The 131023-nt window shown below is 37.1% G+C and overlaps 2 protein-coding genes and 1 non-coding gene across 3 annotated transcripts; all 3 read left to right on the top strand.

Moving 5' to 3' along the window:
* The first annotated feature begins 12794 nt into the window (after nt 1-12794).
* Nucleotides 12795-79581, top strand: LOC149090321 (uncharacterized). Its single transcript, XM_089234114.1, has 4 exons — nt 12795-14289; nt 72481-72645; nt 74024-74201; nt 78103-79581. The coding sequence occupies exons 1-4, from the start codon at nt 12975-12977 to the stop codon at nt 78470-78472; spliced, it is 2028 nt and encodes a 675-aa protein (XP_089090240.1). The 5' UTR covers nt 12795-12974; the 3' UTR covers nt 78473-79581.
* A 21297-nt stretch (nt 79582-100878) lies between these two features.
* LOC149090320 (lysophosphatidylserine lipase ABHD12-like) lies at nt 100879-115246 on the top strand. The gene is made up of 3 exons (XM_089235851.1): nt 100879-101795; nt 110841-111100; nt 113695-115246. The coding sequence occupies exons 2-3, from the start codon at nt 110867-110869 to the stop codon at nt 114562-114564; spliced, it is 1104 nt and encodes a 367-aa protein (XP_089091977.1). The 5' UTR covers nt 100879-101795; nt 110841-110866; the 3' UTR covers nt 114565-115246.
* Nucleotides 115247-130095: 14849 nt separating this feature from the next.
* On the top strand, nt 130096-130167 carry TRNAH-GUG (transfer RNA histidin (anticodon GUG)). Its single transcript has one exon. It is a non-coding gene; the product is annotated as a tRNA-His (tRNA).
* Nucleotides 130168-131023: the final 856 nt, after the last annotated feature.

The following is a 131023-nucleotide window of genomic DNA, read 5'->3' as shown; positions in this document are numbered from 1 at the left end:
AAAAGGCGGTACGATAAAAGCTTGGTGAAACAGAAATTCCAGAATAAAAATTCGTTCATTGAAGGGATAGTACAGCCATACCACGACTAAAGTAAGTCATTCGTTCCAACACTAACGACTTACGACTAAGTCGGAAAAAGACGTAAGTCGAGTGAAATTCTTCTGAAATTTCTAATGTACAGTTGAAATAAGGAAGCAACAAGTTTCACAATCGAATGATTGTTATTAATACTCTATCTATTGTACTTAGCAATTGCATCATTAATTTATTCTCGCTAGAAATTTATAACCATGAAAAAAAAATTTCTGATTATGTCTGAAATCTCTGAAAAATTGCCTTTGCGCAGGAAATAATGGGCTACTGTAAATCCGCAAAATTACGCCTAAAATTGCATTTCACGGAGAAAAAACCCCCATTAAACATGACAAATATGCGATACGAATATTTAATATGTCATAATTAATGTAATGTAATTCAAAAGTAGCAAAAATTATCTTAGTGTACGAGTTTAGGTGATTCAATTGAGCTTCTTTGAAAAAATACGAGAAAAATGGGTTTCGTAAAATACGAGTGAAATGATGACCCTTATTTCTTTAAGTATTTGTCTCTTCGATACTATTCTCGATGGTGGAAATATTTCTTTTCTAAGAAGCCGGCATTGCACTATAAAAGTTTTTTATGAAAGTTCTTTTATAAAACTTGAAAAAACCAAATAATTAGCCTATTGGTTACATGCAAGCTAGTATAACCGACACGCTTATTGGTTGCATTTTTCAAGTTTGGTAAAAGAACTTTTTTCTAAAACTTTTATTGTGCAATCCTGGTTTAAGAACGTGACGTCAAACCTTTCAGACTAGGCTTGAAGTGCGTTTAGTCGGGGAAAAAAATAATTCTTAGGACGAGACGACGTAAATGCGAGTTGGCGTAAGTCGGGGTGTTACAAATCTTTAGTAATTTGAGATCCTCCGCTAGACTCGAGACCCAGATATCATGACACCACTTCATTCATAAAAAATAAGTATTGAACAAAATTTTATGAAAAATAAAACCAATTTTTTTCTTCAAGTCAATCATAATCACAAAAAAAGCACAGCGAGCTTTTTTTTTTTAAATAAATTATTAAAACAATGATTCAATTATAATTCAAGTTATTACTGTACATTCAGTACATACTGTAGTATATGTATGACTTTACCGAGACAGACAGACTTTCCATACAATATTCATGATACCTGGAGGGAGGAAAAAAAGCAATCGAAGTTCTGGAATAAATACACCGACCTACAAAGAAAAAGTTCACGTAACTTATAAATATCGAGTCTCGCCCCCTAATTTCCTTCAGACGAAAATAAGATTACATGACGGTTGCCTGAAGAAACCTAAAAAAAAATTGTTGCCGGTCAGGTATCTTCATATCATTAAAAATAAAAAAAAGAAAGAAAGATAAAAAAAACTCAAGACAAGAAGACACTTGCTCTGACAAGACCAATGAAGGAAGTTCAGCTCAATTCACATGTGAACAATTTTCCATTCACAAGAAATCTCGACCGCCGAGTATTGAGGTAAAAACAGGGGCGAAAATTCCACTGGATAGGGTGTACATGGAAAAAAAAAGAAGAAAGAAGTGTATATACCATCAAGAATGAATGATACTATGTTTCTGTATTTTTTTTCTCTTTTTCATCAGGTTCCCCCAAGGGATATATATATATTTTTTTGCATTGAAGCCTCAAATGACAGTTGTTAGAAGCTTATTAAGGGGTATGCTTGTCTTTTACTTTTTCTGACTTTTAGGCTGAATACGCCCTTCCGGTCTGACATCTCCACGAGAGGGGAAAAAAATCTGATACTACTTCCAAATAGCATTTGGAAGCGCTAATTCATAATTATATTGTGAGTTGATCAATTTAAATAAAATTTATATATCGTGTTTATCATAGGCGTAAGCATAATTTTCTCAGGGGGGGGGGGTTTCAATTTCTTTTTCTTCTCAAGGGGGGGGGGGGTTTACGTTTGTTCCAGTTTGTTTCAAAAAAACACTATAATCTCGGCTTGGGGACCCCCCTTTGCGTACGCCAATGGTGTTTATTTATTTTATTCAGACAAAACAAGACAAAGCAACACAAAACCAAACACGACAAAAATTCAGTTACAAAAACAAACACTATTTGACCCAAACAGAACAGAATTTAATTAATTTCGTCGTTTCCCAGCCCAATGAGCGTGTCTGACGACTTACAAATAGCCTTTCTGGGGCGTTGTGAAGAAGAAAGTCAAGCTTGTACAAGCATGTGTAAAGCATGAGTGTGTGCAGAGTAAACCAAAATCAAGTCCAACGTCATGTCCAAAGTACCAATGCAATATGAATTCCGAAAAATCAAAATTAGGGGAAAAATTAAAATATTCACTATTTCAAAAACCGTTGGTAGACACAGTAAGATCACAATTGTTTTCTTGCCATGAAATATATAAACAAAAGAAGTTGCAATTATCAATTTTCAGAAAGAAAAAATGTATATAAGATATTTATGTACGTAAATATATTGACTGGAAGAATGAATGAACAAGAACGTTTCGTTCAAGAATACAAATACAGCTTACTTCTAATACAGACATATTAATATACAGGTATAGTAATAATATATAGTACTGTAATACGATAGAGAATATAAATACTACAGGTGGCATTTCGTTAATGGCTACGATGAAACAAGTTAGGCAGATAAATGCTATTTGACCCAAAAGGATGATTGCATAAACTTGTATATAAGTAATAAGGGGGAAATGGGTGGTCACCCTTCGTACACTGTGATAATTGCCATTACTTTTATGCATTTCACCATTAAAATTTATGTCCACCAGAGTATGGATCCTATGTTACACTTCACTCACAGTTAGAAAAATTGTTGGCAGATGGCAACACTACACACATAACAAGCATTAACGGAAACATACCACCCGTTAGGTTCACAACACGTACACGCACATTCCAACATGCACCAATTCGTTAGAAGTTCCACAGAGGAATATGGACGAGGTGCATGTGTTCTTTAGTAGTAGTAGTAGTAGCAGCAGTAGTAGTTGTAGTAGCAGTAGTAGTGGTAGTGGTAGTAGTAGTATGGATCCTATGGGATCCGGAAATTTCGTCCCCGGTACATTTCGCATCTGGCATTGAGTCCTGTCCTAGCCGTATCAGTGAACGTGTGAGTGACCAAGTGATCGGGCGAGTGGCAATATAAGTGGCTGAGTGACCGTATGAGTGAATGAGTGACCATATGAGTGAATGAGTTACCGTATGAGTGAATGAGTGACCGTATGAGTGAATGAGTGACCATATGAGTGAATGAGTTACCGTATGAGTGAATGAGTGACCGTATGAGTGAATGAGTGCGTGGCCGTATGAGTGAATGAGTGCGTGGCCGTGTGAGTGAATGAGTGCGTGGCCGTATGAGTGATCAAGTGAGTGGGCGTATGAGTGACCAAGTGAGTGACAGTATTAGTGACTAAGGAAGTGACAGTATGGGTGATCAAGTTAGTGACAGTATTAGTGACTAAGGAAGTGACAGTATGGGTGATCAAGTTAGTGACAGTATGGGTGATCAAGTTAGTGACAGTATTAGTGAGAGTATGAGTGACAGTGAGTTAGTGAGAGTATGAGTGACAGTGAGTTAGTGAGAGTATGAGTGACAGTGAGTTAGTGAGAGTATGAGTGACAGTGAGTTAGTGAGAGTATGAGTGACAGTGAGTTAGTGAGAGTATGAGTGACAGTGAGTTAGTGAGAGTATGAGTGACAGTGAGTTAGTGAGAGTATGAGTGACAGTGAGTTAGTGAGAGTATGAGTGACAGTGAGTTAGTGAGAGTATGAGTGACAGTGAGTTAGTGAGAGTATGAGTGACAGTGAGTTAGTGAGAGTATGAGTGACCACACTGACTTTGTCTCTCATACGGTTACACACTGTCACTCACTCATATGGTCACCCACCCATCACTTGTTCACACATACCTTCAGTGCTCACTCATACGGTCACGCACTCGCTCATTTGGTCACTTACCACTCACTTGTCCACTCATACGGTCACTGACTCATTCACTTGATCACTTATATGGTCACTCAACCACTCACTTGGTCATTCATATGGTCACTGACACAATCACTTACACGATCAGGGCAGGCGAAATGTACTGGGGACAATCGTACCATGAACGAAACGTCGGGGGCGAAATGTCGATGAAATTTCCGTAAAACGGATCCTATAGAATCTCTTGATGGATTTCTTCTGTTCTTTGCTTTTTTTTTAATGTTTTGTAATGAATAAATAAATGAAATTAAATTAAAGTAATTACGACTTTTAAAGTTTGTAGAGGTATTTGAATATTTTTATTAATAATTTAAGAGTATTTAAGAATATTTAAGAGTATTTTTATACTGAACATATTGAATTAACTCTTTTGTGTACAATGGTTGTTTTTTCCCTCCTAAACAACGCCCTAAATAAAGGGAGAAATGTTTTTTTCTCCGTGAGTTCAAAAGGCTTGCTAAGAAGTGGATTTGCTTTATGGAATCAAGAGCTCCAGTTTCTTAAAAACATAATTTCAAAAGAAACTCATTTTCATTATGCTTTTTGTAGAGTCATTGGTCATGATAATTATGCGAAGCATTAGTGCTGAGAAAAAAAAATGTATTTAATGTTCAATCTTTTATACGGCAGCAGTACTATAATAGGTTAAAATACACACTCATTATAACGGACTAATAGGTGCTAAAGGTTGTCCGTTTTAACGAAAGTCCGGCTTATAGCAAATAATTCTTATATGGGTGTGCGACAAGGTGTAAATACATTATAATGCATCAAGGCAGAGCCGTAACTGGGATGTTTGCCGCCAGGAGCAAACATGATTCTGCCACCCCAAACAATTTAAAATTCTATAATTTTATAATTTTTTTTTCTTTGTTCCCACCTAAAATTTCCCGCTTTAGTTACGACCCTGATGAAATAATCGAGACTTTTCAAACGGGAGAATGACTAGCATTCGTACCTCGAAGTTGGAAAACCGCAAAAAACCAACTTTAACCGACCACCAATGCAGGGCTGGAGCCAGGGTTTTTCTCAGGGAGGAGGAGGGGGGGAAGAATAGTATTCTGCCGCCTCCCAAAACGTTAAAGTGCGATAGTTTTGTAATAAAGTGTTTCTTTTCCCATTATCGTTTCGGAGTTAGTCATCATTGAACTGGAAATCATGAAATTTGAATAACATAAATACTTTATTTAGTTTTGAATTAGCTAGTTTTTTACCGCTCATGTTGTACCGAATAAAATATAATATTGCGGTTCAAGTAAATTCGAACTGAAACAAATAATTTGAGAACATTATCCTTCCAAAAAATCTCCACCCTCTAAAATCTGCAACCCGGAGCTGTTCCCCCAGCAACCGTTCCGGATCTGAACATTATAATACAACAATGTGTACATTATTTATGAAAAAAAGTACAGCAGTTAACTATCAAAAGTGTATTGTATATCAAATGAAAAACATCCTTCAACACAGTTACGCAAAACATCTCAACGATCGATGTTTAATCGCTTGCTTTGAAATGTAAAATTCGTCAGATAAAAATGAGCACCATTTACTATTATTGAAATTTGTTTAACTGTCTGTTATAATAGGGTCTATTATAATGAAGGCCGTTATAATGAGGTTCTTCTGTGTATGCCCAACGGCTTTAAAATCACTTTTTAATGCTTCCAAAATGAATGGTATGAACACTTATCCCGGGTTTCTTAGCACAATAAAATGCCAAAAAACAGTTGAAAACGGGGGGGGGGGGGGGAGATAAAAATTTAAAAAAATAAAAAAATAAAAAAAAAAGAATTCAATATCTCGATCATTTTTGTCTAGCTAAGGCCAATTATGCGCACTCCCATTTATTTGGTCAAAGCACATACAGTTTATAGCTAATTATTAGATCCCAGAAGTTCAGGAAAAATGCCATAAATCTTTTTTTTTGCCTATTTCCAAACTATATTTTGTAAAAATGCCCTTTTCAATTTTTTCTGCCGTAAATTCCTATTTCGACATTGTTTTGTGTTTATTCGCGAATTTTCGCGAACCCATATTCTGTAGAACTTGGATGTTTTTAACATTGAGAGCTTCAATAGAACTTGCCCTCTGGAGAGATGGAAGGGTTTGAATTTTAAACGTGTTCCCGCAAAAAGCCGATTGCCCTAGTCTCTCCAATTGCCTCATTTTCGTCATTGCCTCATTTTGGTGATGGAATGGGAGGGAGGGGGGGGGGGAAGAGTTATTTTGAAACCTCTGAAACATGTTATGTATGTTCTATAAAACTTATATGCAATTTGGTTAAGAAATCGGAAGAACGATCAAAAATGTATTGATTCGACTGAAAAAAGGTTTTACTCTAGCGTCCTCTGCTGTTGACTTGAAACATAAATTTCTGAATTAATGAATAGTATAGAAATATATTTATCTCTTTTTTTTAAAAAAAATTATATTTTAAGTTTATATTTTGATAAGATTTATTTTAGTTAATTCAATTATGGGGATATTCGGTGCAGTCAAATATCAGTTAATATAGTTTTTGTTTTAATTTTTGTCAATGGACAAATTTTGTTTCATTTTGAATCAGTTTAGGTTTCTGTTTTACGTTCACCTAAATAGTTATGTTTATAGCGTCATCTATCTTTGATTTTAGATATTACTTTCTAATTTCTAATTTTATATGCATAAATTTTGGTAATATTTTTTCCCATTCTAATTAATTTACAGAATAATTGATTATTTTGATATGTTTTACCTACTTATAAAATAATCAGATACAGTGAAATATCGGTTAATACGATATTTCTTCTGCTTTTATGAGACTCAAGACAGAAACTTGATAATGGGTCACTTAAAGTTGGAATTCAAAAGGCACCCACATTTTCCTTAAACGTAACGTGGCAATAACGTTACTCGCAACAACAGACAGACACACGTGGTGTGCTGCAATTCATGCCTCGCGGAATGTCTCCATTGAGCCAGAACATACAAAACTGCCATTTGTGACACTTTTCAAGACAGTTTCTTTCTCTCCTTTTATATATGGTGCGTAGTCTCTTTTATTTCTTTCCGAAAGGGTTCACCGTTTCATCGCTGTTGCCTCCTCCCATTTACGTTCGTCTCATACATCTGCGAGAGAGACAATAAGCTAAAAAGCCATCTGAGAGAGAAAATGAGATTTTTTTTCCTTTTCTAGGATATTACGGGCGTTGGAAACACCGCCATCTTATAGATGATATAGAATCGAAGAAAATGCATTTCGTAATGCGTGTCTTTCATCCTTTACGAAACGAACGTGGATCGTATCTTCTTCTCTTCACCCATCTAACCGCCCATTTATTTTTTTTCTTCCCATCCTTATCATCGAAAATATCAACGAAGACAAATGAGAAGAAATAAATAAAATAAAAAAAACTGAAAAAATAAAAATGGAAGGCCAAATAGAACCAAACGCCTAACACGAAATGATATCAGCAGCTATCAAGAAAAGACACACATACACGAAATATCCTTTGATTTTTGTTATTTGAAGAAACTGAATGGAGTATATCGCATGGAAAGGATAAGCAAAAAGGAGAAGAGCGGGATGGAATGGAATTGGACTGGAAATAAAACGTGAGCATCGCTATTGCGATAACATAAAACGAACACACACACAATATAAAGTAAAAAAAAAAGTAGTCTATACTGGGCTCTTAAGAAATCGTGGATTTCTTACGCTTGCATAACAAGTGCCCAGTGAAGCAAAACGGAAATTCCTTTCGTCTCCATAGAAATACGCAGCGGCAACTATAATTCTAGTACTTAAAACACTGCTTTGCGTGTTATCTATAGACAGAATTACAGTGTCAAATACCATTAATACCAAATTTGCGATCTTTTGTTCCGAGAGAGATGGCGTTTCTTATTATACGAATAAGCGGGTTTTTAAGTGTTTTTTTTTCCCTATACATATTTGATAGCTATTTACGAAAGTTGGGAATTTAGATGGAGCTAAATACAGACAAACACAATTATAAGGACCTCAGTTGCAAGGTCACCTCGGTTATAACGTTCTTAATTAGCTGCGTCGACTGATTTTTATGGAGGGCGCGGTAGCCCGATCGATAAGATGCTCGCGTAAAGTACCAGAAGATGTTTAGAGGTGTCGCGAGTTCGATACCCGATTTATCCTTGTCAGAAAACTTTCCTGTGAGTGACACAGGGGTACAACAAAAAACGGCGACTTGACCGCAGCAAAAAATTGCTACCGTAGGGAGTCCCCGATCGAGTTAGCGCACCAATTTCTCGATGAGTATAAAAAGCAAGCCTGCCGTTCGGAATCGGCAATAAATTGTAGGTCCCGGTCTAATTAGCCTTCGTGTGCAGAAAATGACCGTGTTGCGACAAAAATTATTCTTATGGAGAATGATGTCAATAAAACTTGCTTATAACGTCAATGAAACCACAACGACCTCGAATATAACGACAAATCTTTCGTCACTTTGCTTCCGTTTCTCAAGAAATTCATAGAAAGTTCCTATAAAAATATCCCGTTTTCTCAACGAAGCTTCCTTTGATTGAAATACGTGTACAAAAATCAGGGTTGATGATAATTTCCACAATTTATATTATAACCCTCCCCCGGTAAAATATTTTTTAATTCCTTGCAAATTTTTTTGTAGCAGTTTATTTCCGGGAAATGATTATATATATATATTTATAGGCAACAACTAACAATTTTACGCCAACAATTGGCAAAATTTTTTTGGAAGAAAAATGTTGGTCAGGCGATGTCACCATGTTCAAAATCCTCATCATAGTGGAATAACGCAATCTTGTTTGTATTTGATTGCATCTGAGAATATTTTTCACATTTGAAATGTCTTTGAAAACGTCTACCTTCGTTGTAACGACACCCGACACCTCGGTTATGACGACATGCAAAGGAACAGGGAATTTCGTTGTTATTACTGATGCGGCGTTAAAACCGAGGTAGAGGTTTTTGATATGTAGGTTTGAACCATATAGAGTGATTCCGCAAGAATCATTCGATTTAAAAGTAAAATATATTTTTAAGTTAATGACGCAGAACCATAAGTAATATATGGATATAAATATAGGAGTAATTTTTTGCAGCGAAAACTTCTAACCGCACTAACATTAGCAGTTAACATATTGGCGGCATTTTCCAGCAAATTATTTCCAGAAGCTGACATCAAATTCTAATTTTTTCTACTGGAACTCGAGATTTTTCTCATAGTTAGCCAGCCCTGCCAGGCACCCTTTTGAGAAAGCGTTGATAAAGTCCTGTACTGGTGTTCGGTGTCAGATTTTTTTCCATTCGGCACAACCCGAGCAAGATGCAAAACCTACTGAAGAGCTTGGACAGGAATTAGTCGCTTCTGCTGTCTTATAGATAGATAGAACCGATCACAACCCCGGTTCTATCTATCTATCTACCTATCTTATAGCTTTTTCGCTGTGAAGACGGACATGGAGATGGAGATTTGATTCAATTGTTGACGAACATGACGAAGTGATGAATGTCAACCTGGCCTAGGAAATTGATGATACGCTTCTGAAGCAACTACAGCTTGGATTATTTGTTGTGGTAAGTTATTGACGGACAGAAGTGTCAAGCATATCATTGGTAAACTCACTCAAGTCTATAGAGGCGAAGAGTTCGAGTTGTCAATTCGCGATAACTCGAACTCCGAACTCAAATATCTGTTTAATTAAGTCGAATTTTCACTCGGGCTCAGAACTTTTTCCGTATGTTAGTGTTAAAATTTTCCCTTAATTCGATGTTTTCTTTCTTCACGTCAAAATTTTTGGGAATGAGAGAAATTTAAAAAATAGCATTTATTAGGTAGAATTTTTTTTTAGCAAAAGAATTTTATAGCAATAAAATTTAACATTCAGCAAAAGAGTTTTAGCAAAATAATTTGGCATTTAGCAATAGAATACAATATTTCGCAAAATAGTTAAATTAATTAATAATAATAATTTACATTTAGCAATAGAATACAACATTTCGCAAAATAGTTAAATTAATTAATAATAATAATTTACATTTAGCAATAGAATATAGCATTTAGATACGAATTTAGCATTTAGATGAGAATTTAGCATTTAGATGAGAATTTAGCATTTAGATGAGAATTTAGCATTTAGATGAGAATTTAGCATGCATTCAGCAATAGAATATAACATTTAGATAAGAATTTAACATTTAGCAATAGAATATAACATTTAGATAAGAATATAACATTTAGGTAAGAATATAACATTTAGGTAAGAATTTAACATTTAGGTAAGAATTTAACATTTAGCAATAGAATATAACATTTAGATAAGAATTTAACATTTAGATAAGAATTTAACATTTAGATAAGAATTTAACAGTTAGATAAGAATTTAACATTTAGCAATAGAATATAGCATTTAGATAAGAATATAGCATTTAGATAAGAATATAGCATTTAGATAAGAATATAGCATTTAGATAAGAATATAGCATTTAGATAAGAATATAGCATTTAGATAAGAATATAGCATTTAGATAAGAATATAGCATTTAGATAAGAATATAGCATTTAGCAATAGAATATAGCATTTAGCAATAGAATATAGCATTTATTTAAGAATATAGCATTTAGATAAGAATATAGCATTTAGATAAGAATATAGCATTTAGATAAGAATATAGCATTTAGCAATAGAATATAGCATTTAGCAATAGAATATAGCATTTAGATAAGAACTTAGCATTTAGCAATAGAATATAGCATTTAGATAAGAACTTAGAATTTATCAAAAAAAATTAGCATTTAGCAATAGAATTTAGCAGATTCATCTGTCTGCTTGCAAAATGTGAATGACTTTCTCACGAAAGAAAAGATAGGTAGTCAAAAATCTTTTTATTTTTTTTATAGAAAATAACCTTGTATGTATATATATACACTTTATTTGCTATTTGTATCATTTATACGGGTATCATGTATGCGTCTTTTTCCATAATACATGTACGTCTAGTTCATTTCTAAATATTCTCATCCATCAATTAAATATGATTTTTCGAATTTTTTCCTCTCCAGTAGTATATATGTTTTACTAATGCGGTATTCGTAAATAACGCTGTTATTTTATCAAATTTTTCTTTTTCCCACTGTGAAATCGGAATTTCCGATAAGTCGAACTAACGATAACTCGAAGTTTTTGTCGGCTGCAGCACATTTGACTTATCGAGATTTGACTGTATATACGACTGACAGAGGGAAAATTTTTTACTTCCCAAACGTACTTGATGAAGCCTAACTCAATGTTTTGTACATTGAGTTAGGCTTCAATAGAGTTTATCGGCTTTCAATATCGTTTACACAATTGACCATCCTTCGCAATGAAAACCGTGGCAAATTTACCTTTTCTGAATAAAATGTAAAAATTTTCTTTGAACTTTGGGAATTTTAAACTTTCCGATTTTGATGTTTTGAAGAGTTAATACTAATGTGTGAGGTTTTTTGTTCACTTAAGTTTTCATGTTTTCACAGATTGTGAAATTAGAGATCGAATGGTTTATGATGGCTTGAAAGTATTTTTGTTCATTAGCATTTTACAAAGCAAAAAAATGTAAAAAATGAAAGAAAAAAAGGATGTGGCAAAGTTGTCCCGACTGACGGTACTACTCGTATTGTGAGAAATATCTTGTTTATCAAGTCATATGTTACAAAAATTAAAAAAAAAGTTTCTCGTTTTGGCAAAACATTTCTTATATATCGAATCAAAATTTGTAAAAAAAACTGTGCTCGTCTTCCGAATCACTCGTTACAATTTCACAGTAAATAGGTAAATTTTATAGGTCTTCAATGAACTTCGATTCTTTCGAAATAAAATGAAAAAAAATTGCATTTTCTCAAACCTGCTGGTTACTAAGTTGGTGTTACTAACGAATTGTTTAATTAACAGAATATTTTTCAGTAAAGAAACAATTACTTGAAAATAAAATAAAAATAAAATATGAAAGAGTAGGCCTACTTATTATATTCCTTAGAAGTGTCCTCTTCGCTCAAATATTCATTAAATAGTGCTCGACACCAAGCAGAAAAGTCGGTAAAAAGTAATATTTTCGCATACAGTAAATGCTTAATAATCACAGAATGCATTTTGGATATCTTCCAACTCTTGTCTGTAAACTTTTTTTTGTAATAAGGAAAATTGGTACAAAGAAGATGTTATTGGAACTAATGAATTTAACGATTCTAAAAATTTGTTAGGCTGAGAAATAAATGTTGCTTAAAGAAAATTCATTTTATTTATATGTTTATTATTTACTACGTTTTGTTTCTCTTGCTTTGTGTAAGTGACACAGATGTTCAGAAGAAATTATAAAAGGGGAAAAAAAAAACGGAAGGAGAAAACCTAAAAATTTTCTTTAAAAACTAACTTTGTGAGAAAACCCATTGAATCTCTTTTGTTTCTTTTAGTGGGAGAAATTAATTTACAAAATTTATGACTTCCCGTTACAGAAACGACGCATAAAAGGCAAAGGGAAAAAATAAATAAATAAAAGAAGAGCAATTTTTCTGAGCAGGTTTGATCATGAATGGCTGAAGAACACGAAAAATAAAAATAAAAGCCAACGGTATGCATTTCTTTTTCCCACGACGAGAGGGCGCTGCACGAAAGAACTCGAGTCGGGGGGGGGGGAAGGAGGAGGAGGAGGAAACACGACTGCAGGGAGGCGCTTGCGCAAACAGTTGTTTCGCAGATCTGCGAAGAGAGAGGTTGTGTCTGTGAGAGAAAGTACGGTATTCGCGTAGTGATGTAGGAATTCGATTTTTTTGCTTTTTTCTCCAAAGGATTTACATTTTCTGTTGTTTTCCGAGGAAAAAAAATAACTTCTACAAGGTAACGGCGGGCTATCCGAGGTCACCGATGTATCCTGAAAGTCGGACCCGTGTCCGCGGACAGATCAGCTGTCCCCGATGTCGTGTCGATCCTAGTCATATATCCCGCCAATACTGGGAGGCTACGAGACAGCCACCATCAGTACCACAACAGCAAGCCCAGATACCAATGGATATCGGGCTCAATCCCGCTTCGAGTGGCCCGTCTTCTGCTCCTCCGGAATTGCACCGTTCGTCGGGATACCCCGACCTTTGTCCTAGGCTGGGAAATTCCGCTGTCGGCAGCAGCTTCCGGCATCAAGGAACCAGTCAACAACAGCAGCAGCCCGTGCCCGTACCACCTTTACCTGCGACACAGCCCGTACCGCAGAGATCTGCTGCTGCTGCTACTGCCGCAGCGGCACCTCTTGCCTATTACGCGCACTCCTATCAGAACTCCACGTTACCTCGGCAGCCCGATCCCAGACCAGCGAGATCCGGGGGCGAGACCTGGAGGATAAGGGGCGTGTTCGACAACCACGTCCCGGACGTTGTCCACAGGAGAACCGAGTCGAGTCCCGGTCCTCTTCCGGACGTGACGAGGCATTCCGCCACGATGACCACTTTCCAGCAGAACTCGAGGATGCCCTCGAACATCAGCTACGATTCTTCGGCACCTTCGATTCCCCGCAGTGCCACCAGCTACGGGCGTTATTCGGATAACCGAAACCGTTCTTTCACTGCTACCGGGAGCCTCCGTGACCATCCTGGTACGTCGTTCCGCAGGTCCGAACTGTCCGGTAACGAACGCAGGTCTGTCCCGTCGCACCAGAGAGCGACGGCTGAATCTCAACAGAACCATCATCAGCCTGCACCACCGTCTGTGATCCCGTGGATTACTAGAGGACAACAACAACAACCGCAACAGCAGCAGCAGCAGCACCACCACCAACCTGGGGATAGACCCCAGTTTTACCAGAACAGCAACGGTAATGTGAATAACTACAACAGCAGCAACAATACCACTGCCAACAACAGTAGTGCCGTCAACAATAACAACAGCAATACTAACAATAGTAACAACGCCAACAATAACAATTCGACGCAGTCCTCGAGCTCGAGCTGTTGGAGATCTTCGGTGTTGTCGGCCCCTCTGAGCCAGTGTCCGCTTCCCGATCTGGTGACTCCTCGTAGACAAGCTAGGAAACAGTGTTGTGGCATACTTGCGACGCACAGTATCACCGTGAGGTGGTTAGTTGTAGTTGTGGCGTCTTTGGGATTGTTGTGTTCGATTGTTGGCACTGTGGTTGGAGTTGTTCGTGCTTCTGGCAAAGAGCACCTGTCTGTTGCGTTACTACTCATCGGTAAGTGTTTTGCCCACTTCTCCTTGTTCATTTTTACTCGAAATCATTCGAAATTAAAAAAAAATTGTAATAATTTCCATAATCTTTTTAAATGACTTTTATTTGTGCGTATGTGATAGAAAATTCATGTTATTATATAGTAAAAAAATGATTTTGGTTGGTTCCACTGATTCTATTTTAACAATGGAAACAAAGCCGGTCTCGATTATTTTGGGCTCTACGCGAAAATAGTTTTGTGGCTTCCCCCTGCCCCAATATATTCAGTTTTTTGGTACCCTAAACTTAAATAAATCTCACGTGAGGCACGAGCGATCCCCGGAACATGAGTTGGAAACGTATGCTTCTAATACATGTAGACCAGGGGTTCTCTTAACTTTTTTTCGCCGCAATCGAAAATCAACAAGATCAGCTTTGTGACCCATGGGACTGTTGGTTCTTCGAAATTAGTGAGAACGGTGTCGAAATAAGTGCATTTTGTAACAGGACCGTAAGTGGATTTGTACGAGCCATCTTGTAAGTTTTGGGCCGTGACCTGAGGTTAAAAATCCCTGATATAGACTATATCAGGGGTGCACAACCTAATGCCTAGTGGCCTTTCACGGTGTTCCATCCAACTCGCAAGAGGTGTTCCGGAGGAAAAGTACCAATTGTATGCAACATGATAGGTAGGCCTACACCAGTTTCTGGCCCACGGGCTAAAAAGGTAGTGCCCCCCACCCTGGATTATAGGGTCTCTGACTACCAGCTATAATATTTACATATATCCCTCAGCTATGTTATATGCGCCCTCCCCCCCCCTCCCCCCAAGTAGCTGTATATTTTTGCACCTTCCGGTCTTGAAGCCCGAACTTTGATTCATTTTTGATTTTATCAATTTTTTTCCGTGGAGAAACCTTCAAAATTTTTACCCAGTTCAGGGGTTTTTAACTTAATTGCTTCCAGCATAGCACAGGTCTACTTCGATCACCTGCTTAAATGTGACCTTTTGTGTTCCACGTACCTTTGGGCAATGATGAAGTCTGTGGACCACTTGTGCCAATGAAACGAAGCCCAAGGAACCCTTCACAAAACAATATTCAGTATAAAGCAATGTAAAAACAATGAGTCAGGACGTATCGGGAAGGGGACATGAGGGTCTTGGCCTCCCTGAAATGTGAAGAAATGACTAAAAAGGGGAAAAATATGTTCAAATCTCTATTGTTCTATCTCTTTGGTCCCCCCCGAACGAAATTTCTGGAAACGGGAATTCTTACTAAAATCTTGAATGAAGACAATTTTCATACCTTATAACTTAAATATTATGATAATTATGGCTAAAATGTTCATCTATTATATTTTTTCGTGAACCACGTTTCAACTCATTGCAATTTACAGTCATCCCTTATTCAGCAACTATAGCAAAATTTAGTGATTTTGCCGACTTATGGTAACGCTTTTGGTGACCATTGTCACACATCTTGTATTTAAGATCTTAGTTTTCCGTATTTTCCTCAACGAAATATAATCACCACGTCCGGGTGAATGTCCCCCTCCCTGTGAAATACATTTTTGTTTACTGCGATTTGCAGCTGCAATTAGTGATATCCCGTATTTATGATCACAATTTCCTCGATGAGATATGGTGACCTCAAGTCTGAGGATGTAGTTTTTATTTGAATCCAAGGGATTTCGCTAACACTGTATCAATTACAACAATTGAATATTTTTTCATTCAATTAGAATTAAATGGTCAAGTCTGCATGCTGACCAGCTATGCCATCGTCACGGACCACCTCTGGTCCACAGACCATAGGTTGAGAAGCGCTGATTTAAATGATATTAAAATTATTCATCAGGCGAAAAAGAAGCTATCTAATTTTTATGACTGATACAGAGGAAACGTTATATCGGGGAAGAGAGAGAGGAAACAAGAACAACTGTAGTACACGCAATGAAAAAAAATTACGAAAAAAAATATCACTATTTTATTTCACCAGCTGGTGAAGGAAGGCCTATCAGTATTCAGGGCTTGGTGTGTGTGCATTTCCGAAGGAAGGTTAAAAATATATGAAACAGCTGTCTGTCTGTCTATCTGTATCTCACCTTTTCGTGCATCAAAAGAACGAACGCTATGAACGCTATGACGGGGGAGAAAATAGAAACGGTTGATATCCGGCAGATGCCGTTATAACGCGACATCAAATAACAGATTAAAAAATAAAAAAATAAAGACTATATTTTGTATGGGAAGAACGTACGAAATCTCTGCAACTGTTTCCACATTTGGTTCTCTTTTTCTTTTTGTGGTACCTCGACATACCAATTTTTCTTTCCTGTATTCCATGCACAAACGCACCTCATGTGAAAAATATATATATATATTCACAATTATATGGTGCAGCTTTTGTAATTTATGGAAGGCGGATAGGAATAAGTTGACCATTATATACACGAAAACAATAAAAAAACAATAAAGTTTTTTTTGGCTTTTTAGTAAATTTCATTTTGAATTTTGACCGAGAATATTTCACGATCATGATCTCCAACGAAGCGTTTAGGCAAATACTTGTAAAGTATTCTTATATTGATTGTTTAAAATATTTATAAGGCAGTTAAAAAACCCACGTTATAACGTATTTCAACGGATCCGAAATTTTGTTAACTATATTTCTGTATCCGATCTAATAATAGAACGCCCTATGCGACACGGGTTCTCAAACTTTCCCATCTGCGGCTCCCCAGAGCAGTTTAACAAAGAGTCTGTTCGGAAAACCTTTTTCAGGGCCACCGCTCTGCGGCACGCAGTTGAGAACCCCTGTCCTATGGGATGGAACCCAAAAGTGCGTTCGCTCTGAGAAGAACTGCGCATTCAAATGTTTTTTATTCCATCAGTGTGAAAACACTGAAACACATATTATTAATCTTTTAATTAATTTATTCATTATTCTTATCCTTGTATTAGGCAATCGAAGTTCTTAGACTGCCCTCAAAAGTAGATACTCATATACGGGGGGGGGGGGGGCTCATTTGCGAGTCTAATAAAAAATCAACACTTGAAACACTTATTAGTAAGTCTATCAAACCTGTAAAATAGTCAAAATAAGTAACTAGGGAAATTATTATAAAAGGGCTAATTTAGATTATTGTCACACCTGAGAGAAAATGAATGTGGTTAAGCTCTCCACTCCTATTTTTCAAAATTCGAACCAATTTCAAGAAAAAGTTTTTGAAGGGGTTTAGACCCACCAGGTTACAGCACCTATGCATAAATTAGAGCACACGTGATCAATGGATGGACCTTGAGCCGAATGTGGCCCTCGGAGTCATCTGATGCGTACCTTGACCTCAAATCTAATTTTGTAAAAATGAGCTTTGATTTTCCAGATCACTTGAGTGATCAACGACACAGTTACAGATCGCTTAAGTGACCCACGGCATATTTTAAAATCACCGTGGAACAGTTCCAGCGTACTTGAATGACCCATGGCATATTCCATGATCACTTGGGTGACCCACGGCACAGTTCCAGATCACTCAAGAGGCCCGCCGCACAGTTCCAGATCATTTGAGTGACTCGTGACGTATTTACTGATTACTTGAGTAACCTGCGACATATTCACTATCTGACTGACGACTTGAGTGACCTAGCACAATTCCAGAGCACTTGAGTGACCTATAGCACAGTTCCAGAGCACGTGAGTGACCTGTGGCACATTCCCAAATGACTAGAGTGACCCACGGCATATTTGCAGATCATTTAAGTAGCCCACGATGATGTTCCAGATCACTTAATTAAGTGGCCCTCGACACGTTTTCAAATCAACGAAGTGGCCCTCATTCCTCCTAAAGGGTGCATGCCCTTGAATTAGGAAGCAATACTGGGTGTTGTTGCCAATTTAAGTAAAAAAAAATTATGAACTCATGCCCTTAAATATAAGAATTCACTGAAACTTTCCAGAGACTATTCGACTATAAATGAAGTATGGAAGGAAAAAAAATCGCGGAGCTACAAATTAAAAAAATATATATATGTTCCCTCTTGAAATTTTGGCAAAATTAAATTATTATTATCTTTTTTTTAATTGTAATAATAACAATAAATTTCTTATGATAAATTTTTTTCTGGATCTAGGAAGTGGAGAAAACGGGTTCCAATGCGTACCGAAAATTAATTAACGCCTTGTTCGAGCCGTAGACGTTGTCTTGTCGAGTTTTTCTTCTTTTATCTTATTGCAGCCGAATACAATAGATGTTGGCAATAGGGGAAGGGGAAAAGAGAAACGTAAGACCCCGGATGTAATTCTGCTCTGCCTTGGCATGCATACAGCATGTGCCAAAAGGAAGCCATAATGTATATATTCATGTGTACGAAACCCTTTACTTTCAAGCACATTCAAGCATGAAAACTTTTGTTCTTTTTTTGTGTTTGTCTGAACGATTTTCAAGTGGTTCTGTTCTTCTTCATTAAAAAGTTCTCTCCCGAACTCGCTAATTATCTCTCTCCATGTAGGTTCTTATTCATTCTTATTTAATTAGCCTTTGTTAATTTATTTCCCATTTCTTTTACTTTGTGGTTACTTTTAGTCTCTACTATTTTGATTATTTTGCGTGGGTAAAAAGGTAAATAGATTTAAAAAAAAAAAAAGGCGATAGAAATTCAAAATGCTTTTCTTAGTTTTTGTCATGTGTCAAAAACGGAAATTCAATATTGACGTTATTCGTCATTACAGCGTTTGGATTTATGCCCGTGTGCGGATCCGGTGCAAACTATGGTCTTGGCACATAGGCGGAATTAGACTTGGAAGTCTGGGGGGGGGGGCACGGTCATTATTCCTGGGGGAGCACGATGATGATGATGTCAATTTATATATACATATATACATTAGATGAGTCAACTCCACTATTGACGCTGGGGGGGGGGGGGCAACGCCCCCGTATAGCGCCGTATCCCGCCTTCCCCGTATCTCCGCCCATGTCTTGGCAACAGTTGAAATGTCTTTGATTTATCTGGCAACAATCGCTTTTATAAATGTGCCAATCACACACACACAGGGGGCTTCTCTGACAATAATTGCTTTTGCTAAATATGCCAGTGGCGTTTCTGGTAACAGTCGAATTTATAAATACAGCTCTTCTTACAACAACGATCGATTTTTGAATATGATTCTTTCAGCAACAATCTAGTTTAAGTATGACTCCTCTGCCAACAATCGATTTTTTTTACTCTTCTGGCAATGAGTCATACTATTACTGTCTGTAGGACGATGAATTTTTGAATATGACTCTTCTGTGAACAGTTGATTTTTTTAATATGCCAACTGTTTTTCTGGCAATGAATTAATGAATGAACTCCAGAACTTTGCCACTGGACTTATCCCGTTACCGAGATCTCTTCCAGCCCAGATTCATGACAGAGTCTGGAACAATGTTTCTCTGGCAATAATCGATTTTTCAACATGACTCCTCTGACAAAAAACTGATTTTTTAATGTGCCAACGGCTTTCTGGCAATAATTACTTTTTGAAATACAGTACCATATATATAGTTATCCTGGCACCAGTCGCAATTTAATACACAAATGGATATGGTAACATTTTTGATAGTAGAATATTTCGTCAGTTTATTCTGGCAACAATTATTCTTTTTTTAATATGCCGATGGCTTTTCTGGAAATGATATAGCCCCCTTTTTTTAATACACCAATGATTTTTCTAGCAACAATTGCACATTTCAACATGCCTAGGATTTTTCTTGCAACAATAGCTTTTTTTCAATAGGCAATTTTTTTTTCTTGCAACAATAGCTTTTTTTCAATAGGCAAATGATTTTTCTTGCAACAATAGCTTTTTTTCAATAGGCAAATGATTTTCTAGCAGCAATCGGCCTTCTTAATGTGCCAATGGTTTTTCCAGTGGGCCTATAAATTTATTTTATAATAATGGCTTTGAGCAATGTCGCGAGTTTTAGTTTTTGTTTAATTTCATGATGCAGAAATTGTGAGTCTTTTTTTTTATTTCTTCTATTTCACGAAAGCCGTACATCACGCCGTATCATACGAGGGCTATAATTGTCTGCGTTAGATAATATTCATATCTATCCTTCGGACTCGGGTCGAACTAGACTCGATAACGACCAAGCAATTAACTCGTAATCGTTCTGGATCGGATTTATTAATGATCTCGGTGTCCAGCGCTGACAGAAATTATAATAAGACAGGACGAGAGCCGGTCACACACTTAACCACGAAGCATTGATGACTGTTGGAATCGGATCACCCCTATCGATTTTACCTTGGGAATTTTCATTGTGTAGGCGTTGGAATTCGTGGGGTTTTTGGGATTTATTAAAATATACAGTATGAAAATACTGAAAAGGCATGCGCTTGTGTGCGTGTTGAAAATCAAGTAATTATAGGTATGTTCAGTTCTTATTGAAGGAAATGGAGATGTTTCTAGCGAATGAAAAGAGAAGGGTGAGCTTGAGAGAGGACATCACATACACACAGGCCACTGTATTTGTTATGTACCTGGCTGTTGGGAGGCGGGTATGTGTATGCTTGGAGGTCTGTTTCAGCAGCAGCATGATGGCCAATGTGTGGTGTGTTGCCATGCGCTGCTCGATCAATAAACGACCTAAATTCGGGATTTCGCATTGGGAACATTTTCGGATAGAATGTTTCTTTCTCCTCGGGAGAGTTTCTTCTTTTCTTGATTCTGGAGTTTCTTATTTCCTCGAGTTTCTATGAATTCCTTTTCCTTTTTGTTTCCTCCCACATCCGATATTTTATACAACTAAAAAAAGAAGATGGGGCGTTTTCCTCGCTGGGTATCCCCGGATGTCTAGACCGTTTTAGTGTGTGTGCGTGGGTGTTATATAAAAGTTCGTATCTTATTTTCGTGTATCATTGAATAATACGAGAGGTTTATTGGGACGGATGCACAGTGTTATTAGAAAAAATAATTTTTAGAGTAATGTCTCACTCTTCAAAATTATAAGGGCTATTTTTGTAAATGGAAAGGTATTTTTTTTATCAGTGAGAAATAACGCTATTACAAAAAATTACCAAAGATTTAGGAGAATTAATTGAGGAATATTTTCACTCCTCAACGAAATTTGGAGTAAAATCGAATTTTGATGAGTAAATCACTCATATGGATGCGTTTCGGTGAACACTGGACGGGCGTAGAGGCGTTTATCCGATGGTGTGGCACAATTAAGGTATCCAACTGCGTTTTAAACGTTATTTCGGAAGAAAATATCAATTTTCTTTTTTAAAAAAATTCATTTTTTACTGAAGCCTCCATTTCTTGCTGTTCCAAAACAGGCATTGTCTTGTCTATACGACACTTAGAACCGAAGTTACGTCCAATTTAGTTCCGTTTTTACATCAAAGTAATCAGTGAATAAAAACTTAAAACTCGTTTTTACGAAGAATGCTATTTTTGACATTTTACCCGAGTTTGAAACATTATTAATAAAAATACAAATACAAATACAAATACAACGCCACAACAGGCAAATTGCCCAACGAGGTGGCTGACTTAAGAACACCATGGATCCCCGAGCCCCCACCTACCACTGCTACACCACACATGAACCCCCCCCCCCCCCGCGGAACCCCCCAACGAATCGGTACATGCGGGAATGTGCGTGTACGTGTAGTGCAACCTGACGTAAAGTTTGTTTCTGTGTAATGCTTGTTATGTGTAGTGCTGTCATCTGCCCCCAGTTTTACAAACTATGAGTGAAGTGTTATGGTTGAATGATTTACCGTTGTAGGACTGTTGCTCTCTGTGGCGAGACTTTTTAACGGGGAGATCGGTTCGCATTTGCGCCTTGAAGTTGGGAACCACAGAAAACCAACTTCAGCCGACCACCACTGTGGGGTTCGAACCCGGATCCTCGCATCACGAGTCCGGCACTATAACCACTCGACCACCACAGCGGACTATTTATTGTATCATTACAAAATTTGAATATAATATTTTTTCATATATTGTTAAGGCTATGAACCAAAATCTAAGGTCTATCACTTGTATTTGTCTAATTACAGTGTTTTGTACATGATATGCTAAATAATATTTCAAACAATTCACACATACATCAACAGATTTGAGTGTAACTTATGAGCATACCATACAATCCTTTAAATTTTGGTTTATAACCTGCATCATCAATAGCTGAATATACTGTGAAAATAATAAAGCATTTCACTCAGAATTTTTGCAGTTGTGTTTCGAATACCGCATGAATTTTGCTCAAAATTTTACATAAAACTTATTTTTTCATAGAAAATGGCATGAGGTAATAAAAAAATTTATCTTTGTTTTCATCATTCTGAGACACTTACTTTCAAGAAATTCTATTGAAGAATTCTATATTCACTCCAGTACTATTTTATAGAAAAGTGTAAAGAAAGTAAAGTGAAGTGAAAAAATGTATGGAAGCATGATCCCCTACGGTATGTATAGTGGACGGTGGGGGGGGGGATAATCTACCTCCGCGTACTTCGTAAACTTATAGGAGTAAAATGTGTGATTGCTCATTATCATTTCCTCTATGGATTGACCTTTTTCGGTAAATATGTAGAATATACAAGAGTTAATCTCGGGAAATATCCTGTTTTTAAAATGATGACCCAATGGAGTTCATAAATTGAAGAAGAAGAGAGAAAAAAATAGGAAAGAATTAAAAGAGAACACGTACGTAAACATACTGAAAGAACATAACGGACAAATTTTGAAAAGCGGTTGATGAAAAACATCAACTCGAAGTTGACCTCACGCTCATGACCTACGTTTAGCAAGAATATATGTGAGTGTGTATATATGTGTGTGTGTGCGGATGTTACAAGTTCTCTGCTTCTGTGATGTTGCCTCGAACTATCTTTAACTATCATTCTTGTTTCTGCCGTAATAACGACGGAAAATAATAAAAAAAACCAGTCAAGTTCTTGTAAGGAAAAATAAAGAAAAGGTTCAGTATACGTATATATATCTCGTCTTTTTTTTTCTTTCACCTTCGCTCACCTTCTTCATTCTGGCCTGCATGTGTGTACCCCTCTTTTTTGAGGCCTTTTACCAAACTGTGAAGAGGAATTTATTGCCTAGTTATACAGCAGGTAACAAGCGAACCTCTATCTTTCTATCTTATTTTTTTTTGTAACTCTCCTATTTCTTGCTTGTTCCTGGATCGTTTCGGTAGATAAAAGTTATATAAAGTGAGGGAGATAATATATATATATATTTTTTTTTCTTCTTCCCCCCCCCCCCTTTCCTACATTCCGTTTTTACCAACTCGGTGTTTATTATGTGGTATGCATATACGTTTGAATGCGGTCATCAATATTCAGTGGTTGGTGGTGTATTTACGTACGTCTTTATTGTTTGAGAATATGCTCTGGAAATTTTCCATCTTGAGTGAAGTGATGGCCTTGCTTTTGGTGTGAGTTATGAGGCAAACTATGGTGCGTGATGGAGATAATAAATTAGTGCTTTTTTTGTTTCGTTGTCCAGAACAATTCCTTTTCTATTGTCCAAATTTGTTTTTGGGGAGGTTGTACTTTGTGAATCGAGATATTTCTTACAAAAACCAATCAAAATCATTACTTGACGGTGAATATTGTAAATACTTTATTAATCATAGAAATCCAAATTCTCAAACTTTGGCGGCTTCATTACCTAAAGCTAGTACCACACACATGTCCAGCCTCGCCCAATTCGTTCTAAAGTTGGTCATGGGCCGAGTAGTGTGGCTGCTCCACCACCGAAAGTATTGGAAAACTGGTCGAACAGAACGACAAGGACCTTCCAGTCCCCACACCAAGTCAAAGGAGACTCTCTTCCCGATTTTTCAATCCGTCTGGCTACACATTGGTCGAAGAACGCCAACAGTCACAACGCGGAGGACGGAGAGTGTTCTGGACAGGGTCGCAACTAGATGCTTGGTCAGCCGGGGCAAGCACGCATTTTGGCACCTGCTTGTAATATTAAAGGAGAGATAAAAGGATGCAATTTTCGCCCCCCCCTCTCTGGGCCGGAGCCCGGAGCACAAAACCCCCTGCTCCCCCCCCCCCCCAGTTGTGGCCCTGGTTCTGGGCGTCAAAAATATTCGCCAAAGAACATTAGGCCAGGTTGGGCTAGTGTGTAGCCAGCTTATACTGCTGGTGCTTCATCGCAGAAGGTTGAGGCAAATATTGGAAGCAAATATTTCCGAATGATTATTGGGCCAGGCTGGACACGAGCGTAGCTCTAGCTTTAGCGATCATACTGTATACTCGGCTCACTTTCTCTCATGGTATATATGCCCACTGTTATAGCATTAAGAGCCAAAATCTTCGAAGCTTATGTTATCGTCGTCCTCAGAAAATACGTGTTTTAAGTGTTCCCTTTTCCAAGACGACGCACAAGACCCGAATGTAACTAATAGGCTTAGTGGTTGTTTTTTTTTTTCACGTTTTGTAAAAGATCTTTTACCAAAATTTTATAGTGTAATCCCGGCCTAAACATAAAAAATATTTTTCTAATAAGTTGTTTAAAATATTTGGAGGGCTCCAAAATATTAGAGCGGGGCATGAGCCCAATACTAGTTCACGTTTTCAGTAGAGTTTGTTTCGAGTAAGTAGGCGTATATCTACAGAGTTAGAATAATAGCTTTAGTCTATGCGTATATCACATCAAGTGCGTCGAGTATATTATGCCACAAAAAAGAAAAAGCTTTACTCATTTTTCCCCCCGACTTGGAATGGTGAATTTGACTTCAAAATGCTTTCATCAGCTGTCATCAGAATTTCTAGTTCGGCCCACAAATCCTAAAAGCTTGGGCACACCCTGCATTAGATTGTAAGTTCGATTTGAAGTTCCTAAAAAATCATATGGTACGTACGTATTGGGAACAGATTTTGATGGGGGGGTTATAAATTCCTTTTGCAGTCGAACCTATTCTCAAGAGCTCGCACCTTCCAATGGAATTCGATACCATTTTGATATTACGGGTGGAAACGTCTAGAGATTAGGTTATATTTGAAATTAATGATGATCAATGAGGAAGTCTATATCAAACGCGCATCCGGATAGATCCGTAGAACGATGTTTATCTACCGAAAGGTGCTACTACAAGATCATTCTCGAGTCGATTTGTACCCACGTAGTATGTAATCCCACGAGAATAGTTATGTATCGATGCGGTCTGGTGGATACGTTACCGTAAAATACGCCATGGGAAAAATAAGTAAATACATACATCCACGGTAAATCGGCGCCATGCATACTATCCTTTTTTTCTCATCATTCACATGGTCAATGGCGCGACACATCAGTTGGAAAGTGAGATTTTGCAATTTAAAATGGTTTTGTGATGTGCAACAAGCACTTCGAATCGAAATCTATCTAATAACGCTGGTGTGTGTGTGTGTGTATATATATATATATGGTGTATGCTCTTTCACTGTTTCATATCCGTTTTTTTATTATTATTCGAGTATATCATGTTGCGTGCCAGGTTGGCATTGATGACCGCGCATCCTCCATGGACAGATGATGAATTCGTATCTCTCTCTCTCTCTTTGCGTTAAACATGCGGAAATAAAATGCAGAGCTGAATTCGCCATGCACTTTGTGCTATGGACTGATTCGGTCATTGATTCTATTATAATCAAACGCGGTTCGTTGGAGTTCACGACGTTTATTTGGCGACTCTCATGTGTGGTTTCATTTCTATTCCGACCTCGAGGTCTCAGAGAAACTGACATCAGAGTCCACTGCCTGAATTGCAAATTGTATGTTAATGTTTCTCAAAAAAAAACAACATTTTGCCCATTTTTTTTCCTTGTGGTACTCCCTGCATTCATGAGGGATACCTACCCTATCTACAAAGTTTATTTCTAAGCAAATTTACTGCAAAATTTACACAAAAACTTTCTTATAAATAAGGTGGAACTGTGTACCCCATGCTAGACACCCACCAGCGTCTCTTGTGAGGGAATAGTAATCGATAATACAGTGGAACCCCGAAATACAACGAACTTCGATTTAACGAATTCCCCGATTTGACGATTTTTTCAGAATTTTCTGTGCATATATTCGTGTTTACTTCAACCTCGATATAACGAATTATCCTTAATGTAGCGAATAAAAATGTCAGTTTTATCTGATTCATTAAAGTAGTGCTATAGGTTAAGATTCGACTGTATTTACTGAATTCTAAAAATAGTCACACTTTTTCCCGCCGCATTTCACTTAAATACTTAGCATCTTTTTTTTTTTCACAGGTCACTGTGCTCTCCCCTTAAAATATCCCAGGGCTGCAATGGGATTTTAAGGAACCACGGATTTTAGAAACCACTGTTGTATATCACCGTTTTATTGTCTATGTTGACAGTATGTATTTCCAGTAGCCCTGGAAATTCATCAGGGATTATAATGTACTTCTAGCGGTATGAAAAATTATCAGGGAAAATGTAAAATATTTGGCAAATGTCACAAGGAAATGTACAAATATTTAATAAAAGTCTTGGAAAAAAAGCAAATATTTGATTAAAAACGGGGGGGGGGGGAAAGCAAACTGGGGAAAAACATTTGATAAGATTAAGATTTTAAATTACTGTATATTTTTTCCTTCGGTAGTTTTGATCAGGGAAAAATGACCAAGCAGATTTTGCTGGGAACCCCGGTTGAGCTTTCGTCAAAATTTTCAAATTTCTCGAAAGAAAAGGATTGAATATGAGAATCGTAGTCATCGTAGATGGAATTACCTGGGCTCAAAGGATGCCTTGGGTGGCAAAATTTAGAGGGACCAAAAAAAGCACTTATGAAATTATCAATATTTATAGTGAAGGGTGGCAAAATCACGTTTTCCATGTACAAAAATCCCAGTTACGTCCCAGACTCTTGTGTAGTGATAGCTGTAGCACAGAAAAAGAAATTCGGAAAAGTACTACAACTTCACAAAAAAGTGACTCTCCTCTCCGATGATAACTAACAGTACAATAACAATGCAAAGGTCCAAACGAATTTCCTACATACCACAATGAATGCGCTCTTTTGAAAGAGCGACAGAATAGACTGGACAGATTTTCTTTCTTTTTTTGACCCCACGAGGGAATTCTTAACACCTGTGTATCATTTCTTCCCCCCATTTAACCAATAAAAAAAGGGTATTGGTTACCAGTAACTATACAAGCGCCATTATGATGGTGCGACCTTTGTTGTTGTTGTTACAAAAGGGGTGCTAAAAATGGGGAACCCTATTGAAATTCTTCTCCTTTTGTATAAAACAAAATGACTACTTTTTCTTCTCCTGATCGACGGTTTTGTATATCCCTATAAACTTGTAAGGGCAAAGAGCCGCTTTGAAACGGACTGTTTTTTATACAGTATTTTTTGACAACGTAATTGTCATGTACAATGAAACGTTCAAGTGCATTACATTACGTGTGAATCTTCTTGATTTCAATATCTTGTGATAATGGCATTATTAATTTTAGGTCATCTACAGTGGATCCCGCTTATAACGTTCCCATTTTAATCCCGCTTAGTACGACTTATTTTCGTGTTCTCACCTCGTACGAGTTTTTCCCGCCTACATCGTTATTCATGATGGTTTTCGAAAAACGTTATTAGAAGGATCTTTTGTGTTTCGTTATTCGTGAGAAATAAAAAAAAAACCCAAAATTTCCAGCGATAGTAATTAGGGGTTTTTTATGCGATGATTACTGAGACAAACTAAGCATGAGTGTTTCATGCCTAGTCAATTAGCAATGGTTAAACCATAGCGTTATGACAAAAAAAACCACATATACAGTAAAACCTCGTTAAGTCGTCACTTCGGTTATAAGTTGCTTTTTTTTCTTCTGGCCTTTACAGCTTCCAGACAACAATGTTATTAAACCCTCGTTTACTCGTCGCTAATTTCGGTTAACTCGTCACTATGGAAAAGTTCGAGAGAGAGGAACCGATAATTTCTATGGCTTCCTTTAAAAAAAATAGCTTGTTAACAGCATTACCATATGCTTAAAAGTCACCATAAAAGCCGTATGTACCAAAACGGAACAGTTCAAGCAACGAAAGTTACGCTGGGGAAGTTCATTTGTCGACTAAGTTTTTGAAACATTAAGAACTGTTCGAGCAAGACCTGATTTCGGCGTGGGCCCCACTAATTTAAGGCTCCAAATTCAAACAAATTATCCTTGTTGAAAAACCAGACATTTTTTTCCAGAGTTGATGTCTTCTAATGTGTGTTTTTCCCTACCCCGGGCCCTCCACAAATACAAGTCCCTCAAAGTGGACCCTGTGTTCGAGATCACTTTGTAGTTAGTATGTGAAAGATTACCTTTATAAATTTTACCAAGGTTACCTTGTAGTTGTTTCAGGAACTGCTGATAAAGAATTAAAACACTAAAATTAAATTTCATCTACTTTATATGTAAAATCTGTGCGCAGTAGTTCTGTTGTGAAAAAAAAGCTAACTATTCTATAACAGTTGCTCTGATTAGTCTAAATTAAAAATTACTAGTATAAATCAATGTACCAGTATATATAGTATATTTTAACACAATAAGTTAAGTAATAAGAGCCTGAAAAAGGCTAACTAAAAAAGGAAAAATTTCAATTGTTTCTTTTGCAATCTATAAATTCTATTAATATCATAATTTTAATTCATATTTTAATAAATGTTATATCACTTCAAATATATACGATTTTCACAATACTGAACATTAAAACTGACGACACTTCGTTTAAGTCGTCACTCCGCTTAAGCCGCCATAATTTTTCGATAACGTGAAGTAACGACTTATCGAGGTGTGCGTGTGTTTTACTGTACATATATATAGTAAGTCTTCTCGTCACATCTTAGAATGGACATCATTCAGACATCTCTCACCTTTTATTAGAACCGATGTTGAAGATTTAATAAGGTGAAGATGAAATCCGAAAGTGCCTGTATAAAAGTGAAGCATCAGAGGGAGAGAGTCCTCAGTATAGTCGGTTGTATTGCAATTGTCTCTTAGCCAGAGGGCAATATTAATCTTGGGATTTTATTGATTTTCCTTTCCCTAAACTGACACACACACACACACACACTTCTGGCACAACTGAATGAATGAACGCCAGGACTCTGGCACCGGACTTAACCCGTTGCCGAGTTCTCTTCCAGCCCAGCTTCGTGGCAGAGTCTGGAACAAAGTGTATACTTAACAGTCTGAGTGCGTATTTAGTGTTGTATCGGATTTTTCAGGGGTGACATCTGTATTTCAAATTAGGAGTGAAGTAATGATTGAATATTTGTACCGTTGTGGGCCAGTTGTTCTCTGTTGCGAGACTTTTTTAACCTGGAGATCGGCTCGCTCACGCGCTTCGAATCTGAGAACCACAGAAACCAACTTCTACCGACCACCATTGTGGCACCGGTGGGGTTCTAACCCGAGTCCTCGCGATGCTAGTCCCACTTGATTACTACAACACTCTTCTGGAACCATTTATTAAAATGGGTTAAATCGCTGGTAAGGTAAAGCGGTAGTAAATTACCCAATAGCGATAGACCGGAGTTGTGCGCAATTTAGAAGATGGTTTGGATTTTTATCAGCTCTGTAGTATTGCTCTGAACGAGAACATGTCACGCCATATCTCAAAAAGTGCGAGTAGTATATGCGGGCAGATCGCCGTCGGGACGAACCCAACAACACTCCACTGATGTAAATAAATCTCGAAGGGTAGATGTGCCGCGCGCTCGTGTGTAAGCTGTACTACTGGCGAGAGTATCAGAGCATAGTCACTATTACTTGCGGTGGTGTTAGTGACAAAAATCTCCGCTTTTCTCCTCAATTTCTGCTACCGTCATCATGACTAAGAGGAATTCTTTCATTCGCTTTGAACATTTTCTATGTTGAATGAAAATTGAGAAAATCGATATAAATTAAAATATTGAAACAAAATGCTGTGTAATGTTTTTGGTATCTCGCTGCTAGCACGGAAGTTATTATTGCCAGTACCCACTGCTTTGCTGTACGTTCATGGTGAGCTGTTCTACCCAGAGACAGACTGCCCGTCTATATTCTACCACCCACCTGGAGAAACGGAATGGTTGCCTGCGGTGTAGAGGGTGATCCCCTCCCCCTTCTATTATTCCTTGCATGAGTCATACCTAAGCATATTACCGGTATAAACCCCTCATACAACAGCACGAAAGTTGAAGCTCTCAATGCACAACAATAGAGAGCCTTATGCTTTGTACTCTTCAAGCCTCCCCTCCATATTTCGTATCGAATTTACGGCATGGGGGTGACTGATTCTGGGAACGTACGTCGAGTAAACGAAAATCCCCAGACCTAATAATGAAAGGAAAAGCTGGTTCTCTTTCCTCCGGCTCTTTTTCATGATTTCTAGGGGCTATTATGGTCGACCTCTGATATTTTCAACCTATGCTTTTCAGGACAGTATGGCTAAGCTATAAGCATGGGGTTAAAAAAGAAAACATGGGGAAAAAAGGGCGTAGTATGAATTCTCTTTATAACAGTATTTATGGATTTTCTTCTGTGACTCGAGGCTTCGAAAGTTACAAGATTCAGCTGCGTGGTATAAATTGCATACATACATACCCATGATAATCCCCCTACAAAAATAAACTCTGTGGGGATTAGTAGCGGATTTTTTTTTTCAAGGAAGACTTTTTACAAACTCTGTATGTGAAAATACGATTGTACTTATGATATATTATACTAAACGTAAATCTTCACCGAAATTAAATGACTATTGCGATACAATGTAATGCATCGAGCTTAAAAATAGACTCCCGAAAGTGAAGAGAGAAGTACATCCTCTTTTTTTTGCGATGGACACTGAATTTCGCAAATTGTTATTATGTGTGTCTCAGTATTTTCTAAGTTTGTCTCCGAATCCTCAACTAATGCTCTAAATGAGGGGATTCCAATGTAAAACTTCTCACGAAACCCTTGATGATGACAATGAGACTGTTTTACAGAACTCTCAAACAAATTTTTTAATATCTATCAAAATAAAAAGCGTGTCCCTACTGTCGTCTCAACAGCATCATAGCTCCAGGGCAAAATAAAAGACTGCTTAGGCGCCACATCTTAACTTAAATATTTATTGTCATGAATCATTGAGGTAATTTTTATCGTGGAAGCTCCTATGCAAATGAGGTCTCCGTGCCATGTCCGTGTGTGTGTGTGTGGGGGGGGGGGGAACTCCTTCGTTACGATGGCCCTGGGTATACCGTAAACTAGCCTACATGTAAACTCTGTAATTCAAGAATCCTCAATTCTAGCGGATAAAAAATTATCAAAAAAACCGTTTTCACAACTTATAATTTCCTTATGAAACGTAAAATGACATTCATGAGCTTGCAGAGCTCCTGGTTCGCAAAATCTACGTGGAGAATCTGTAATGTTAATGCTTCTAAGTTGTTCGGTCATCCAAAGTAGAATGAATTTTTTTTCAAAGACACTGTCTCGTTAAAATTCAAAATAAATAACAGCTTTCGATTGCGGGTATTAGTAACAAGAAAGTTTTCTTCTTTGAAATCGCTGCGGGTTCTGTGGCATTTAATCATGCAGAATCCTGAAAAAAGCTGTCATGGATCCCAAGGGTTCAGTGGAACACCAGTTGGAAACCCACGCTCTAACTCGGTGTTTTTTAACCTTTTTCGGCCATGGGATTTTTTTTTGGATAATTATTTATCCAGAGCCTCGTGGCTCTGTCTTAGGGGCCATTCAAGTATTATGTAAGCAGATTTTCAGCCATTTTTGACCCCCCCCCCCCCGTCAGCATAATTTCGTCAGCAGCTTAGAATGTTTCATATCTTCAGAAAGGGGTGGCTGATGACGTAAGCAACCTTCAAACCCCTTTCTCTCCCCCTTGTCATCAAAAGTCAGCAAATCCGAAACCCCCTTCCCCCCCTCCCCGATGCTGGCGTAATACTTGAATGACCCCTTATCCAGGAGAACCCTTTTTATACCTATTGAATTTATTTATTTTTTTAAATAAATTTACAGTGAACAAAATTTTTTCCCACATATTTCGTCAGGGCCATCTCAACATTACGGAGCCCCCGGGTATGGTAATAGTTCTGGAAGTCTCTATAGTTGGCTGGAGGTAACAGCTTACATTTTTACATACTACTCCCGAAAACCATAGTACTAGATCTCATCATGTAGCCCCCCCCCCCTCAATTCACACAAGGCTTTCCCGCCTTTCCTGGATGGTTTTATGTGTTCAGATGGGCCTAGTTTTATTTTTTTAATTGGATTACAAGATTATGATTAGTATTTAGAAATCACATTATTATTGTTGTTGCATGAAACCATAGCGTTTGTGCAGATTTAGTTAATTTACGTTTTGTTAATGCCCTCTAGGGGCAAGCCCTATAGGGTAATTGTAAGGCAAGTCAATTTCGGGAATGTCTGGCAAGTGGTTAAGCACAGTGAACTTTAACCTTGTCTCTATACGAGAAATTTTGGTGCCGTAGCATTTTATCCGTTTAAGCGGGGGTGTCAGTTTATTCGTTACCCGATTAAGCGGGGGCGACTGTATAATTCTAATTAAGATTTCCCGTTTACAACGTTTTTTCATGATGGTTTTTTGGGAAACGTCATAAGCGGAATCCACTGTGTTCGTGAAAGGTATATGAAAATAAAATTTTATATAGCAAGTTTTAGGCTTCTTTCCCCCCCCCCCCATCCTTCTTTTTACCTTGGTGAACTTCAGGTATAAAAGAAAATTATGAAGTCAAAAGAAGAGAGATTAAGGACTTGGGCAATCATTTGTGTTGCGTCCTGTATTTAAGCACCAGGCATCAGTATAAAAGAGATTTTCCACGCTTCAAATCTTATAGTAGAATAGCCACTCACAAAAAAGAGGTTTTTTTTTAATAGATGCTGCTCTATTCAAAAGGATTGACCCAGGTTGCTTTTTTCTCTCTCTTCCTATAATATATCCTCGATTCCGAATCTTGCAATAATTGTGAATCTTGGAACCAGAGTAACCGGCTGGGTGGGAAGAACCGTCCCTTTTTTCCCACCCCGTTTATATGCCATATATTTTTCTGCTTCTGCTATCCCCCCCCCCCCACCACCATGCATAACAACAACAACAACCATCAACTTATTTCCCATCTATTAGAAAAATTACCTCTTTGTATACCGTCACTTAACATAGAAAGAACTGTGGCTACGCCCACTGTGATAGATTTTGCTGTGTGTGTGTGTGTGTGTGTGTATGTGAGTGTGTAAAGCAAAACGAATTGAAGGCAGTCGGCACAAAGAAGAAAAAAAAGTCTTGTTATGATGGCAAGTTGGTTAAAGGAGGGGGGGGGGATGAGAACCGGTAGAAAAAAATTGACCTGCACAGGTAATAGCTTAAGTAGCCCGAAGCTAAAAGAAAGAATAGAAAAGATTGATTACGGGAACTTCCCAATTTCTAGCACACTCATCATCGATTCCAACACTGTGTATGGTGTTTATACTCGTGTAAAAACTTCAAAAGAAAAAGAAGTCTTGCCATGTCTAAAATGAAGGGGGGAAACGAAATTTCTTATTTAAAGGGAATGGCATTTCCTCATTCAACCACTACTTAGTTCAGAGGCTCTACTTACTGCCAGGGATTCTTGAGCTATCGGTCACATCCCAAACTTGATTCGTTGGGGGGAGGAAGGGGTGGGAGGGGGGTTACGAGATGGGTCGTACTAGTCCACTTACAGCCAGAGATTCATAAGCCATGGGTCGCAATCCAAACTTGATTCACAGCGGCGTCGAAGATGGATTGTATAAATTTGCTTACAGCCAATGATTCTTCAGTTATGGGTCAGAACTCAAACTTGATTCATCGGGGATTCCGAGATGGGTCGTACAAATTCACTAAAAGCCAGGGATTGTTAAGCTCTTTCTTTTTTTCTTTCAAACCGAGCACAACTCGGGTCTATCACCATGGGCAATTTATTACCTGGTGAGTTGTGCTGGAAGTGTAAGGGCGGTATTCACCGACATGGTTTAAACCAGTAGTTACAATTTTTGGATAAGAGATCAACATAGATTGGCTAAAACCCTGAATTTAACCAATCCGTGTCGATCTCTTATCAAAAAATTGTGACTATAACTTAAACCATGTCGGTGAATACCGCCCTAAGTGAGTATACCTAACAGTCTGAGCGCGTATCTAGTGTTGTGTCTGATGGATTCTTGAGCTATGGCTCACGATCCAAACTTGATTTGCAGGGAATTCCGAGATGTGTGTGTGTGTGTGGGTCGTAAAAATTCAGTTACAGCTAGGGAATCTTGAGATACTAGACTACTTCACCTAACACCAGCTCTGGCCATATCGCTGTATTTCAATCTGCTGCCATTAACCAGTTGGTTTGGAAATGAAGGCGACACATTTATTGGTGGATGCCTCAAGCTTGTTAGGGAAAGTATCTTGTTGTACATATTCTTCCCCTGGTTCGAACCCGCGATTTGATGGCAACCTTCACGTTGGTAGACGTGCATCTTACCACCACGCCACTCCAGCGCGGAATTCTTGAGCTGCGGTTCTAGATACAAACTTGATTAGCAAGGGCTTCCTAGATGGGTAGTACAAATTCAGTTACAGCCAGTGATTCTTGAGCTACTACTGGACCCCACATGTGCCACATCCATAGTCCCCTGTGGAACTTCTAACGAATTAGTACATGTTGGTGTGCGCGTGTGCATGTTGTGAACCTAACGTGAAGTTTGCTTATGTGTTATGCTTGTTGTAGAACTCCCATCTGACATCTATTTTTCGAACTATGAGTGTAGTGTAATGATTGAAGATTTGTACCCTTATAGGCCTGTTGCTTTCTGTGGCGAGGGTTTTCAGCGGGAAGATCGATTTGCGCCTCCAAGTTAAGAACAACAGAAAACCAACTTCAGCAGATCAGCAATGGATTCTTGAGCTATGGGTCACGACCCGAATTCTATTCGCAGGTGCTTCCTAGATGAGTCGTACACTTAGTCTTGTTATACGGGCATTTATTGCGTCACTGATCTCGAAAAACAAATAGTCCTATGGGTCGCGAAGTTGATCTTGTTGTTGATTTTGGGTCGGGACTGAAAAAAAGATGTACTTGGACCCCTGACTTAGATCATAAGTTCGTGAAGTTTACCAATCCTTTTTCTATTTTCGCGTTACGTAAGCGGTTTTTTTTCTTTTTCTTTTGACATTTCGAAGTGATCAAGATGAATGTTGGCCCGTTGTAAAGGCGGGTAAGCATCTAATTAGGCATGCTTGGAGATTTGCTTCAATTAACGTCTCCGGGTTCGCCTCCAATAGTCTTTCAACTCGTGAGCATTCGCTATTGTTAATTGTTCTGGTCTCACGTTTGTTTTTTGAACTGAAGCGTAAGACGTCCTTAATGATTGAATGGATTCTTCGGGGTAATGTGAAAGCTTCCGCGAGAAAATCTTTGATTTCGTGCTGAAACTTTTTCTTTTTTTTTTTCGTCTCTGTCCAAAGAAATTTTTAATGATTCAGGAGCCGATTTCGGACTGCGATGTGATTAGTTAGCGTTCTCTCGACTCTTCCGTGGGTGAAATCTTGCTGTTGATGAGACAATCGAGCTAATTAGCAAACCCCGCTGAAAAGGACTGAACTCGGCACGTGTTGGTTCTAGGCCTCTGCTATATTCTCTGAGGGAAGTTGACGAGAAATCAATGATATAAAATAACTATCAGTTTTTCCCAGGAAATTCGAAAATTATAATTTTCAGACATCCTTATGAAATTTTCAGTTTTGAATTTTCTAAGTTCATGTGAATACAGTAAAATCTCTCTGAAGGGCCACCTTAAAGGAGCAGCATCCCTTTTTTAGTCTGGAATGTTCCCCTATGGATTTAATGTTAAGTTTTCCTTCTCCATAAAGGTGGCACTACTATACAGCTCCGCCCTTTGACCACAGAGACGGATTTATAGTTTTGGCGTCTTTGGGTTACACAATTGTTGCCACGATTCTCCCATACAAGTCTAATTTTCTTGATCACTCATTCTTCAAGTTTACCGCCCTAGACTATCGCCCGCTCAGCATCCGCCACTGTAAATACGCCTCTGTCACCAAGTCGCTTTCTTGGTCACTCATTAATCTGATCCCTCGTTCTTATGGTCAATCATTGACATGGTCCTTCGCTCGTCTATGTCACTCTTTTGGTCATTTACATGCTTTCACGCTGTTGCTGCCACTCACAGACTTGCAATGACTTGGTATTTTTCTTTGTTTAGGTATTGGCGGATTAAGGGTTTTACCACCTGTGGGTACACAAATTTTTCAAAACTTCTGAAATAAATAATTTTTGTGATTGAAATTATTTCTATCACAATAATCAGTTAATCACAAAAATCACAAATTTAAAGGGATTTCAGATTAAAATTAATCTCAGAATTAATTTTTTTAATCAGTAATTAATCAAAAACCTTTTCAGAATTAGTGAAAAAAATTATTTAAGAATTAATTAAGTTGGTAATAAATAAAAGAAATAATTTCGGAATAAATGAAAGTCTTCAATTATTTTTGTCCCTGTTCAACTCGGGGGCCCATCGACCCCCTTCTATTAAGATTTCACTAAATTACATGAGTCGGTGGCCTTCGGGCTTCTCGGGAAGTTTTAATTTTTCCCGCCGTGTCTGAGAGATTAAAGATCCATGCTATATAGGGTTATTGCTTTACTCTATAGTTAAAGAGAGAAGTTTGTCCTATTGCTTTGTGTAATATAGTTTTTCATAGCAGGTAAAGGGGGTATTTGAAATCTATCAGTGTGATTGATTTCTTCAAACATCGGAAAAATATGAATGAAATAGGTTAAAGATAAAACACAGTTGTGAGTGACTTTTTGGGGAGAGTACTGACAAGTAAAATGAAGACTTAATATCAATAGTTGAGAATACAGAAATTTCAAGTATTCGTAAGAATGAGCCGTGCAATAACTTGTTAAAAATGCAATCGCACCTAAAAGTTATGCTTTTCTAACTTCAAAATTAATTTTAACACTTTATTTACCGTTGGTACTTTAAAATACCTGGTTGGATAATTTTATTTTATGTGTCGTAAATTATGGAATTATCTGAAGAAGAAAAAATGATTTATTTCTTTTTGTTTCTAATTAGAACTAAATGACTTACCAAATAATTTGCATAAAAATTATTTCTTACAATCATTAAATTTATATTTTTCTTTTCACTTCTTATTCTTATACTTTTCATAATGCGGTAGATAAAGGGTTAAGCGAAAAAAAATCACTTATCCCTTTTTCGGTTCTGTATTTATATCACATCGTAAATGATGGAAATAATTTTTTTTCTCTTACACAGTATTTGTAGCCTGATGATTTAGAATCAGAAAAGGTAATTTAACTCTTATAGGGGCCACAAAACTAATCTTGGCCAAACTATGACCTGAAAAGCTAACTGTTTGTGCACCTGCTGCTAACATGAATGGATGTGCGGTTCATACACGGATGTGCGACTCTTCTTCAACTGTGTTTCAACAAATTTTTTGTCGTGTATATCTTTTAACAAGATCCTATTCATTTTGAAGGAGTCTTTGGATTCAATGACAATTTATTTGCTAAAAATACCATATTTTGTACTTTATTCGAAACTTCCGAGCAGTCTGTGAAATATCACGTGCTGACCATAAACAGAGGATTTATTCTCGTGTAAATCTTTGGGTTTTTCTCTCCCACCTGAGCAGAGGTCGAAAAACCCTGTTATCTCAGGTGCTTGCAGTAAGCACTTTTTCCGCGAGGGCGTTTTTTTATATTTTTTTTTATAGCGTTTCGCCAGTTGGTGACGTGTTTCCTGATGGCGCATTTTATTGTGTATGTCTGTGCACCATATGGTGTATGCTAGTATTAACGAGGAGTCAACCAAGCGTTACTCGTTAATCAACACGAATAATATGAGTAGGAAACAAAAAAAAAAAAAAAGAACACATAGAGAACAAGGTATTTGGTGATATAGCATCAGGTACGAGATGGCAGACAAAAGATCACGCCCGCTCGGCACGCGTGTCCGCGTGCTGCTCATCGCGCTTCATGTACTCAATCCGCCACCCGGCATTAAAGCGTGATGGTGCACGAAATTAAAAAAGGAGTAAAAAAATAACATTGGCCAGATGGCTGCTTCACTACGGAAACTGGCATGTATATAAAATAATAATAATAATAATAAAAGATCGGAAGAGAGGATTGATGCGCAGTTCCGAGATACCAGCTGCTCTTAATGACCATTTGTGTTTATTCTTCATTTTTGACACGCAATTATTGGCTTGCATCCGACAGCATTAAAAAACAAAACACACCACTAATCGCCCATAGTTGTTGTAACGCCGACTATATTATCAAGCGAGCATTAGAATCGAATTTCACCTGCTATCCGTGGCCAATCTCCAAGGTCAGCGACACAGGTCAAGTTGAAGAATTCAGCCTCGTACCATATAATCAATCACAATTACAAAATTTATACTTTCAAATTTTCATTCGGCATGTCAAGGGTGCTCAACCTTTTGAAGAGTGCGGGCCACTTCATTTGTTTGAGAATGTGTCTCGGGCCACATAAGTGAACTGAAACAGCACCCAGGTCGTTTAAGTGGAAATATACCGAAAGTCAATTAAGCGGCCTATAAATGTGTTGCGGGTCACTTAAATGATATAGAAATGTGTCGTGGGTCACTTAAGTGAGATAACAATGTGCCGCAAACCACTTGAGGGACCTAGAAAAGTGCACCAAGTCACTTATTTGATCTGTAAATGTGCCGCGGGTCACTTAAGGAATCTGGTAATGTGGTGCTTAGTTCATTTTTACAAAATTAACTAATTTGTGGCCGCTGGACACATCAGATTACTCCGAGGACCACGTTTGGTACGTTTGTTGTTGCGGACCATGGGTTGAGCATGTATGAACATATTTATTTATTCATACAATATTTGTGGCCCTGGGGTTGAAAATAAATACAGCAAAACATCCTACACACACACATCCTGAACCTTGGAATAACCTAATTACTTTTTCCCATATGCGCATATTCAAATGAGCATGGGCTGGGGGGGGGGGGGGTTGCGCAAAATTAGCCACCAAGAATATCAAAATACAGTATTTCTCACGAGCCAACATTTCTGGATTAATTTAAAATTGAATAAAGCAAGTAAATTTCTAGTTTTTAGCTTTCTATTAGATTTTAAGCCCATTATCCCCCCCTATCACTAGGCTGACCATATTTGCTTGAGAAAAATACGGGATATTGGGCTTCCAAATACGGGAAAATATGGGACATTGCTAATTATCACCAAAAGTTGTGCCAAATGTCAGCAAAGTTGCCAACTACTGCTAAAATCACAGAAAAGTCGCTAATAGCGGGAAATGAAGCACTGCTGCAAATTGCAATGAATTATAACGAATTCTACGAAATAAAACATTTGAAAACCATGATAAATATGAGATGAATATTCTTATTTATAGTCGTAATTATCATAATGTAGTTTATGAGTTGGGAAGATAATTTTAATCTTTGACTTCAATAAAGAGGAAAGGATCGGAGGAAAGTTGGGAAAGAACAACATAAATAAGGAAGAGGAGTGTTGTCCGTTATATAGTTTTGTTGTTCTTTACCAATTTTTCAATTCAAATATCTCGGCAAATATTATTACGCTTGGAACTGTGGGGGGGGGGGGTATTTTTGGCCTCAGGAGAGACAGTGCAACAACTTTTATTTGAGTTTTTAGCACACGGTGACCAAATAAAAAATTATTTTTTATTTCAGTAGCTATACAACCCCTTGTAACATCAATGACGTATCTGAGTTCTACACGCTATTTGGATATTTTGTCTGATAGGAACTACGCTTCTACGATCAACGTTTCGCCAGTAAAATACGGCCTGGGGAATTGAGTAATCACCCTGTATGTGTTGTTCACATTTTGTGGAGCCCTGGGTAAATTCCTCATTTTGGTATGCAGAAATCGTGACTAGCGTTTCACGTATTTATACTCTAAATATGTCTCAAAAATATGGAGCATCCACTATTTTACTTTATCATTGTATTTGAAATATCATTATTTTTGTTAAATCTCTCTCCAAAATATAAATAGAACTCTATCAATCAACTATATTTCTAAAAAAATATGTATTGCCTAAAAATATGAGAGCTTTTCATTATTATGGAGGGAAAACACCGCCTTCTGTATCGTATGGCACTGGATAACAATGGTTCCAGGTAGAGACTTGTTACCAAGACATCACGAATAGAAAGGGGGGGGGGTGATTTTTCTGTAATTACATGGCACGGTTTCCATGCTGCAGGAGCAAAGAACCTTTGAACACGCCTGTGGATCGTGAGAGGCCATCTCTCTCTCCCTCTCTCTGGAATCACACCCACGTATATCAGAAAAACAGACGCAACATATTGTGGATTTCTCTCTGTAGATTTTCTTATGACCTTCTGACTTCCTTTGTTTTGTGTTGGAACGATTGTGTCTGGCACACATTAGCAATATCATTTCCTATGTTACTCTTTAGAAATAAATAAATAAGGAAAGGAAAAAAACTACTAAAAGATGGCGTGGGTGATGGGCGAGATTATCACGACGATAAAAAAAACAGTATCTGACACACTTAAAAGTTTCAATGATTCTTACTTAAATTTAAAACAATAGATAAACGACTCCCCCCTTTATTATTTCATTGAGTAGAGTTTTACAGCAAATCCTCAGGAAGTTATCGGAGCAGTTAGACAGGGAAGATCTTAAACTCAATTGAACACCCAACAAGAGAAAAATATTATATTATCGATGGAGTGTAATCATACATCGCACATCACGGAAATGAAAGGCCACAACCCGAACTTATTATATCTATCATCTTGTTATCTAACTATTGTAGAAAACTTTGAAGACTTGTATGGCAAAGTTCGAACTGGTTATATACAGTTGGAGAGCGGCTATATAAACCAAACTTGAACTATTTGGAGTACTATGCTATACGGAAAGCTTATTATCTTTAGAATAACACAATTTCGAATGGGGGTGATATGCCATTTTGATAACGGGATCGTGAAACTTCTCAAGAATACCGGCGCAATTGGCATTACTCTTGCAGTAAAGCTGTACACAGGGGTTCCCAACAAAATCTGCTTTATAATTCCTTTACTTTCTCTGACCAAAACTCCTGAAGATATAAATTTCATTCAAAATCTCGACTTTTTTCTCTTTTTTCAAGTTTTTTTCCTTTTCACCAAATGTTCCCCTGATTATTACCAAACATTGCCACCTGGAAGTCGACTGTGCAGGTCTGGGTTCGAATTCCGGTTCAGGCATGGATATCTACTAACACTAACTCATTCCCTGGTCGTAAAGATCTCTTGGGAATACGTGATGATCGCGTTTAAAAAAAAATATTTCACGTTTTCTCTGACTCTTAACTCACCATTTTTCACTTTCTTTACTGTCCCGGACTTTCCAGGTCACTAGGAACCCTGCTATACCAAGAGGACTCCGTTTCTGTGTAAACCACTTCCCTTCAAAGAGGTGGCTTAAAAAAAAACCATAGACAAATACATAAGACCGTTTAATTAAATGTTTATTTTCAATCCTAATGTTCAAGCACAATGCTTATTACTACTTAAGTGAATGGATGGTGAATTTTTTTATTTATCTTCTTATCCACCGGTTTCCACAACATGATTGGAAAGGGCGTTTGCATATCAAGCATGTCTGAAGTAGGCCTATAGATTTGAATGTAAAATCTTTATTTGCAACTGAAGTAAAAATTTGTATGTACAGTTTATACTTGCATACCATAAATCATGCCTGAAGTATAAATTCGCGTGTAATAATCTATACATTCATATTTTTTCACTAATGTAAACAACTCTAATGAAGCAATAATAGCACAGTATCTGCAAGATTGGATAAGTGAATAAACTGATTAAATGAATATTATGATTTCGTTTACGTTTATGCCTACATCCACATAGAAAGGTTCGACTGCATTAGTATGAAAAAATAAAATAATCATTATTACTTCCCACCTGGCAGTCGAGTGGTTAGGGAGCTAGCTTTCGAATGTGCAGGTCTGGGTTCAAATCCCGGTTTGGGCATGGATTGGATGTCTGCTAACATTAACAAATTCCCTGGACGGATCATGCAGATCTATTGGAAGTACGCGGGGATCGCGTTTAAAAGAAAAGGAAAAAAAGGATCAGATTATATTAACATTTCTTTTCAACTATGAAAATTCTAAAAAATTATATCGGCAAAGCAAAATTATTTTGCCGGTATTTAAAAAAAAAAGTTTCAAGTTTTATAAGAGAAATAATCTGAAATTTATCTTCAGCGTGAAAACATATTTTTATGAGTTTAAAGAAAAGAAGAATAAAGAACTTTATGCCTTAAAAAAATAAAAAAAGATCTTTATGCTTTAAAAAAGATGTTTATGCTTTAAAAAAGGACTTTATGCCTTAAAAGAACTTTGTCTTAAAAAAAAGAATTTTACATGTCTTAAAAAAAAGAACTTTATATGTCTTAAAGAAAAGAACTTTGTGCCTTAAAACAAAATAAAATATCAATATCTTTATGTTTTAAAAGAAAAGGAACTATATACCCCTTAAAAGAACTTTATGCCTTAAAAAAAAGGAAAAAGGAACATTGTACTTGAAAAAAAAAACTTTGTGCCTTGAAAAAAATACATTTTTTTTCCACTTTATCAAGAGAAATGTCATTAACATGAAGAGGAAAAGCAGAAAAAAAGAAAAAAAGAAATTGAGAAATGTATTCAGAAATGTGGATACTTATTGTTTGCGTACCTTGTTATTTTAAAACTTGACGCTTCGCCAAGGTGAATTTGGTTACGCTCTTTTTCTTTGTTTTCTATTTGCTTATTTTTGTTTTATTTGCCTTTGTTATGTACACGCCCTTCCACGATGGCTGAAATGACCCGCCATCTTCTTTTGTATGCAATGCGTATCATCCTCAAAATCTAATTATGTATGTGAAAAGTGTTTCTCTCTCTCCTTCCGGTTTTCATGTTTCTTCTCATCAGTTTTTTTTTTTTTTTGTAATCTCCTCAGTTCATTATTCCGAGAAAATATTTTCATATTCGGAAATTACGCTGAAAAAAATGTAGATGGAAAATTATTTCTGTTGTCAGGTGACTTTTGGAAATTTATTTCATTCTCTGGGAGCTTTTCTATGATTTGTATGTTTAATAAAATAAAATAAATAAATAAATATATATATATATATGATATTTTCTTGCTGGAAAAATTCTCGACAAATTGCGGATTCAGAAAAAAACTTTGAAAATGGATTTGCATATTTCACTTGGCTGATGGATGTGTATTTGATATTAGAAAGAAATCTTTTGTTTTTACGCTGATTTTCAAAGTAGCTGTTGTTAGTTTCTGGGTGAAGAATTACAATTATTTAAATTTTGTAGAAAGTTCTCTTTTCATGTAGTTTCATGATAGTTTTTGTTATTTAGTCGCCCATTGCTTTCAAGATAACAATTGAAACTTTATTTTACATTCATTTAAAGAGAAACTAAATTGTTTTTAAACTATGCTTTCGACAATGGTAGTTGATTAATGAATCCATGGCTTTGATTTTTGATCAAAATTTTCAGTGCAATGATTTTTAACAATACTCTCGTAACAATGATCTCTCAACATTACTTTCGTAGTAATGCACCTACAACAATAATCTCATGACAATATCAACCATCTTTTAACTATATGCTGTCATAGTAATGCAATTTCAACCGTAGTCTCAAGACATTACCAATGGTCTTTCAGCAATACTCTGGTAGCAATGGCAATGATCTTTCAACAATACTCTGGTAGCAATGGCAATGATCTTTCAACAATACTCACGTAAAAATAATAATGATCTTTCAACAATACTTTTGCTAACAATAATATTTTAGCAATACTAAATTAATAATGATTTTTTAATAATATTCTCGTTAAATGATCTTAAAGTACTAACAATCTATCAACGACCATTCACAAAATATCTCTTACCAATGATCATTCAACAGCATTTTGGGTGACAGTTATATTTCAATAGTATTTTGGGTGACAGTTACCTTTCAACAATTTAATTTTTTCTTTAAATTAAATTAAATTTTCTCTTCAATTTCTCAATTTTATTTTCTTTCTCTCTGTGACAATCATCTTCCAGCTATACTCTCACAACAACAGTATATCGATGGTACTTTCGAGATAATGAATATTTTAGCTATAACAATATTCTGTGTGAGTAACAATGATCTTTGAAAAATATTCTGTGTGGTTAACAACGAATTATCTTTCAATAATATTTTCGTGACTATGGTCTATTTTCATAACAATGATATTTGTACAATAATCTCGATGTGATGACCCTCCAATAATACTCTTATACCAAAGATCTTTCAATAATACTGTTGTACCCTGATCCTTCAATACTACTGTTGTACCCTGATCCTTCAATACTACTGTTGTACCCTGATCCTTCAATACTACTGTTGTACCCTGATCCTTCAATAATACTGTTGTACCCTGATCCTTCAATAATATTCCTGTAAACAATGGCCTTTCAATAACACTCTTGTAGCAATTACCTTCAAATAATACTCTTGTAAGAATGATCTTTCCCACACACAATGATTTCAACAAGACAGTTTTTTTTGGAAGAAATATTTCCATGACCATGTTTGCACATAAGTTGGTAATTTAAATTATATTTTTCTTTCACGTGATTTCGTTTGTATCCCCTTGAGAAAACAATGCTCAATAATACACACTTTAAAAACCCGAGGTTTATATAATTTTAATTAACCGATTACACACGGTATATATTTAAATTCAATTTTTGTAAAGTACGGTATGTCGGAAAATGTTGCAGAGAAGTTTTTTCCCCCGAACCATGTCGAATCTCACAACCCATATACTGTCCATATAGTTTTCCGAATGGTATTTGGTCTTTTTTTTTGTTCGAGTTGTTTAACAAGGATGTGATGTTACAGTACATTCTGTCCTCCTAAATCATGTTGATGTCACTGTGGTCTATTATTTTTTTCCTCCTATCATTTACTGTCGAAATATTTTCACTGGAATGTTCTGGAAACAACGCTTCGTAATTGGATAAGCACGTATCATTCGGTTTAATACTGAAAAGGAATTCGTGAGTTTTCTTTTTTTTCCCCCCTTGTTTTTTCCCCCTTTTTCCATGATTCATGTGGACATTTGTATTCCCGAGGAGAAAAAAAAGAAGGTTTTTTTTGTTTGACAATGCCGTTGTTACGGACGACAACATGGTCTGGAAGAAAAGGTTAAAACACTAGTACATAAACTATGTTTATACGTTCTTCCAACGAGAGAGAGAGAGAGTGAGTGAGAAATTACGGGGGGTGTTTTTCCGTCGTTGTTATAATGGATCAGACAGACAAGGGAACTGATTACTGTAATGACCACCCCCACATCATGAAAATAATCTCTTTTGCAGTACCTACCGCTCTTAAAACAAATAAATATTAGAGGAAGAACTCCCATTAAATAAGCTATCTTTTCTTGTATTTTATCGCCCTCTTTCAGCTGGAAATGGCTACTCGGAAAACGGATTAAATACGTTCTGGATTTCTTTTCATGTAATTAGCCTTGGTTGTTGTTTAAACCGTGACTTGGATAAAATAAAATTTATATTTCGGGGAATACTCTCAAATTTCCCAAACTACTGTCGGGTTGGAGGTTCTTAATTTTTTTCTGCGTCTGTGGCACCCTTGGGCAGGTTAACTAATAACGAGTTTAGGACTACGGGAGCTGAAACGTTTTCAACTTTTCAACTTCTGCAAAAGTCCTGCGGTTTAAATCACCAAATCAAATTGCCCAATGGCAAAACAAATGGGCTATTGAAGTAGGAATTCGAAGGGAGAACGTAATCAATAGGCGAATGTAATGTATTTCGAACGAATGTAATCAATAGGCTTATTGGTGGTTTTTAATACAAATATACAAATACAAATACAAACACAACGCCACAACAGACAAAATGCCCAACGAGGTGGCTGATAAAAAGATGCCCATAAAAATATGGTTGTCATATAAAAGTTTTATAAAAGATCTTTTATCATAGTTTTATAGTGTAATCCCGGCCAATATATATAAATTTTTTTTATACAGTGAAATAACGCTGAAACGATATTTTATTGATTGTAAACGATAAAACGATATCATAAGCCAACTCACTTGATCACTAATACGGTCACACGCACACTCATTTGGTCACTCATATGATCACTCACTCACTCACTCATACAGTCGCTCACTTGATTATTCGTATGGTCATTCACTCAACCATACAGTCACTCACACGCGTGGTGGTGTGGTCACTCATACGGTTGCTCACCCAATCACAGCTGGTCATTCACACCATCATTTACTTTTTCACTTGGTCTCTAACTCCTCCGTCACTCATATGATCAGGGCTGGCGAAATGTCAGGGACGGAATGTCCGGGGGCGAAATTTTGGGATCCCAAAGTGTATTACGTACCTAGTTGGGGGTCCTTCCGCTCCCAGTGAGCCGTTTTGGGGAAATCGTTAGGTTACGTAGACATAAATATGACATATTTTTCTTGGGATTTGCTTCAAAAAATGGAGATCTGTATACTCATTTTCTATCAGGAGATATGAAGTTCTTGTTCAAAAAAAAAACTCCAGTTATAATAATAATAATGAGAAGAGAATTCTCGCTCATCTTTTCTCACGTGATGTCATTAATGACATTCTTTTCCATAATGAAAAAAAAAATAATAATAAAAATCAAACTCGTTTTGTAATGGTTATACTGTATTAGTTCGAAGGGTAATAAATGAACAAACAATAAAGGCAAAGATTTTTATTTTTTGTGATCTCGCATTTACGGTCCGTTGCTCTGGAGGTATTTGCAAACGTCGTTGTCGTTTTTCCTCTCTTTGTACGTATATGATATGATATCTGTAATGATTTTTTCGCCTTTATTACTATTATTATTATTATCCTCCGCCTATTCAATATCGTTTTAACGTTGAGAGGTTGTTCGACCGGAACGCATTCTGATGGGAAAAAACAAATCGAATCTCCCGTAAATCGGCGATTCAATGTCGGCATATCGGGATTGGAATTCCGTTTTAATCGATATATGCATGCATTTATTTATTTATTTTTTTTTTTTTTTTGCTCTATAACAACTGTTCCGTTGAAGAGACAGGGATTTCGTGAATGTGTGTGTGGCAGGTTATCTAAGAATCTATTCAATGAATTATCTTATGAGGATGGTGATCGCATATTCCTGCGATATAGACGAACAACGCTGTCACTATATTCAAATCCGTACCTTGTAATTTTTTTAATATGAAATCAATGATTATACAGGATATTTATAATTATACAGGATATTATATTTATAATTCTGAATTTTTCATAAATTTTACCTGTTCTGTTCGCATATTTTACTTAATTTCTCTGAATGCTTCATACATTAAAAGTATTATGTACATAGTGATATGTATATGCAGTTGCCGTGTGAATTCCAATATTCGATTAAGTGGGAAAAAGTTCTAGAGATTATCATATTATAGAGAGAAATTTTGGTTCCACGCACACAGAGGATAGGGCCGTAACTAGGCAGGTGCAACAGGTGCACCCGCACAGGGCCAAAGCCTTCTAGGAGGTTTTGACAGGGCTTCCCTTGAAAGGGGGGCTCAGAATGGGCTTAAATGGGTCCATTAAGCCAGAAGGGGGCCTAAATTCAAATTCTTGCACAGGGCACAGGAATGGCTAGCTACGGCCCTGCTAGAGGAGATTATCAGTATAAATGAGCGGGATATATATCAGATTATCCGTTACCCGATTAAGCGAGGCCGACTGTTTTTTTTCAATTTTTTTTGTAAACGCTAGTGTGGTTATAATACAGTAATAATAAATTATGTATCACGGTTGTGAGGTTGCGATCTCCTCGAAAAAGAAGCAAGTCCAAACATGTTACTTCTTGCTCTCTCTCTCTCTCTCTGTCTCTCTTTATACGGTATTATGTATATGTGTGGGGGAATTCGAGGAAAGAGAATAAATTCCTCCGAAGGTTGCCGTGGGAAATGTCTGAAAGCAAAGAACTTCACTTTGACCTCCGACGCTGCTTGAAGTCTTCTCCGGTATGTTTAGATCGTGAATACCTACCTATACCTGCGCCTTTACCTACGTGACCTCCCTCTTCTTTTTCGAAGGGGGGAAGAAAACGAGAGTTTTTTTCTTTCTTTTGTGAATAGCTGAGATTTTTATTTTATTTTTCTTTCTTATCTTCTCCGTAGAAAAAATTTTCTTCTTTCTACTCTCCCGTTCATTCATACTGTATTGAAAATATACGTAGTATTTTTATTGTTATTATTATATTCGCTTATTTTGTGAGGGTGTTTTTTTTTCTTTCTCAACTGGAAATTTCCACTCGAAGAGAGCAGAAGAGAGATTCGGTTTTTCATTATTATATACATGAAAGCCCCTCCCCTCTTACATTTCTTTCCCATGTATATATTCGATTATTGGAATTGGAGAGTGAGAAAAAAAGTTTTAAATTCTTGTCAAGAATATCGACCATTGGTATTATTATTATGATGATGATGACAGAATGTGAGAAAGGCTTTCATTCAGCAAACCGGCAGTGAATGGGAATTTCTCTTTTCTGTGGGGTTGAAGAAGGAACTCAGTGGAATACTATCTAGAGCAGGGGTCTTTAACGCATGGCCCTCGGGCCACATATGGGGGCCCACTCGAAGCTTTTTTTCGTGAAACGCCGACGAGTATACATGATTATTGAAATACTGAAAAACACCTTGATGGAAGAAATGATTTAAGAATTTTTGAAAGAAAGAAAAATAATTTCAAGAATTGATGAAAATTCATAAATTAATGGGAAAAAAGGGAAGAAATAAAAAAATTCAGAATTCGTGAAAGAATGAATTTCATTATTTAGTTTTTTAGAAAAAGAATTCACAGTTGATGCGAGAAATAATTTCATAATTGCTGAAAGATAAATAAATTCAGTAATTAGTAAAGAAGAAATAATTTAAAAATAGATTAAAATTCATAATTATGAAAATATAATTCCAGAATCGATAGAAAAAATGATTTTATAATTTATTTTAAGAAGCATTTCAGAATAAAAAAGCAAAAAATAATTTCAGAATTAAATAAAATTCATATTCAACAAAATAATCATTCCGAAATTCATGAAAATTCATATTGAATCAAGAATACAATTTCAGAATAGATAAAATTCTATAAAAAAATTCAGGGGACCTCCTGTTTGACTGAGGCCACGGAATACGGGCCTCGTTGGTAGTATAGATAGTATTCCACCCGTTAAGACACCACTTAAATTAGACATCACACACAAGTCAGAGGTTACTAAACCTTTTCAACCAACGGCTCCCTTGGCCTTGTCATCGTTAATCCGTTAATTCTATTCCATATTTCAAATCAAAGAGAAATTCTCCTTTAACTTTCACAAACAATAATTTTCTTATGAATGATGGTATTGTATAGGCTGCCAAACCTATATTTAGTTTGGTAGGCACTCTCAAAGTAATAATTATGTAATGGGTTTCTATTCAATGCGTTTCCGTTCATTTGTTCATCTTTGGGAATATTTGCTGGACATTCCATGTGTACGATATCATCCGCATATCCGCATGAGGACATGCATGCAATTTTACAATATTCTGTATATCTATAAATTCGTGGAAAGAGTAGGGTTAAGCTCTCTTGCAAAGTTTATTGGGGAGGTGGGGGGGGACAAGCATCCCGAGTCCTCAAGTAAGTGCCGATGTGTGTGCCCAACAAGGCATATGTAAAATTGAACTTTTCTACCGATGTACGTACATACACAATCTGCACCACGATAATCAAATTTATGATTCAAAAATCAAGAGCAATTTCGGACTCAAAAGACTAATAAACATGACGACACTTCCACGAAAATAAGAGGGCAGCAGAACAGTATTTTGCAACAACGTAGAGAATGCTCGTGTCACATAAAAACGAGACGCGTGAGGTCTGCCTGTTTAAATTCGTACAGTGGCACATGCATCGAAAATAATTGTTGATAGTGGCACAGCTTGGAAAAAGGTTGGCCACCCCTGGTCTAAATGGCTTCGTGGCTACATTTTTTTTCATAATAGGCCTACATCTATGCATTTTGTTGATGGTCCCTACAGTTCTCCCCCACCCTACACTGTAAAATACCGTGTGTATTATGAAATTCATTCCAGAAACCGTGGAATGTTGCCTTTTCTCCCGTAAAATTGCAAAGAACAGCAGGGAACGATGGATGCTTGTGATTTCCCCCCCCCCCCACCCCATTTTTGTTGCGGCTACCTTTTACGGCTGTCATCTACCCGCGAGAAAACCCACGACTCTCACAGTGGTGGGGGGGGGGGGACCGAAATACCCCTCGAATGAGGAGGGTAGTCGGTATATAAGTGGGTAGGATCCCCACCCGTCCTCCTTTTCCTGCGATGAGCTATTACCATAATACATACATAATAATCCTCCGACAGTGAAATCCTCTGCTGGTATGGGGTTTTCTTCCAGCTTTTGCTTTGCTTCTTTTTGAAGTCTACCACCACTTTCTCTACCTTGCCCTCTTCTTCATCTTTCTTCGGCGATACCAGTCTCTTGCTGAGTCGACCGCTCTGGTATTTCTTCCATCTTCTCTTGGATATGTGCGAAAATGATAGGGAAGGTAAAAAAAAAAAATAGACAACGAGAAAGAGCTAAAAAATATAGCCGCGAATGGTTGAAATGGGTGCGGGCAAGAAGCGATTCTCTAGAAACAACAACCGTGTCGATCAAGAGGAGAGGGAAAAAAAAAGGTTAAGTTACCGCTAATGAATTGATTGGTTCAACCCAACGCTGTTTTTTTCTCTTACAGGGGTTTTTTTTCTAGAGAGATAGTCAAAGATGGCGGGGTTTTTTTTTAATGTTCTACTAGCATATCCGAGGATTAAAAAAAGTAATAACACGTTTCTTTCACAGAGAAAATAATGAGAGACGATGCAATTCAATTGTCAAGTTTTCAAGTTAAAAGATGTATAGAAAGAAATTATTTTCACAGTTTTGTGAAGGACTAAGAGAGAGAGAGAGAGAGAGAAGACTCTTTAATGGAGGTATTTCGAGTAAAAAAATATCTCAAGATGGACGTCTTCTCTTCGTAATTTCTACTTTACCGAATTCCCATTGAAATAAACTTTTACGAGAAGAAAAGTCAAGAGACTCAGGTCATCAGCAAACAGAAGGCCCTGGCAGCCTAGTACGTCAGTACTGTGCACTGTATTTCAAAGTTCCCATGGTTGAATTTTGAGCGTTTATTTTGAGAAGCCATGCGATCCTAACCCAATAACTTCAGGTGTTTGTTCTATTATTTTAGGGCTGTTGATTAACGGGCCTCTACGCTGGAGACTTATGCCGCTGTGGTGGTTATGGTGGCGGACTCGCATCGCGAGGACACGGGTTCAAACCCCGCCGTCGCCACAGTGGTGGTAGGCTGAAGTTGGTTTTCTGTGGTTCCCAACTTCGAGACGCGAATGCGAGCAGATCTGCCCGTTGAAAATTGTTGCCACAGAAAGCAACAGGTCTACAATGGTATAAATATTCAATCATTACGCTTCACTTCTGAAATATAGATGGCAGCTATGAAAAATCAGACACAACACTATATACGCACTCAGACTGTTGGTTACACACACTCACATTTCCGGTACAGCTCACTCACTCGGTCGTAAACTGCCCATGGCGATAGACCATGGGCATAGTTGTGCTCGGTATGAAAGAAAGAATCACTCCCCTTCAAGTGCCGTGCATTCAGATATCGTAGAGGTCCACAAAATTGTTTTCCCACCAAGCCGCAAAATGCCTCACTTCTGCTAGTATTACCAAAACTTAAACTCCCACAAAAGCCTGGATAACCAAGCGGAGAGGAAGGTGAAATTCGGAAAGAAAGTTCACATTCCTCTGTGGGGAATCGAAACCACCAACTTCTCACTGTCCTGGTGAGTGCTCTACCATTGAGCTACAGAGCACGGATATTTTCTTTCCTTAGAGCATGTGTATGAACGCTGAATGGGACTCCGCGTGGACAACCTTCAAGCTCAGCTAATAGTTCTTACGACTTTAGATGTTACCCCAGTTGGCGACGTATAGAGAGAAGTTGTTATCCAAGCTTTCGTACTTCGTATGAAGTACTCGAACAGCGGAGAGTGACATCGCACGTTTCTATCTATAGTTAAACTCTTTTTGATGAATTCACTGATCAGTGTATGTATCAGGGGTGCTCACACAATCATTTTGAGAGAGAGCGGTGGCCATGTGAGTGATTTTGTAACTGGTCGGGGACGCACAATGAATTCAATTCATGAGAATATTTTAAATTTTACATTGCGTAATAAGGTTTTAGAGTCAAAAAACTGGGCTTATCATTTTCCTTGAAACTTATCTCCAGTGGACAGTTTCGGTGATCGCGGCCTGTTCCTCATATGTGTGGGCCCCATATACATATAGCGTACTTTGTGACAGAGTTATAGGGCCCATGTGTCCACCCTCCCCACAAATGCAAAAAAATGTGGTGATATCTTTACGGTGGAATTTCTGATAGTACTGCCTTTACATTTACATTTTTAGTAGTATTCTACAGGGGGGGGGGGGTGACTAAAACACAAAAGACAGCCAATTTCTTTGTTCTTTGTTCTGAAATGTTTTTATCCCTGTTACATATGCCTGTTTTCCCATGCGAGAAACAGGGCCAGTGATGCAGTTTCACAAATAACTTCTAATCAACCATGGTATAAATAACTATAGAAGAAGTCCCAAATAGGATCCCCTTATCAAAAGAAGGACTTATGAATCTTTAACAGAGTATTTTGAGTCAGTTTTAATGTCAGTAGCATTTACTGTACGTAACTCAACTTCGTTCTTGTGCTGTCGACATGGATACGGAATAGAGGTGCCATAAGCCATAAAAGAGCGCTGAGCAGCAACAATACATGTACAGTACGAGCAACCAATAACACGATGTCGTACATGTAAGAATGGAATTCTGGTAACGACGCACTTGAAGATTAAACCATGAATCTCTAGTGCAGTATAATTTTTCAATATAAATACCGAAAAAAAGAAGGGAATCACTGGAACTTATTAAAGAATCACCAGAAGAAAAATAATAAAGAGTAAATTACGATGCCATTGTCGGTGCTTCATCATCACCACCGCCATCCTCTCTTCTTGATGGCCAGCATCAGAAGAGAATAATAATAATAATAAATAACAAAAAAAAGAGAAAAAAACGGTGATACATAGTAGCTAAAGTTATGATGAAACTGCTGCCAAACAATAGGCATTCACGTATGCATCGTGTGTTAAAATGGCGTCTTGGGGGAGGACGGGGGGGGGGATCCTCTCAGTGCTTTTCTTGTTACAGGTAATACTTTTACTGATTCTTCCAAATATGAAGTCCTCCAACAGCGGGAGGTATAATAATAATAACAACAACAAAAAGGGGGGACTTCATTTCTGCAAAAAGCCGCCAAAGCGCCGTAAAAACCATTTTTTATGGACCATAAACGATACTCATCTACTTACTCTCTCTCTCTCTCGCTTTTTTTTCCAACACCCGTTACCATTCTAGAACTTTCCCGCAGAATTTTTATATATTTTCTATCTTGTCGCCATGCGATTTTTTTCCCCTATTCCATTTGGCGTGGGTATATGTATTTAGAAGGGAAAAAAAGTGGAATAGAAAACTATATGGTACTCTCTCGCTCTCTTTCTCTCCCTGTACCTAATGAATAAACCATCTGAGTATGGTTTTGGCAATTTGACTTCCAGCTGAGCGAGGCAAGAAAATATTTCTCTACTTTTTTTAAAAGTATTTTTGCTGATGACGAAGCTCACCGCCATTTCCGGGAAACATAAACGGGATGGCGATAAAGAGTGCATTTCGCATATGAGAGAGAGCGAGAGACATTCGCTGTGTGTATGTACGAAATGTGTAAGGAGTCATCATTGCCGTGGATCATTATATACAGTCGGTTTCCATCCGGGACTTTTTCTTCCCTTTGGGACGAAAGTAATCGAGTTGATTATCAACATAAAGGCACTATGAGGTTTATCCATATATTTTATGACAATTTTCTGTTGGCGCACAGAACAATTCGCCTCAAGTCCCGTAACGTTTGTTGACATTAAAAGTGATAATCCTATCTATCGTTTTCGATATGAAAGGACGGTTATCATTTCGTCCTGGTTTGAAGGGGCAACAACTGTGAGAATTACAGAGTGGGCGAGAAGTCCTGGACACATTTTATAAATTAATAATATAAATCAACCGATTGACAGAAAAATGTGTGTTGCACACCAAAATACTTATTGTGGTCTAGATTTTTTTTTGTTTTTGATAAATTTGAAAAAGTTCAGATTTTACTCACTGGTGTCACTGTAAAGCGGAAAACTCGTCACAACACTTAAAATGCAACAAAAACCGTGCATAGTTAATGTCTGTGACAATTTGCGTTACATAAAACTACCATATTTCAACATGAGCACCCTTTCACTCGTTTAGATGTAGCCCGAGCTAAAAAGGGCGTTCATATTGAAATGCGATAGTTTTGTGAAACGCAAATTGTCATAAACATTAATTTTAAACTGTTAGTGTTGCATTTTATGTGTTATGCCGAGTTTTTGGTTTTGCAGCTACACTTGTGAGTGAAATTTGAACTATTTTCTGATTTATCGGGGAGGGGGGGAAACTAGGCCATGCTAAATATTTTAGGACAAACAACCTTCTTATGTGAATTAGTTGATTTGTTATTAATTTTTAAATGTGTCCACGACTTCTCGTCCATCCTGTACGCTGTAACAAATGCGTAAATTAAAAGCATTGTATAAAATGGACATCCGTACATTTGACCAGTGTTTCTTGACCTTTTTTCACCTCAGTGGGCCATCTTTAAAACATATTTTCTTCTTGGCCTCCTGTCTTTCCCAGGGTCCCTCTCCTCTAATCCTGGAGTGAGATCCTTTCCACTCATTGATTTGATTTTTTTCAGTAAATTTATAGTTAACAAACAGTTTATAGCTCAAACTCCGGACATCTGGACCAGAGTCCAGTATGCTTCTTTCTTGTCCTTTTTCTATTAAGGGCCGTCTCAATATCATGGGCTTCCAGGCAAAGAAACGTTCTGGGAGCTCTGTACTTAGCTAGAAGTAACAGCTTACATATTTACATACTCACTCTCAGAAAATCATGGTACTGCAACAAAGAGAAAATGGTAATACACCACCAGATCTCATTGTGTTGGTCCTTATGGATATTAGCTCCTCGGCCAGTGCTTGTATGGGCCCATGAATTAAGATTTCCCTGGTTTTATGGTCAGTTCTGCTGGATTCTGAACGTATTATTCACACTTTTTCTCTACCATATTTTACATAAAAAATAAAGATTTATTTCTCCACATCTATGTTTTTTTTCATAGCTCTCTGTCACCCTCTTAAACACCTAGCATGACTTCCACTTAATTTTCACACGTGGCCCTGTAGAATATCCCAGTACTACAACAAGTCGACAACCACATCACTGGACCAGAACTTTTAAAAAGGTTGGAATCCCACAGTGGCATGCATAAGGGATGGGTTTCAGACCAAACAGGAATTAGCGAATTATATCTTTGAAAATATAGTATAGCGGATCGCTATTGCACAGTCCGTCGAGTCCCTGATTCACAGGATATTCACCCGGGGAGGGAAAAGCTCCCTCTCGGGTGAGTGCTAATTGAAGAACGCTGCACTAATTAATAACAGAAACGCGTGGAGCGAGTTGGTCTCGGGAAATAAGTTTTATGAAAGAATCGTCAGTGAAAGGTGTGGTGATAAACTGTTCTTGAACTACATCAAGTTTTATGGTGGAATTAAAAAAAAACCATTTTCTGAATAAATTCAATTTCCTCCATTTGGTGAGAGAATATGAGTAGTCAACTCCACACGTTTCTGTTGTTAATTAGTGCAGCGTTTTTCAATTAGCATTCACCCCCGAAGAACCCTCGGGAAACCAAGGACTCCGTAGGATAGAATGAGGAAGAAAAAAATACAGTTGTAAATTTTTCACCTTGCTTGATTATAACCGATTTCAGATTATTGAGTTGCCATCATTTCCTGCCAATAACTACGTTTAGGTTTGAAGAAATAAAGTTTTATAAGAATTTAGATTAGATAAGAACTAATTCTTCAGACAGGTGACTATTGTAAGACACCCGTAGTTTTAAAGTTGCCCCGGTTTGAGCATAAATAATTTAATAGTCAGCCATATAAAAGCATATATAGTCGGTCCCGCTTATAACGTTCCCATTTACGATTTTCCCGCTTAGTACGTCTTATTTTCGTGGTCCTAACTCTAACAAATTCTCATTAAGATTTCCTGTTTAAAGCGTTTTTTCGCTTACAACGTTTTTTCATGACGATTTTTTGAAAAACGTTATATATGAGCGAGATCCACTGTACATACGTCATAATTAGCTGAGTGTTAAGAAAAAAACAATAACAGGGGTTTCTCATCTATTGGAATTGACACTTTTTGATATACCCTTCACTTCGTATAAAGTTAATCTTGCTAGCTCAAGAAAGCGAGCTTCTGGAGCATAAACTGATACATGTGTGTGCGTCTCTCTCTGTCTCTCTGGCGTCGTCATCACGATTCTATGAATCGCGTTTCTCTGCTTCGTAAAATAGATCCGCATTTTTGTGTTCGCCCTCCCTTTCTCACCAGGAATTATAGGCTGTTCCAGAGATCTATCTCTTTTCTGCCTCGAAGTTTTAACGTAGTTTCCTCCACCATCCACGTGATAAATCGATTGGGTAAGTACGATGGTTCTCTCCAGGTTGGGGAAGGTAGACTCACTCACTCACTCTCTGTGATCCCGGCCATTCGGGGGAATGGTTCTTTTTCGCACTAACTCTCGACGTGCACCTGCTTCGGTCGATACACATTCTTGTGACCGTTATAATTTTATGTCTTCGCTTTTAAAATTTCACAATCTGGTAAACAATGTTTCTAAGGCTTTTGTTCTCCCCATAAAAAAAATTACATGCAAATAAATTACTTTGAGAATTGCCAGTAGATATTCATGATAGTAAGGAGGGTGGTAATATAGCATATACACTACCTGAGGGTATTGATGAAGCTAAGATTCGGTTATTTTTCGTGAAAATTAAAAAAAAAACAATTACAATATTCGGGTAAGAAGGATTAATGATAGAAAAATAGGAAAAATAGATGGAGGGAGGAAAAATGAAATTATATATAACTGGTCTCAAAACTTCCTCTTTCTTATTTTTACTGAATCGGCAGACTTTTGCTAATTTTTAGAAATTACTAACGTCAGTGAAATTGACTAGAAACTTACAGAAATTTACTAATGTCTAAAATTTATAGAAACTTATTAATGTTTGAAATTTATAGAGACTCAATAATATTTGAAATTAATTCGGAATTTATATAAATTTACTAATGCCTGAAAAAAAGTTGATAAAAGTTTACTAATCTCTGAAATTTACTAGAAATTTATACAAATTTACTGATGTCAGAAATTTACCAAATATTTATAGAAATTTACGAGAAGTTTATAGGAACTTCACTAGAAATGTCTGAAATTCACGAGAAATTTATTAATGTGTGAAACTCACTACAAATTTGAATTCATGGAACAAATATAGGAATTCATAAAATCTTGATTTTAAAATAAATCTCAATAATGTAACTGTGTGATTTCAGAGTCATAATTAAAGCGGTAAAACAAGAGTTGGAAGATTTTTCAAGTGAGTTAAATTGCAAAGAAGTTGGAATCATTTATATTATAACATATAATAACGTCATCACGGATAGAAAAAGTGGAAAAGAGGGTGATGAGAAAGAGAGAGAGAGAGAGAGAGATTTTGTTTTACCGTTGACATCGTGTCGGAACCGGGGGCTGCTCAAGCACCTAGTATATATAGTATTTGATATCACGCGTCGGAGAACTCCCATAATTAATTCAGAAATCAAAGTCACCTAGAACTCGCGTCGAGCACCCACAGGTCTGAAACGCATACGACGCCGTTGGGCAGTGCAGCGAATAGAGCCAACATAGTAATAAAAAAAACCTATCCAAATTATCAACCTAATCTAAAAAAAAAATCCTGAATTGCTAATGATTTTACATAACAATCCAAATTGCGAAGAGAGAAAAAGCTATAAAAACTGTACGTACAAGAATTGAAATAGGAGGAATAAAAAAAAAGGCTCACAAAAGGAAGCAAACAAAAACGTAGGCGAATAACAACGAGAGTTTTCTAATGTTGCTTCGGTATGATATGGTATACCGGTGACAAACTACACTTCTTCCACCTAAAATAAATAATGCCATTTGTTCTAGCATAGAATATGAGTATCATCCGTTGGATTACATTCGGGATCAGAAAAATGCAAAAACATTCATGGCCATATTACCATCAGGCACCTGAATCCTTGAAGTAACCCGGTGCTTATATATGTTTTTTTAATAGAAAAACAAAAGCTGGTTAGTGGGCCATTTAGGATTTAAACCGTATGTATTAAAGCTGAATTCTCTCTGGATTCGCGGCTTTGCTAGAGTAACAAGGCTAACTATATACTGTGCAACACACTTTGCTTGTGGCTTCAGGCACTGCCATCTTGGATTACATGAGTCACGGTGGCAATGCTTCAGGCCGAATTTATTGATAGTATCAAAGTTTCACTCTCCAGAATTCTCAGCTTAGGCGAATATTCACGATCTTACAATGTTTTCTTTTGTTTCAAATAACGAAAAAGGAAATTATAATTTTTTTGTATCATATTGGTCCATTTTTTTAGAGAGCTTCGATGTACGTACATAGTATTTGTCAACGTATTCTCAGTATCATAGTATTGTAATTACGTTATAATACTCGAATAATCCATATCTGGTCCTTGTTTTGAAGATGGAGAGGATATGGGATTAGTTACGCACCATGTGACATCTGTGGTGAGGATTAAGACTAAGAAAAATTTCCATTCACTGTAACACATATAACAGCCTGCCCCGCTTAATCGAATAACAGATAAACCGATACCCAGCTTAAACGAATCAAATTCTCCGACACCAAAACTTTCCCATAGAAAACGTTGAGGTTTCCTGCTTAATTATAATTCTACTGATTTTTCTCTGCTGAACCAAAATTGTTTACTTTTCAACTATTGATACACTTTAACTGTTAATACACATCAACTACTATACACTTACTGTTTTTAATTGAATCAAGTATTTGAATTAATGAAAAATATATTATCACCTTAAAATTAAGAAAAATACTTTTTTCAGAGTAGATACTGGCTTCCAAGTGTTCAAACTGTCTTCGATACGTACATTTAAATATTTTAGTTTTGCTCTTTGTTAAGCCCATAGAGGACGCTAACCTTGGCTCCCCCTAATCCATGACCCCTCGGGCTGTGTCCGGATGGGGCCTATGCTTTAAGATGGGTCCTGGTTTTTTTTCCCGACAATATTTCCCTTATTGCCTTCAATTCGTTACATGCTCATTATCAGCCTGCGTGTCATATGGCTCTCCTTCGACCCGATTTTCACCCGTAGTCCTCTTGGCTCAGGTTCATAAAGAGGGACATATGGCCTTTTTGGGTTCGGTTGTCTTTGGTCTCGTTCGACCAAACAGGACACTTGTCATCGTGCTAACAAGACGATAAAATTAATTATAATAAAACTTAATTCTGACTGAATGGAAATTATTGAACATTTGTAATTGATGTTATTTTCTCCATATGGGTTCAAATAAAAATTATACCTCCATACTTGGGTTCGCATACACCATCTCGGAAAATGTCGGGAATTGCGATACTACGGGATGCGATAAATGCGGGGTATCACTAAATTTTGTCAAAAAATGTAATTTGTTGCCTTAAATGCAATTTGCAAATTGCTAAAGGGTGTGAGGAAAATGAAGAGAACTGCTATGCAAATCACAGTAAACAAAAATGTATTTTACGGGGAAAAGTATTCAAACGATCAGATGACCATATTTCATTGAGAAAAATTCATCAAATTGGGATCTTAAATAGGGTAAAAGGGGGGACATCGCCAATTGTCATTAAAACGTTGTCAGATGTAGGCACAATCACCAATTGTTATTAAAAGTGTTGTGAGATAAGTATTTATTGTCATAGCATAATTTACTTGCATGTATTATGAAAACGCCGTGTAGTTATTATCTCAGCAAATATTACAAATTCGATATTATTTATTTCATAAATAAATTGGAACAACCAAAATCAAAGGAATGCCCCGTACCGTCAAATTGCTTCAGACATTCTACTGGTCCGTGGGCTCGGAAATGTTGAGAAACGCAGGGATATACGGTAGTTATCAATTGGTGACTGTTATCAGAATCCCCAACTCCCGATGTGATCACATTAAGCGGCGTGCACTGTAATTGGTTTCATATTGGAGATCTTTGTAAGCGAAAGGAGGAAAAATCACGTGGAGAGGCGGGGGGGAGGGGAAATCATTGTCGGTTGCGGTTCTCGCCCCGAGGTCTAGATTGCGAGATTCCTAGTAAAGAGAAGGCGGGGAGTAAGTAGTAGAAAAGATTTTAGGCACGGAGGGGAATCGCCACCACAGAAGAAGATCCACGAAGATCACGCAGAAAAGGAAACGAAGTATTAAAAAAAAATACTTTTTCCTTTTTTACTTATTCTAGCCTCGAATAATTGCAGCGTAGGCGGACCAAATTGCGTGGGCCATGGATATCAGCTTGTGAGAACAGCCCGGATCTCTAGGACTGGTATATACACGTAACTCTCGCTAACACACACACTCATCCAAATAGGGAGAATCCACAGAAGGGGGGGGGGGGGCAAAGGGGCAAAAAAAAAAAAAAAAAACCCATTACAGGTTTTTAACATAGCAGCAAGTAGTGAGACTTTAATCGTGCTCAGCCACACCTCCCGCAAAAATTCCTCTCATTTTCTCTCTCTGGTGATGCTGGTACCATGAACTGGCACTCAACCTCAGGTGGACTAGCAAAAGGAGCGGTGTGCTGTGTGTATATGTATAAAAAAAAGATAACTGATCAACACCCGGTGTTTAACTCGCCCCGTCTCTCTCTTTCCCTCTCCACCTACATCCATTTCTTTTTATTATTGTTTTTTACTATCCCTTGTTCTGACCGGTCAAGTCAAGTAACCAACCGTACCCTGCTGGTCACTAGTGAATCTGGCACACGGGTCAGCTCCGGGGATTTTTTTTTTTGGTTTTTCCGTATTGTGACTCTTGTGATGGAATCATTTCGAGGAGAGAATTGTACTCCTCCACAATGACTGTGAAATTAATACAGTGTGAGAGAGAAACCTATTGAGAGAGAGAGAGCAAAGTTTTGAATGTGTTGCTAAACGTGTCATTAAGTCCTTCTCTTCCTCCTCCTTATAACCATTGCATTTCGGTTATTATTGTTTGCATTCGGATGAGATTGTCTTTCATTTGAATTTCGTATCATGCCAGCGGTTATTATGATTTAGGAATCCATTTAGGTTGTTCCATAAATTCGTAAATAGATGAAAAATTCATAAAAATTGAAGGAATTGGTATATTTGAACGCGGTTTGCGAAAAAGTTATTTTACTCACGAATAGGAACTTTTTCTTGATACGGAAAAAAAATTACTTCAAATTTTTGTCGATAGAGGGTGCTGTACGAAAGCAAAACATAGAATTCAGGACTTGAACCTTGATAAAATCTCTTTTGTGTCCGAAACTTTTGTAAAGTTTGCGATTCATGGCTGAGGTAAACCAACTTCACGGTAGAGAAATGTTTCTCAAAGTGTGCTTCGCTACTCCTAGGGCATCGCCTACCTTCGTCAGGACCGTGACGTCCCTGACTTTGTCTAATACTGATGCATACACCTGTTTATGCTTTGAAGTGGTTCTTTTATAAGTGAAAATATCTACTGAACTATTCCCGGGAGAAGCAGATGAACCATGAATCAAGCAAGGGAGCCGCAGGTGACAAAAACAAAAGTTTGTGGCAATGGAATTTCATTTAGGGAAATAAAAAATGAAATTTTATATTTAAGACTGGGATTGCACTACAAAAGTTTTAGAAAAGTTATTTTAGAAAACTTGAAAAATTCATCCAATGTAAGCGTATCGGTTACATTCGAGCGAATGTAACTAACAGGCTTATTGGTTGTTTATTTTCAAGTTTTGTAAAAGATATTATATCAAAATTTTATAGTGTAATCCCGGAATAAGGGTATCAACTAGAGATGGGACGAATATTTGGCTATTCGGCCCTTTTGCCGAATATTCGGTTCAGCCGAATATCTGTGCACAATAAACTAGATCTAAAAAATTATACCAATTGAAATTTTCCACGTAAATTAAAAATTTATTGAGTACATTTTATTATGTGGGTGCATATCCCTTTCTTTGAAAGGGGTTATTTCAAGATGAATTTCAGGGATAAGTAAAACATGAAACTGAACATAGAATGCTACTGCAATTACACAAGTTCGTTAACTGAAGGATGTATCTAGACAAGAAGAAACATATTGAGCTAATGAAAGAGGGCAAAGAACAACTAAAGAAGAAAAAATATGAAAATAAGTCCTAAATTTCATGATGCGTTATTAGTTCACAGTAAATAATGGTTCACATTTTCTTAATTTGATGTAAAATTGGTAACAATTGTTGAAAAATTAATTGATTCTGTAAGTAATATTAAAATGCAATATAGACATTATCGTTAAATTTGATTGCCAGCATCATGACAATAAGAATCTTTCAATTACGGGTTTTTAAATATTTATTTAAATAAATTGCACAATTAAAATTCATTAACAATCATTTGAAATTACCAACAATTGCATTTTAAATTAAAAACACCACTTTTATTCCTAATTATGATGAATTTCAAGAAGATTTATATTCAGCCAAAATATTAGCCGAATATTCAGTAATAGAGTTTATAAAACTATTCGAGTTTCAAATAGATCAAAGAGATAATGAATGGAATTTATTGGGAAAGAGAACATATAAATATAATTTTATTCAGAAAAAGATCCTAAAATGGAATTTTATCAAAATATATCTGCAATCTTTTTGTTTACTTCCATTATTTTTTAAAAAAACATAAGAAATATTTGCTATAAGAAGTATCGAAGTATTCCACTGAAATATATCTACGAGGATGTTTAGAATGTATTTTTTTTCCCTGCTAGATGACACTGGTGAAGACCACCCTACTCGTAAACAACCGAAAAATACTTCAGTTTCTGAAGAGAGAGTTCCACAAATAAATACTGAAAAAAAAAGCTCCCCTTTAAAAACGACGGTTCGTTTTCAAAAAGAAACGCTTCGTCGGAATTCCAAAGGAAAAAAAAGTTGGTGATCATGGTTCACTCTGCAATGATGGGTAAGAAGAAGAAGAAGAAGAAGAGTGCTTATTTGGACCAGAGATACACGCAAAAGATAAATACCACCGTTTGTGGTCTTATCCTTCTTCTGGAAATTTTTTCCCATCGACCTGTCGTCTCGACCTGAAAAGAAAAAGATTCCGAAGTGGAACTGTATGTCCTCCAGGAACAAGAGGGTCCACTGACATTTCGTATGTTTTTTTTAACGATCTCGTTGCTCCAAACGATGTCGTGTTTTTTTTTCTCTTTGTACTTCATGGCCTTAACAACTTGTAAAAAAAAATGAACTGATAAGTCCTTAAACGTGATCTAGGAATTCCCGATTCTCAGAAAATAGCGGTTCTTTTATTATTATTATTATTATTGTATTTTTTTTTTTTTTTTGTCCTTCTCTCTGCACATGGCCATGATTCATTTCTACTACTCATGTTACGGTGTTTATTCTCAACTTAGCCTAGTTGGGAAAAACAACAACAAATCGCAGTGGAAATGTCTGTTAATTAGATCAAAGTTCGATTCCTTGTATGCCGGTATAAAATTTCGTATGTACACACGGGCGGGCCGCCATCTATATTTCTAACTATGAGTGAAGTGTAATGATTGAAGATCTTACCGTTCGTTGTAGGCCCGTTGCTTTATGTGGCGAGACCTTTTAACGGGCAGATCGGCTCGCCTTCACTCCTCGAAGTTGGGAATCACAGAAAACCAACTCCAGCTGACAACCACTGTGGTGCCGATGGGGTTCGAACCCGTGTCCTCGCGATGCGAGTCCGTCACTATGACCAGTAAACAATCACTCCGTGCTAATGCCTCTTGTGTTACAAAGCATGTAAGGATTGTAATTACGCGAATCGAACCCCTACCCCTAATCAACCCCACCCCCACCCCTTCGCTACGGCCTTGCACAACACGTTTCTGCATGTAACCGATAGAAATTCCTCAGAGAGGAATGTGTACGAGGTGAAGTAGTGGGACCGTGCAGTCGTGTGGGCATCGTCATGGACTCCAGGTGCGAATCCTGTTGACGGCATAGTGAGGATAATCTGAAGTTGATTTTCTGTGGTTTTCCAACCTCAAGGCGTGAATGCAAACCAATCTTCCACGCGAGAAAGTTTCTCCACAGAGATCAAACAACTCTCTCTATAAAATTCACGCATATTACAGCAAGCAAAATGAAGTGACAGGTGGCAGCACTCACTTCTTAAACATATATCAATAACTTTTCAGATACAACATGTTAGATACAGAACACAAACACGGTACATTCCGACATGCATCTTTTCGGTTAGGCCAGGTTTTCCTGGAAGCAATTTTGCTGTGTCGCGTGCAACGTGAATCGCCCAGCGCGACATGCCGTCCACTCACCAATAGGAAAATCGGTACGACTGTTTTCCTTACTGAGCGCAACACGCCTCACGCCAGCGCTTTACGTCGGGCGTGATTGGCCGACTGCTTCTGGAGGAGTCATTTCACGGATCTTCTCTTCATTTTTGTTGTGTTTTCTTCCTCTTCCTTTCTGACTCCCTCTTTCATCGTGCAAAAATACGTAGATGTGCAGACGGAAGTGCAGGTGATGCACCACGTTAGGAAAACACAAACGCGTAGCTGATAAAGTTATACGTTTCTGCCCTCGCGAAATGGTCGGTTATTTGGTTCACACGGCGCAGAAAAAACCTGCTCCTATTAAGATCCGGCTTCAGAAGTTCCCCAGAGGAATATTTAAGAGGTGCATGTGCGGTTTAGTAGTAGTGTCTTTAAAACCTCAACCTCTGTTATGACGACAAAATTTCACTGTCCCTCGAATGTCGTTTTAAGCGAGATTAAACTGCAAACGCAAAATCTGTTAGAAGCGATTTAGTTAGGAGTCCAGCGACGAAAAATACAAAAGCGTCGTTCCTTTCCAGGTCGCACTAATTTTAACTGCTGCGATTATTATCTTTATTCCTCGCGGAATTATCAATAGTAGCCGTTATAATTACCTTTCCGTAAAATTGGACTATAAATCGCTGGAATAATGGCGTGGGTTTAAAACGTACGTACACATGCCCGTTTTCCGAACAAAAAAGAAAAAATGAGCCGAATCCAGAAGCGGTTATGAACTAGCTCTTGGCTAATCTTTCTGGAAAATTTCCAATGGACTCGCATCGTCGTCATCATCATCTCTACCACTCTTTTATAATGGGCGGTCGTTATTTATGACGCGTCACTGATACCCCGTTCTCAATGGCTCGGAATATGAATAAATACACTTTTTCCAAGGGCTTTTTGGTAATTTTTGCATCGAGTTTCGGGAGGAAAGTATTTTGACAACCGGGACGCGTTGGATATGTAAATGGAGCTCTTTCCGACTCCCCCATTCGGTTTCTTTCCCACCAGTTTTGCCAGAGCTATTTTATTTGTCCGTGGTTATGAATCCCGATAAATTTTATGTTTTCATTTTCACGAGCGAAATACGGAACACGTTATGCATAAACCAGACGAATATATATATATATATCAAGAAGGGTTTTTATATAATAAAACTGTGGGGGGTTCGTTAACCGGCTTGTGCTTATTCATTTTCCACGGCGAGCGGATGCGTCTGCCAGAAATAGCTCGTATTTCCTCTCGTTGTATGGAAAGTTGTTGAATTCTTGGTTCGATCCCACATCTCTGTTTTTCTTTTTTTTTTTTTAAAGTTCCTCCGAGTAGTTGAGTGTTATAACCCTCTTGCGGTTTATTTGGCAACTTGGTTTTGGATCCCGACCAAGTTGCGATCTGGCCAAGATCGGGGAAAAAGGGGTTTCGTGATATGTAGCGAGCGAACGCATACATCGATGTTTCCAGCTGATGTGTCTGATACCGCCACAAACGTAGTGACTTTATTTATTTATTCATCTCGTGTCTGCGATTCTTTGACTGTCGGGGGGAACGAAATATAAGAAAATATTTCATAAGAGTGGGTTTAAATTTATCTTGAAAAATGCAGTGTTGAGTTTTGTATTCACTATTATTTATATGCAGGGGTGCACAACCTCCGGCATGCTAACCAAATGCGGCCCGCAAAGGGATACCATCCGTCCCGCAAAAGGTGTTCCAGTAGAAAATTAAGAATACACACACAACACGATGAACACCAAGACTAACCATATATTTTTTTTCATAAAGATCAAGGGAAGCAGGATCGATAAGGGATGTCGCCAATTATCACCAAAAGAATTTTCAAATACAAGTAAAGTTGCCAATTACAGCTAAAAAAAATTGTCGAAGCCAAGTTACCGAAAATCGTCAAAATTGCTGAGGTATCACCAATGACAGGAAATGATGGCTGCTGCTGCATGTCGCAATGGGGATAAAAAATGTTGTTCACTAAAAAAAGGAAGTGTTCGACAGACATGTGAGGTGAATATGTTTATATGACTGCAATAAAAAATGACAGTCATATAATTATCATAATATAATTTGTAAATCGTGAAAATAATCTTAATTCTTGATTTCTGACGACCAAAAATTCAAGTAAGCCTCGTTGAAAATAAGCGCATGGTGACTTCATGCAGCTTTCTCATTGTGTTCCTTCAGTGAGCCTAGCAGTCTTCAATTTGTGGATGGTATCTGCCTTCTTTTCAAGAAATTGGAGGCCTATGATGACTTTTTTTATAAGAACCCTATTTTCGCATGAAAAAGTACTTGCATTCGTCAAGGGCCCTATGTGTGTCCCAAAATTTAACAGCATATACCCACTTACTAAGAAAAACACATTCAACCCTAGTCTCTGAAATCCCATAATTTCTTATTTGCGGGGGCTTTCTCATGCCAAAGTCGGGACCTGGATACTGGCACTGTACGGCTGTACAGTTAGGTTTCTTTGTAAATCAGGAGTCCTTTATGAAAGGGGCCACGAACCCTTTGGAGGGTCCTTGGCCTTTATTTCATTGCAAGGGATTCGTGGACTTTACCTTATTTAAAAAAAGGGTCCTTGGAGTACAAAGGCAGGGTTCTCAGCTACCTAGAGTGTCAGGGAAATGAAAAATGGCCAAAGAATGTTAAGGAAAAGGCAAAATACTTGTCGGGAAAATATGCAAATATTTGATAAAAAGTCAGGAAAAGATTCCGTAAAGGGGAAAAACTGAAACTTAGGATTTTCACACACAACTTTTGTTGTGTGTGTTTTTTTCTTTGAAAGTAAAGATTTTTAATTATTTTTCTTTTTTCAAGACGCAGGGAAAGTTTTGAGTTCTGGTCAGAGAAAGTCTGGGAAATTTATTTTGAAGGAAATGATCAAGCAGATTTTACTGTTATATAGATTGATTAGTTTAACTCAAAGCTTCTCAAACTTTTGTGACCCCTCTCCCTTGCCTTAGTCATAGTTCATCCGTGACTTCCCAGAACATGATAGTCCAGTAGATATTCTGCGTCAATAAAAGAAGCACTGAGAGCAAGAACACATCGCTATCACCAGCGCATCTCGACACCCCCAAACAAAGGTTACTGACACCCTCCCCACCAGTAGCCTCGACGCACACTTTGAGAACCACTGGTTTAGCTCATATTCGATCACTTTTTTTGCCTCACTATCGAACAGGAATTTTCTTACACTTTCATAAATCCACGAAAAGGGGTAAAAATTTTTTTTTTAACATCCTACGAAAATCTCTATACGACATAAATTCAGCAATAATTACCCCTAAATTTGCATGAATTCACTTACTATTTCTCTCATTATCCTTATATCAGATAAATTCAAATTACTACGAAAAAATAACGCTTCCTTCGAGGACATTCCCATTCATCACGAGAGAAGGAGTTAAAACATTCCTCGAAGACACAGGGCTCTTCATCTTCCATTTCAATCAAGAAAAGAATGAATATATTTCTCTGAAAGAGAACATTATCTAGCTTTCATCGCACTAGTTTAGCATATGGCCTCACTCTTATTTTACCCTCATAAATTGCATTAAGGGCTCATATATCACCAGATGACACAGAGTTTCAACTTTCCAAACATAACCAGGAAGTTTTTATTTTTTTGGTCTTGTGTTGTTTGTGCTGGATAAATTGCTATACACTATACGTATAACACCCAAAAAAACACACCCTCATCTCTCTTAACTTCCTCTAGACAAAGTAATGGTTGCCCTCATGTTGGCCCATACAGAACACCATGATATCATCAGCTCATTCTTCTAACTACTCTACGTATATATATATGAAGGGGGAAAAAAAAGATGGTTTTCATTTTCTCTCTTCCTTTCTTATGATACATTATAAGTAATTTTCGTGCGCTCACTGCATTTCGTGCGTTTCAATTCATTCTTTGTTGTTGCTGTACGCTATTCGAGAAACGCATTGAACGGATCATGCATGCTCTGATCGTAATCGTCTCTTTTCTGCTTTGCCTTCATGATTTTTTTTTTTTTTTTTTTGCCATTCTCATTATTTATTTATTTGCCCTTTTGAAGTGCATTGTCCCTTCATGAAGGTGGATTTTTATGAAAGATTTATCCTTTATAATTTTTTTTTATATACATCATTATTACTATCCTCTGGGCTTGTAAGTTTCCTTAGCCGTTATCATAATGACACGTACAGAGTCATAAAAACTGTTTCGACGGTAGAGAAATTGAACTCATAGCGTCCGAGAGTGAAGGGCTTTTATTGCTATTATCGTTATTGGTATGAGATAGGTTTGAATTACCTTTTTTCCTCTAGTTATAATAATTCGTATTGTAATGGGAGCTATTTGATTTGATTATTTGATTCCCGTGGCCAAGTTTCAATCCCCAAAGCAGAATATGCCAAAAACCGAACAATCAGAACAATCAGCGCTGCTGTACAATTATCTGGATAAGAATTTTAAAAAAAGAACTTTTTTGTTTAGAAAATGCTATCATGGGAATTTTTACTGCAGAACATTTTTAGTCAGCTAGTTACAGAACAATTCAAAACATTCTGCGGTGGTAGTTTCGATGATTATAAAGGAGAAGAATGCGATCTTTTTCTTTGATAGAAATTTCTATGTAATAAAATGTTGATGTTTCAAAAGTGTATCGTGATGGACGGATGCTTGTTAGTTTACGAAGAGAGCTTATGATAGTCAACGTTTTGTCAATTACCGTTAATTAATGCTGCATAAGTTGATGTCTCGCATTGTTATCTTACTATAATTTTTTTTTCTCTTTTAATCAAATAAAATTTGAATTAAAGAGATAAAGTTGCACAGTATGACTTGAAATGCTGTAATTTCAGTAAAATTATTTTAGGACAGAGCGAAAGAGTGAGGATTTTGTAGAAATCAAAATTGATTTGTTGCCTATCGTGCTTATAATGGTAAATGACAAATTTTCCAAAATATCTTCTAAATCACTTTAATAAATCCATAGAAATTCAGCCGAAAATGTGTTTTGCATCAAAGATTATTAATTAACTAGCGGAGAAGATCGGTTACGAAATGAGATATTAAGAGAAAATTTTTTTCATTGAAACTCCAAACATTAGAAAAAAACACATTTATGATGGATATGAAAGGGTATTACCTGTATAGTGTATATAGAATTTTTATACTTTTAGCTATTCTGCCCTGTCTAGAACAGAAAAGTTATGCATGTCACGGGAGTAAGCCAGTTAGAAGCTCTTGAAGAAGACGGGAGGAAAAACATTACTAATACACTCCACTGTACCACTACCCTGAATGACTAATGCACAAATATGTAAATACAAGGACTTGGATACATCTGTGTTTGTGTGTAGAAAACAACTATTAAGGATTTTTGTGAAAATCTAATTTTTTTTTCCTTCATTAACTTCAAACTATTCATAAAGAAAGAAAAGATCAAATCACAAAATATTTGGACACTGGATCAAAAACAAAAAATTATATGCCTTATATTAGGGCTGGACAAATTCCAGGGACCAGGTCACCACGGTGACTAAAAAATTGGTACTTTCGCCTAAAATTTTCTTTGTGTAGTCGTTCTATTGGAGGCTGAGCTTAAGTAGTACAAAATGTTTGGAATTTGTAGCAGCATACCTGCCAATAGATATGAGAGATGGTCACATGCGCTTAAAAAGTCAAAAGAAGCTATTTTGAACCTTTTTCTTAGAGTAAAAAAATTTTTGGGGCTTTAAAAATTTTTGTAATACAGCCTGTATAAAGCTCCCTCAACCAGTTCTTTGCGAATACAGTGGTGCTCACCGATCGCTCGATCTTGATTTCGTACTCTTGAGCTGTTGATCAACATCCTGGTTAAACACCTCAGTTGTTTGATAAATTAGACCAGTGTTTCTCAACTTATAGTCCGCGGACCAGAGGTGGTCCTCGACGATGGCACAGGTGGTCCGCAGGCAGACTTGATATTCACTCGTTGTAATTGATAATAATAATATCCATATAATATGGGTTCAAATAAAATTATACCTTGACCTTGATACTTGGGTTCACCATACATCATCGAGGAGAATGCGAACGAGTAAATTGCGAACCTAAATACGGGATATCACTAAATTTTGCCAAAAATTGCAATATATTGCTTTCAATGCAATTTCCTAATTACTGCTAAAATTGCTAAAGTGTATGGAAATAAAGGTCTGCTAATAAACGCAGTGGACAAAAATGTATTAAACGAAAGAAAATCAAATGATCTGATGACCATATTTCGTTGATTAAAAAAAATTCAGTAAATTGGGATCTTAAATAATCCGTAAAATACGGGACATCGCTAATTTTCATCAAAACATTCCAGGACTTGACACGATGACCAAGCGTAATGAAAATTAAAAAAAAAGAAAAAAAAGTGATAACAAAACGTTAAACTTGGCAAATAAGTGAGATGAATATTTATATAACTTTTGCCATAATTATCATAATATAAATTATATTTAGAAAACGCTGTGTATTCACGACTTCAGTAAAATATTACGAATTCGAATAAGTATCGTTGAAAAAACGAGACAAATGAATCGAAAAAAAAATTAGAACAACGAAAATTACGGGAATGTCCCGTAATACGGGACACAAGTAGTCCATCAAATTGTTTGTCATTTTGCTGGTCCTTGTTTACAGACAGGTTGAGGAAACACTGAATTAGGGGATTAATCTGTGTGCTATTACTGTTTGGGTATGTGCTATATTTGTACTAATCTGATGATTGTGCGGTGCTTGCGAATCGGAAAATATTGTGATCTCCCCCCTTGGCTCTAAAGGTTCATAAAAAAATAAACACACACAAATATCTAATCAAAATACTACATAAATTCTCATATTCATAATGATAGCTTTCAGACGGAAGTGGATGATTTCTGAAAAAGTATTCGTTATAATAGAGAAGTAGAGAGAGTATATATATAGGTGATGTTCATCATTTAAGGAAGTGGCCGCAGTGTAATTTTTTTACTTTTTGATGCGTATGGATGTCACACAATAGCATTTTTCTTATGTCTCTATGATGTAGAAACAAATTACTGTCATCCCGTTGTGACCCGCTGACATCTTTCCCATTTTCTGCTTCATGCCCGTCGGTCACAATCACTTCTGTTTCGTAATATTAAGCAAATCAATGTTGCCCATCATATTATGAGGAAATTTTCATGAATCCCGGATGCAATTCACAAGTATATATATATATATATAAAATGAAATAATAATACTTCGTTAGTTTCTGTGAATAGTATTGTAAGCTCATAAATGTTGATTTTATTATTTATTTTGCTTCAGGTCTGGGTATTGTTCTAGTGACGATGAGCGGCTTCGCGTGGCGTCTGACGGCTAGGGATGCACCGTCCTGCAGGGCCATGTTTGGTTTTCGTCGAGCCCGAAGCGAGCCCCACAGGAGGTTTGTGCCGAGGGTGCCTCATTATGGACGGCCGCACCCGTTCAGCGGTGAGTGTGTCTAATGGTTATAATTATATGCGTTACTAAATCACAAGAGTCTGGAAAACTATTAGGGGAGGGTTTCATCTTCATGTCGTTTGTGAATATGCGAATGTCTATCAGCTACGCACTGGTGATGGGTGATATTTACGGTGAAATCATTAGGCGTTATAAAAAGTGGAAGACCGTAGCTCTGGGCTTGATTTTCCACATCTGCGAATGGGCATAGGGCCCAAAATTGCAACAACACATCACTGAAAAACTAAAACATCTTTCATCTTAGTCTTGGGGCTCCATAATGATCCCGTTCTTTTCTAGAGCCCCAACTGAAAGTTGGGCTCTGCTACGGTGCCGTCATAACACATGGGCCCATCCGAGCACGACCCAGGGGCCTCCAATGCAGAAGGAGCCTCATGAAAACGGGATCTGGTTGAAATTTTCGATAAGCATGTGAATTGGTAGGTAGGAATTTCTAGTCAGGTATGGGGGTGGTGGCTAAAAAAATATCTTTGCCCAGGGGCCCGCAATGCTCTTAGACAGCCTTACCGTGTTAAAAATGACGATTGAGACCTGGGACACGCTACTCTTTAATCTGTGGGCTAGATTGCGAAACAGCTGTGCCACTTTTGAGTCACTGACAATGCATTTATCATTTATGTGCATTGATACTTTTTTAGGAACACCTCTCGTGGGTATAGATGGGGCTCCTTTGCTGGTCGGAATGCATGTATCTCTCGCCCCCCCCCCCCGATTTATACAAAAGATATCGTGATGGTATACCTGAATGAAGAAAGTGTTTGCGATTCAGCACGGTATATTAGTCCGTAATATGCATTGCCTATGTGCTGTGAAAATGTAATACGCCATAAATACATAAAAACGGCGCTCGTTACAGTGACACCACGTTACAACAAACATAGCAAACATTCCAATCTAATGACCGGTTACATAACTCCCAAACGATTTTATATGACGACTATCATGTATGCTTTTCTTTCGACATAACGGCCACCCGATATAACGTCCGTTTTCGACGGTACAGTGGGGGTCGTTATAACGAGCTTCGACAATATTTCTAAATCACATTTATCACTTAATTATGTGCATAAAAAGTTATGAAGTTATACAGTGATACCTCGGAACAACTATTTTTACAGTCACCTCCCTTATAACGTCGGTTTTAAGACCTCGTCAGTGTAAGAAGTAAATTGAGCACAAGGGTGATTTTTATTCATTTCCTATTCCTAGACGTGACATTAAACTGTAATCGAATTGAATAAATATCTCGAATATTCTCAGTAATTATCGAAAACATTTGATTTTTTTTCATGGAATTTGTGTATATAAGCGACTCATCAGAATTTTTTTTCTCATTATTTCTCAACAGCAATGCTCTACCCGGACATACCTCTGAGGCCTCCACCCCCTTCCTATCAGGCCTCGATGCAGGAATACAGGTTGAGGCTTCTGTTGATGGACAGGCCACAGATGCCTACGCCACCTCCACCCCAACATCCTCCGCCTCCCCCTCCGACGTATAGGGGACCAGCTACTGTTTATCCGAGGTAAATTATACTTTTGATTCAGAATAAAATAGTATTGTAGAATACGATAATGTCGAGAGAGAGGTATAAAAACCATTTTATAATCGATAGAGCACATTTGTTTTCCTTTCCTGCCAAAATGCACACTTGCCATATAGGATGGCATAGGTAGCATTTTGTTTCTAGTTGCGGGCCTGCTCCAAAGGTGTTACACAGACGAGCTTCAATGCATGGCTCGCGGGCCACATGTGCCCCTCCCTGAATCTGTTTACAGTGGCTCGCCGACGAGCTTACATAGTTACAGTATTCATAGAAATAGCTTGGAAAAAAAAAACTTTAATGAAAAAATATCTTCCAGAATTGGTGAGAAAAAGTAATTTCAAAATGACTTTTTTTTAAAATTTCAGAATTAATGGAAGGAATAATTTCAGAATCGATAGAATAAAGTATTTCGAAATTCTTGAAAATTTATAATTAATGGAAAATATTTTCAGAAAGTGATTTTCATAATTGAAAAATATATATTTCAGGATCAAATATGAAAATTTTCATCGATTCTAAAATTATTTCTTCATCCAATATGAGTTTTCATTAATTAAGAAACTATTTTTCATTAAAAATTAATTTTCATTAATGAAAATATAATGCAATAAGTAATTTTTTTTGTAATAATATAAATTTCCCCTCTCCCGTCTGACTTGGAGCCCTGTGCCTCGGTGGGCCAACAGCTCTAGAAGGTGTTGGCGCACCCGTTAAGACTCCATTGTGTGAATCTAGATACCGGCGTATGAATTTTCGGCCCTCTCGGGCTTCATGGAAATATTTCTTTTGGTCAGCAGGTTGAAGACTTCTGGTGCAATATATATTTGCATATTTCTCAAAAACCTTGAGGCATAAATGCATTGTTGTGTATTACCGCTATATAAAAATATCCTTATCCATTGAAATTAAACTTTTTTGGTTTTCACTTTGACGATCATGAATAAAATACGTATATTCGCCTTAATTAGTATAAATTCTAATTTGGATGACGTCACATTTCAATTGCTTCCGAAATGCGTGAAATAATGAGTGACGTAATCACTTTTTACGGATGGGAGGGCCTCGCAATTATCGTCGCTCGTAGGAACAAAATAATAACAATGGAATTTTATTTGTTAATGCCGTTGGGGTACAATTGAGGAAACCGAAAATTTATTCGGATGATTCTTACGAGATATTCAAATTCACTTGATGCAAACGTAATTTGTTATGTAAATGATAACTTTTGTTAATTGAGACTCACAAACACTTGGAGCGAAGAAAAGAATTAGCAATTTGGATCTCTCTTTGGGAATTTTCGTATAATATATATACATATATTTTAGGGTTTTTCTGAGCATGAATTTCAAAATGAAAAGTTACGAGATCCCAATATTGTAATCACTTCTGTTATAAATATTCATTACCAAGAAATTAGTTTAAGAAAAATTCATGAATAATTTTCAGCAAAAAATAATCTCAGAGGAAGTTTAAATCCCTGTTTCCCAACGTGGGGTTCAATGTGATTTTTTTGGGCAGGGAGGCATTTTGATTTTTTAGTGGCAGCTATCTAGATTTATGAAGATTCATATTTAATGAAAAAAATAATTTCTCAGAATTAATAAAAAAAAAAATATAGAATGAATACATTTCATTAAATCTGAAATTATTTTGCCATTCATTGGGAAAATAGTTTCAGATTTAATGAAAATTCATATTTGATTTGGGAAATAATTTAAGAATTTATGGAAAATCATATTTAGTTTTAAAAAATTCTTCCAGAAACAATAAAAAAATTCGTATTTAATAAAAAAAAAATTATCTTGGAAATAAATAAAATTATCCAGTAATGTAAGGCTAACGATTTTAATCAAAGCCCTTTGGCCCTGTTGGATCCACCTGTAAGACGCCACTGTGTGAATTAGGCCTCATGGAAATTTTATTTTTCGCCCGCGATTGTTTCAAAGGTTGAAAAACCCCTGCTTTTTAAACTAGGTTAATAGTCTTTTGGGCTTCTTCCTCGTGGATGGGGGAATGCTTTTTCATACAATAAGAACTATAGCCTAGTAAGTTACTCCTCCATCGCCATAGCGGTGGTTATAGTGACGGACTCGCGATGCGAGGATTCGGGTTCGAACCCCACAGTGGTGGTCGGCTGAAGTTGGTTTTCTGTGGTTACCAACTTCGAGGCGCGAATGCGAGAGCCGATCTCCCCGTTAAAAAGTCTCGCCGCAGAGAGCAACAGACCTACAACAATTCAATTATTCACTCATTACACTTCACTCATAGTTAGAAAAATTGATGGCGGATGGAAGCACTACCCACCACAATCATTAGACAGAAACAAACTTCACGTCAGGTTCATTACACGTACGCACATTTCAACATGCACCAATTCGTTAGAAATTCCACAGAGGAATATGGACGAGGTGCATGTGTGGTTAAGTAGTAGTAGTATAGTAAGCTCCTCTTTTAACGGACACTCCCCCTTTAGCGGATGCCGCCGATAGTGGACACTTTTTTTTTAAATTACGTCGACGGGTATCAATGTATTTTGATATCAGTTAAAGGATTGTCCCGTCAGCGGACAAAATTCTCAGTACCATGGGTAACCGTTATCGAGAGGTGTCTACACGTCACAGGAAGGCAACGTAACACCTACTTTTTTGGGGGATAACACATGCTATTTTGAGGTTTGGGTGTGAGAACTCAGAGAATTTCCCCCAGGGAAATTGAGTTTTTAACCTTCAAAAAGCATTTTAAATTCACAAATTTATAAGAACATCATTTAAAGATTTTTTGTGTCCAATGTTTTAACTTTTTTTTACAAATTTTTCCCGTATTTTCGATAGTGTTGTCCCCCCCCCCCCCAACGTGTCTCTAAAAGAGGAGGGGAGCATAAGGATTTTACAAGATGCTTAGGTGAAGCATGGCAAAAAAAAAAAAAGGTTGGGAACCACTGGTTTTAATCCTAATTGAGAGCCGGTCTTTTTAACATTGAGGTAACTGGAGTTACTATACGTAAATTCAGTGGTAATCAACATGTGCCCTGGCCGTTGAAAGTAAGGGACCCGCGATTATATTTCCATCAAAGCAAGGAAAGTCGTGGGTAAATGAAGGTTTATGTATAGGCAGTGCAGCCTTAATGCACGCGACCCACCTGGGTACGGCCCGGGGGCATCTTGATAATGAGACTTGATGACATCGAAATATTTTGCATGTAAAATGATAATTAGGTGCTTGTAGTAAGACAAGGGGAGGGGGGTGCCCATAGTTCACTTTTGCCTAGGCCGTTAAGATGACCCTGGAACAGTCTGTGGAACTTACGGATATATGATTATCAAGGCAATGAAGTTGTGAGTGAATGAGGGCCAAAGGTAAAGGAGATTGATATAAGGAGAGGGAATTGCTATTTTTCTCAATGTGTACTGCAAGGGTACGTTGGTCACACCGAAAGTTTGAGAGCTCCACTGAAATTTAACTCTTTCATATAAAAATCAATATAAAATACCAAAAAAAAAAAATCAAAAATCAGATTTACGTTTTTCTGGATCTAAGGCCGGGATTACACTATAAAAGTTTTCTAAAAGTTCTTTTATAAAGTTTGAAAAATTTAACCAATAAGATTTTCGGTTGCATTTACTCAAATGTAACCTATAAGCTTTATTGGTTGGATTTTTAAAGTTAATTGGAATTTTAAAGTTATCTCAATCTCTTATAAAAGAGATTTTATAAAACTTTTATAGTGTAATCTGGTGTAATATAGTGTCTCAGCCACCTCTTTGGGCATTTTGCCTGTAGTGGCGTTGTATTTGTAATCCCGGCCTATAATATATTATTTCTCTGTTAATTTATTTAATGGAAAATATTTGACTGATGGTTCTGATGTTCTTTCGTGCAGATTTTCGCTGAATATCGGACCATCGGATTACAGTCGACCTCCGAGCTACAGGTCAAGACCTCCGAGCTCCGTTGGCCAGCCCAGCCCGATGGGACCAGAGGACGTCGACCTCAACAACACCACCTCTGCCACGGCGGCGGCGACGACCATTGACCACCACCACAATAATTCTAGTTGCAGCAATTCAGTTCTAGTATCCGCCGACGTCCTGGCTTCTTCTTCTTCCGCCTCTAATAACTTTTGTGCTGGTGGAAACAACAACAATGTCGGCGGAGGTGCAATTATGCAAAACGGTCCAAGTCAGAGTAATAATGACTGCACACCAGCGGCATCTATCGTCAACCACGTCGAAGTGGTAGCTCAAGTGTGATAACAGATGGCGCCGCTAATCCTTTCTGCTGGTGCGCTGTATATTTGTGTATGTGTGTGCGTTGTTTATTGTAATATGTAATCTATATTTCCTTTGAACCAGTGAAAGAAAGTGACATTTAATGAAGTACGAGTTTTTATTCGTGTAATAATAACGGTAAGGAAGCAATTTTAATGAATTAATGAAAATTTTAAATGACAAAAGTTCAAATTAATATAATCCAACAAAATATTATACTGGTCAATGTATTTTACGCATAAATATATGGAAATTTTAATATTGATAATATTTTAATATTAAAATTTTGTTAAATTAATTTAAATAATCATTAATTTCTGTGCAGGATGTCCCATAAATTCGGAGATTGTTTAAAAATTAAAGGAATTGGTATACATATTTGAATGCGATTTATGGAAAAGTTATCACGAAGGGGGATTTTGTTTTTAGTGCAGAAAAAAAAATTAAGTTCGAAAATTTTTTGTCGATAGAGGACGCTGCACGAAAGCAAATCACCGGAAATATGTAAATCAGAGTCCTACAAAATGCAGGGTGCACGATTAAAAGCTCATTGCTTAATTTTCCCGTTACTGGCACTGGTATAAGGTTTTCATTGTGATGTAGGCATCAGTAGAAGCTGTTTTACCTCAGCCACGAATCGCCAGCTGTAGCTTTTAGAAATATTTTGATCAGCGGTTCTCAACCGGTGCTCCACGGAGCCCTTGGGGGCTCTGATGTGCACTCGCCAGGGGCTCCGTGACCGCGAGGGAAATAAAAAAAAATTTTGAGAAGTTATGAATATTTTTTAATAATAAAAATAAATCAGTAACTCTTTGATAAATAAATAAAAAATGGGCTTACGGGGCTCCGTCATAGAAATCATACACCAAAAAGGACTTCGCGAGTCAAAAAAAGGTTCAGAATCGCGGGTTTGTTTAGATCAGTGATTCCCAACGTGGGCGTTAACACCCCCTGGGGGGCGATGGAATGTTCCAGGAGGGTGGTAGAAGCTATGGGTTAGATTGCGTTGAGGGGCGATAGGAGAAAAAAATTTCTGTAGAAGGGGGCGAGATGGGACAAAAAAAGGTTGGGAAACTAAGGTTTAGATCATAGTTTCCCAAACTTTTCGTTCCATCGCCCCCTTCTTCAGAAATTTTTTTCTCTCATCGCCCCCCAACTCAACCGAACCCATAGGATCCTATGTTAAATACGTAACTTCTACCGCCCCTCTGAACCATTCCATCGCCCACCAGGGGGCGATATTGCCCACTTTGGGAAACACTGGTTCAGATCATAGTCTCCCAAATTTTTTGTTCCATCGTGCTCACTTCTTCAGAAATTTTTTTCTCTCATTTGCCTCCAACTCAAGTAAACCCATTGGTTCGCTAAATCACTAGGTTCTATCGCCCCCCTTGAACCATTTCATCGCCCACATGGGGGCGATATTGCCCACTTCGGGAAACACTGGTTTAGATTATATCACTCCTGTCGTACTGACATGCAGTGCCTCTCCATCTACAAAAATGTCACCTAAATGTTTTTCTGTACCCAAAAAAGAAAAAAATCCCCCCCCCTCCCCCTTCATGAGAATAACTTTTCGCAAAAACCGCATTGAAATACACAGATTCCTTCAATTATTATGAAACATTATATGAAATATTTACGAATTTATGGGACATCCTGTACATCGGCTGGTTTGTTTCAATGAGTGCACTTTAATAATGAAAAATCGTGTCTGTAACCGTAGTTTCTTTAATGATTTCTTAACAGTTCCTTTTTTTTTCTATTATTTTGAAAATTTGAAGATTGATATTTTGCCCGCAAGTGTCACTCCAAAAAATAGAAATTAACGTTTTTCAAAGTAATGTTACTTATTTGTGGCGAGCGCTTCCTACTTTATTACACCTGTACATACATACATGATCGTTGTTTATGTCCTCAGATTTAGTGCGTCGATATCACTCCGTGGAGTACATATACGAACCGTGAGAAGGAATAATGATAATAATGATTGTATCTCTATTGTACGTAGTGAAAAGAAAAATGTAATCAAACTGCAGTTTCGCTGTGTGTCGATTTCTTGTGCATATTTTTGTACAGTTAATAGACGAGAAGGAGGATATATATATACAGTATAAAGATGAACCACGCGGTTCATTTTTATGCCATCATGAAGTGTGGTGGGGAAAAAACAACACAAATTAAATACTGAGTCTTGTTTGTTGTTTTACGTAATTGTATCATTGTAAAATATGTTTGAATAAAATTCATTGTAGCTATTGTGCAAAAAAGAAATTTCGTCTTTTTTTATTTTTCATGTTTTAGTTGGTGATTTGTGATTTTTTTAAATGAGAATTTAGGGAAGTGGATAATCAGAGACCACAGAAAAAACAGTAATGCCGTTTCTTGGCCTACGTTTTAAAACAATGTGGATTTAGAAACACTGACAAAAAATAATAAACCGTCAAATAATATTTTTGTGTGACATTAGCATAAGAAATGTAGGGTGTCATATGAACTCATAAATAGTTTAAGAATAGAGTTGAAAAGAGAGAAGAGAGAGAATAAATAGCTCATAAGAGAGTTGAAGGAATTGGTATATTTTAATGCGGTTTGCGAAAAAGTTATTCTCACGGAGGATGATATATACAGGGTGTTCTGTTAATGGACCGGCAAACTCAGAGGGGTGTTAGTAGACATCGAGAGGAACAGAAATTGCACATGGAACGTGGTGTTGCAAACCACGTTGAGAGGGAGGGTGAAAATCGCGAAAAACGCATACAGGTTTCGACGTCACGCTGGAACGACAAAAAAGTACAATGTGTCCGAATTTTGAGAAATGTGTGTTCGCTTGTGTATAAAAATAACACCATGCATGCAAATGTAACCTGGGGGAGGAAGAAGAAGAAGAAACGGTATGCAAATCTGCAAATAAAAGGCGTGGACGCCAGCCAGCCCTGTGAAATTATTCCAGCGTGCAACCGTTCTAACAGTTGTAACGTACGGGATAATGGCACCTTTTAGTAATACTGAGTCCGTGCCTTTTATTCACTATGACACAAATTTGCATACGGTTTCCTCTTCTTCTTCTCAAATTACATATGCATGCATAGTGTTCTTTTTTTCTCCCTATAAATTTCAATAGGAACGTCGTTTTAACGTTTGCGGAGCGGCCGTTTCGAAACGCGCTTGCGTTTAATGTTAGACCATGCATTCTTTGACGACAATTGTTTGTATTGGTGTGCACTATCACCTCTCAAAGTCCCCCCCCCCCCCCATCTTTTCTGAATCACCCTGTATATTTTTGTAAATATTCAAACACTCGTTAGTTCATCTTTCAAGACAATGTTTGAGACAGTTTCACGAACGGAGACATCAAATATGTGACAAACTGGTGGAAATTTTCCGTAACAAAATGTTATTTTCCTTTCTCTTTCACACCCCCCCCCCCCTCAAATACAGTATATATTATCATTTTATGCCATATTTTATACCAATATAATATTGTGTTGCTTCAAGATGAAGCAGAATACCTGTTTTGATCTCAGCACTCTGTATAACGTTCAACGGTCACGATAATAGTTGTATTAAACTTTTAAGCCACAGTTTTCCAACTTCTGGAAGAGCTTTTCAGCTCACGGGTCATACTCCTCGCGGATTAATTTTCTAATAAGTGTAAATAACGCTTATTTAGAGTCGTCTTTAATAAATGGGCTCTACCAGGGTATGGCTTGGGGTCCTCATGATAATGAGATCTGATATTATAATTTTATAAAGTAAACAAGGTATGTATTCTTAGCCAGATAGAAGGCCTCCAAAACATCACTTTATTCGGTGACCCCCCCCCCCTCAATTCTGTTAAAACACAAGATATGTAGACTATATCTCACTGAATTTTCTATAAAAAATTTTTACTAGGTCTTTTTTCGGAATTATTTTATTTCTTGTTTCGGCTGTGCCATTACTGGAACGCGAGGGAATTCAGGGGGTCATTCACAAATTGAGCAGCAAAATGCTCAATTTGTTTTGACCAAGTAATGAGTTTCAAACACGGGTCTCTACTGTATATCGAATGATTCTGCTGTTTTTGAGAGAAAAAAAATTATTAATAAAATTTGATAAACTACTTGTGTGCAAACCACGCGATAAATTAATTTTACTTGTTAGTTTTCAGCATCCTAAATACGTAGCAAAATGGTTAGAGAATTTCACTTACTAGCTAGTAACAAATGTATCATTTGATCATTTTTGTCGCACCACGGTCATTTTCTGCACACGAGGGCTAATTAGACCGGGACCAACAATTTACTGCCGATTCCGAACGGCAGCTTTTTTTTAATACTCACGAGAGGATGGTGCGCTAATCCACCAGCGTGGGACTCCCTTCGGTAGCAATCTTTTTCTGTCACCGTTTGTGCTGTAAGGAAAGTTTCTGACAAGGACGAGCCGGGTATCGAACTCGTGACAACTTCAAACATCCATTCATACTTTTGGCGAGTATCTTATCGACCTGAGCTACCGCGAACTCACAAATGTATAACAGTGAATGACATTGAGGAGCATGTGTGCATGACATTAAAAATTCAACCTCTATAATTATTCCAATTTATATATTAGAATCGACGACATACAGGGTGTCCCATAAATTCGTTAATAGTTTTAAAAAATCATAGAAATTGTAAGAGTTTGTAAATTTAAATGCGGTCAGCGAAAAAAAAGTTATTCTTACGAAGGGGAATTATTTTTGAAACAGAGAAAATAGTAGTTAAAATGTTTGTCGATAGAGGGCCAGGGAAACAAGTTCGGCAGGAGTATGCATATCTCCAGTGATCTGCTGTAGTAGCGCCAACTGTCAACAAAAATTTGTGTGTGTACCCCTTCAAAAAATAAGAATAACTTTTTAGCAAACCGCATTCAAACACAGGGTCGCAACTAGACACTCGGCCTGAATTCATTCAAATACTGTATAATTATTCAGTGATTTCCAACGTGGGCGTTAACGCCCCCTTTGGTGGGCGATAAAATGTGTTCCAAGGGGTGGTAGAAGCTACGGGTATTACATAGGATCTTATGGGTTAGATTGCGTTGGAGGTGGGGCGATGGGGAAAAAAACATTTCTGAAGAAAGGGGCGATGGGACAAAAAAGGTTGGGAAACTGGTATAATTGAACATAATGCTGTACGATCATAGGCGTAAACTTCTATAGGGCCCATGGGCCCGAGCCCCCCCAACATTTTTGAAGACGCGGCTCAGCCCCCCCAAAAATTCGTATGAATATGGCTTATTCATTTTGCAATGATGAAAATTTTTTTTTTAACCAAAAGTTGTCCTAATTATGAATTAGTTAATGGAAACAATCTGCTCAAAATTTTAGTTCTTTTAAAAAATCTGGATGGTCTTTGGCTTTCTTGTTCCATGACAATACGTTTATCTCATTTCTTCCCTGCCGTTCAATCCCCAATTGCGCCCTCCATCGGTTCCAATCCTGAAGGCACGGCTGAGAGGAAGATTCTTTGAGGTGTTGAGGGGGCTCCTTCTTCTTTGCCTGTGGCAAAAACTGAGTGTCTCTTCTTTTGTTCACTGCGACCGAAGGACGGCCATGGCGCCGACATGAAAATAAGCCCAAAGATGCATGGTGGGGGGGAGGGGGGAGGTTGAAAATTGGGAAGCAATGATATTGAAACCGAAATAAATTACACTCTATAAAGAATAGGTGCCAGAACCTAGAGGCTGAGGCCATTTGAGCCCCCCCCCCCCCCGCAATAAATTTTGTAAGGGGACTGAGCCTCCCAGTAATTACTGAAAAAACCATTGTGCAATGCATTCTCCCTCTACTTCGTACACGCATGAGTCCCGTATATGCGGGAGGACCAATAACATTTAGCCCCCCCCCCCCAATGTTTTTTGAAAAATATTGGGGAAAAAAGCACATTCTAAATGCCCATTCATAACAGATCTTGAGGATCGATGCCGAAACATTTTTCGAGCCCCTTTACAACAAAATTTGACTGGGGGTGGGGGTAGAACATAGGCGTAAACTTGTATCCGGCCCGTGGGCCCGAGCCCCCCCCCCCCTAACATTTTAGAAGAGCCGGCTCGGCCCCCCCAAAAATTCGAGTGGATATGTTTCTCACACTTGGCTCAGAAAAAACTTTTTGACAAAAAATTTCTTTAAATAGTAGAAATCCATCTGCTCGAAATTTTATTTTTTTACTTTTCTTCAGAATCTCAACGCACTTGTTCTGTGACAATAGTAGTCTTATCTCCCAATCAATCCAGCATCCATTCATCCTAAATTGCGTCCTCCCAGAGTGGTGCCTGAAGGCACCAGTGTAGATAACTTGGGGGGGGGGGGATCCTTTCTCTTGCTTGCACTGTCGGTAAACTCAAGAGCATCTCTTCCTTCTTTTGTTGAGTGTGACCCTTGGGGATGGGGACATGATACAACACAAAAAAAGAAAAAAAGTGGGAGGAGGTAAAGTGAACAATGATTAAGCTTATTAACAAGTTCTTCACAACAGAGGCGCTGACATGAAGAAATTAACATTGGGTGGGGAGAGAGCGCTGAAAGTTGCTGGCCGTCCCCTATATACGGGGATGAAATGAAGCACATACGCAGGAAACAGAGGACGCACTGCATTGTTCTTCTGAAAACTATTGGGGGGGGGGGGGGGTGGGGCTCAACCACCTTACAAAATTTTTTGGGCTCAAATATCCTCCACTCCTAGGTTCCGGTGCCTTTGAGGGGAATCAAATAAATAATAGTAAAATAAAATTAACACACAAAAAAAAAAAGAAAATAAGAAATGAATGGAAAATTTCAAAGCCCCCTGAGCCGGGTACCATTGCATTCTAATACTAGGAATATGAAATTTCCTCCTTATAAATCAGGGATTCTCAAACTATCTACGTTAGCAGCACTCTTATATAGAAATTTTAAATACGGTATTTCAATAAATGTTGAAGAGAGGTTAAAAGGTGAAATTTGCGTGTCCCCCCCCCCTCTGGTCCGGCACCCTAGACATTTGACCCCTCCCCTCAGCCCTGTTTCCAGTACTCCAACACTTAGGTAGCCAGGGCCGGAACTAGGGAAGAAGGCAGTTTTCACAGGGGGAATTCTTGTGGGGACTGCTAATTCTGGGGGGGGGGGGGTGGAAGAACGAAAAATATCGTTTCGATCGTTTTTTTTAGTGGGGAGAGGGTGAAAAAATTACATACTCTTCCCTCCCTCCACGACTAAAATGATCCTGTCTCCGTTGGACCGGGCTTTTGGACAGATCTTTCGCGAGGACCCCGATTTTTCACAGGGAAGTGCTTGGACCTGTCGTAAGCGTAACTTGTATTAAGTCGTATGTTAAGTGCATTAAGTCGTAACTTGTATTACCTGTCGTAACTTGTTTTAAGCCAATGGGATCGAGACTCCCCCCCCCCCTCTTATTAATTTCGGAGAGCTGGCTCAATCTTCCCCTCTTCCCCAAAAAAAAATCGCATGGATACGTTTTCCACACCTAGACTCGGAATAATCACGTCACGTCAGTACAGTGAGTTTCGGCCTTACACGAAGCTGTGACATGTAAAAAAAAAAGTGGCGATTTTTCCACAAACACTTTTTTCCGGCCATTTTACAGGATGCGACCTCTATTTATCGGAAAATACTGTAATTTTTTCTATGTTCCATTGCAAATTAAATTGGGGAATTTTTCTAAAAAGGATGTAGTATTTCTTACTTATGTTATTCAAAAAATTGTGTTTATTTCAAAATGAAGAATTATTTTCAAGGTTTTAATAGGGTTTCCCCCTTTCCCGATCAATTCTTTTTTACGGACGAATTTCTATTTGTCCAGGTGGTGACCGCAAAGAGGGGGTTTTACATACCCTGTTTACGTTCGCAGCACTGTTAGAAATTTTAAATATCTTGCGGCATCACAGTCGATCTCAAGGAGGCATTTCGATGCTTCCCCCCCCCTTTCCCGACAATAAAATAATCTTCACTCCTAGTTACAGCCCGTCCGTGGCATCTAGTGGCGTGTTTCCCGGGGGGGGGGGGGCACTCAGCGAGCTATAAGCACGGCCATGGACTCACTCCCACATACTGTAGAAGGGCTTCTAGCCTGGGATCTTTGGCAGGCTTTATATTCCATGTATTTTTTTTTTTTTTTCATGATCAAGGGGCCGCACCTTCTGCAGCTGACAAAGAGCATTTCAATAGGGTTCAGTTTCGGCTGCTTCAATGCAGGTTTACTGAATACAATCACCATTTCCTAATTAGAAGGACAGGGAGTGTATAGCGTGTCGCTTATGAGGGGAATATGTCACCTGGAGGCATCCGTCCATATGGGGACCCCCCTTCTGATCCTGAAAACTACATTCTTCTTGACGCCGCCGGTTAAGGCTTTAAAAGCTTTTGTGCTTAATGGATGGCCATCCGTGAAGGACGCCGACATAGATGATCCTAATTGGAATATAAAGAAATTACGGTGGTGAAGAAAAATCTAGACGAGGTTTGTGATTCTGCAAAATAAGAATAGCTGTGTTTGGAGCCACTTGAAGTAAACTCCTTGTTTTTCCACTGAAACCCCCCCCCCCCACCAAATGTTGAGATGGACAGTTCCACAGTATTTTATGGTTTGTGTGGACCACATTCGGTTGTGCACGTACAGTATAACCTTCTGTTAGTAAAACATGTTGTATTACAAGAAAACGGAAAAGTTCCTCGTGATTCCGCACAGTTTCCTGACAGAAAAAGTAAGCAATATTAAATATAGCTACACATTTTTGATAAATTCATGCATTTTAAACATTTTCTTTAATGATAATTTATTCAGAATCTTCAAAAACAATCTAGATTTTGCAGCCCTCTAATAGTTATAATCAATAAAGCGTAGTATAAAATATTTTTTTTTCTGTTAGACATATCAATAAATTAATAAAACTTACCATGTCTTATTTTTTTCAATCATATTTAAAATTAATTTAAGAAAAATTTAAACTCCATTTGGCTTGCATACTTGTAAAAGTGACAATATTTGAATCGAGTTTTTAATAAGAAATTTATGCAACTAAAAAAATTATTATTTTTCTAATTTAAAACCTGATATATGACTCAATATATGAGAGTAAAATAAATCTTAAATAAGTGACATGTAATTTGATTTTGGGGGAAATATACACTGTATCATAAAATATAAATAAATACAGGGCTCGACAAAAATCATTAAAAAATTTAGGCACCAGCCAAATTTTGTAAGAGCCAAGCATGATTTTTTCACGAGAAAAGTATCTTAAATAATCTTTTTTCAACCTTTCTGGGAATTGATGACCCCTTCCCAGGGCCGCAACTAGATACTTTGTCATCTGGGGCAATTCGGAATTTTGGCGCCCCTTGCATGTAGAAGAAGCAGTTAAAGGGTGAATTCGACTCACATTCTGGTCCAGCGTCCGGAGCACCAGACCTACCTGCTTTCTCTAGTTGTGGCTCTGCTCCTTTCTATGTTGGAAGACAATTATGAAATCGGAAAATTTTGAGCCATCACTAGATTCTGATTTAGCAATCACATATACAAAATTTTAGGCGCGAATACAGATTTTCCAGTCACCATGGTGACCTGGCACTTGGGGTTTGTCCAACCTTGGAATAAATAAAGATGCATATACTGTTCTGAATATATTTTTTGTATATAGTCATTTTCATGACCCCGCCCAGGGGATAAGAAAACCATTCGTTAAAACGATATTTTCGCTGTAACGGTATTCGTTAAAACGGGATTCGCCTGTAATTAGAGCCCGAATTTTCCACTTAAAAAAAATGGCTAAATATGAACTAAAGAACAAATAACCAAGCAAAAAACGGAAATGCGTTTTTAAATGCATCTTTTCTATTTATCTCGGTGCATATTCATTTGCAAAAACATTCTCATGCAAATGATTTCTACATGCATTTTATTTAGGAATTTCTAGTTATTAGTACCGTAGCTGCTCACTAATAGAAAGAAAAAGTTGTCCGAAAAAGAAGCAAACTACACGTGCACACAAGTAACAAAACATGAATAATGTCAAAAATAGGCGGATTTTTCTCCTGAGATTTTACTTCTTTTAACTTGAAAAAAAAGAAATGACAAGCAAATAAAGCACCCGGGCTTCGGGTATGGTCCATTGTAGCTAGAAGGTCCTTGGAGTTGAGCAACCAAACTATTTGAAAATGTCGAATTTCCGATTCGATAGACGATTTTCCTGATCCATAAATCCATGGAAGTGAGCATGAATGTAATAAGTTCAGACTTTTAATTGTTCAGTTGGTCATCTAAACCGCTTTGATGATACGAAATTCTATGGAAAACGTCTTATACTCTTAGAGAATCAACTGATTTGAGATCAAAAATCAATTTCACATGACTAGAGTTCCGTTCAATCGTTAATATTAGAACGAAATGATCTCAAAGACGTCCCAATGCAGATAAAGCAGCAATTTTCAATAATTTTATGTTCTTACAGAGCGAAACGTGAAAATTCGTTTATAATGAGAACTACGTTACAGCGAAAACTTTTCTTGTGGTTGTGAGCTGTTGTTATAACGAACTTTTATTGTATTTATGAGCAATATTAATTTGAAAAATTACAAAAATTTAATTAATCTTCCGCACAACTTGAAAATTTGCACTTATTCTGAAAATTCTTCAATTACATACATTTATACACACATTAATGCTAAAAAGAGGTTAATTTATATAAATGCAACAAACAGGACTAATCATAACAAATTTATAAATAGTGCAAAAAAAAAAAGAATAAATCAAAAATAAAAAGGTCAATTTCCCGTGACCTTTCATTAAATTAAGTTGTATAATAACCAAGAATGGCCACTGAAGCTGTGCTTTCCAAAGTGTGAAATATCGATCCCTGGGGGAAGGGGTCGATGCAATTGTCCAAAGGGTCGATAGAAGCTATGGGTTTAGTATAGGATCCTATGGGTGGGCTTGAGTTGGGAGAAATGAGAAAGAAATTTTTTTTAAAGAAGAGCTATGGAACACAAAAAGTTTGGGAAATTTTTCACTGAAGCAGCGGTTCTCAACCGGTGCTCCGTGTACACTTCCCGGGGGCTCCGCACCCACTCGAAGAAAATAAATCAGTAAATTCGATAAATGAATATAAGAGGAGAGCGTACGGGGCTCCACCATAGAAATTTTACGCCGAATAGAGGCGGCCACTGATGCATATTTGTGTTTGAGTACAGGTGATCATTTGTGGAGATTTTACTGTATTTAGGAAAATGTAATGGAACCCTTTGTATATATCTCCCTATTACGTTTCTGACCTTACTTATTTGTACGAGGTTTTGCTTCAGTTGCTATACATTTCTATACATTATCCCTGTATACAGGGCCTAATTTCTTCATGGGCAAATGAAGCCTTTATAACTTTGAGCCCCCGAAATTCAAACAACATACATTCACTGACCAATTAACATCTTTGACTCTTGTCGCAAGAGCCTCCTAATTCCTGCTTTACCCAGGGCCCTGCCTGTATACACTTCAATTAATCGACGTTTTCACTTCGATTCGAACTCCCAAGTCTTTGGAAAACACCTTTTCTATCAATCGAATCACATAATTTTTCAATTGGTGAAAATGTGTCACTGAAATACAGTGTTTTACGGTTTTCAAAAACCCATCATGAAGAAACGTTGTAAGCGGAAAAACTAAGCGGGATCGACTGTAGTTTCTCATGCATATTTTTTACTGAAAAAGTAATAAAATTTAAGATGATTGACTGGTTCAATCAGGGCTGCAACTAGATGCTTGGTTACCCGGGGCAAGCGCGCATTTTGACGCCCCCCTTGTAATGTTGAAGGAGAGGTTTTAGAATGAAATTTACACCCCATCCGGTCTAGCGCCCCGGGCACGAGACCCGCCTGCTCCTCCCTAGTTGTGGCCCTGTGTTCAATGGCTTTTGACAGGTACTGAAATAATTATTGAACGGGCTACGGTATGCTGATAGCCAGGGCTGTAACTGGGATTTTTGTCGCCCCCACATTCGATAATTTTGTAACGGTGTTCTCTGTCAAGTAAAGGACGTTTTACATAACGTTTAAATAACACTTTTTTTTTCGGTTAAATCTTGAAATGAATACCGTAAAATTGCTTGAGACTTATTGAATTGAAGAATTGCTTGAGCAACAGTAATGTTATGATAGTATTATAAGTATATTTCTTCTCAAGCATAAGATTTTGAATCAAAACGACAGATTTTCACAATTTTTTTTTCGGAAACGTCTGTAAAAAAAAAGGTGGGGGGGGGGGGTAATTTTCGGAAAAAGTTCGTTTTGCAGTACTGCTTTCGCATTTATACGACGCGTCGTATAAACGGGGTTCCATTAGAGCCTGAGGCCCCCCCAACATTTTCAATAAGTTTACGCCTATGTGTACGATACATTGTTGAGATTTAAACCTCCAATCCGACCATTCTATCTAGAATTTCAAAAGTGTAAAATAAAAAGAGATAATGATCCCATATTTGTTATTGTGTATTCAGTAGCTTTTTCTCCATCGATAAAATATCAATATACATGCAGCGTACGTACGTATATAACAAGACACGCCCAAGAAACAACGTCGTTGAACAATCTGAACGTTATTATTATGAATGTTACTCCCTCGAGATGGATCTGGTATTAGATATTGTCATTTTATATTCAAATGATCTAGTTAAATCCTTCCTCCTATCTTTTTCTTACATCGAAAAATTCATTTTTATGATCACCATTAGAACTAAACCCATTATATGCTAATGAAGACACTTTGACATTTCTAAAAACTTGTCTTTTAATGTCTTCAACAAAATGGTATTTTTGATATCACGCAGGAAATTGCTTACAAAGAAACTAAATGTATGTAGTTTTTTTCCCCTCTTTTGGAGAAAAATAATGATGAAATGTGTGGAATTGGTTAGATACTCGTGCTGGTCTCTCTCTTTATCTCTGTCTCATGTGGAAATCCATGACATGGAGTAATCTGCAGTTGAGGACTTCCAAGTGATAGCGATTGACAGCGACAGACAATTACGAGTGCCACTGTTATTCAATAGTTGCCCATTTTCTATGGACTAAAATATCTATAATTTTTGATTGCAGTAATGGCACTTCCCCTGAGTATGTTTGGCTTCTTTCATCTGTTAAAAGAGAAAAATGTGACAAACACGCCGATGTTAGTTCCACGACACTCAAAGTTATGATGGGAGACTGAGAAAGGAAATGGCGACAGTAAGTCACACACAATTTAGATGTCAAAAAAGAAGCAAACAGCCAAAAAAAGAAAGATAGAGAGAAGTTAAGCGGTGGTTAAATTGTTATAAATCGTTCGAATTCTGCAGTAGCTACAATTTGTTCTGATACATCTGCTGAAGAATTACATGACATATGAAGTTGAATCATGAAAATATAAATTCAGAACGTCGTTGCAATTAAACTTGCGAAAATGTGAAGATAAACGCAAAATCGTATATTGTGTCGTTTAAACCGAGGTTGAGGTTTTTACTGACTGTTTCGAAATGTTTTCTGCATCTGAGAGACAGAGGAACTCTAATTTTTGTATCTTTTATTAGTATTTTAATTAAATTGGTTAGTTTTTCATGTGTTTGAAAACCATTTTGACTGGAACCACAATGAAATCGGATTGGTTGACTGTTACAATTTTTGAAAAAAATAATTTCAAAATTACCGAATAAATAATTACAGAATTATTTAGCTTACGTGATTACAGATTAAAATTAATCACAGAATTAATTAAGTTAATCAGTAGTTAATCAAAAACTTTTTGAGAATTTGTGAAACATTTTTATTTCAGAACTAATCAAAAATGGTAATTAATAAAAGAAATAATTTCAGAATAGATAAGTCTTCACTTAGTTTTATTCCTGTTTAATTCGGGTACCCCATTACCCCCCCCCCCTCCTAATTAATATGTCACCAAATTACCTTCATGAGTTAATGGCCCGCGGACTACGTGGGAAGTTCCAATTTGGCCCGCCGTATCTGAAAGGTTGAAGACCCCTGATCGGAACCAAAAGAATCTTCTCTAGCATACAAACCACGGGACGCATCTAAAACGATTAGCCTTTCATCTAAATCTCAGGAATAAGGGGTGCAACCTCACGGGTATTTTTTCTCTGTCTCTCTCTATAGAGTCAGCCACAAAACATTCAACTAATCCATAACATGAAATGCTGAACACGGATGACGTTTTATTCGAAGTCAAAATGAAACTTCAACCGTAAATAATGAAATGAACATACGCTATTCATCTCGTGATTCCATTCGCGATGTCAAAATACATTCTTTGAATGGCTTTTAAAAAAACGAAAAAGGGAAAAAGCAATATAAGAGAGTTTTATTTATATTTTGTCTCTGTTGTTATTCTTTCATAAGCTTCCTACGTGGTTGTTTTTTTTTTTTTCTTTTTTCGAACGGAACAGGAAGGAAAATAGGAAAAATACCTTTTTTGAATAAGAAAAGTAGATGAAAAAGAAACAATGTATTTCATTTTATTTTTTTTGCAAAAATCTTGCGAACGAATGATGCAAAAAAAAAAAAAAAAGCAGAGAAAAGAGTTACGAACCCGGACTATCGTAAGATGCGAATAAAATCGGATGACGAATAACAAAAGCTGACAACCTGTCAGTTCCCGAAATACGATGGGAATAAAAAGAAAAGAATTTTTTCGCACCGTGGATGTTCTCTAAAGAGTTATTTTCTGCTCACTCTCCATAGAAAACTATTTTTCACCCCCTCGAAAAATCATTTTTCTTTGAGCTGCCATTTAAGTTTTTTTTATTATTTTGTTTAGGAAGTTACACAAAATTCCGAAGCGGACATGACTCGTGTTTCCTGAATAATGTGTTCGCATACGGTGCATACGCGGGCGACGACGACGAAAAGAATGTATGAGCAGATAAAAGGTAGAAGAATAACAAATCATCTAACACTATATTACGTCCCCGCTTTCTTTGCAAAAATGGACGATTTTCTTCTTTTTTTTTTCAAACCGAGCAGCACAACTCTGGTCTATCACCGAAAAAAAATGGACTTCTGCAAAGATGGTGCGGGCACACATTCCATCACGCGGTCCTTTGAAGGTTTGGTTTTTCTGCCGATGACAAGAACCTTTTATTTAGCAATAAACTCTAAATCAAAATAAATCTAGGGTAGAAAATTGGGGTACAGCCGCTGTGATGGCCGTAGGCCGTATGTTCATAGTGACGGACTCGCATCTCAAGGACCCGGGCTCGAACCCTACCGTCGCTATAGTAGTAGCCGGCTGAAGTTTATTTTCTGTGGTTCCCAACTTCGAGACGTGAATGCGAGCCCACCCCCCCCCCCCGGTCTCTCATCTAAAAAAAGTCCCGCAGAGAGCAGGAAGACCTACAACACAATACTGACGTAACATGAAAATTCAAGTATTCACCATCTTTACTTCAAAGTGTTTAAGACAGATGACGCCACCAGCAAGAACACGAAACAAGCACAATTCTGACAACGTAAATACGTTAAGGGCCACACGTACACTCAGAACACACATTCCGGCATGTACCGAATCGTTAGAAATTCCTCAAATAAATGTGTACGAGGTGCATGTATGGTTTAGTAGTAGTAACAACATTGGTAGAGTGTTTTATTCTTCCTTCCAGGCATGATATTGCAACCCTGTCGAGGTCAAGATTATTCCATGCACACAACCACTCATTTCGCGTCGCAGTCTTGTTATTCATCCGCTTATATACAAGGTGCACAGCAAATTGCTGGTGGCGTTGATTATAGAGGCATACTTTCCAATTAGTAAAAATGTCCAAATAACGTGTAGAACTTTTCTAAGGTTCTAAGAGAATGAAAGAAAGATTCAAAAACTAAAGAAAGATTCTTTCCCTTGTTCATGCCGTTCTTTCCCAACCTTTCTACGATTTTTTTGAATTCAAATGTCTCAGTGACTATTGCACTTAGAGACGTGAATTTTTTTTTTGTTGGCCTCAGAAGAGACAGTGCAACAGCTTTCTGATCAGGTTTTTTGAGCACGGGGTGCCCGTATAAAAAATTAGTTTATTTTAATTTTAATAATTATAACATTGTTATATATTTGTTTATAATATAGTGTTGTATATATATATTAATAAAATATACAACCCTTTGCAATATGAAGGACGTATCTGAGGTCTGCACGTTATTTGGATATTCTTCCTAACTGGAGGTATCAACGGTTCGCCAGTAATTTGCGGCGAGAGGTGTTAGGTATGCACTCTGTATATCCCTTTCAGACCCTGGCCCCACAAATGTGTGGGTTGCTTTTTCTCACTGTAGAATTTTTCTTCTGACCTCAGGGAGTTAAGCCCTGACTTTAAGGATTGTGTAAGTTTTGAGTTAGAAATATGGTGAATATGAATTTTGGGGGGGGGGGGGAAGGCTTTCATCAGAGGACAGCTCTTAGAGTTAAACTTTCGAGGTTTTTTTAAGATGGCTTCCAGGAGAAAGTGCCTCCTGGAAAAGTGTGATTTAATAAGATAAAATTTAGCATTAAAATTGTGGAAAAATTTTTTATGTGAAAATTAATACACCCTGCATCATCTTGGTTGAAAAAAATTGAACGAAGTCAGTTATTTCCTTATTTCTTCACGCGTAAAAAAATGTAAAAATAAAGATTCGCTGACATTTATATTTTCAATGCATTTTTTTGACTATCCAAAAATGCAAAAACATTTTGAAAATTCCGAGAAAATGAATGTTTGTTTCTGGAAAGGATATACTCAGCAAATTGAATGTTCTAGCTTTATCTATTGTAGTACCGTACGTATATTTTTTAACAAAGGGAAGGGAAGAAAATAATTTATATAATTTGTGTGTGAACTTCATTTATTTTCCTCGGTTAGAAATTTAACAAAGGGTTTCACACTCGGAAACTTTCTGCGGTTGAACAAAGAGTTTTAAATTCCAGTCAGAAGGTTGGACTGACATCTCTGTTCCCCACTTGCGATGTAATTTGTTAGGTCAGAAAGAAAATTACGATTATATATGAGAAGCATTTTACTATAATCATTACTTAATACAGAAGCATTTTACTATTATCAATACTTAATACAGAAGCATTTACATCTCATACCCCACACAGTTGATTGATTTCCTTAATTTTTTAAATTTATCACGGATTTATGACCAACCCTGTATTATTCGGTGTATAATCAATCTCAGACGTAAAAATTTAAATTTTAACACACAGAGTTCTGCAAGAAATAATTATTTATTCACCAATCGAATGGACCGGAAATAACACATATTCCAAAATTAATAATAAATTTCGAAGCGATACGCCATTGTTATCAGATATAACGATTGTGTTTCAAATAGGAATATGTTGTTTTCTTGATCTCTGACTTAACATACATACCGCGTAAAGACCAAATTTCTATTCCGAGTCGATGAGAGATTCTTGTTAAACTCGATGTCCCGCTGAGAAAGGACCTTGTTTTCCGATAGCGGAAGTTCGTATTCGTTTGGATCGAAAAGTTATAGATGTTAACAACTAGACCACAGCGGGGATTTAACACAGCGACCAAAAAGAATTCATTAACTTTAAAGTCGAAAATCTTTGAACAGATACTGAGAGAGAAATTTCTCAATAAAGAACGCAGCTGGCGATTGCCAATTTAAAAACATTTCTGGATCTTCAAAATAAAAATAACACAAAAACAGATACAAACTCGGTTATAACGCCATCGAAGATTCCGCAAAAATTCAATACAACCAGCGTATCGTCAGGGCCGCAACTGGGGGGGGGGGGGCAGGCGGGTCTCGTGTCCTGGGCGCTAGACCCGAGGGGGCACAAATTTCATTCTGAAACCTCTCCTTCAACATTACAAGGGGGCGTCAAAATGCGCGCTTGTCCCGGGTGACTAAGCACCTCCCCAGCGCGACCCAACCCGCAAGGGTAAAAGGCTTATATCTGTGGAGGGACAGAGCCTGGGTCGTGACTGGTCTGTCGGGTGACTAAGCATCTAGTAGCGGCCCTTTGTATCGTTACGACCGAGGTTGGTGTTTTCAAGGAAGTTTTCGACAGAAAAATTTAATCAGAGGCAATCAAATACATTGCATAAAGTTTTTATGTCTTTTTTTTTATTTCAACAAATTACTAGATACAAATACAATGATTCCTCGGCTAACAAATATGATTCATTCCGGAATCACGTTCGTTAACTGAAATCATCGTAAGCCGAAACGTGATTTCCCATAGGTTTCTATGAAAATCGTGAAGCAAACGTGTAAAAAAACATGTTTCCCTCATAACAAACATGTGTAAGAAAAAGTATACCACGTTGAACTTTCAGATCCGTATCTATTTAAAAAATTTTTGTATTTATAATCTACTAAAATGGGAAAGAAAAAGAAAAAAGAATTAAAAAAAATTAAGTTAGTGAAAATTAAAAGAATGGAAATTTAAAACCAAAAGAACAAAAAAATATGAAAAAGGAAACAAATACTTCAAAATAAAGGATTACAATCAAATAAAATGAAAATGATGAAGAAAAAACGAACGAAAAATAAAGAAAATACTCTAAAGAAGAAGAAACCAACTAAAAAAAGAAAAATGTAGATAAAACTACAAAAAATAATTATATAAAGAAAAAACACAATATATATAACAGCGTGACTGATGAAATTTTTTTAAGAATGAAATTACATTCCTTCATTTAGTTAGCATCACCGAATTTCAAGAATTAAAAAAAACCACTAAGAAATAAATCTTGGAATTATTAGTTTGGTGAACAAGAAAAATTTCAAAAGATAAAATATTTCATACAATAAATAATTTCGAAAAAAAACTTCGAAGTTAAAACAAAAGAATAAAAACCAATATGAAGTAAATTAACATGAAAAATATGCATAAGATAAAAGAATCACATTAAACGAGAAACAAAAAAAAAAACCATTGGTTTCGTTAAAAAACGTTATGTAGTAATAAATACGAAAACAAAAAATATTTTACTAAAGATGAAAACCATTTCGCAAGAATTAAAATAATACATGAAAAAATGAATATAAATAATAGCATAGAAATCAAAAAATGTCAAACAATTATGAATATCATCACTTAAAAATGGGGGAAATAAAGAATATTGAACTAATCAAAAATTACGAAAAAAAAAGTGATTATCATTGAAACTGAAACAGTATTAAAATAATTACGCTTTTTTTTCTTACGGGGGGAAAAAAACCGTTTCAAAAAAAGGAAATAATGTTGCAGTTAAAAACAAATATAAAAAGCAATTAAGTTGGGGAAAAAAATAATTTCTCGAAAAATGGGAGAAAAATATTTTTTTACATCGATTGTCATGGAGATTAAACTCTGACAAATATCAAAAGTGGAAAAGTAATTTTAAAAAATATATTTATCATAAAGGTATAAATATTTAAAAATAGATGAAATGTTAAAAAATAGATTAAAAAACGAACAAAATGAGTTTTTGATGAAAAATTTAAAAGTAAAAAATAAGTTTCATACTAATTACGGAATTAATTTTATGGAATTTCTTTTTATTCTTCCTAATAAAGATACAGAATTAGTCAAACTTGGTTATAATGACCTCGGTTGTAATGTTACTTTGGCTATAACGTCTATAATTGATGGTTCGAACTTATTCCCATAGAGAATGGTGTTAATGAACCTTCCTTATAACGTCGATAAAAAGCAAACAACTCGGATATAACGACAAATTTTCCATCTCTTTTGATGACGTTTTCGCGAGAAACTCCCAAGATCAGATCTAATCACATTAGGGAATGTTCGTCTGTTGTGTTCTATCTATACCTAACGTTGAAAAAGAAGATTTATTGCATGTTTGAGTACCAATGACTTGCTCATTGGTATGACCACTATACGATTTTGCCCTTCCCGACTATTTCCTCTTAAAAGTGCCCCGTTTTTTCAATGAAGCTTGCTTCAATTCTTAATCTTTACAGAATATTGAATATGCGTATATATTGGTGTAAAATAAAAAGATCTTCAATATCTCTCATTTTCCTGTAGATTATCATTCATTCGATTTCGAAACTGTTCGTTTTAGCCTTCAGTCAGATTTTTTGTTATAGCGTTCCTCGGAGTTTCAAAAACTTATACTTAAATTTCGGGCAGAACCTGAAACGAATCAATCAGTTCGTTCATTTTGACATTATACACGTATTATGCTCAAGCATTTCACTTATATAGCATCAGACACGCACCTTCGCTTATTCGCATAATGCTGCGGGCTTATTCGTGAAATAATAAAATGACGGAAAATAATCTAAGTATCAATTTTTGGAAAATCCCTCACCACCCAGCTACTTTCAGCAAAGTAACTTGAATTATAAAGCTCACTATATCGTCGACTGTACTGTATATCTGGCAACCAAATTGTGAAAAAAGTAAAATTGATATTCACTGCGCATGCTTGAAAAAAATCATTTACTTAAAATGTTCACATCAGTATTCTCATCCGCGAATACTGAATTATTACATTTCAAGTTTCTTTAGACTCTTCAGAGTGTGTTTCATGTATAGCGTTAAATTTTCTGAAAGTTTCGTAAAAACTGGTTGAAAACTCCGCATGTTATAAGCAAAAAACATGCGATGAAAATTTTTCCTCGGTCCCCTGAAAACACTAATGACCGAATCTGCACTAGAAAGTGTGAGCTCATGCGAGGAGCTTGTTTTCAAAAGGATAACATTTTCACTTTTGCTAAATTTACAGTAGAAGTAAAAAACTTATTCCGAAGGAAATACGTTTGCTTTACAAAAGTAGAAAACATCCCAACAGATAGCATATATAGGAATGGTAGAAGAATATTTAAATTAAATACTATGTTTCTTGATCAACATTCAAAGGAGTTATCTACATTTAAATTTTGGAAATGTTCCGTTTTGAATGAAAATTAGAGGAAATGTTACCTTTTGATCAAAGTTGGAGCTGGTTAAGTCTGAAAAATTGGAAATTTCTACGTCACCTGATGATTCCAAAAGGTTTCACCTAGCTCTTTATTGCCCTCTCGTCATTAACATAAGAAACACGGTCATTATTCTACAGTGGAACCTCCCATAACGAACATTCCTATTAGCGGACACCTCCATTAACGGACACTTTTTTTATTTACGTCGATGGGACATAATGTATTTTACTATCCCGTAACGGACGCTCCTCGTTTTTGGACAAATTTTTAGGTCCCATGGATGACCGTTATCGAAAAATATTCCCATAGGAATAGACCCTGTTGCATAATCCGACAAGACTCATCCAAAAAATTCAGTAACCGTTGAAAAATGAATTTTGAACAAAAATGGAAATGTTCTCTTTTGAAAACGAACTCCTCAAGTATTATGCTCGCATGTTCACATGCCTGAAATTACAGAGCAGTGTGACGCCATAGCTCATTTGCTTAAAATTGTCAGGTAGTCATATTCTAACTACGCATTTGTGAATTTCATCTTATTGAATAATTTCAAACACGACTTTTCCATCATTCAAAACCAAAAACGATTATTTTCTTAATTTTTGAATGAACTGAAACTTTAAAAAACAATGTTATTAAAATTTAGTGAAAAGTATTTACGAGTTATGAGGAGAATCCACTTACTTAATGTATAACAACTCGAGTAATGTTTTTATACATGACATAAGAAATTCATTCATGTTCAAAAAAATAATAATAATTTCACTATACCATTTGTTAAAGCATCATCAACGGCGTACATGATGAATTTTATCATTGCAAGCACGTGACCAGGTTTTCGTCATTATCACGTCACGTGTTATTCCAATTAGTTAAGATTATATCTCATTTCCTCTTCCGTTATAACGAAATAGACTTTTTAATGAAAAAAAAAAACATTTTCATGAGAACACGACGTATTTCTTTTATGAAACCTTGACCTTCTTTATTTTATACGATAAGCACAAAGACCGTATGGAAGTGTTTAACACAATAAATTCGAAGCGTTTTGTTAATATGAAAATATATATTTTTTGAGAGCCTGTCACTATAAAAAAAAGTGCTATAAAAAAATGCATTTTACTGTTTATATTCCATCTTGAACGAATCAACATGATTAGATAAGTGTTAGTAATTGATCTTGGTGCTGGGATTAATATTAAAGCACTCGCTGTATCTCAAGCCGAGTAATTTCGTTAATGACATGTTTCCTTATTGTTTCTCCCTCTCCCTCTACCCTGTTCGTCGTCATTATCAACATCATCAACTTAGACTTGGTAAGTAAGTACCTGAGGCACAGCTGATGGCGGCGAAATAAATGAAAGTGAAGTGAAAAAGATCGGAAAAAATTGTTGAATCAGTGGGATGTCGTTCCGCTCTCCGCTTCTCTTAAGATCTGGGATAGCAGGTCACTTCTAAAATCGAGGAAGAGAAGAACATTCTATACAAACGAACGCTTGCAGAAATGATTCAGTGAAAGTGGGCAGCAAGTTGGAAAAAAAAAAAAAGCACAAATCTATGCTGAAACAAACCTCTACGCTAATATTTCCATATTTCGCCATTTCGTTTCAGTTCATGTGAGACAGCTGATGTTTGGGATAATACGCGAGGACAGCCGGTGATGTCCTTCCGGAGATCAATACGAAAATCCTCAAAGTGTGAACATCATTTGGGAAAGTGATTTTAAGAGATTTTTTTTTCAATTTTTTTAATGAAAAATTTCGAGCAAGAAACCTCCGACGTTCTACGATACAATGATGACTTTTCCCAGCTTAAGAATATGGACATTTACAGAGAGACGTTTCTTTCCCAACGTCTATTCTACATTGAATCTAATTGAAGAATCCTGATTAGGAACCAACCTGGTGTGATTTATGCGGGATGAAAGACCGAGCTATAAGGAAATCATTCAAGAAAAGAAATTTTACTCATCATGGGAATATACCAATTTGTCTCCACAGTACAACATATTCTTTACGTGAATGTCTTCTCCAAGAAATGAATTTGACAGGATGCATCGCCAAGAAATTTCGACTTTATTATAGTGTCTGAGAACAAACACAACGGGTATCCGGAAGTTGTTGCTTTCCGACGTGATTGGTATTTCTGGTAATTAGGAAGAACAAAGCAATGCGTCCACGAGGATTTCCGGAATATATTCAGTTTTGAAAGAGGGATTTTGCTGGAATTCAAATGGATAATTTCCTTTGAAGAAGTCGACGACGATTATGCGCAGTATGAGAGTCGCATTTTCAAATTCATGTTGATTGGATCCAGAACTAACTCGTGGCGGAAATTGCGGAAACGTCGCTTCTAGAGCAAGAAGAGGTAATTTTAAACTTTCCTATTATTTGAATTTTGATTATCTAACTAAACCACTCTTACCACTCGACTCGTAAGTATAAGATGATCATAACCCTTGAACTGCTCCCATCGCTTATGGATGATGGCCTTAGTGGCCTACTCCCTATCATCCTATGACGATTTCGATTGATATTTTAGAAGAAATCTTAAAATGGCATGTAGATGGCATTGCGAATATACAGAGTGTTCCATAAATTCGTAAATGGTTTAAAAATTCATAAAAACTGAAGACATTGTTATATTTGAATGTGGTTTGTGAAAAAGTTATTCTCATAAAGGGGGGATTTTTTTTTTTGGTGCAGAAAACAAAAATTAATACACATTTTTATCGATGGAGGGCGCTGCATGTCAGTCCGGCAGGAGTGATTGAATCTAAACCTTTCTTCAACCTCTTCTGTATCTGAAACGTTTGTAAAGCTTTAGTCGGTGATTCGTGACTGAGGTGAAACAACTTCGCCAACAGTGCTTTATCCACCAATGTCAACGTCACAATGAAGACCTTATGTAAGAGCCAGTAACAGGAAAATTCAGAAACGAGCTGTAAATACACTTTACACTTTATAGGACTCTGATTTGCATATTTACAGTGATTTACTTTCATGCAGCAACCTCTATCAACATAAATTTGAACTAATTTTTTCTCCTTTCGTAGGAATAACTTTTTTTCGCAAACCACATTCAGATACACCAATTCCTTCGATTTTTATGAATTTTTAAACTATTTACTAATTTGTGGAACACTGTACAATATTGTTTTTGTCCTTTCATTATTTCCTCATTCTCTGACAAGTTCACTTGTACTGTATTCCTTCCCTTTTCTGAATTCTGTTCAATCTATGCAGTGTCTGTGAGTTTGATTTCCATCTATCATTCACAAATAAATAAATAAATAAAAAGTGAAGAAGGGAGAATTTTTTGCAGTTGCCCAGATAGAGAAGAATGTCTCCGACTGTTTGTGCGACAAAACGGTTAAAAACATAGACGTAAGATCACATTAGTAATTATATTACATCTATGGCCAACAAAAAAGAAAAACGGAACCTCAGGTGAGAATTTCAACATTAAAGGAAACGCGGGAGTTTTCTTCAGAAATAAATAAAGAAAACATTAATAAGGAAGGAAAAAACTATAATTGAAGGTGAAGAAGAGAGAATTAGGAAGGAGAAATCTTCCTGTGTTTTTTAAGGTGGAGAGGGTTTGTTAATGTTAAAAAAGTCCATCATCATTTCTCTCCCTAGTGAAGAACTGGTTTCGAACCACTCAAAGTAGGTTAGGGAATCTATTCTGGGATACCCGAGGGCTTTTAGGTCCGATTTCTCGTAGGAAATATACTTCTTGTTCCGTAATGTCGTCCGTCGCCAATGAATATGGATTTATAGGTTCACTCGATAAACACCAGGGATGAAAACTAAGGTAAGAGTGTATGTATGTGTTTGTATGTCTATGGTGATATCTATGTAATCCATTAACATTTTTTTTATCCACCAGTAACTAATACTTAACCAGTAGAAACACGAGGCTTTCAAGTTATTCTGGACTCGATTAATTGCGATTGTAATAGTCCATAGACGTAGGACTACCTGGAAAAGTTCGATGGCGCAGCCTCATCACTGATCGGAAGACATCAGGGAAAACAGCTAATTAAAATAAACGAGCGGATATTTCCTCATTAATAAAATAGTATAAATATAATAAATGTAAAATAATAATAAAATAAATAATAAATATTATAGTAATAAATGGAATAGCTTACCCCCAGTGTAGTAAATTCTAACACAATTGGCACGTTTAAAAAGAAATACGATTAACATTTTGGGGTAAATCGAGAAGCTACCCATACTTAGAATAAGACAACCATAAATACATTTTATGGGCATTGTGTGTATAGTATTTATCATGTATATATAATATATATAAACAGCAGGCAAAATGCCCAACGAGTTGGCTGAAAAAAAGATGCCCATAACAAGTATGGATGTCATATATTACTAAAATATAGCAACCCAATTAAAATACAATCACAAAAATTATAAACAATATATTATAGTGTTCTGTAGCATCTCGACTACAGAGAAAATTTACATGTTTCTTTACATTGATGAAAAGTAATTTAGTAGCTAAGTACAGTTGGCCCCCGCTTATCGGTCAACGGATAATCTGATAACCCGCTTATACTGATAAAATCCTATGGAACCAAAATTTCTCCTATAAAGTTAATCTTAAAGCTCCCCGCTCAATGTGATCATTTCTAAACCTTTTCCCCTGCTTAAATGAAACATTGGAATTCACTCAACAACTGTAAATACATATCAACCACTATATACATAATATTTTTATTGAATGAAGCACTCAAAACTTTAATAGAATATATCAACAGTTAAAATTTATGAAAAATCCAGAATTTTGTGCCCTTGTCGAAGTTATCTTCAGTACATTTGATTATTTTATTTTCGTTCTTTTCTTAGACCATAGACGACGCTGTTTTCAAATAAAAGAAGAAATCAAAAATCTGCACAAAAACCATGGCTTCATGCAATGTCTTAAAATTAGAAAAAAATTACGGGAAAAGAAAGAATTTCTGTTTATGAAGACGAGTGAAAGCTTTGAATGCAATAATAATAATAATAATTAAGAAAAAAAAACTAAAACTGAAATTGCCAAAGAGCATGGAATTTCTCAAGCTTGGATATCAAGCATTACAAAGAATGTGAATGAAATTGAAAAGATTTGCAAAAAGAACAGAAGCTTAATCAGAAAAAGGAGAGAAAGTCTAAATTTTTTTTCGACAGTGATGACTAATTTCTATTGCAATGATTTTATGCTGAAAAGCCAAAAATAGGCAAAATTGAGGCATAAATGAGGGATAAAAGCGTTTTCTGTTAACACAACGATGAAGCTCATCGCTAATTATACGATTTCAGGAATATGCAGGATGATTATAATTGAAATTCTCGTACTCATCCAAATACAGCAAATCTTTCAGGATATCTTAATGAGACAATAGGAGAGAGATTTATGCAGTAAAAAATAGTTTAATTTTTTACCACTAGGTGATGAAGTGTTGACGCTTTTTTATTGAATTTCCTTTTATTCCCCATGGTCCATATAGCGTATGTAATGGTCCATATAGCGTATGTATAGGGTGACCATACGCCCCGTATTTCCCGGGACAGTCCCGGTTTTTTTCCTTTTTTTGCCCGTCCCGACTTTTTGGCAAAAGTGTCCCGGGTTTTTCCGTTTTTTACATGACGACTACTTGGATTTTTTATTCTTTATTGAAGTCAAAGATTGGAATTATTTTTCAACTCATAAATTATATTATGATAATTACAATTATAAATAAGTGCATTAATCTTGGTGAACGTTTTATTTCGTGAACTAATTTTAATCCACTGCGATTTGCTGTAATGCTCAATTTCCCGCTATTACGATTTTTCCGTAATTTCAGCAATATCTGGCAACTTTCTTCACTTTTGGCGTCATTCTTGGCGATGTCCCATATTTGGAATCCCAATTTCCCGTGTTTCTCTCGAGGAAATATGGTCAGCCTACGTATGTACCAAGTTTCAATAGGATACGTTCTCCAGAACGGGAGCTACATAGATCTGATCCATGTCAGTATACTGACGGGCGCTACGTTGGTCTGCGCAGTGTCAGAATATTGAAACTACTCAGACCGATATAGCGCCCGTTCTGGTGGACGTATTCCAATGGAACTTAGTATATACGCTATATGGACCATGAGAAAGAAAGGAAATGAAATTTAAAAAAACCACCAACTTTCAACTTGGTGGTAAAAAATTGAACTATTTTTTATTGCATAAATCTCTCTCTCTCCCATTGTCTCATTAAAATATCTTGAAATTTTGGCTGTATTCGGATGAGGGAGCACGGGAACTTTAATTATAATCACCTTGTATATATAAAATTTCGGGAAGAAAAAAAATTCTTCACTGTGAGAAATCGAACCACCAACCTCTCACTGTCCAGGTAATTCGATTCCCCACAGAGGAATGTGACTTCTCTTGCCGAAATTATTTTCTTTTTGAATCCAGTCATTTCTACTTCTTGCGCTTTGTTTATGCTGTTTTCCCCCAACTTTTCTTCGCTTTTTGAACTTTTTTTTTTTTTTAAACCGAGCACAACTCAGGTATATCGCCATAGGCAATTTTCTACCTAGTGAGTTGTGCCGGAAGTGTAGTTGTGTGTACCTAACAGTCTGAGTGCGTATCTAGTGTTCTGTATGATTTTTCAGTGCTGCCATCTATATCTCAGAAGTGAAGTGATTGATGTGTCGTGACTGAATATTTGTACTGTTTGTTGGTCTGTTGCTCTCTGTGGCGAGACTTTTGCTTTTTGAACTAGAATATTTTACTAAATTGATTTTTTTTTTTTTTTTGCCTCAGAAGAGACCGGGCAACAGCTTCCTAATTGGGTTTTTGAGTACAAGGTGTCCGTATAAAAAGTTAATTTTTTATTTCAATAACTATACATCCCTTGGCAATATGAATGATAAATTTGAGGTCCACACGTTATTTGGATACTCTTTTCAATTGGAAGTATGTCTAGCATCAACGATTCGCCAATAATTTGCGGTGCGAATTGCTAGCTATGCAGCCTGTGTAAACTAATGCTGTCAAAAACTACAGGCGCAGTAGAGATTTTCCTTCCTCTAAATCCGCTAACTTCCACAACAATGAAATTTTACTCCGTTCAAAATAAACATATAAATAGAAACGCTCAGGGGATGGCCCAATATATTCATCAGGTGCATTTACTACCAAATGATAAATACTGCACCATATACTCAATAGCAGACCAAAAACTTCTTATGGACGAAACCATTCGTTTCTCTTTCTCCCGTTAAGTTCATTTTTCACTCGACCTCTAGGGCATCCTGCGAAGTTACCGACCATCGAAATAAATATATAAGAACTCTCTTTCACAAGTTATTTTTTTATATTTTCCAGCAACACAATTAACTTATTTATGAAATATTACGTGCCAATAACAAACGAAAATTCTTTGATTAATTGATTTTCAACGAAAAAAGAAACTTTTTTTTTAATGGACTACCAACGTCTTCAGGGTTTCGAACATTATTATTTTTCTCGATTTAAAAAAAAGTAAAGTTTTTTCCCGACGAATGTAATATTTTACGATTCTAAGTGTTTATGTGACAAGTGAACTTTTCTTCTTCCATTATTAATATTTGGATTGAAAAATACAGGGTGGACGAAAAGCCCCGGGCATTATAAAAACTAAAAACATCAACCAAAAGGGTGCAGTTTAAACTAAAATAAAGTACTTATCATATCCTAGAGAATTTTTTTTAATGAGTTACAGAATATTTGTTCAAATTACACTCATAGATGACGCTGTGTTAGTCTGAACTCGACATAACGCATAAGAGCAATACCTTCTAGAGCAGACGGTATTGATAAGAGGCGCGTATACTTTAGCGCGCAGATCCTGCAATGTAAGCATTTGCAATTGATTGTTCAGAGATTTGTACGGTGTTGTGAACGATTCTTGAGCTGTTTGAAAAAAAAACCGGACCCATCTGGAATCGGTTTTTTCAACGAACACAAAGGAAAGGAAAATGAAAGAAGTTTGTATACCCATGAACGAGCGAATTAGAACCGATGCAGGGGGTCATACCAAAGCCTTCTAGGTACCACAAGTCTATCTGGGACAGGGAATTCCAACGAAACGTTTCTCGCGGAACACTAGATATATATATAGTTATAAGGTGTTCCACGAAACCCTTGATGATGATGAGGCTGCGTAACGCAAACAAATATTTGAAGATTTATCGAAAAAAAAAGTCCGTACTGCCGTCTCAAAAGCATCATAGCCCATGGCAAAATGAAAGAGGGCTTAGCACTACCTGCAATAAAACATATTTGTTGTCATAAATCATTTGCCAAATCTTATCGTAGTAAATCATCCCTTTGCAATGAGCCTCGCATGGCCCTCACAAGGATGGGGGGGGGGGAAGCTGACAAGGTTCCAGCCCGGAGGGCAGAGATTCTCTCATCATCTTTTTGTTTTCCACACCACAAATTCATAATAGATATGCCCGTTATAACAATCTGACCTGGACGCCCACCCAGGATCTCAGCCTAGGATCCCTACTACAGGATGTAGAGACGATGGGTGCCCCGTAAAGTACACGTGGATTCTGCAATCCGAGCATTCCCACTTCTAGTGGATAAAAGTTTCCAAAAAGCGAATTAAGAGGTTTAACCATCACCCCACAGAAGGAAAGCTCCCGTACAAGAAATCCTACAGATTCTTCAACTGAAATAATCATGATGCAAATCATTGATTCATAGGGTGATCATACGAGTTGTCGGTGAATATCTCCGTGAAATGAAGCTTACATCTTCAATGGTTCAAGTGAGCACCACCCCATGGGTAGGCCTGGCATTAAATGTACCCTCTAATTCATTTATTTATATATTCGGATAGTGGGTGCATTCTCTTCTATTTCATCTGCACAGACGAAAATAAAATGCTACCTTATAGTTTATATAGGAAATTTTTTTCGCTCAACAAAAAACTTTGTATACAGTGAAGCATTCTCGGTCATTCTCAGACTCTTAACGTCCATATTTCGCAAACTTATTCACGCAAACGCACCTTCTAGAAAATATTGAAAACACAGTGGGTGTAACACATATAAAGGGTGTCCTGTAAGTAAGAATGTGGCCTTTATCTCATGAACCGTTCATCATAGAGGAATGATTTCAATTTCAAAAATGCTCAAAATGTATTCAAAAATCACCCTGTAACAGTTTTGAGAGTGAAAATACAGTGCGTCACAAAATAAAAAAATCTAAATTTTCATATGGTTTTCCTGTCCTCCAACTTCCAATCAAAAGCTGTTGTCTTGCCTCTTTGTCTCTTAAAAGAAAAAAGATGAATGTTTCTGAGTGCAATATTTGCCGAGATATTCCAATTCAGAATTCGGAGAAAAGTTGCGAAAGAACAGCATAAATGGAAGAAGGAAGCATTGTCCGCAAGTTTTTTCTGTTCTTCCCCAACTTTTCTCCGAGTTTCGAATTCAAATATCTCAGTGAATATTCCACTCTGAAGCATGGAATTTTTTGGTTCGGCTCAGAAGTGACAGGTTAACAACTTTCTAGTTGGATTTTTTGATTACAGGGGACACAGTATAAAAATTTAGATTTTTTATTTTGTGACGCACTGTATTTTCCCTTTCAAAACTGACACAGGGAAATTTTTGAACGCATTTTGAGTATTTTTAAAATTTGAATCATACTCCAACGACCAATAGTTCATGAGATAAAGGCCGTATCAGCACTTACAGGACACCCTGTATATTATTTTACACGTAAACCATCACTGAACAGGAACTACTGCTGTCACCTGTCAAATAAAAAATACAACTGTTGTGCTTCTTCGATTGGAATTGATGACCGGGTTTTGATTAGCATACCGTATTGAAAAACTCAATATAATATATTGACAAATACTTTCTGCGCAATAATATTAGTTGAATTGCCAAATTTGATTCGAAATTTTCACAGTTGCTGTTTGTGTGTGGTAAATTAAGATTAGTAAAATGGGGAGCGCAAGTCTTACTTCGCTCTTTCAAATTGCAATCATGTAGAATATATCCATAGACTCAGTTCTCTCTCTTGATTTTGGTACTATATCTCTTGGTTATCACGTTGTTGTAATCAACTGTTAAAATTTTGAAGTAAATTTAACGATTCAATTAATTATATTAGTCAAACAAATATTTATATCAACATCATATTATATTGACTTTTCTATGCGGCGCATTACTAAATATCGGTCATCAATTTTAACTGAAAAACTACAACAGCTTTCTTTTTTATTTGTTAGGTGACAGCAGTAGTTCCAGTTCACTGATGTTTCTTACATATAATATATATACAGGGTGATTACTTAATTCCCCTTGCAGCATTTTACTGGAAAACCGTTCATTCTAAAATCTAGAGGCATACTTCCAATTAGAGAAAAATATCCAAATAACGTGTAGAACTCAGATACGTCATTCATGTTGCAAGGGGTTGCATAGTTATCAAAATAAACAAATTAACTTTTTATAGAGACACTTTGTACTAAAAAAACCCCAAATTAGGAAGCTGTTGCCCTGTCTCTCCTGAGTCCAACAAAAGAAATTCCATGTTTGTAAGTGCAATATTCGCAGAGATATTTGAATCCAAAAATCGAAGGAAAGTTGGGGAAAAAGTGCATAAAAAAAACACTAACGGACAACGCCCCTTTCCCTGATTTATGCTGTTGTTTCAATCGCTGATATTTTTTTTAAAGACACTAGCTCGTTAAAATTTCAAAATAAAGAACAGCTTTGTGAGTATTAGTAATAAGTTTTCTTCTTTAAAAGCTTTCCGGATTCCCGGATTTTTGAGATCCGTGGCGTTTGATCATGCAAAACTTGCATGACACGGAACCCCAGGGTTCCGCAGAACACCAGTTGGGAACCCATGATCTAGGAAGCTTTGGTCGTACGTTACAAGATCGGTGCGCTAATGTATATACGCGTCTTAAAATACAACACAAATAGTGCATAATTAGTATTTCTGTCGATTTGCGTTGAATAAAACCACCTCATTTCAATATGAACATTTGTTGTTTCGACTGGATCTTAACCAGTTTCCCAAACTCTTTTGTTCTACCGCTCTTTCCTTCAGAAATTTTTTTGGATCTCATCCCCCCACCACCCCAACTATTTATATCACTTTTTATTTGTTATGTTGGAATTTTTGTGATACAGTGCCACCTGTGAGTGAAATTTTAATTTTTTTTAAATCTCTATAGGCCATGATAATTACTATAATGAAAACCACATTTTTTTAAGTCAATTGGTTGATATTAATTTTCAAAACATGTCCAGCACTTTTCACCCACCCTGTGTAACTCTTAAAAATCACAATACCAAGGATTTAATTCTTTTTGATTTTTGTATTTTGTGTGTGTCGTGACGACACACAGAGAAGCAAGGACCTTGCCTTCGAGGCATGGGTCAAGCAATGACGAAGACATTGGAGATCGAACCGCTGCTCTTCTTCCAACCGACAGCCAAAGTGAGGAAAAGAACTTGCTGGAAGGTCTTGCTGAGGAACCCCGTGGTAATTACTTCACTGGTAGCTTTTCTGTTGTTCTTCTACCTCGGGATACCTACGTGGTTCTACTTCTGCCCTTGGTTCAGGCGTCATTCGATTTTTCTACATCGCGTCGATTGGCCATTCCAGGTGAGGAAAATTAAATGCATTTTCATTGTAGTTCTCTAAGTGTGTTATGAAAGTTTATTGGACTTTGTAAATGTCAAATTTGCCATTTAAACGCTTTTAAAATAAAATACGTATGCACAAATGGTACATGAACAAAACTTGATAACAGAAGCGTAGAATTTTAGACTTGTGGGCGCACAACTTGAGTTTCCATGGTATTCTTCTGTATTAGATTTAGATTTCTGGAATAATTCTGGGGCTTCCCGAGTACCCGTACCACAGCCAATTCCGACGCCATCGATTTCAGAGCAACCGAAATAATTACCTGAAGACCTCACGTCTAATCAAATTAGATTATAAAAGATTAGCATACATGCCTCGATTGCGTAAATCTGTTCCGGTCCATAATAAGGCACAAGATGTAAGTACAGTACTATAAATCAGTATTCTTCAACCTCTAAGTACGAGCATTTCGCTGAATTCTTCATGCCACTACATGATTGGGAAACTGCATTGTAGTGGGGCGAGAAGGATGCGTTTGAGATTTCTATTCATGTCAGAAAAAACATTGTTCAGCCGCGTGCGTCAGCAATAAAAACCAAAATACAAACAAAGGAATCGAATATAAGTGAATATGCAGTGCTTTATATCTCAAAAACAACGCTGAGCCACGCATATAACAAATTTTAACAAAGAAGCAACGGATGTCCAGCTACTAAAAAAATTGTAATTTTCAATTTAAGATGTATTGAATAAAGTTCTGTTTGTATGGACCTTTAACCTTTTACCGTTAAGTATATATGTTACTCTAGAACTCCCGCTACCATCTACAAAAATATTTAATAAATTACACATAATCGTGGGTTGTTTCCAGCAAAATAACCTATTTCCCATCGGCTTCAAGTTCAACTACTGTATATTCATATTCAGCACATCAAAAGTAATGGCAGCAATTCTGCGGCAAACTTAAAAACATAATAACCGGTACCATGGCACATAAAATTTACACCAGTATGCAACATGAAAATGAACAATATACACAGCCAAATCCCGTTTTAACGAATCCCGTTATAGCAAAAATCTCGTTATAACGAACACTTTTCTAATCCCCCAGATAAGTTTACATAAGAGCAATGCAAAAACCCGGAATTTCTATGTAACGAAATTCCGTTTTGACGAATTGATTTCTCCGGTCTCTTAGAGTTCGTTACAACGGGATTCGACTGTATGTATGGCATAATACCAAAAATTCATGTTGCACACCGGTTTAAAAAAATAATTCTATTTACTTGTAGAATCGAAAAGTTCTGTTTTTGTTTAATAGGTGGCAGCAGGGTTCTTAAGTCAAAGCTGTTTCTCGCATGTTCATAACAGATTATAAATAGCTACCGTATTTTCTAAAAATATGGAACATACAAATAGTCACCAAGATAGGGAATTATTCTCCTGTTATTATCATTTTTTTCTCGCCAGTTCGCAAATTATTTCTCCCATTCATGACATTATCTCGCGAAATTGTTCACTTTATTTCATCGTCCGCAATTGGAAAAGCACTGCTCGAACTCTGTGTTTCTTAACCTTTTTTGTCCGTGACCCCCTTGTCTTACCCAGGGTCTTCGACCCTCATCCAGAAGCGAGATCCTTGCCTATTGAAACGATTTTTTCAGTAAATTTATACGGAACAAAAATTTTGTAAATAACATTGGGCTTCAGACCACTGGCTAGAATTTATTGAGCTTCCCCCTCTAGTCCGAATTTTATTCATGTTCAGAGCAGTCTCAAAATCGTGAGCTTTAGGCAAAGTGATGTGCTGGTAGTCCCATACTTAACTGGAAGTAGCACAGCCTACATATTTACCCCACTTATCTTCAAAATTAACATTGCACTGTACAAAACCTCATGGGGGTGAGGTCACTTATCGGCATGAGATCTCTCGGGCATGCACCCCCCCCCCCCCCCATAAGAGTGGGACTGACAGAGATGCAGCCTGGGGACCTGACATTATATTTTGTTTTTCCACACTATAAATTTAATATGAAGTGAAAAATCTAGGCAGGACATCTTCGAAAGACCCCCATCCTAGAGCACCCTGTTATAAAATATAAGAGGTTACAAAAACCTGGGGGACTTAAAATAACCCTGTTTCTATGTATGGTTTTGATGAATTCTGTGTAAGAGTACTCACATTTTTCCCCCACCATATTTCACTTGAAGCATATATGCTCAAACCATTATTCGAAGGGCCAATTGTGGCCCTTGGAGTAATCTGATGTTGCCCACGACCTCATACTTAGTTTTGTAAAAATGAACGAAGCAGCACATAACCAGATTCCTTAAGTGACCCTCGTCACATTACCAGACAGTTTAAGTGACCCGTGGCACATTTACGGATCATTTAAGCGGCCTGCGGCACATTCTTACCTCACTTAAGTGGCACACGGTGCATTTCCAGGTCATTTACGTGACCTGCAGTACATTTCCAAATCACGTGATTGTCCCGCGGCACATTTTCAAACCAATAAAGTGGACCCCTAAAGTGGGCATTGCTTTAAATGTTTATATATAGCTCCGGATTTTTTTTTCTTCTTGTCTCATTTCTTTTGTATCATTGACAGAATTTCGAAGATCCCGAATCCTTCGGTTTGACGCACTCCGCAAACTTCTATTTGGAATCATCGAAAGGTTCGAAATTGGGTGTTTGGCACATCCTACCGTCGTCGAGTCGGCGTCGCATCGTTCCAAGAAACTTCCGCGCCACGTCTAACTACTCGTTCTGTGACGACGAGCGCCCCATAGTCCTGTACCTGCACGGCAGCGCCGAGTCCAGGACAGCCGCGTACCGTCGTAGCCTGTACAAAGTGCTCTCGAACCCTCCCTTGGACTTTCACGTCATCGCGTTCGACTACCGCGGGTTCGGTGACTCGACTTACTTAACGCCAAGCGTGTCGACCTTGGTCGAAGACGTTACAGCGGTTTACCGTTGGATAAAGACTCGAGTGCCGCTCTCGAGAATATACGTCTGGGGACATTCGCTCGGATCCGGACTAGCGGTGAGGTTGGCGGAAGAGACAAGTCGACTAGGGTGTGATCCATCCGCGGTCATCCTCGAAGCTCCTTTCACCAGCGTTGCCGATGCGACCCGAACGTTCCCGCTGTCTTTCTTCCACAGGCGATTGCCACTCTTCGACGTGTTCTGTTCTCAGAGGACCAGGCACGATGACACGAACCTCGACAGTCTGGACCGGATAGGTAACGTGACGGCTCCTATGTTGATCCTACACGCTGCCGATGACAGCATGGTGTGGTCGGACCAAGGAAAGCGGTTGTGGCTGGAAGCCGTCGAACGGAGGCCATCAGGATCTCCTACACCAGTGTTTAAGGAGATCAGTGCTAAACATGGTTGCGGCCATCGCAATATTCACAAGGCTCCCGAACTACCTTACATTATCACGAGTTTCTTGAACGGTCGGAAAGTTACGATTTGAAATTTTTCTAATATTTATATTCTACTTTTTTATGCTCGACCACGTATGGGCCCACCCGGGCCTAAGGTGCATAGGAGGCCTCGTGATATCGAGATTTGCTATTGTGATTTTGAAGCTCATTTAGAATCAATGAAAAAGAAAGAAATATTTAAATTGAGTCAGATACATTCAGTTGCGTAGAGACCCCAGAACATCACTATTCCCGGTGGAGGACCGGGTGGACGACGGTGCCGTTTATAGACGGTCTTGTACTCGACATATCCTGATTTTTGAACATGAGGAAATACTGTACAACACTAGTGAGTGGTGATAGTCATTCATCATGTCCGTATTAATTTATATTAACAGTTCTGAGTCATTCGTCGTCAACTGCTCATGCTGTGGCACAGAATATGGTTCCAGAAAGTCTGTGCGTTGTAATTTATATTTGCTGTAATTTATATTCTGATGCAAAAGAGGAAGATGATGCTATTTCGGAGAAAGGATGCTATTAAGATTATGGTGCTCCTACATATGGAGGCCATAGGTATATATAGAGTAGGTGCGATAGGAGTGATCACTCCCTCCCGTTCAGTGAAAAAGGTTTATTATTAGCGATTGGGGGGGGGATAGCAAACCACTGCTCAACAACGTACACCGCTTACAACAACAACGTCCAATACAGTACAAGCAAACCTGTCAGAAAATAAAGAAATAATAAAAATAAAACTGGAATATATATATGTACTGTACCTATACATTATTTAAAAATTTTCAATCTTGAAAGAAAAAATTGTAATCATTCTCGGATGATTGAGTGCGCTACTACGCTGATCATCCGTGGATGATGATCTCTAGCTGAGGGCTGAAAAGCGAAATTTCAGCTCATAATTTTCTCGCTTATTTAATTAATGTTTTTAGAGAGGTATGTGAAGGGGCGTGTAAACTGAGGGGTGTGGGTTAAGGGTGCTATCGCCCAGGATGGTTAGTTTAGGGAATGAGTGGTCAAGAAAATTAAACTAAAAGGAAAAGAGGGCAAAATTCACAAAACCCACATGCGCCAGAACAAACATTTGCCTCCTCTGGATTATGTGCTGAGAGTCAGTGACGTCTTAACACATGGGCCTCAAGAGATGAAAAGCCTCTCAAAAATGAGATATAGTTGAAATTTTTTGAGGAGTATGCACGAAAATTTGTCTGGTAGGGCCTCAGAAAAGTCACTTGACCCGGGACCCATGGTAGGGTTACCAGATTTGAAAAATGAGAAGGAGGATGGCCACACACGCACCATTTTTAACGTCGCAACATTTTTCACAACACATGGCACCCCTTGGAGTCAGCATTGAGTGTTGTTTGCATCCCCGTTTCCTTTGTTTCTGGAAGAAACGAAATGAGTAGGATGAATAGCAACACTCTAGCTATGAACAGCTTGCTACGAATTGAATTGCTTCGACGTTTCGACAGTGCTAGACATTATGAATTGAAGCAGAGGAAATGAAAAAGACAGAACAATCCCTCACACTCGCTTATAATGAATAATTATTCTCACCATCATGTCAGTTTTATTTGCCTGAAGCATGGAGAGAGCTTCTGTTTCTCTACCCCCAGAAGGTTTTCTTTTCGAAGCGTTGCTTTTTTTCTTTTTTTGCCAGAAGCATAGGAATCAGAATTGAGTGTTGTTTGCATTAGAACAGCATATGCCCTGCTTAGGTTTGTGCATTCTGGGAATTTCTTCAGTGATTGATCAAAGCGTGTCAACGTGTGGAAAAAATCCTCAGAAAAAAGTAATAATAATAATTGCGGAAACATGAAAAGGAAGACAAAAGAGTGATTTTTCTAAAACGTAGAAGAGATGCTTGAAAATTTTTTTAAATTATTAAAAACAATGAAAAGTACACTTTTCATTGGAATTTTTGGGAACTAAAAGGATTAATGGGTGTCATAGAATTTTTTAAAATCTGCTTGCAATGAAATTTGATTTTTTTTTATTTTTCAAAAATGAAAATTTCAGAAATTTTAATCCGATTTTCTATTTCAAATATTTTTCCCCTGACCATGAACAGAAATACAACTTGAAAGTTAATTAATTGAACGTATACATTAATTACAAAGAAAAACATGCTGAATTGATGTCCAAGTTTTTGTAACTTCGAAAATATGTTATTTATGTAGCCAGTCATCATATACAACAGTGATGGTAACCTCTTCCAGCAAAATTTGCCTCAAAAATTTCCCTTTTCACTAAATATTTTTGGAAAATGTGCTGCCATCTAGCGGGGAAAATATGTAATCAAGTATTTTACAATAGAAAAGTATTGCACTGCATTAATTTCTTTATTTTTTTCAAAAAATTCTTTTGTTTATGAACTCTCAAAATTTCCCACAAATGCTAAGAAATTTCCCAGTTGGGCAAATTTTGGCCAATTTTTTCCACGAATATGGGAAATTTCCCACGAGTTACCATCACTGATATACAAAAAAATTGGGCAATTTGGTCATGAGACGGCCCTGCTCTGAGAGTGGATATTAGCATTGTTTTCCTAACAGTAAACGAAAAAAACCCAATGAAAAAAAAGGGGAAAATTAGTTTCGTAGTGCTGCCATCTATGAACGAATAAAATGAATAACTGATGTCAAATAAGAGGTCAAGGGAAAAATAGTTTGACAAAAAATAAATGATACTTTTTCGTAATAAAACTTGTTTATGTTTGAATTTTATTCAAATGAAACAAAAGGGGAAAAAAAGCATTCGCGCAACATATATATTTTTATCCGGACGGCAGGGCCGAAGGGTGCGGCCGTACCGTGCCGCTAAATTTTTGGGGCCACACACAAAAGGGGATAAAAATGTTTTGATTACATTTTGAGCCACTTCTTAGCAAAGCAATAGCTTAAAATTCAGTCCAAGTTAGAGATCCTCTAAGGTTGGGGGCCTGGGTAGATAATCGGTTTTCTAGCCCTGAGAGCCAAGGGCGTAGCGGGGGGGGGGGGGAACTTGAGGATCTGGTTCCCCCCCCCCGAAATGTGAGAAAATGACCGAAAAAAGTGAAAAAGATGGCTAAATATATTGGGGGGGGGGCAGTTTTTCTGCCCATGGGAACCAAATATATAGACCAACAGGGCGATTCCACAGTTCTTGCCGCATTTTACTGGTGAACATTGATCCTAGTTGGACGGGGCTCTGTATAATTAACTATATACTAAAATAAGAAATTAACTTTCTACACGGACACCCTGTACTCAAAAACCCAATTAGAAAGTTGCTCCTCTGTCCCTCCTAAGGCCAACAAAACAAAAATTCCATATTTCTAAGTGAAGTATTTGCTGAGATATTTTATACTCACACAAAAAATCACTGAAACGATGGGAACGAACAGCATAACTAACGGACACAACGCTTTTTTCCATAATTTATGCTGTTCCCCCCCCTCCCTTTCCTCCGATTTTGAATTCTAATATCTCTAACTAATCACTCTGTATATTTGTGAATATAAGTAAAAGGAGCAAGACAGTGCCGTCTTAACGCATGGGCCCACCCGGACACGGCCCGGGGGCCTCAAGAGAAGAGGGGCCTCATAAAAATGACAACTAATTGAAATTTTCGAGAATTTTCCAGGTAAGGGCCTCAGAAAAATCAGTTGGCCCGGGGGCCCATAACGCTCTTAAGACGGCCCTGGGGCAAAATAAGATCAAGACGACTAAATTTTCATTATTTTCTTTTCACAGTCCTTTTAAAAGTTTGCAGGGTTACCCAGGTCGTTTTTCTGGTGCGGCTTATAAGCCAGCAGGGTGTGAAAAAGATGGTGCCCCTGGATGGATTTGCGCGAAAGAACATTTTCTCTGAGAGTTTCTACTTTTTTTCCCCTTTTACGCATTTAGACAGCGACGTATCTACAAGAGAACTAAGCGGAATTTAACGGTAGCTAAGCGAATTAAAAACACATATACTGTAATTATTAGAGCCCAAATTATACGCAAATACATATGCGCATATGCATTTGCATATTTTAGCTTTTTTTTAGCATTAATGCGTATATAAGTGCATGCTTTATGAAGGTTTATTTAAGCTCACTCAATCTTTTTTTTATAAATTTCAAATAAATATTGTTCATAATATTTTCATAACATCGGTTTTTTTCCCCCGCAGGTGGTGAAATTTAGGGAATTTAGGGGAATTAATACATATTTATAAAGTAATTTAGGAATATTAACCGTTTTATTGTAAGGCTATTTCTAGAGAAATGTCAAAGTGTTAAATTTTTTTTAGAAATAGTGCCGAAATTCTTTTGTTACTGGTATTTTCGTTATGGAGCAGCCACAACAAAGTGAGAATCAAAACATGCTTGAATATAAAAAATGTGTAGAAGTTATATATATATATGTGTGTGTGTATGCCACATATACATACATGTATGTATATGTATATATATATATATATATATATATATATATATATATATATATATATATATACATATATATATATGTGTGTGTATATATATATGAGGGGATGTTTTTTGTAAATGAATAGGCATCCTACATATGCACTAAGAAATAGAAATGATTTTTTAATGCATATTTTCCTCATTTTTTTCGACATACTTCGGAGAATTTTTGATGTTTTCAAGATTTCCACAACATATTCTGAGGTGTTTAATGCATATTTTGTATATTTTTGCATATTTTTAGAGCATATTTTGCCACTTTTTTAGTGCATATAATCTGGACTCTAGTAATTATACTCTTACACTTTATTAATAAACATTCGCTATCAGTGCGTATCGTGGTAATCAAAAAAATTTAGATTTTGGCATAGAGATTTTGTAGAGATATTTAGATAATCACTCAACTGTCTTGAGGTCCAGCGTAGAAAGGCAGTGCTAACCATCTAAACGAGTGGGCCCAGTAGGGGCGCGGGCTTAGATCAAATAGGGACTTAAAGCATTGAGGATATTTTTATTCATCTTGGATTTCTTTTACTTCTTCCTTCAATATTTCATCCTAGTTTGCTATTGGCAATTCGTTTCATTGTTTTACCTCCAAAGTACTTTTTAATAAGAGTTGAAAAAGTTTGTCCGAAAAAAATGCTTGGCCCCCCCCCCCCCCCCACCAACCCAGACCTGCGGACTTGAAACGTCCTTGATCCAGTGAAATACATAGAGATTTATCTCTACGTTCAATATCAGAAAATGTGCGTATGTTGAAAGAAAAACAGGAAATATTTCATTCCGCGTAAGAGTTTCTCTTTATTACAATGTTTTTGTTGAGATATAAACGACTGATATCTTAAACGTGTGGAGATTTCGCAGAATCGGCAACGATGCCACAGATAACAGTCTTCTAACTCAACGTACATACACCATTAAAAAAAATATATCAAAACCTGGTTTTAGTTTCCGGATCTTGGAACTCGAATCGTATATCCTCCCAATGCTGTCTTTTCTTCAAACAGCCTTCGCATATATATAAGGTCATTTAATTTACCATTTCTAATGAGATGGAACCCCGGATCATTCATTATGAATGTGTATTATTAAGCGAGATGAATTGCATATTACTAGAGATATGTAAATTTCGCAAATAAAAAATCCAAATTTCGCAAATAAATATCAGATTGTGGAAATTTTGCGTTCATTCGCAAAAAAACTAAATAAAAAATTGTGTTCATTCGCAAAAAGATCCAAATAAAAAATTACGTTCATTTACAAAAGAATCCAAGTAAAAATATTGCATTCATCAGCGAAAATATTTCTCAAATTAAAAACTGCATTCATTGGCGGAAAAAATTTCATATAAAAAAAATTGTATTCAATCATCAAAAATATTTTCAAATGAAAAATTTTGCATTCATCCACAAAATTATTTCTCCAAAAATTTTGCATTCATTCGCAAAAAAATCCAGATAAAAAAAACACATTTCATTCGCAAAAAATTTAAATAAAAATTTTTCATGCATCCGCGAAAATATTTTTCAAATTAAAAACTGCCGTCGTTTGCAAAAAAATTCAAATAAAAAATGTGTATTCATCTGCAAAAATATTTTTCGAATGAAAAATTTTTGCATTCATCCGCAAAAAAAATTGTATTCATCATCAAAAATATTTTTCAAATGAAAAAAAATTTCATTCATTCACAAAAACAAACTAAAATAACTGGAGAAACTGGAGAAACCGCGAGACACAAACTAAACTAACGACACATTTTTTTCTATAGTTCAATTACGAAACCAAGTATTAAACTAGTATTGTACTGTTCCTGAATTCAAGTGCTCAGCAAAAATTACCAGTATCTATTTTCGCTTCAAAAACTAAATTATTAAGATTTTGCGGAAAAGTTGTAGAACAAATTTTCGCATTTATTTCATCAAAAATGGCAAATTTCTATAGCATCTATTTCGTAAATACGAAAATTATGTATCATTACATATTACAGATCGCATACATCGACACTGAATGATGATCTTATAAATTTATACTTGAATACGCGACGCAGTCTCAGTTGAAGGCCTCGAGACAGTCACATTTGTCTCCTCATCAGAGATCCGCATAAAGAAACGGAGACGTCTGAAACCAGATGGTATTCGCGCACGTGCTTCTTTTTTTTCCCCAAGAACGCGTGAAGGATATCGATTGACGGCAATAAATCCATATAAACTAGCATACACGCAGTATAGGACGCCGAACATTCTGCAGAGAAATTCTTTTTGCCGCTCAATGTGCTAATGTGAGTTAGAACAAAGGACGGAGGAGAAAAATGATAGTGAGAAGCGTGACTTCTATTGTGTGCAGCCACAAATTTCCACTGAACAATCAGCAAAAAAAGGGCATATTTATGTATATTCTTGTCTTTTTTCTCCTTTGGGGGGGGGGGGACTGCACATTAACACAACGAGACAATTATTACAGTCGGGAATTCCGTTTTAACGAACACTTTTCGTTAAAACCATAGACTAAAGATATAATAGACCGAGCACGCTATTCATAAAACTTGTCGAACGTGAAGAAAAGATGAGCAGTATTGTCGTGGAAGAACAGGTTCTGCGCTATTACATTTGGCTCGTTTTCGCAGAACATAGTGATTTCGTGTTAATGCTAGGATGTTGCTGTAACGAAATTTGACTCGATCAAGTTGAAAACTTTCCTTCATTTTTTCAATGAATTTCATTCATTCTTTTGTAAAATATTTAGGGAATGAGGGATTCGAAAAAAAAATCAATTCTATATAATATAAACAAATATTGAAAAACGAAATTGTTTTATTCTCCAAAAGGCCTAATAATTTAAGACTTTTGAGTTTTTAATTCCTATTATATATATATAACCTATCTCTTATATATACAGTCTATTTCATTTATATTTTTAAATATTCTCTTCTCATTCACTTTGTCACTTTTAATTTCGAAAATTTATTTTAACTAGGGATTATTAAAACATAAAAATTATCTTCCAAGAACATTAAAATTACTTTAATCATACATTTATTTTGAGTATATAATTATAATGCATCATATTATGTTATGTAATGTAACTCATTCACACTCATACCATATTCAGCCATGAAATATTTAAATAATAAGTAAAAGTTTCATTTCCAACATTCTTGAAAAACCTTTTATAACCTTATCCCACAAAAATGTAAACACTTACATAATATTTCAGGAATAAAATGAATTTTTCAAGAAAATTGCAATCCCTCATCGTCAGTACTTTTCTAAATTATAAGAAATGAAATTTCGTGTAGCGTACATATGTAATAATTTAGAGTACGTAAATCCGGAGTGTGAGGATCCGGGTTCGAACCCCACAGTGGTGGTCGGCTGAAGTTGGTTTTCTGTGGTTCCCAACTTCAAGGCGCAAATGCGAGCCGATCTCCCCGTTAAAAAGTCTCGCCACAGAGAGCAACAGTCCTACAACGATAAATCATTCAACCATAACACTTCACTCATAGTTAGTAAAACTGGGGGCAGATGACAGCACTACACATAACAAGCATTACACAGAAACAAACTTTACGTCAGGTTGCACTACACGTACACGCACATTCCCGCATGTACCGATTCGTTGGGGGGTTCCGCGGGGGGGGTGCATGTGTGGTGTAGCAGTAGTAGGTAGGGGCTCGGGGATCCATGATGTTCTTAAGTCAGCCACCTCGTTGGGCAATTTGCCTGTTGTGGCGTTGTATTTGTATTTGTATTTGTATGTTACATGTGACATATGTGTAACCTCTTCGCTCCAGAAGTATACATATGTGAATCTTCATTTTTTTTTAGGCATTAAGTAGTTTTTAAAATGATTCTTTTTTCAAGTTAACATCTGAGGTACACATAGTGACTTCAGATCTTAACTCAGATGGTCCTAATAAAGATATTGACTGAAAATTAATTAATCAATTAATTAATTGATTTTTGTTGTTTGAGGGCAATTTCACATACGACAAACACAAATTAATCAATAAAAAAAATTTCTTTTCTGTAATAGTTTTATCTCAGGCGTGAAGAGAGGTAAAAATACTATTTTTAGAGGTAGTTATACATTTTTATGCAAAACTGCAATTGTCTAGAGGGTGCATTTTCATTACATTCTATTTAAATAAAATATTTGCCATAAATTCCCCATTCTGAAAAGCATATTTTCTTCAAGTTGAGCGAAACTCGAATAAACTCACTAGCTCGCCAAATTTCGCCAAATCTTGCGGAGACGTATATTTCAGTTAAAAGTTAATAAAACTCATTACTTCAATCATTTATTGCCAAAAATTCTATTAAAACATTTAAAAATGGCTCATGACATTTGAATTTTACCAAAACTTGGAACTTTAATTGAATTAAATCCAAAATAGAATCGTTAAAAACTGAGACTACGTCAGAAATCCATTGAATCGTCAATTTAATATTCCAATTTTTAATTTATAAGAAGGGGAATAAGCAAAAAAGTATTCCCTTGTGAAAGGATACTGGTCCCCCTTTCCTAAACCGTTCAGAACATCCGAAAGCTGCGCAAGTGTTGACCATTCTAATCAAAACTAAGACAGCGCGTGTAGATCGCCATACGAATAGCCATAAGGAAAGCATTGAAAGTGAGATTCCCTGACCAGCCTTTTGACCGGAGTCACGTGACTCCGGATCTTTGCTTCACATTGTAACCCCTCGCGCGCGCTCTATATTATTCTTACTCTGTGGTTAAAACGGATCCCCCAGATAAGTTTACATAAAAACAACGCAAAAAAAAAACAACAACCTGGAATTCCTTTTTTGTAACGAAATGATTTCACAGGTTTCTTGGAGTTCGTTGTAACGGGATTCGACTGTATTTATTATTTTGTTAATGTTGTTTTATGACAGTGTCACCTTCCTTTGTCCCAACATTGAAGGTTTCTTAATATCTGCAATGCCTCTCAAAATCTTTCCGAGTTTGTATCTGCGAGGCTTCTGATTGAAATACATGCAGCATACAGGGTTATGCAGCAGGTAGACAGGGTTAGCGAGAAATAAGTTCCCCCCCACGTTGAGCTTATATAGTAATATACGCTCGATGCTCGAAATTCCCCATTTCAGAGAGCTCTAGAGTGCTTTTTACTGCTCCAAATGAGACAAAAAATTGGTACTACAAATAATTCAAATGATACTCTTGTCATTTAATAAATAAAAAATATTACAAAATCTGTCGATAGGTGGCACTGGAGCAAACATGTATATATTTAGTATGCTTACACACACTTAAAGGGTACAGAACTGGCACGGTTTAAGGCAGCACCCATACTACTACTAAACCGAACATGCACTTCGTACACATTCCTCTGCAGAATTTCTAACAAATCGTACATGTCGGAACGTGTTGTGTGAGTGTATGCATGGCCTTAAAATATGTATGTTTGCCAAGTGTTGCTTGTTTCGTGTACTTGCTAGTGCTGCATCTGTGTTCCATATTTTGGATGCTAAGTATTTCAATTTTAGTGTCCTGTCAGAATCGTGTTGTAGGACTGCCTGCTGCTATCTGAGAAGACTTTTATAAATGGGAGACCGGCTCGCATGCCTTGAATTTGGACATTCTTATCTATGGGGTGTTGTTTCAGGCCGATGGTCGGGGAGGGGGTGGGGGAGGACTTATTGTGTAAGGTGGTTGGATCACTTACCGTATTTTACGAAACAAACCAATTTTTCCCATAGTATTCCACACTCGGGGTGGGGAGAAGATTCTTAAGAGAATCGTGAGCCCTCGGGAAAAGTGATATTGCTGGGACGACTCAAATGAACACCCAATGATTCACAATGATTCGCATCACGATTATTTCAATTAAATTATATGTCAGAGTTCTTGTGTGAAATATTTTCTTGTGGTGATGGTTATAGTCAAAATTCTTGGTTCATGATATGCCTCCCAATAGGCTGACAAGGCTTATGTGTCAACGCATCGACTTTGAGGCTGTCTTTAAGAGCATCATGGGCATCCCAGGCAAGTCATGTTCAGGTGTACCTATCTGGTTGAGGTTCAAAGCCTACCAATTTACATATTTTCCTCTTGAAAAAATCATATATCTTTCTGCCGGTGCTCAAATAATCAGGAGACCCTTCTATACATCCAAAGCCCCCCCCCCCCCCCCGTAGGGCCCGTGCGTTAAAAAAGCACTGGGAGTCCTCGCTTATTAAAGTTTTCAAAGATCAAAGAAAATACCTTTTAGAGTAGTTCAGATATAGTCATTGGATATACTGCAAAACAAGGGGAAAGATTTTGCATACGTCGGCCTGCTATATCCAATGGTTACAGGTGAAAATCACGATTTCAGTGACGTCAAAGCTTCTCGTGGAGGCTTTCTGCTATAGAAAAATTTTGATTGAGTGAAAAGATCCGTAAAAAAAAAAAATCTTCTTCTCTCTCAGTCATAGGTGGAGATAGACTTGGAAGTCTGGGGGGGGGGGGGAGGGCAAGGTCGCTATTGCTGGGGGGGGGGGCACGATGATGATGTCAATTCACATATACACATTAGATCAGTCGACTCCACCTTTGACGCTGGGAGAGCAATACCCCCACCGTCCCCTCCCCCGTATCCCCGCCTATGCTATCAGTGTTCCTCAACCGCCGGGCCCTGACATCAGTCAAACCGGGCCGTGAATAGCTCACCGATTCATTTTTACCCCATTAGGCGTGCGAATGACCGGGCCTTCCACTCACATAAAAGAAATCAACCGGGCCGCGGGCTTCCAAAGGTTGAGAACCACTGCTCTAGAGATAGGCGGCACTTTTTGGAAGTACAAAAAAGGAGGTGTGTTGAGATGAATTGTGCATTAAATAGCAAAGAGTGGAATATCATTTCAACACTGAAAAGCACTGTACCTACTTACGCTTATTTATCCAGTCTCACTTTCCCTTCAAAATTATTTCTATGTGTAAAAATTTGGGAGAATGAAAACACACCGCTGACGATAAATCCGTCACAAAAAATGCCGCCCTGTAATCATGCCGCCCTAGGCAACTGCCTCGTCACCTCATGCCTGGCGCTGGCCCTGATGAGGTGCCAGGTTGGACCCATGCGTTAAAACAGCACTGGGGATGGGCCCCCGGATCCACGCCTGGCATGAAATTCGGTAACTTTTTAAAAGTGAGGAGAAAAAAAAGGACAATTTCAGGGTGATGATAATTGTTTCATCAATAAGATTAAGCAGAGTCTTTTTTTTTACAAGTCGATTTTTGTGACGCATTCTAAGTTTATCTGGAATTCTGATCTTGTCTCTCAATAAGTTTTTTTCCCCCCTCTAAGAAGCAGTTTCAGGCAGTTTGTTTGCAAACATGATCAGCAAATTTTCGTCCTCGAGCACATTTACGTGGAGAGAGGAGAGTAAAAAAGCAATAGAAAGAAAAAAGTCTAGTATGTATATGTACCTCTATGCTTATTATCTCTCATCTTTCACAAACTTCCTGGCACCAAATACAGCTTTAGATATGACCACGAGGAAAGAATCCATGTGAAGTACATATACATGTAAAAAAAAGGAAGGTTAGAAAACAAACAATAGCTGCGTCAGCCAGACATCGGTAGCAACAACACTTGGATTTGCACGCGTAATCTACTGATATATTTTGTCGTGATGATGGATTGGGAGAAGAAAAAAATAATAATTGAGAGCAACTTTTTTTTATTAGCTGGATATTTCGAACGACTGATCATCTTTTCGAGGCAACGAAGAATAAGACAGAGCCACTCTTAGGGGGTGTGCGACAGGTGCGGCAGCACAGGGCCCCGCACTCACAGCAATATAAACGAAAAAATATGAGGGGAGGGATCGGCAACCCCACCAAAAAACATTATTACAGAATGTACGGAATACTGTAAAATATGTGTTCAAAATATGGACACACAATTAGATGTAATCCACACACAAAAGGGTAAATAAACACAAAAATTAATGAAAACTCGAAATTTATGAAAGAAAGAATTCCAGAATTAATGAAAATTAGAATTCGTAAAAGAAACAATTCCATAATTCATGAAAGAAATAATTCTAGAATTCGTGAAAGAAATAATTTCAGAATTAATGAAAAAATAATTCCAGAATTCATGAAAAAAGTAATTCCAGAATTCATGAAAAAAGTAATTCCAGAATTAATGAAAATTAGAATTCGTGAAAGAAATAATTTCAGAATTCATGAAAGAAATAATTTCAGAATTCATAAAAAAAATAATTCTAGAATTCATGAAAAAAAAAATTCTAGAATTCATGAAAAAAAATAATTCTAGAATTCATGTAAAAAATAATTCCAGAATCAGTGCAAGAAATTTATAGAAGAAATAATTACAGAATTCGTGAAAGAGAAATTCATGAGAAAAATACATTGTCCCGCTTAAAAGGGATAAAATCATCTGGCACCAAAATTTCTCCATTGTTAAAGTTCCCCGCTTGCTATGATACATAATTTCGACTTTTCCCCGCTTAATCGAATATTACGCTTTACACGTCAACTGCTAATACACTCAGGGACGGGCTTAACCATTTTGAGGCCCGGTGCGAAAACAGCTGCTTTACGGCCCTCCGAAATTGTTTTTCAAGATCCTTGAGAGGGCTGAAATAAGACTCAGCCCCCAGGTTCCGATGCCATTCATATGATATTCTCTGACATAGGCATCGGACCCATTCTGCTGCAAAATGCGGGCGCCATTTCTACAACATCTGTACACAGTACATCGCAATGGAAGGGCTGTCAGGGCTATAGACGACGGATTATCTGCCCACAGTTACAACTAAATACGCTTTCAACTGTGACAAGCATGCATTTTGCCGCACCGCACCCCCCCCCCCCCAGTAGTTTTAAATAAGTACGTCGTTAAGAGTGAGAATTCAGCGCTCTTTCTTGTCCAGCGCCCCTGAGCACTCAGGATTTTGTGGGCACGTGCCCAAACATTTACAGGGCGTAGAATTTGTCTGCTTTTTTGCATTACAGGCAAATTCCCCCCCCCCCACGCCTCTGCCTCAAAGAAAACTGTACAAGAGCCGCCCAAAAATAGTACTTGCCTAGGGCGCGAACTTATGAGATGCAGGTCATGGGTTCGGGAGAGGGGTTGTCAAAATCCTAGATCTCGAGGGTCCCTTGTCTCGGACAGAATCTTAAGATATTGCTTTGATAAGAAGTCGAAATGTAACTCAATGCAACCAAAATATTTTCTCATTGTAAACAAAGTATTTGTAATTCGTTTTTCGGTCCCTAAAATTTAGCGGCCCGGTGCGACTGCACCCTTCGCACCTGCCTAAGTCCGGCCCTGAATACACTTCAACCACTATACACGTAATGTTTTCATTGAATGAAACATTTGGAATTAAATGGAAAATATATGTTACACTAGCTTAAGATAAATACATTTGAGAGTAGGTACTGTGGCCTCCAAGTATTCAATTTGCCTTCAATACGTACATTCAATTATTTTATTTTTGTTCTCTGTTGAGCCAATAGAGAGCACTAACTTTTCTTATGAAAAATAAAAATCTTGGGTATTGTGAGATCACTGTAATTAAACACTATTTTCATTTCATTTTTGATGTCTGATTTATTCGAGCAGCAATACTAATCCTTCATCAGTTTCAATATGCAAGCTATACAAACGTTGTGAAATGGCATTTGAATTGTTTTCCCCGACTGAATTCCAGAATTCATGAAAGAAATTAGTCTTAAGAACGCTCTGTTTGTCCTTCCGTTAACTGAACACAAAGGGACCCTGCTTTTATTTTCGGACAGAGCACTGTGTTTGGTAAGGAAGGCTCTGCAATAAAACGTTGAAAGTTGGAGTATCGACCATAACGACGAGTCGTTCGTTTGACCTCGATTCGAAACATTAGCGATCAATGTCTTAAGACATTTAAGAAACAAACAATCTCAATGACAATATCGAAAGCAAAGGTTATTAAAGAATAAAAAACATTTTAGAAGTTTTTTTGTTGTTGATGCCACAGAGAACCGTAAATACATTTCAAATATGACATACCATGTATGTAGACTACTACATGTATTGTATGTCATATTTTGAAAAAGTAAGTGCACGCTTCGGTTACGAAAATGAAGGATGGTGAGGCTCAATGACATAGCTCATATCTGGCTTTCCAGGGTCACAGAACCTCCGTTCAGCGCGTCACGGCGTAAATGGAGCAAAATGCGCGACATGCACTCGATGTAGTGAGTCAGATATTTTTCTATATAACCATTTATAATTAAAAATTGAATATTGTATGAGATTTCAAATTAATTCTTGGGACATGCCCAGGGCCGTCTTAAGAGCATCATGGGCCAATTGGTTTTTCTGAGGCCCGACCTGGTAAATTCTAGTAAATTTTAATCAGATCTCATTTTTATGAGGCCCCCCTACTCTTGAGATGCCCGGGTGGACTCATGCGTAAAGACAGCACTGAACATGCCCCAAGGGCAAATTTGGGGCATGCCTAGGGTGACCATACGTCCCGTATTTCCCGGGACAGTCCCGGTATTTTCCCTTTTTTTGGCCGTCCCGACTTTTTGGCAAAAGTGTCCCGGTTTTTCCCGTATTTCACACGGCGCCTACTTGAATTTTTATTCTTTATTGAAGTCGAAGATTGAAATTATTTTTCAATTCATAAATTATTTTATGATACATCTATATATGAGAATACTAATCTCCCACATTTGCCTTGGTTTGGTAAACTTTTTTGTTTCGTGGAATACATTTTAATCCACTTCAATTTGCAGTAATGCATCATTTCCCGCCATTGTGATTTATCCGTAATTTCAACAATATTTGGCAACTTTGTTTGGTTTTGGCGATAATTGGCGATGTCCCGTATTTTCCCGTATTTGGAATCCCAATGTCCCGTATTTCTCTCGAGGAAATATGGTCAGCCTAGGCATGCCCCAAAAGCTGCATGCGAATCAAATGGTCTATGACCATTGGCGTACTCCAATGGTCATAGGCCATTTGATTCGCATGCAGCTTTTACCGTTTCTCGCTGTCGACATTATGGATAGCACGCTCGAATAATCATGTACGTCGATTCTCCCCGAAACTTAGCCATTCGAAACATTAAAACTACTGATTGTAGCCGTGATCGTATAGTGGTTAGTACATTGCGTTGTGGCCGCAATAACCCAGGTTCGAATCCTGGTCACGGCAAATTTTTTTTTTCCCCCCTTGTGCTCTGAGATTAATCGGGAAAATATTCAAGCTTTTTTTTTTTTAATTTACGACCGAATTTTTTTTGTGGACGCATCCATTTTTTTTTTTTTTTTCAAAATACCTTCAAACATGTCTATACGACAGTATGGGGTTCTGAGATAGATATACTGTATAAGCTGTCTTAATATGACCCACAGGTATAGAGGGGTATTGCTGTTTTAGGAAGTGTAATCCAGAATAATAAAACTTGACGAGGCTACGACAGGGATTTGTAAATTTCTATACTCAGTACAATAAAGGGATGAAATAGTAACAAAGCGAATTGAGAAGCAGAAAATCCTCAAGTCAAAATTTGTATAAATAAAATATTTTATTTGAACAAGCTCATAAAGAAATTTTATAAAATCATCTCATTGATCAATAGAGCCACATATGTATAATATTCATATATAATATATGTAAAGCTAATACAACAAATTAAAAACATTTTTGCTAAAAAGTAACATATCACCAAATGATGTATAACCCTTTTTATTTCGCTTTGCTGTAAAATTTACATTAAAAAAATTCAACAAGAAAACAACTCCTATTGATGAACCAATGACATACAGAGAACATAACAAATAACTTAAGGACATAGTTCGTAAAGCGGCAAGCCGAAAAAATAAAAAAATACTGACACATAGGCCTACTTATTTTCCTGACAGCCTTTTAATAAATAATGTAAAGCTTAAAAAGACAAAAGATTTTAAGACCTGGTTTAGCATTCAAACTCCCATATCATTTAAAAAAAAAAAAAAAAAAATTTTTTTGAAAAAGCATGATGATCTATGACAGGGATGCCCAACCAGAT

This window comes from Pholcus phalangioides, unplaced genomic scaffold, assembly GCF_987345545.1.
Source record: "Pholcus phalangioides strain wild (caught in Gottingen) unplaced genomic scaffold, Ppha-v1.0 ptg000001l_1, whole genome shotgun sequence".
Lineage (NCBI taxonomy): Eukaryota > Metazoa > Arthropoda > Arachnida > Araneae > Pholcidae > Pholcus > Pholcus phalangioides.
The sequence above is the reverse complement of the archived record's forward strand: the minus strand, read 5'-3'. Positions and strand labels throughout refer to the sequence as shown.

What these genes read in the sequence shown, in the direction of transcription:
- LOC149090321 (XM_089234114.1), top strand. Translation starts at nt 12,975, where the DNA reads ATGTATCCTGAAAGTCGGACCCGTGTCCGCGGACAGATCAGCTGTCCC. An exon ending in TGTTGCGTTACTACTCATCG is followed by an intron (nt 14,290 to 72,480) that starts GTAAGTGTTTTG and finishes ATTTTGCTTCAG; the next exon opens with GTCTGGGTATTGTTCTAGTG. An exon ending in CCAGCTACTGTTTATCCGAG is followed by an intron (nt 74,202 to 78,102) that starts GTAAATTATACT and finishes TCTTTCGTGCAG; the next exon opens with ATTTTCGCTGAATATCGGAC.
- LOC149090320 (XM_089235851.1), top strand. Translation starts at nt 110,867, where the DNA reads ATGGGTCAAGCAATGACGAAGACATTGGAGATCGAACCGCTGCTCTTC. An exon ending in GCGTCGATTGGCCATTCCAG is followed by an intron (nt 111,101 to 113,694) that starts GTGAGGAAAATT and finishes TATCATTGACAG; the next exon opens with AATTTCGAAGATCCCGAATC.